Source organism: Balaenoptera ricei, chromosome 5 (assembly GCF_028023285.1).
Source record: "Balaenoptera ricei isolate mBalRic1 chromosome 5, mBalRic1.hap2, whole genome shotgun sequence".
Lineage (NCBI taxonomy): Eukaryota > Metazoa > Chordata > Mammalia > Artiodactyla > Balaenopteridae > Balaenoptera > Balaenoptera ricei.
Window position 1 is genome coordinate 120,046,132 of NC_082643.1, and position 144,179 is coordinate 120,190,310.

Here is a 144,179-nt window from a genome sequence, read left to right on the forward strand (position 1 = left end):
TCACCTCTTCTTAAAAGGATATTAGTCATTGGATTAGGGTCCACCATAATTGACTATGACCTCATCTTAATGAGATTACATCTTCAAAATCCTATTTCCAAATAAGGTCACATTCCCATGTTATGAATGGAAGTGAATTTTTGAGGGACATTATTCAACTCGGTACAGCTATAAATTCCAATTGTATTTATATGTTTTAAGATAAAATTAATGATGGAAGAAAGTTAAAAATCAGATTAATTTGATGTCTATTTTAAAAACTGAATGTTACTAAAGTCTGTTGACCAAAAGAAGCCCTCTGACAGAGATGGATTCATCAGTACATTCTTCCAAATACTACTTACGGGGAAAAAAGCAATCTTACACAAACTCTTCCAGAGAATAGAAAGATAGCATTTCCCAATATGTTTTATGAGAAAAGCATACACTTAAAACCAAAACTCCATAAGAATATCATTAGAATGCATCATCACAGAACAATCTCACTCCTGACAATAAATGCAAATATCCTAAGTTAAATGTCTGCAAAGTGAAACCAGTGATATAGAAAAATACATCAGGACCAGGTGACATTTTTCTAATGATTGAAATATAAATTTTACATTAAAAAAGTAACACAATTCACCATTAACAGATAAAAAGAAAATTCCTGTGATTGGATAGGTAAAGAAAAGTAAAACACAACAAAATAAAACAAAAACCTCTCAGCAACCTAGGACACAAGAGAACGTTCTTAACCTGATAAAGACTATCTACAACATAAAAGAAAGGACAAAAGAAGAAAAAAACCTATAACAAACATCATTCCTAATGATAAAATATTGAAAAATTTTCCTCTAGTTTGGTAAAAAGTGAAAGTATCACTGTTGTCTCTTTATTCACCATTATACTGGAGTTTGTAGCCAGCATAATAAGTTTAGCAAAATTTAAGACATATATAAGGATTCAGAGAAAGGAAATAAAATAGCCACTAATTTCACATAATTGTGTACACAGAAAAACTAAAAAAACTAGAGACATGCTTTTATAATTAATACATAAGTTTGCTACAGTCTGTGGATACAAATGTATGTATGAATATATGCATGTATATCATATACATAGTAAAAATAGAAAATGAAATTTTAATAATATTACTCACAATACTATCAAAAAATCATAAAATAAATATAGCTTGGTCTGAATACGAGGAAAGATGTGTAGTACCATAGTATTGAAAAATTGAAATGTATTTTCAAGAAAAATTTTAAAAGACAAATAATGGTGGTTATATACATCTTTAATTTATCACAGAATAACATTAAATAATATTATATCACTTCACAAAGAAGTAATTCCACTTCTCCCACCACTGACCTTTGTGTTCTTGTTGACATATATTTTAATTCTACACAGGTTGCAAATATACAATGCATTTTCATTATATTTGCTTTAAAGAGCCAAAGGTCTTTAAGAAAAAATTTTTCATCAAGCCTGAAGAACTTCTTTTTAAATTTATTTTATGTGTCTGTGCTGGGGCTAAAATTTTTTGGCCTTTGATTTTGAAAATATCTTTATTTCACCTTTATTTTTATAGGGTATTTTATTTAGTATGAAATTCTGGGTTGATTTTTTTCTTTCTGCACCTTAAAGATTTTGCCTCACTTTATTCCAGCCTTCATAATTAGCCATCTTTTGCTCTTGTTGTTCCCCTGTATGTATCTTTTTATCTCTGGCTACTTTTAAGATTTTTGTCCTTGTCTTTGATTTTCAGACATTTGATTATAAGCTTAGTGGTTGTGTGTGTGTGTGTGTGTGTGTACTCATGCTTGGGGTTACTGGCCCTGGAGCTGTGGATTGATATCTTTCATTAGTCCTGAAAATTCTCAGCCACTATCTCTTCAAAACTTTCTTCTCCCACTCCCTATTTTTTCTCATTTTTGGAACTTTAATTACAAATATGTTAGTATGTTTAATATTATCTCATAGATATTGGAAAGCTCTGCTCAGTTTTCTTTTATATTCTTTTTTTTTTCCTCTTTGAGTATTTGTTTAGGTAGTTTGTTTTGTCCTGTCTTCACTTTCTTTCACTCTGTAGAGTCTATTGTTAAGTCTATAGAATGAATTTCTCATTTCTGATGCCATATTATTCTGTTCTGGTATTTCATTTTATTTTCTTATACGTCACATTTTTCTGTTGAAATTTCCCATTTACTTACTTACCCATTTTGCCCACCTTTCTATTAAATTATTTACTATTGATATGTTAACCACAGTTAAATTCCTTGTACATATAATACTAATATCTAAAGCATCCACAGATTAACTTACATTAACTGTTTTCCTCATTGTTTATGATTCACATGTTCTTGTTTTATTGCATATCTCATAAATTTTATCATATATTGACCTTGTGTGCCAAAGAAAAATAAAGATTAAAATCAGTGATATTTAACCTCCAAAAAGGACACTCTTCTTCCACTATTAAGCTGCTTCAAGGGCAATAGAGGAATCAATATAGCATATGCTTCAGCTGGTTCTGTGCTTTGTTGCAGATTTTGTTCGATCAACTTCACCACTGGCTTCTCAATATTTTGATTTTGAGATCAGAATATTTCCTTCAGTGTGGCTTGGGATCTGAGCACAGGGAAGATTTCCAGAGATCTCTCTTTGCTTTCCAGTTTAGGAGCTAGTTTTCAGGGTTGTAGGAGATCCCTCTCTGCTTTATAGTCTAGTATTTGGCCTTCTAGGTGACTTGGGACTTCTCTTTCTTTTCCAACCCTTCTCCTAGTTTTTCACCTTTGAGATATCTTTCTCCACCTTGCTGCATTGTTCCTTGCCTACCATGGGCTCTAATTTTAACTAAATAAAGGTCTGTTGTGCATTGTGGGGATTTCTCTCAGCTACCCTGCCTTTCCCCCAGCAAAGAGCACCTGACTGCATTTGATGAAACCCTTGTGTACCTCCAGGGAATTTTTCACAGTCCTTCTCCACTGCTCCCATCCTTCAGAAACTCAGTGAAAGTCTTGCACATCTGGAGGGACTTTCTCAGCACTTTTACCCTGAGCCCATTTTCAACGGACTACTTCCATGAAATCAGTGATCTTGTGTAGCTGAGAGAACATTCTTTCAGTTCTCTTGCCCTTTTCCTAGCCTGCTTTATACTTGGTGAAAGTCCACTGGCTCTAAGAAGTACTCTATCAGTTGTTCTGTCTTCCTAGGGCATTTAATGCACTGCTGTCATGCACTCAGTGAAGGCCTTCTGTGAAACAATTGGAGGATGGGCACTAAAGGAGATCCCTTGGGATACTAATGAGTCATGTCAGGCCATATGCAGACATTATAATTCTTTAAAGGTTCTGCTGGTTTCTTCTTATGCTATCCTATCACAGGTTCACTCTCTTCTCACTATATGTACAAAGAAAAAAGCAGCTATGGGTCCTTCTCCTCTCCTAGGAGAGGCTGCTTCCTCCTTGGAATAGTTAGGTTTCTAGTCACCCTAAGTTCTCTGATGGGTTTAAAAGTAAAACTATGATTTCATAGCACATACAGTTTGTTCTCGTTAGGGCAGAAACTTTTTCTTAAATAGGACACAAAAAGCCCTAACTATAAATAAAATATTAGTAAGGGCAACTTCATTAAAATTAAACATTTCTATTTATCAAAAGACTCCACTAAGAAAGGAAAAATGCAGTCCATGGGTAGGAGAAGATATTTTCATACATGTAGCTTAAAAAAAAAAAACACAACTTCTATTCAAAATATGGAAAGAGCTCCCACAAATCAATAAGTAAAATACAGACGTTCACCAAAAACCAAAAAAAAAAAAGCACAAAAGAAAACTAAATTTCAAAAATCTAGTCAAAATATTTGAAAAAGGCATTTTATAAAAGAGGATATCCAAATGGTCAATAAGAATTTCACTACATTGTATCATTCATCAGGGAAAAGCAAGTTAAAGCAATGATTCAATGTCACTTCCTATCTATTAGGGTGGAAAAATTAAAAAGCCTAAAATTTTGAAATGTGGAACAACTGGGGCTTTATACACTGCTGGTGAGAAAAAACCATTTTGGAATACAGTTTGCCAGAATCTGCTAAAGCGCTGTATATGTGCACCCTATGACTTGGCCATTCCAGTCTTAAGTATATAACCAACATAAATGGGTATATATATGTTCACCAAACTACATGTGCAAGAATGTTTTTAGGGGCTTCCCTGGTGGCGCAGTGGTTGAGAATCTGCCTGCCAATGCAGGGGACACGGGTTCGAGCCCTGGTCTGGGAAGATCCCACATGCCGCGGAGCAACTGGGCCCGTGAGCCACAGCTGCTGAGCCTGCGCGTCTGGAGCCCGTGCTCCGCAACAAGAGAGGCCGCGACAGTGAAAGGCCCGCGCACCGCAATGAAGAGTGGCCCCCACTTGCCACAACTAGAGAAAGCCCTCACACAGAAACGAAGACCCAACACAGCTAAAAAAAAAAAAAAAATTAAAAAAAAAAAAAAAAAAAAAGAATGTTTTTAGTAGCTCTGTTTGTGATAGCCAAAAAAATGGAAGCAACATAAATAGTCTTGAAGAGTAGACATTATAATTTAATTGTGGTATAATCATATAATGGAATATTGTATAGCAATAAGAATGAAGTATTGCCACACACAACATGGGTACATCTGATAGTCATTATGTTAAGTGAATAAAGACGGACACAAAAGATTCAATTTTTGCAAAGTGCAATAACAGGCAAAATAAATATAGGATGATAGAAGTCATAATAATGATTTTCATGGTTGGTTATTGAATTGGGGGAGTATATATGTGAGAGGTTTCTTGGTCTATTCTAATACTCTATTTCATAATATGGAGGTCAAGTATTCATTTGTACAAACATTCATTAGTCATACACTTAAAATTTGGGCACTTTATGTTATATTTTTATTTTTAAAAAGTGGCAGAGCTGAACCTCAAACGCCTAAAATCTTGCTCAACATAACTAAAACCTTACTGTTGCTGCTACTTCATCAACTTAACAATTATCAACAGGGTTGTCTTTTCTTTTTTCATGTAATAAATATGCCCTGTGGCAACAAAAAGTCAATTTTCCTTCACTCCAATAATGTGATTTAATTATTTAAAAAACAAAAAACTCAGATCACCACAGATGGGCAGATGCCTCAGGGCAAATGCCAGTTTTGTCCTTTCTTAACTCTTCTGATTCACATTTATCACAATTTCTGACCTCTGATGTTTCTTTCCTCCCTCCTGCTTGTTCAGTTATGCATTTTAAAAGATATTTAAAATATATTATCCAGAATTATTAGGTGTTCTATTCAGGAATGGTTTACCCAGACATCAAGTATGTCAGATTGCCAGAATTATTTTAAATCTTGTTGAATATTTTAAGCAAATTATTTCATATTTTTCTTACCTCCAGTTCACGGACTATAAATTGTCTAGTTTTTAATCCTACATGGTTTATAACTCCTGATTATAAATTTATTTTCAATGAGGATTGTTTTCTATAAGCACTTCCTAAACCCTGGGTTGTCCAGGCCAGATTTCAAGTTGCTTTTACCAGGGCCCTGTGGGTTTCAACTGTTCTGAACCAGTTTTATGCCAATTTCTTGGCTCAGTGTTCCAGAACCATGGAGGAAGCTTAATACCAAGCCCCATAGCAATGAGTCAGGCATGAGGTTCTGATACCTCCTTGATAAGTTTTCACCCTTTCATATCCCTGCTTAGACAGCTACTATATGCAGCTTCCAGATGCCCGTAGGCACAGTTGCCCAGGTTCCTGTCCCTGGATGGGAGAGTCAGTGAATCCCTGACTTACTCAGGGATATACCTGTTGCCTATATTGTACAAGTTTGAGCATTAAACTTGTATTCCTCATTTCTATTAGAGCATTAAAACCCCAACCTCAAAGAACTTTGATTCTTATAGCCTTCTGTCTCCTGCTTTGGTGCACAGTGACCAAATTATCTTCTAGTTACCATTTAGTTATAGAAATTGTCCATTCCTTTTCTTATTTAAAAAACTAACTGTACTGTTTAAAAGTATTATACCTGTCATGTATGTATATGATGTGTGTGTATGTATTTGCAGTGAGTGGGCTTGTCTTTCCACATTAACTGGCTTACAATACTGAGCAGAATTTTGTTATATTTACGATTTGAAATATATATATATGAAGCAACTTAACTGAATTTCCAGAGTATTCTTTATTTATGCAAATGTAATTTGTTTCTACCCAAGCATTTTACTAGTTTTAAATTTAAGCAAAATTTAGGAAAAGTCCCAAGACTGTCAGGCTAGTCATCTTTGTCATTCACTTCATATTAATTATAGGATATATTTTTTAAATTCTGTATACTTGGAAATATGCATTGATGAGTAATTTAATGTCTATTTTTAAAAAATTCATAAGTGCACATATTGAAGTGAGATGAACAGGTTTGTTTGAAAATCTTTTCTTTCCAATTCCTATGAACCAGGAGCCACCTACACTGAAGCCAGCAAACACAGCCAATGATCTGGTGATTTCCAGCGAACACAGCTAATGATCTGGCGATTTCTGTTATAAAAATTCAACCTCTGCCCCCAGCCTTCCTCTTTGATGTGTCAGACATCCCCACCCTGTGATCACTCAACACAATCCAGCACGGCACATCCCAGCCTACCTTTTATGCAGAGTAATATTTATGTGTGCACTTGCCTATGCATGTTCTTCTCCCTCTTATAGTAAAATCTAACACAGTAACTTACCTCATGGTGTTCTGTTTGTCACTGCTCACCCAACCCTGTAAAGATCAAAAATTTAGCCAGCATCAGATACCACATCATGTGAAGTGCTAAGTTATTTGGGGGCTTCATCCTGTTTCATTTGAAGCTTCATATTCACTCAAGGTGACATTTCATATGTCAGGATCAGTGGTCCTTTAAGCTTAAAACTGTGAGCAGAGCGTCACCTTCCTCAGACCGAGAGATTGCTTTAATCTTTGTGCATCCTAGAATGCGTATTTCCTGTGTTGTGTAAATCCTCTGAGCAAAAGTTTTCCAAATGATTTACAGAATGCATTTATTTTAGAAGCTGCTCCTTCAATTTCTGCAATTTGGTACCTAGGGCCTTTTCAAGGACTGGTACAGAAGCAAGATTTCTTTCTTCAGGAGAAGTTGTACCATTGAGGAATATTATTATTAACTATTCTAAAAGGTCACACTGCACTATATAATTCAGGAAACTTCAAAAATCACAATTTTGAGAAAGAGCAAGTGGGCATTATACATAGCAGCAAAGCTCCAAACCAAGCTGCTGAGTCTATTTATGAAATTTATTTTTGATGCTCCTTCAAGATATGTACATAGGATTTCCACAATTTTATTAGTTCTCTGTGAAGGATCACATTGGAATATATGTTTGAGTCCCATACAGAGTCCAGAACACAGCACATTTCCTCTGTTTATAGCTCTCTGTTTTGTTTACTTTAGGCTAGAACACAGGCTTCAGATCCTCTTTCTTGTTTAAAGACCCAGCACCGGTGAGCCTTCCAGGATGAGGGCCTACTGCCACCCTCAATGTCTCCCTCAATTCCTCAAGAAAGTCAAAGTGATGAATTATATTCTTAAAAATGTTTTCTACAATAGAGTGAGGATTTACAAGGACTTGAGAATTGAGTATAACACTAAGATGAAAATGGAAACAAGCTACATTCTTAGACAGTATAGAAACATGCTTTATTAATATTATACAGACACTATTCAAGATCCACTGGTGAACTACGTTCTATTTTTCCTTAAAGTTTTTCTAGATTACTGTTTGCTTATTACAGAATGAAATGTTTTCTTTGCATCTCAGCTCACTACACTGAAGCAAAAGGACCAACACAAAGAGAGCCCTGCCTTTCTACATTTTATTCACATTTAGAGGACAAGTTTAAATATGTTGGATACTTAAAAGTATATAATTCTTATGAGAATATGTATCATTTTATGTTATACCTGGTTTGTTGGAAGTAAAACATTTTTTAGAAAGGAAAAATTTCTCACGGATGACCTTTTAGAAATTGAATCTCATTTAAATAGTCAAAGATTTCTCAAAATAACTGGTTTTTAAGGAAAGACAATTTTTCTTTAATGCTGTCTTTCAATTTAAGGGAATCGTTTCACTTCCCCTGAAGTTAAATAGGTTTTTTCCCTTGTTTCAAAAAGAAGCATTCTTTGGAAATTGTAGTGTGTCTCTTAATGACAACGTTGCCCAGAATAGTTCCATTGTTAGTCTTGTGTCTGCTCTGTGATGTGCTGCCAGTTCCAGGTGCTAGAAGGAAACAAGAGCACAAAGACAAATAATGGGAGCTTCTGCCATTACTGAAAAAAAACAGAGAGTAAATGTGAGTTAAATCTGTTCATTTTAGGATCTGAAAACATAATATTTCCAAGGAACTGAATTCCTTTTATTAGCTATGTGACTTTTTCTATGAAGATAAAATTCAACCCATGAGCCACAAACAAAATATATTTTATCACTTCAAATCATATATCAAATGTTAGCAAAGTTTTTCCTATAGAGATTTGAATTTATACTCCCCCCTTTTTAATGGATGATAGAGAAGATCTTGTTACTTCCACAGAAACAGAAAATATACTTAAGGTTATTTATGAACAGCTAGGCATCATGCATGCTAATTACTAAGTGACTTATACAAAAAACAAATTTGAGGTAGCTGATGAAGTCATAAATGATTTAGTTGACACGACAAATGCGTTTCTCGATGCTAATCATTTCCTATCACAGTTATTAACTTTGTGCACAAAGAGGTGTTTGTAACATGTATTTTTGTATTTCTGTTCCTTCTATTTTTTTAAATTCTCTTTTAACCATAATACTTGTTTTGTTTGTGTTCATTAATTTTTAATTTTATTTCTAGCTCCAGGTGATTTGTCTAAAGGCAAATTTCAAAACTTTAAATATCAATTGGATAACATTTTCTATTTTCTAAAGTTTTTATATTTTAAAGTTAGCTTTCTGTCAATGAGTTTATTGCAATTATTTTGATCATATTGTCCTCTTTTCCCACTGAATATGTATTTTACTCTAATTCAGGGTTTTCTAGCAACATTTTAAGCATAATTTTTACCCTTCCATGCCATTACATTGTTACAATTTCAAACAATTTCTTCTTCAAGATTGAAGCTATAGAAAGAAGTATCTGCAATATCAATTCACAGTCAGTGACATGTTTAGAGAAGAAAATTGAACCAAAATGCTAAGAAACATGTACAAATTTTTCAAACCCTCCCAGAGTTCACAAAAAATATTACTCTTCCCCCCAACTTTTGATAAAAGGATGAAAATACTTAAAGGTGCATAAAAATTGCAAAAGCATCTCCATGGTGCACAAAATTACAAATAATTGGAAACCAATGACTAGAAATATTCATTTTTGACGAATTTGTCAAGTTGAGCAATTTGTCATTATGATCAATTTGTTAAATCAGCCAGTTTATTTTCAACCAATTCACCTATAGTTTAACAGAATCGTTCCATACTTTCTGGTGTTACCACTGAAATTTAAAAGTCCCTAAAAGGGAAAACTCTGTTCAAAGTCTTCCAGGAAAGTACATTTTTTCCTGTCCCTTGGTTCCATTGCTTTCGGGAGATTCAATGACTATGTGTGCAACATATCCTAACTTTATAAGTGCTTTTAATATTGACCAGTATTTAATGTGGGTGTGTAGTATGCAAGGACCTCAAAAGTAACCATTTTACAAGGTTTTAGAAATTAAATATATCTAAGATACATCAGGGAGTAAAAATAACAAGATACAGAAAAATACGGTTACATATTCTACATTTGTACAAAACAGAAGTCTGCATTTTTATGACAAAGCCCTAATGGGGCAAAGGAAATATAGAGTAGGAAATCTCATTTTTACTTGGTAGCTTTTTTCATGTTATTTAGAATATTTATAAACATTTAGCCACTTTGAAAATTTAAAGATTACATGGTTGGTGAGAATAGGAAGCAATTTGGCTAAATTTACAAAAAAGTTTGGGCATGTGTCTAGAAGAATGCATCAGAGTCTAGGGAGATAATTGGGAAGTGGCAGATCTAGGTACAAGCTTGACATTCAGCTGCACATGATGGGAGAGAGACACCTTATGAGGAGAATGAGTGTTCTTGACTCTCTAGAGCCCGAAGGGAGATTGATTGGTGAGCTGAGTCTCTCCTGCCATGGAGACAGAAAATGCAGACCAGAAGGCTTCCTAGGTTCTGTCAAAGCAAAAATTGCACAAGAAAAAATTACACATGCAAGGAAGACTTTATTCAAGACTATTGCAGTAGAGAAGAGAAACTGAACTCCACTCTGCTAAAAGAAAAGTCAGGAGAGTTTTTAAGTGCTGAAGTGAGCTGGTGGGAAAGTACTGGAGAATGTTAGGGGCTAAGTTCATCAATGAGATGTGTCAAGCACATTGAGTTTTCTTAAATTTGCAAATCTGCACATTTTTTTCTCTGTGATTAAGCCACCTGTTTGCTAAGTGGGGCTCACTGAAGTTAGGCTCCTGCATTACCACAGATTGGAAGACAGGGATGCTATCATCCTTGATGGTTACATTTCAAAGAACAGCTCCTAGGTCCTGGAGAGAGACATTCCTGGGTTTTAAAAATGCCAAGAAACTTTTAGAAATAAGCAACAAAAGAATTTACAATTACAAGTTTCCTAAGGTAAATGCTGTAAGAAAAGGGAGATCAGGGGTCCATGATGAAGAGCAAGTCTGTCTAAAGTTGAGTCAAGCTGAAGGGAACATTAGGCCATCTTGGTAATTTCTTTACATTTCTAGTCATAAAACCAAGGTTTCTTAGCCTTTCACCACCTATGGAATCCTGAGAAGAATACTATAGTAACCAGGTATGAGCCAAAATGAGTCTAAAGATTAAAAATAACTTATGTAAAGGAGTCTAGTAGTCAGACAAGGTGAGCAGAAATTTCAGAACACAAAAAATCAAAGATACAGAATTGCTTAAACAGTCAGTTGTACAAATATCTAAGTAACCAAATGATAAAGCACTTAAGAAGATTCAATGCATCACATAAAAATAAGACACTCTGGAGCCAAATTTATCTTAGCAAACTAAAGAAATCAATAAACGTTTTAATGAAGGCCTGTTACCCTTAAGACTCATTTTATTGGTCAGAAAGTTTAGGTTCAAAAAATATCTCACAGTACAAACACATATCAAGATAGAAAGCTTATGGGAGAAGCTAAGAAACAGAAGAGCTAATACAATAGGTCCAAATGGGGGGAAAATGAAGGTGTGGAAGAGTGGCAATAATTAAACAAAGAGTAATAGTAAAAATTCCTAAGTAAAAGAAAAATGTGAGAAACAGACTCACAGACATAGAGAACAGACATGTGGTTTGCAAGGGGGAGGGAGGTGGAGGAGTAATGGAGGGGGAGTTTGGGGTTCGCAGATGCAAATTATTACATATAGAATGGATAAATAACAAGGTCCTACTGTAGAGCACAGGGAACTATATACAATATCCCACAGTAAACCATAATAGAAAAGAATATAAAAAGAAGGTATATGTAACTGAATCACTTTGCTGTAGAGCAGAAATTAAGACAACATTGTAAATCAACTATACTTTAGTTAAAAAAAAAAAGAGAAAGAAAGAAAGAAAGAAAAATGTGAGTGTGCAGACTAGAAGAGCTTATCTATTTTTCAGGTGGATGGTGAAAAATTACACGTGCCTAAGTCATAACATGGTAAAATCCTGAGCCTAAAGGATAAGAAAAAAAATTCAAACTCTTTGACAGAAAGAACAAATTACCTAAAAGGAAAAAAAAAGGAAAGTGGATGTCAGACATCAGTCCTATTTGTTGTATTAGAAATTAGAATATTGTATATACCTGTCAGGTAATAAGGGTCATTTAACAATATAAACAAATATTGAATCATTATGTTACACACCTGAAACTAATATAATGCATGTCAATTATACCTTAATATAAGTAAATAAATAAATATATACATACATACGTATAGAACATTAAAAGAAGCATATCCAAAGCATCTGAAAGAAAATACTGTCCATCAAATACCTAATATTTGAAGTGATATTCAGTTTCACAAATAATCAGAAAATAGAGTAGAGGTTAAGATAATTAAGGAAAAGAAGTCATGGAACCAAAAGCTCATTGTATTAAATGAATAACCAATACACTGATTTTTTCAGAAATCTTCAGAAAATGAGAGGGAGTAACCTAAGGTTTGTAGATGATTGCAACAAGAAAGAGTTATCAGATAGTATAAGCTTCATAGAGGGGTGTTCAGGGAGGAGAGAGAGAAAATTGCACAGAAGGAGGATTTGGAGACCATCTCCGAGGTCTCTTGCATTTTTGCGTGTCTCCTGGGGAGACTACCTCTGCTCTGGAACATCTTTTTAAGAATATTTGTACAGCAAACAGCTTTGGAAGACAGAAATAATAAAGGGCAGAGCTGTTTACTGGCTATTATAATAAAAATAATGCCTCCCTATATGGTAAAGACCAAGCAGGCTTATTATCCATTTTGAAAGATTTGTGTTCCCTAAGCTCAGAGTTCCTTCCCTGTAATTCATCCCCACATGTGCATGTGTCACATGACCCTCTTTGTGTTACCCTGCAGGAATTGGAGCTGGGGGAACTGTTACAAGAAAAATGATGAAACTCTGGCCACTGCTATTGCTGTGAGTAATAAACTGCCCTTTGTGTATCTGGATTTTAAAAAAAAAGAAGAAATACCATCCAAATAACAAAAGAAACTAAACTCAGACTTGATGGAGATGACGAAAAATGGAAAGAACCATATTGATAAATGAATATATATATATACATAGAAACACAGATTATGTGCATCTGTCTTAAGTCATATTTTAATGGGTTGATAATCAGGGAAAGCAAAATATAAAACCTGGAACAAAAGAGGACATACTGTAAGGGAAACCCTCATAAGTACTCTACATGTCCTAAAACCTAAGAGTTGGGGCAAGAGGTGGTAGAGATAAAAGTTTCCAAATTTCCCCTCAGGGAGAGGGAATTAGGGGAGAAGGAAGGAGAGAAAGGAAATAAATGTATTTTGGAGCTCTCAACACATTGGGTTAGGGGACTGTGAGATGAACGATGGCACTGTGGAGGGGAAATAGTGCTTCTCAGTGGGAAAAAATATTGGCATCTTGTGTCTCAGTCGTGTGTGTCTGAAAAGAACTAGGAGAGGGAAAGTAAGTATGAATATAATGGAGACACACAGAAAAGTCTCCACTTGGGGGTAGGGGTGGGGATTAATAACATCTTGAGAAAATAAGAAAAATGAATTAGAGAAAAAAGAGTGAAAAGCTCCTTGGCTTGTGCATGAAGGCATCCTGGAGGGCACTGGAAGCCAAGAGGCAGCTTTGGCACGGGTGGGCTGCAGGTCATCCAGAGCTAACAAGAGAACCATTCCAGGCCAGCTAACTGGCAGTATCCTTCCCTGCAGAGTCGCAGGAGAGAGACGCACAGATAGGAAGCTGAGGGAAGCTTCTAGAGGATATTACATCTAGTGAAGTCAGACAGAGAAAGACAAATGCTATATGATATCATTTACATGCGGGATCTAAAACTAATACAAATGAAGCTATACACAGAACAGAAACAGGTTCACAGACATGGAAAACAAATTTCCGGTTACCAAAGGGAAGAGGGAGAGGGGAGGAACAAATTAGGAGTATGGGATTAACAAACCACTATACATAAAACAGATGAACAACAGGATTTATTGTATAGCACAGGGAACTATATTCAAGGTCTTGTCATAATCTATACTGGAATATAATCTGAAAAAAATAACTGAATCACTTTGCTGTATACCTGAAACTTACACAATATTGTAAATCAACTATACTTCAATTACAAAAAAGAGAATCAAAAAAAAAAAAAAGAGACTCACAAAAGCATGACAAGAAGGGGTCAATTACTTCTGAATATGTGGGAAAGATTTCTTATTCAAAGTTAAAACTTCTCCACATTTTTAGCTTGGAACCAAGAAGACAGGGAGCTTACCGTGGTACTCTCCCAGCCCGCTTCCATCCACTCATATCTTGTGACCTCTGAAGCCTCCACAGTTGGAGGGAGGTGAGTGAGAAGTGATAATAGGACAGAAAAAATGTCTTATTTTACTAGTAACTATCTGGTATTGGTTTCAACGAGGTTTGAATACGTTTGATGCCAAGATCCTTTCAAGTTTAAACGTTTCTGACCACTTCCTTGTATAATTCTAGTTCACTCCATCCAGTAGCCTGACTCTTAAAATTCTCCAAATGGACCTACATGCATCGATCCCACTACCTTTTCCACGCATAACTAGTATCTCCAGCTTTCATCCTGTGCAATTTACAGGCATGCCCTGAAAAATAGCTTCCAGTTAAATGTTTTCTCAATAAAAAACATCTTGTTTTCAGTACACATACTTTAATAGGTATATCTCTCAGTAAAGCATTTTTCCTATTACATATTTTAATGGAAAACAATATATACTTATGTTCCCAAAACTCAATAAAATATTTTAAACAACAATCAAAAAAGTGCAGGTACTCAAGAAACATTCCAAACACAACTGATAGAATGTCAGAATTATATGTAAGCATATTGAAGATCAGTGTGTATATTAATGGTATGCAAACTAAATACATTTTTACATACAAAGCAATTAGTTATAGACAAGTAATAATTTTAAGCTTTTTCCTCTAAGAAAGATACTATTTTATTTATATACAGGCATTTTACTAAGTTTAGTTACATTTAAGGAAACGTCGGGGTTTTAGGGTTAATGTTTCTTTAGGGTTTCTATTAGGATTAATAACTCTTTATAATTTTTTATCCTTTAAACAAAATAAAATATAGGCTTTCGGTTAGCTCTTTTGCACAAGACATCTAATTTTCCTAAATGAGTTACTAACTAAATGAGAGTTCTCACATTTCCTCACCATCTGGCATCCAGTGTCTCAATTAATACAATATATATTAGTTTTCTGTTATGGCAGTCCCTTTAAGGTTCAATTTTCTGTGTTAGGGGAATCCTAGTTGCTAAAACAAACATGCGTCAAGATTTCAGTGACTTAAAAAAATAAACGTTGCCCAACTTGTTGCAAGAGTTGCAGCCCCTGGCGTCTGGTGGCGAGTGCCACTTCCAGCCTCTATTTCCTCAGGGCGTCATTATCCCCTTAGCCAAGCTCTGTACCACCCTTCCTAATACAGATCCTAGCCTGCGGATAAGAGCCACCACTGGATTCCTTAGTGATGCTGATGCTTCTCTCAGGCAATGTATTCTTAATGTGCTTCATGAATGATATGCCCTCTGGACCCTCTCATAAATATACTCTGGTGGGTCTTGTGGCTTCATGTAGTATACACATTCCAACAGGCCTATCTCTTTGAGCCCTTTAATCCCATCCTCAGCATCTTCCACGGTAACTCAGGCACTTCGACATTACTCAGTATGGGCTATTACTTTCTTCAGACTTCTATGAGCCACCCTCTCAGTGAGTTTGCCTAATCCCCTTGGGTCCTTGCCAGAGCTAATGTCCTAAAAGACCTCACCCAAGTAAACTGGCTCTTGCTCATCCGATGCCATGCCAATGCCATGAGTCCTCCATTGAGAAGCTCCAAGGGGCTTCCAAACTCCCTAAGTGCTCTCTGGTGGCTACCCAAAGATTCACAATGCCAGGCAACTCCCAGTTCCAAATACCAGGGAAGTCTCAACAGCAAGGAGCCATGGAATGCTACATTTGAAGACACAAGGGGAATCACCAGAGCCAGGGACCAAATAGGAGTTACAGCCAGATAGCAGGGAATCTGCGTCATCCAGAGCCTGAGTGGTGTCTGGCCAACAAAGAACAACGGCCCAGCTTTCAGGGAGCAACTGTCTTGCTCAGAGAGCAGACTTAAGTCTCCAGCTCTGAGACAGTGAGAACAGATTCTAACCCAGAGCCCAGCAGTAATAGTCATAACCAAGTTGCAGAAATGGCTTTGTGCAAATGGGGGCCTCCTGCCAACAACTTGAGGAAATGTTCATTTCCCCCTGTTATCAGATATTATTCAGAAGAGGAGGAAAATAGGCAGGACCACTGGATGCTGTAGAGGCAGATGTGATAAGGAGTTAAACTTTGAATTCATTGAATAAATCACCCAAAAGGCACTCATTTAGACGGAGGAAAAAAATTCTAAACTGGAATTTAACGACATATTTAACGATTATTGTTTGTCTCACATTAGGGAAATGGGGGGTTTATGTACAAAACGATATCCTTTGTTAGAAATAAAGGAAGTTCAGAGCCCTGTGGCCTCCATAAGTATTCATATTCTTATCCCCTTAATCGCTTTGTCTTAAATCCTTTTGTTTATGTTTATCCATAAGAGGCAACTGTTAAATGGGAAAAATGATCCAACTGTATTTGAGTCTCCAATATTCATTCTAGCCTCCCTTCACTGATAAAAATATATAGTTTTTGGGAACTGATTCCAGAGCCAGGAATGGTCCTAATTAGTAAAACCAGTCACTGTACCCATTTCCCTTGCCAGTAATCGGTTCTGGAACCTAGATCAATCATGCAGGGTTTTCCCCCAGCAAGAGGCAAGTGACTTGTGCTAAATTAGAACATAGGGGAAAAATGTATCCTATAGATGCAAAAGAGGAGACGTGGACACAGAAGACACGTGGAGTCCTTTGACTTAGAGCAGCCTGTAGTGTAAGCCCTGACAACTGATTTTCCTTTTTTGTGATGCAAGCGCCTGACAAGTTTTGATTGTGGAGGTATCCCCCTCAAAGATGGCTCTCTCTCTCCACTGAACACAGTGCCAGCCACAGGAGTAGAAAAAAAGCCAGCCCGCCTCCCCCTCTCCCCCCAGGATCCTTTGTTTTACAGCTCTTGGTTGATCTCGATAACTGGCCATCTGGGCTCTTGCTTTTTCTCTTCTCACGCGCTAAAGTCCCACTCTTAGGTTTTTTCCACCAATACAGAGTGAACCCAAGAAACCCTAGGCCCCCACCCTTGACCCCAGTAAATGCAGAACCCCAGGCACACATCCTCTGTCTCTCTTTCTCCCTGCAACCTCTCTGTGTGGCCTCAGGGGTGCAATGTAATTTCCAGGACCTGTGCATAATAAACACTTCTCTTTTTCCCCCCAAAGTTTCCTGATGGTTATTGCTGAGGGTGTCTTGCAATCATAGTAAGAACCACAAGCACCGGTAAAGTCACAGCATTGGTTTTCCACAGGCTGAGACTGGGACAAAACACAGCCATTTTACCCCAGAGGAAAGACCTCAGAAAGAAATGAGTATCATACAATGTGGACTGGAGAGATGGAGGAATCTGAGTCCTTAACGATATAATTGAGCTGCTGAATCTCACAAATGTGAACCCACACAACTTCTGAACTTTTGCTATTTCCTTACTGTTTAAGTCAGTTCGTGTCAGGCATTTTGTTATTTAGAGCTGTCACCAGGTGGATGAGCGTTGTAATAAAATAGCTTCAACCGAGGAGGTCAACGGAAGGCCCAGACCAGCAATCTCGGTTCCATGACAGTAAGCAAAATATCGCGAACTACCACGTTAAACTTAAGCGTGAAGTAAAATTTATTTAAGCATAGGTCCACTCTCAGAGAGCGGGCTGTTTGTGCGAATTGAAAGCAGCCCTTCTATACAGGCTTAAGGGAGCTTTTAAGGAGCATTTTGCAGGGAGGCGGGGGTGAGTGACAGGGGATCATTATTTGATTGACAGTCCCGAGCTACGGAACAAGTTTATTGCTGCGCATGTTCTCACCCTTGAATTGCTAAGAAATGCCCCGGGGTGGGGGTGGGGGGGCAAAACCACATGCAGATTTTATTATAATTATGGTATAATGAGTTTGGGTTTACTGTAGGTTAAACACCTGTCTGGTCTGGGCATGCGCAGCGCGGGGAAGCGGCTCGGGTTACTGTGCCGCTCTTTATCAGGATAAGCTGTCCACCACACGACCATAGTTTCACCTGTTCGGGGTGCGGTCAAGGGAGAGTCCCCCAGATGGCTGGGTGTGACACGATTTCTTCTGGTCTTTCTCACCACTGTCACCTCCTCGCTGCCAATGTCTAACTACCTAACAGAGCCAGAAGCATCCCAATTGATACACACCAAGACAGATCAATTTACAATGTTCTTGCAGCCGGTGGTCCCTATGAGTCAGTGTTATCTCAGATGAAAGGCTTGTACTGCCATTCACACCAAAGCTTTAACAGGAGTTAACAGAGGCTATTTCTAAAATAGCTTCAGCAAGGAGCTTCAAGATGGTGGAAGAATAAGACGCGGAGATCACCTTCCTCCCAACAGATACATCAGAAACACATCTACATGTGGAACACCTCCTACAGAACACCTACTGAATGCTGGCAGAAGACCTCAGACCTCCCAAAAGGCAAGAAACTCCCCACGTACCTGGATAGGGTAAAAGAAAAAAGAAAAACAAAGACAGAACAACAGGGACAGGACCTGCACCAGTGGGAGGGAGCAGTGAAGGAGGAAAGGTTTCCACACACTAGAAGCCCCTTCGTGGGCGGAGACTGCGGGTGGTGGAGGCGGGAAGCTTCGGAGCCACAGAGGAGAGCGCAGCCACAGGGGTGCGGAGGGCAGAGCGGAGAGATTCCCGCACGGAGGTTCGGTGCCGACCAGCACTCACCAGCTCGAGAGGCTTGTCTGCTCCCCCGCCGGGGCGGGCGGGGCTGGGAGCTGAGGCTCGGGCTTCGGTCGGATCGCAGGGAGAGGACTGGGGTTGGTGGCGTGAACACAGCCTGAAGGGGTTAGTGCGCCACAGCTAGCCGGCAGGGAGTCCGGGGAAAAGTCTTTGAAAAGTCTTTGAGCTGCCAAAGAGACAAGAGACCACTGTTTCGGGGTGCGCGAGGCGAGGGGATTCAGAGCGCCGCCTAAACGAGCTCCAGAGATGGGCGCGAGCCACGGTTATCAGCGCGGACACCAGAGACGGGCGTGAGACGCTAAGGCTGCTGCTGCCACCACCAAGAAGCCTGTGTGCAAGCACAGGTCACTCTCCACACCGCCCCTCCCGGGAGCCTGTGCAGCCCGCCACTGCCAGGGTCCCGTGATCCGGGGACAACTTCCCCGGGAGAACACACGGCATGCCTCAGGCTGGTGCAACATCATACCGGCCTCTGCCGCTGCAGGCTCGCCCCGCATCCATACCCCTCCCTACCCCCGGCCTGAGTGAGCCAGAGCCCCCGAATCAGCTGCTCCTTTAACCCCGTCCTGTCTGGGCGAAGAACAGACGCCCTCAGGCGATCTACACACAGAGGCGGGGCCAAATCCAAAGCTGAACCCCGGGAGCTGTGGGAACAAAGAAGAGAAACGGAAATTTCTCCCAGCAGCCTCAGGAGCAGCAGATTAAATCTCTACAATCAACTTGATGTACCCTGCATCTGTGGAATACCTGAATAGAAAATGAATCATCCCAAATTGAGGAGGTGGACTTTGGGAGCAACGATATATATATTTTTTTCCCTTTTTCTCTTTTTGTGAGTGTGTATGTGTATGCTTCTGTGTGTGATTTTTTTCTGTATAGCTTTGCTTTTACCATTTGTCCTAGGGTTCTGTCTGTCTGTTTTTGTTTTTATTACTTAAAAAAAAATTTTATTAATAATTATTTTTTATTTTACTTTATTTTCTTTCATCTTCTTCTTTCTTTGTTTCTTTTTGTTCTCTCTTTTATTCTGAGCAATGTGGAGGACAGGCTCTTGGTGCTCCAGCCAGGCATCAGGGCTGTGCCTCTGAGGTGGGAGAGCCAAGTTCAGGACACTGGTCCACAAGACACCTCCCAGCTCCACGTAATATCAAATGGCAAAAATCTCCCAGAGATCTCCATCTCAACGGAAAGACCCAGCTCCACTCAACGACCAGCAAGCTACAGTGCAGGACCCCCTATGCCAAACAACTAGCAAGACAGGAATACAACCCCACCCATTAGCAGAGAGGCTGCCTAAAATCATAATAAGGCCACAGACACCCCAAAACACACCATCAGACATGGACCTGCCCACGAGAAAGAAAAGATCCAGCCTTATCCACCAGAACATAGGCACTAGTCCCCTCCACCAGGAAGCCTACACACACACTGAACCAACCTTAGCCACTGGGGACAGACACCAAAAACAATGGAAACTACAAACCTGCAGCCTGTGAAAAGGAGACCCCAAACACAGTAAGTTAAGCAAAATGAGAAGACAGAGAAACTTACAGGAGATGAAGGAGCAAGGCAAAAACCTACAAGACCTAACAAATGAAGAGGAAATAGGCAGTCTATCTGAAAAAGAATTCAGAATAATGACAGTAAAGATGATCCAAAATCTTGGAAATAGAATGGAGAAAATACAAGAAACATTTAACAAGGACCTAGAAGAACTAAAGAGCAAACAAATAGTGATGAACAACACAATAAATGAAATTTAAAATTCTCTAGAAGGGATCAATAGCAGAATAACTGAGGCAGAAGAACGGATAAGTGACCTGGAAGATAAAACACTGGAAATAACTACTGCAGAGCAGAATAAAGAAAAAAGAATGAAAAGAATTGAGGACAGTCTCAGAGAACTCTGGGACAACATTAAATGCACCAACATTCAAATTATAGGGGTCCCAGAAGAAGAAGAGAAAAAGAAAGAGACTGAGAAAATATTTGAAGAGATTATAGTAGAAAACTTCCCTAATATGGGAAAGGAAATAGTTAATCAAGTCCAGGAAGCACAGAGAGTCCCATACCGGATAAATCCAAGGAGAAACACACAAAGACGCATATTAATCAAACTATCAAAAATTAAATACAAAGAACAAATTTTAAAAGCAGCAAGGGAAAAGCAACAAATAACACATAAGGGAATCCCCATAAGATTCACAGCTGATCTTTCAGCAGAAACTCTGCAAGCCAGAAGGGGGTGGCAGGACATATTTAAAGTGATGAAGGAGAAAAACCTACAACCAAGATTACTCTTCCCAGCAAGGATCTCATTCGGATTTGACAGAGAAATTAAAAGCTTTACAGACAAGCAAAAGCTAAGAGAATTCAGCACCACCAAACCAGCTTTACAACAAATGCTAAAGGAACTTCTCTAGGCAAGAAACACAAGAGAAGGAAAACACCTACAATAACAAACCCAAAACATTTAAGAAAATGGGAATAGGAACATACATATCGATAATTACCTTAAATGTAAATGGATTAAATGCTCCCACCAAAAGACATAGATTGGCTGAATGGATACAAAAACAAGACCCATATATATGCTGTCTACAAGAGACCCACTTCAGACCTACGGATACATACAGACTGAAAGTGAAGGGATGGAAAAAGATATTCCATGCAAATGGAAATCAAAAGAAAGCTGGAGTAGCAATTCTCATATCAGACAAAATAGACCTTAAAACAAAGACTATTACAAGAGACAAAGAAGGACACTACATAATGATCAAGGGATCAATCCAAGAAGAAGATATAACAATTGTAAATATTTATGCACCTAAGATAGGAGCACCTCAACACATAAGGCAGATACTAACAGCCATAAAAGGGGAAATCGACAGTAACACAATCATAGTAGGAGACTTTAACACCCCACTTTCACCAATGGACAGATCATCCAAAATGAAAATAAATAAGGAAATACAAGCTTTAAATGATACATTAAACAAGATGGACTTAATTGATATTTATAGGACATTCCGTCCAAAAACAGCAGAATACACATTCTTCTCAAGTGCTCATGGAACATTCTCCAGGATAGATCATATCTTGGGTCACAAATCAAGCCTCGGTAAATTTAACAAAATTGAAATCGTATCAGTATCTTTTCCGACCACAATGCTATGAGACTAGATATCAATTACAGGAAAACATCTGTAAAAAATACAAACACATGGAGGCTAAAGAACACACTAATAATAACCAAGAGATCACTGAAGAAATCAAAGAGGAAATCAAAAAATACCTAGAAACAAATGACAATGAAAACACAACGACCCAAAACCTATGGGATGCAGCAAATGCATTTCTAAGAGGGAAGTTTATAACAATACAATCCTACCTTAAGAAACAAGAAACATCTCAAATAAACAACCTAACCTTACACCTAAAGCAATTAGAGAAAGAAGAACAAAAAAACCCCAAAGTTAGCAGAAGGAAAGAAATCAGAAATAAATGAAAAACAAATGAAGGAAACGGTAGTTAAGATCAATAAAACTAAAAGCTGGTTCTTTGAGAAGATAAAATTGATAAACCATTAGCAAGACTTATCAAGAAAAAAAGGGAGAAGACTCAAATCAATAGAATTAAAAATGAAAAAGGGGAAGAAACAACTGACACGGCAGAAATACAAAGGATCATGAGAGATTACTACAAGCAACTATATGCCAATAAAATGGACAACCTGGAAGAAATGGACAAATTCTTAGAAATGCACAACCTTCCGAGACTGAACCAGGAAGAAATAGAATATATGAGCAGACCAATCACAAGCACTGAAATTGAAACTGTGATTAAAAATCTTCCAACAAACAAAAGCCCAGGACCACATGGTTTCACAGGTGAATTCTATCAAACATTTAGAGAAGAGCTAACACCTATCCTTCTCAAACTCTTCGAAAATATAGCAGAGGGAGGAACACTCCCAAACTCATTCTACAAGGCCACCATCACCCTGATACCAAAACCAGACAAAGATGTCACAAAAAAAGAAAACTACAGACAAATATCACTGATGAACATAGATGCAAAAATCCTCAACAAAATACTAGCTAAAAGAATCCAACAGCACATTAAAAGGATCATACACATGATCAAGTAGGGTTTATCCCAGGAATGCAAGGATTCTTCAATATATGCAAATCAATCAATGTTATACACCATATTAACAAATTGAAGGGAAAAAACCATATGATCATCTCAATAGATGCAGAGAAAGACTTCGACAAAATTCAACGCCGATTTATGACAAAAACCCTCCTCAAAGTAGGCATAGAGGGAACTTTCCTCAACATAATAAAGGCCATATATGACAAACCCACAGCCAACATCATCCTCAATGGTGAAAAACTGAAACCATTTCCACTAATATCAGGAACAAGACAAGGTTGCCCACTCTTACCACTATTATTCAACATAGTTTTGGAAGTTTTAGCCACAGCACAGCAACTAGAAAAGAAAAAGAAATAAAAGGAATCCAAATTGGAAAAGAAGAAGTAAAGTTGTCACTGTTTGCAGATGCCATGATACTATACATAGAGAATCCTAAAGATGCTACCAGAAAACTACTAGGGCTAATCAATCAATTTGGTAAAGTAGCAGGATACAAAAGTAATGCACAGAAATCTCTTGCATTCCTATACACTAATGATGAAAAATTTGAAAGTGAAATTAAGAAAACACTCCCATTTACCATTGCAACAAAAAGAATAAAATATCTAGAAATAAACCTACCTAAGGAGACAAAAGACCTGTATGCAGAAAACTATAAGATACTGATGAAAGAAATTAAAGATGATACCAACAGATGGAGGGATATACCATGTTCTTGGATTGGAAGAATCAACATTGTGAAAATGACTATACTACCCAAAGCAATCTACACATTCAATGCAATCCCTATCAAACTACCACTGGCATTTTTCACAGAACTAGAACAAAAAATTTCACAATTTGTATGGAAACACAAAAGACCCCAAATAGCCAAAGCAATCTTGGGAAAGAAAAATGGAGCTGGAGGAATCAGGCTCCCTGACTTCAGACTATACTACAAAGCTACAGTAATCAAGACAGTATGGTACTGGCACAGAAACAGAAATATAGATCAATGGAACAGGATAGAAAGCCCAGAGATAAACCCACACACGTATGGTCACCTTATATTTGCTAAAGGAGGCAAGAATATACAATGGAGAAAAGACAGCCTCTTCAATAAGTGGTGCTGGGAAAACTGAACAGCTACATGTAAAAGAATGAGATTAGAACACTCCCTAACATCATACACAAATATAGACTCAAAATGGATTAAAGACCTAAATTTAAGGCCAGACACTATCAAACTCTTAGAGGGAAACAGAGGTAGAAGACTCTATGACATAAATCACAGCAAGTTCCTTTTTGACCCAGCTCCTAGAGAAATGGAAATAAAAACACAAATAAACAAAGGGGACCTAATGAAACTTAAAAGCTTTTGCACAGCAAAGGAAACCATAAACAAGATGAAAAGACAACCTTCAGAATGGGGGAAAATATGTGCAAATGAAGCAACTGACAAAGGATTAATCTCCAAACTTTACAAGCAGCTCATGCAGCTCAATCTCAAAAAAAGCAAACAACCTAAATCAAAAATGGGCAGAAGAACTAAGTAGACATTTCTCCAAAGAAGATATACAGATTGCCAACAAACACATGAAAGGATGCTCAACATCATTAATCATTAGAGAAATGCAGATCAAAACTACAATGCGATATCATCTCACACCATTCAGAATGGCCATCATCAAAAAATCTACAAACAATAAATGCTGGAGAAGATGTGGAGAAAAGGAAACCCTCATACACTGTTGGTGGGAATGTAAATTGATGCAGCCACTATGGAGAACAGTATGGAGGTTCCTTAGAAAACTAAAAATAGAACTACCATATGACCCAGCAATCCCACTACTGGGCATATACCCTGAGAAAACCATAATTCAAAAAGAGTCATGTACCAAAATGTTCATTGCAGCTCTATTTACAATAGCCAGGACATGGAAGCAACCTAAGTGTCCATCGACAGATGAATGGATAAAGAATTTGTGGCACATATATACAATGGAATATTACTCAGCCATAAAAAGAAAGGAAATTGAGTTATTTGTGGTGAGGGGGATGGACCTAGAGTCTGTCATACAGAGTGAAGTAAGTCAGAAAGAGAAAAACAAATACCGTATGCTAACACATATATATGGAATCTAAAAAAAAAAAAAAAAAAAAATGGTCATGAAGAACCTAGGGGCAAGATGGGAATAACGACACAGACCTACTAGAGAATGGACTTGAGGATACGGGGAGGGGGAAGGGTAAGCTGGGACAAAGTGAGAGAGTGGCATGGACATATATACACTACCAAATGTAAAATAGATAGCTAGTGGGAAGCAGCCGCATAGCACAGGGAGATCAGCTCGGTGCTTTGTGACCACCTAGAGGGGTGGGATAGGGAGGGTGGGTAGGAGGGGGATGCAAGAGGGAAGATAAGTGGGGACATATGTATATGTATAACTGATTCACTTTGTTATAAAGCAGAAACTAACACACCATTGTAAAGCAATTATACTCCAATAAAGATGTTAAAAAATATATATTATTTTGTAAGTTTGTATGATGATAGAGGATAACTAGACTTACTGTGGTGATTATTTTGCAGTGTATACAAATATCAAGTCATTGTGTTGTACACCTGAAACTAATATAACGTTATATGTCAATTACATCTCAATAAAAATTAAAAAATAAAATGAGACCAAAAAAAAATAATAAAATAAAATAAAATAAAATAGCTTCAGCAGTAACCACAGTAGTAGTCAGCTTACCTCTCCAGCCTTAGATGCTATTTTGTAGTCCTATTATAAAGATCAGTGAATTGTTCTCCTTATTGAATTCCTTTTCATAAAAGAAAACTTTATTTCTTAAATTGCACAAGGGGGTGTTTTTCAGGAACAGAGAATATTCTCTACTGACAAACTAACAGTAATCTCCAAACCCTCCTCTCTGGTAGAGCAAATTTTTAAAAAGAAAATGATTGAAAATGATTATCATATAATGATATTACTCTTGTAATTTTCATTCACACTGCTTGCTAAAATCCACAACAAAAGTGCTACCTCTTCAAATGCTCCTTTGTGGAGCTCATTTGTAATGTGTAAAAATGGGTAGAAATTACAAGGCATTGTATAAATGAAGAATTTTAGAAAAACGAAGTTGTATAAATCCATATATCTAATTATTTTTAAAAGAGAGAGGGAGGAAAGACTTAAGGATTTTTCCTGTACTAGTAGAAGAAATAATTATAGACATGTTTGTTGAAATGCTTCTTTATCTTAAAGCAGTTTATCTTTTATTTATTAGTATTGCATACTTAAATATATACTGAAAGAAATGTAGGATATTGTTGGTAATGTTTTGTCCACTACATTTTGTACCTATTTTATTGTGACACTTATAATATTACATGTCAGGTAGGAAATTCAGAAAGAGAGATTCCAAAGGAACATACTGCCAAGTTCTCCTGTTAATTTCTCTCAATTCTAGAAGCAGAGCCACTCTCAAGGTCAAGGGAGCTCTGCAACAGGATAATCCAGCTGATGCCTGACTTCAAACAATGATTTTGTTTATATTTGCCTTCAGAATATATCTGCATAGGCAATGCAAATCCTAATTCTAAATTGTGAAATTTTGGCCTTACCTTCTAAGAGCTCCCTTTGCCATTCCAATTGTTCATTCAGGATTTACTCCAGAAGAATTTTATTTATTTTTTAATTTAATTTTTCCTTTATATTGAGGTCAGAAGAATTTTAAAATTGATCAATATTTTCTTAAAGTTATTTAGGTTTTGAAAATAGTATTAAAATAATTAGTGAGGAATAAGATGAAAACTATATAAAAAAGGAAAGTTATATGCTCCATGTTCAATTGAAAAGGCACAACATTTACATATGAGAAAAACAAGACCCTACATATTTCCTAATATGACATCACTCAATCTGGGTTTTAACTCATTTCCATAAGCTTTTCATTCATTTTAATTTGTAAAATAAATGAGTTGCTCTAAATAGTTCTCTGAATAGTTCCTTAGAGCTTTAAGATATTATTCTGAGAATACATCAATAAAATATAAAAAGCATATTAACAGAAAGTAAATAATTGAATCTAAGTGGGATCTGTGAGAGAATTTGGAGCCCAGAAAGGTGAAGTATTTGTTCTTCTGTCATGTTCCATCAAAAGAACAGAATCTATACCCTAAGTCTTAATCTATATTTTTAGTAAATATTATTAGATATCTCCCTCTATTTTCTTCTTAAAAAGGAAGCTACAAAATCACACCTCATTCTCTTCTATGGTATCTAAAATTCTGGTTTTTATGGCCATCAAATGCTTTGAAATGTTTTCCTTGATTTATTACTTCTAACAATTCAGAAATAAATTCTATTTCAAATTAATTCTATTTTAATTAGTTAAGAATATCAGAATTTTCTTCAATTTGGACAAGCCACTTCCTGAATTTGAACCTCAATTTTTCATCAATTAAATGAAGGAATGAAAATGTTGGATAAGGTTGCTTCTGTAGTCTCTACCAACACTGAAACTAATGATTCCATGGACCAATTTAGAGATACCTACTACAATATCATTTTTCTGGTGGAAAGTGGAGCTAGAGGCAAAGAATGGAAAAGTTCCCTGCAAATTACTACATGTAGCTGACAGAGAGAACATAAAAAATAGATTTTTTTATAAGTGAAAATCTAAACAGCTTTAGAATTAAGTTTTGCTTGCATTACCTGAATAAGTTGAAATTATATAACATTAAAATAACTATTTTGAAGGCATCATCATCCATTTGGAAATACAATCCCAAAAATTACTCAGTAAAAGCAATATTCTCCAAATATTCAGGATTTTGGGGACTATATATACATATAGCCCTTTGCAAATTCATACTTTGGTAAAAACTAATTATGAATTCTTTTCATGCAAAACATGGCTTTTTGCCATATAACAATATAAAAATGTGAAATTCACATATACCAGACATGTTTTAATTATTTTCTTGAAGTTCTGTTTGTAATTATCCCATTTGGGTGGGAAGGAAAGGAGAGCAGATGGCAGATAGTATATGGGGAATAAATATACTCGTGTACTAGTATGTACTGTGATGCATATCCTGTTTGTCCAGATGATACCTTCAGAACCAATACAGAAATACCTTGGAGATACTGTGGGTTTGGTTTCAGACCACGACAATAAAGTGAGTATTGCTATAAAGCAATTCATGCAAATTTTTTGGTTACCCAGTGCATATAAAAGTTATGTTCACACTATAGTGTAGTCTGTTAAGTGTGCAATAGCATTATATCTAAAGAAGTGTACATACCTTAATTAAAAATACTTTATTGCTAAAACGTACAAACTATCATCTGAGCCTTCAGTGAATTGTTTTTTTTTTTTTAATTTGGTTGCACCAGGTCTTAGTTGTGGCATGCGGGATCTTTTAGTTGCGGCATGTGGGATCTAGTTCCCTGACCAGGGATCGAACCTGGGCCCCCTGCATTGGGAGTGCGGAGTCTTAACCACTGGACCACCAGGGAAGTCAGCCTTCAGTGAATTGTAATCTTTTTGTTGGTGGAGTGTTTGAAATATTGTGAGAATTACCAAAATGTGACACAGAGGCACGAAGTGAGCAAAGGCTGTTAGAAAAATGGCACCATGGACTTGCTCCACACAGGGTTGCCACAAAACTTCAATTTGTAAATAACATGATATCTGTGAAGCACAATAAAATAAGGTATACCAGAACAGTAGTTATGATTGCCTCATAAAACAAGGTAATAATTGCCAAGACACATTCCAAGAAGAACCACTAGCATCATATTCATTTAGAAAAATATTTGTACCAAGAGAAAAAAATTTTACCATATTTTGAGAAAAGTGATAGAACAGGGTTTTGATATAACAGCATTCTTTGTTTTCTGTTTATCTTATTTGATGTTCTCTGAGCTTCTTGGATCTGCAGTTAGGTATCTTTCACTAACTTTGGAAAGTTCTTAGCCATAATTACTTCAAATATTTATTTTGCCTTTTTCTCCCTCTGGTATTCCAATTTTGTGCACCTTTTGATGCTATCCCACACAGTCTGGATGTGCTATTCAGCTTGCTTTTATTTATTTTTTTTCTCTTTGTCTTTCAATTTGGGAAGTTTCCATTGAGCTATCTTCAAGTTCACTAATTATTTCCTCAACTGTGTGGAGGCTAATAAACCTATCAAAGGCATTTGTGTTACAATGTTATTTTTTTCATTTCTAGCATTGCCTTTTGGTTCTTTCTTATAGTTTCCATCTCTCTGCTGATATTATCCATCTGGTCTTGCATGTTATCTAATTTTCCCATTAGGGTCCTTTAAATATTAATCATAGCTATGCTAAATTCCTTGTCTGATAGTCCCAACACCTGTGTCTTTTCTGAGTGTAGTTCTGAAGCTTGCTTTATGTCCTCAAATTGTATTTTTTCTTACCTTTTAGCTTAGCTTAGATTTTTTTTGTTGAAAGCTGGACATGTTGTATCAGGTAATAAGTCTCAAATAAATAGGACTTTAGTATAATGATTCATGTTAATATGGCTAGAAGCTAGACTGTGTTTAAGGTTGTTACAGCTATAGGTATCAGAGACTTCAAATTCTTCTAGTGTTCTTGTTTTTGCCTCCTGACTTGGGATTTTGGGCTCTCCTTATACTGCTGCTTAGAGACAGTCTGTGTCTTGCAACTCTTTCAGTTGTAATCTCCTCTTAGTATACTAAAGGGCTTTGGGTGTGATGATGGGGCATGGGGAAGAGGACACATTCAATAGTATTCTGATTAAGATGCAGTCTTTTAGTGAGCCAGTGTCTTGAGGGTGTGGTCTTCACAAGTATGTCTGTCCCTCCTCCAGGGGTATAACTTGTTCTCCTCCCTGCCTCTTACACTCTTCCTTGGCTATAGTATTCCCAATATATTTCCTTAAAACCCTCTTCCCTGTTGAGTTTGATTTTTTATTTTGTTTTGAATGATTTTTTGTTGGTGTTTTTCTTGTTTGTTTGCTTGTTTGCTTTTTCCCTAGGGGATACAAGAAAGTTGAAGCTGGGGTGAAATTCCCTTCCCTTACCTGTGATAAGTTTTCAGAATTGCCCTCTGGCAAGTTCATTCCCCCTGGAGAACAGGCTTTGTAGGGAGAAAAGTCTGAGCAAGTTTCCATGATGGCTATAACACCCCTCCTCCAGCTCTCGGCCAGAAGGACATTTTTCTCAAAGGCTCACTGGGATAACCCAGGGGGGTTCCTGGAGTCAAAGACTGAATGAGTGTGGGACCCACCTATGACTGCAGCAACTGGGATTTTTTCACTCATATGTTAGCCTACACTCAGCCCCAGCAATTCTTCAAAATAGCCACTTAACTTTTCCTACCATCTTATAAATCCCAAAGGCTTCTGTTCCAGGTAAACCAATCTCAGGAGCTGTTTGTCTCTTCCTGTATCTGACTCTCCAGAGTTTAGGGTGACCATTTGCCCAAAGATCAGCTCTCTGATAGGTCCAAGAAAAGCTGACTTCCAGTTTGCCCTGCTTTTTCTTGTTGTAAGAGTAACAATTTCAAGCTCTTCACATGTCAGAACTGAACTAGAAGTCTCACATCCTTCATTTTGGTTTGTGTCCCTCCATCTTTCTTCTGCTTTTCTAAGAGTCTTTTTTCAAGTGTTCAATTTGATCAAACTATAGAGATGAATTAGGAATTATGTGGGAAGTTTTATCTTCAATTCCCCTAGCTTAGTGAGACATGAAATGGCTAAATGCAAAGTACTGATTCACCAAGTCCTAGAGGTTTACAGAGGAAGATATGAAGTTTTAGTGTGATTGTCCGAATGAGGAACCAATGGGGACTCTGTTGATCATGATCTTAGTGTCACCCGGACTTTGAAGGCAGTTCTTGTGGTCTTTAGATTTAAGTTTCTCAATCAGAAATAGTGATATTGGGGCTTCCCTGGTGGCACAGTGGTTAAGAATCCACCTGCCAATGCAGAGGACAAGGGTTCTAGCCCTGGTCCAGGAAGATCCCACATGCCATGGAGCAACTAAGCCCGTGCACCACAACTACTGAGCCTGCACTCTAGAGCACTGAGCCACAACTACTGAGCCCGCATGCTGCAACTACTGAAGCCCAGGTGTCTAGAACCCATGCTCCGCAACAAGAGAAGCCACCACAGTGAGAAGCCTGCGCACCACAGTGAAGAGTAGCCCCCGATCACCACAACTAGAGAAAGCCCACACACAGCAACAAAGACCCAACGCAGCCACAAATAAATAAATAATATAAATAAATAATACTTTTTAAAAAAGAAAATAAATAGTGATATCAGTCTAGGAAAGAACACACAAATGCTCTGACCTGTAGCAGGTGAGAAGGATGAGATTCTGAGTCAGGTTATTTGTGATAACTGAGCTCACCAGAATTAGACTTAAAGGAGAGATGATCTTCAGACACAGAATACTATTGCCAATCCTATCCCAATGGAAAAGAAAGACCCTAGATAATTTAAGTTTTTTCTCTTCCCCAAAAGAGCATGGTCATAGATTTTTGATATTTTATTTTTTGTTACATATGTTTTGCTGTTACAGCATTTTAAAATGAGAATTTTTTCTTATAGTATAGTTTGGATGAGCCTTATATATATATATATATATATATATATATATATATATATATATATATATATACACATATATATATATACATACTATATATAGCACATATCTAAATTGCATTTAAATTATTCATTACTCTGGAAAACTGAAATCCTTTAACTACTTAACTAGTATTTGCAAGATCCATGAAACTGATTGTTGTAACTCAAAATTACTGCAAGATATAAAAGGAACTGCCAAATATTTTTGTTTTTAAAAATGTAAGTCTGTATTGTAATTCTTATATAAATTTTGCATTCAAAATTTTGAAACTGGATCATCAATTCATACTGTACAAGTTAAAGCTGTTAAGCAAGTATTTATGATTAAATAGAAACCCCACTCCTCACCCAAACCACAAAGCAGAGGATTGCTTATAAACAATTCTTGGCTTAGTAACAATTAGTGATGTCCACAGTGTGCAATGCCTGAATCCACAGACAGTACTGTATATCTTCTAAATCATTTACAAAATTTTAGTCTAACGAATAATATTTGTAGGAAGACTGAAAAGAATTAAGATCCTGCTCACCAATATGTTTTAATCTTGCTCTGAAAAAATTAGCATGGATCCTATTCTTGTTCAACTCTTGGCTAGTTCAAGGCTGGCAATTAGCATCAATGGAGGTCTTTTCACAAATGGTCTTTTAACTCCCTGCCACCTGTCCACTAGGCAGAGAATTTATATCATCAACAGATTAAGCATCAGTTCCTAAACAGATGGGAGCAATTTTTAGTTACTATTAATTTGATCAGATTTGGAGTAGCAACGTAACTGTGAAAAAAACTCTCATATTATTTGTTTTTCATGTGCATTACTTTATTTATTTATTTTTAGTAAAAGATACATAGCTCTGGCAATTTTCACTTTGTTTTAACAAGCTTCTCATGTTCCACTGAGTTTTTCATTGACTCAAATGTATATTCACCTCTGTAAAACCAAAATCTTTGAGAAGTACTCTAAAAGTATGGCTGAATTAAAAGAATTTTTGTAAGAAAGTTTTCTCTAACTGCTTAGTAGATAGATTGTCTAGGGTGCAATCATTTAGCATCACTAAATGAAATATGGTAAAGTAAGAATCTTTGTTATCCTTGCTTTTCATTTCCATAACAAAATGCTGCTTTGGAAATTTTGCTTGTAAGATTCAGATTACAACTATAAAGATAGCATTCTACGCAGGACCTGATATATAGTGGGGATAAAAACTATTAAGATTTATCTGATTACATGCAATGCTCATTATTTACAAATTCCATATTTGTGAATTTACCTACTTGCTAAAAGTTATTTGTAACCTCAAAATTAATACTCAAGGTACTTTCAGATCATTTCTGGACATGCACAGAGCAGCAAAAAATTTGAATCACCTAACACATACATTCCCAGCTGAGATCAAACAAGGCAATGCTCTGCCTTGTTTTTAGCTTTTACATTGTAAAAAAGTATCCTTTTGTGGTCAATTTAGAGCCATGCTTTTCACATATTTGAGGGTTTTGTTGGTGATTTTGCTGTTTAAAATCCCCGAAGTGTAATGCTGAAGTGCTGTCTAGTCTTTCTAAGCTCAAGAAGGATGTGACATGCCTTATGAAGAAAACAAAAAAAATTTGCATTATAAAAAAAAAAAGAAAAGAAAACGTGTGGGATAAGCTTCACTCAGGCATGAATTATAGCACTACGGGCTGTGCATTCAGTGTTAGAGGATCAATAATATACATAAATAGAGTGTCTTTAAACAGTAATACACACAAAATGAGGTTACGCATTGATCTGTTGATGAAAACTGTGTGAGCAAAAGCTGCAGGAACCTAACCCTGTATTTCTTCTAGAAGCAATGATTCAACAGTCATTAATTCAGGGTTCAGCATGCTTTTATAAAGCTTAACTACTGCAAATAATGAGAACCTACCATATCTACTTTCAGATTACTGGCAGCATACTCAAGTATATACTAACCTTTTTAATGTAAGGAGTTATAGTGATGTTGATGGACACTACAGTGAGATAGATGCTAATTCAAAAAGGTGACCTACTCATGAAATAGCATCTGTATCATAGGCAATTCTGCATTTTTCTAGGGTTATCATTTATTTGAAAGGAACTATTTATAATATTTACATAAATTATTACATAACCACATTTTTTTCTTCAAAGGTTTCTATAATAAATACTTTACAAAGATCATTGTGAATCTATTCACAAAGAATTTGGCACTTTAATTAATATTTCCTCAACCATATATTTTTGCATAATGACTTTTCTAGAAACCCTGATATAAACACTGAAAACCACACCAAGACAGAAAATGACCTGAAGCAAAGATAAATAGGAAAGAGGCTGAGGTCCCTCAGTAATTATTGTCTCCAGCATTCACAAAATCACGTTCCTAATATCCACTTAGGTCAGAGAGGAAAATAAAATCTGTTTGACCTTACCATATGAGAGAGTGAAAACCACTTTCTTCCACTTTCAACGAAACTTCAATTTTTCTTTGATTCAGGCCAACACAGTCCTGTCAGAATTATGTGAAAAAATTTTGCTTTGTTTTTTAACTGCTGAAACACAAGCTACTTTCAGATTCTCAGGCTTTTGCATTAGCAATCATAAAATTATTGTAGTAGAATACAATTTTTGAAACTTTTTTAGTATGTTAGTAAATTACCAATTTTGTCTTTAGTCCAAGGAAAAAGTCAGCAATTTTAGATACATTGATAACAATATCAAAATTTGTAAGATTTTAGACTATTTCTTAAAGCAATACAAATTCCCCCTGCTGCCCCAAACTGAGGTCAGACACACTTTCCTAACAACCTTGAAATATTCTACCATAAGTATTTATTGATACTTTAAGAGGAGTCATATTTTACTAGTGGTAGATTTTAAACCAGTCTACAAATGCACTTTTACTTGAACTCAGCTGGGAGTCTCAAGAGATATAATCACTATAACTGCACAATAATTGAATTGCAAAAAATGAAAGAAATAAACTGAATAACAAAATTTGATCAGAAAGAGTTCTTTTTAAGGGAAAACTTTTTAGAGTGTGATAGAAAGTAAAGCTTCTGGAAGGCCTTGATTATTTTTTAATCACTTTAGCAATCTGGAAGCCCCATGTCTAAATGCAGAGAATGCCTTGGGCTTCCCCAGGAAGAGAATATATTGATTTCTGCATCAGGCCCTGAACAGATGGATGAGGGTCATAGTACATTATGCCAGAAATCAATGCCGTTTGACTCCATCATTTTCCAAGCAATAAATATCCTGTTATAACTGATGCCGTTATTTTAGTGTCTCCTATAGTTAAATTCTAAACACAATGCCAACCTATTAAATACTCTATATTCTACTACCAAAATAAAGTAATTGAAAGAGATAATTTTTTAAAAAAAGAAAGGCAGAGCTGCCAGCATCAATATAGAAATTATAAAAACCCTTTTCTTTATTCCTATCAGGAATTCCAGCTCAAGAGTGCTCTAGTAAAAATGCCTAAGAAAACTTCTGGACAATGACATCAGGAAATGTTCCAGATGAAATTGTATCTAATATGCAATCCATCTGGTGCTTGCCTGAAAACAAACTTCAGAGAGAACCAGAATACAGCCCAGCTGCTTTCTCAAGTGGCACCCAAGAGACCTTCTGCATCCTCTGCTGTTACACCCATGCTTGAGTGAATCTTTTACTGAGGCACAATTTCTGTTATCAGAAATCAGAGATCTTTGATTTATGGTATTTTTAACTTATGACCCCAGATGAGACTGGTAGCTTTTAGCCTCTATTCTTGCAAGACTCAATAAATGTCTTCCTTGTTAATAACCATGCTCAGGAAGGAATTGTTCTCTTAGCAAAGAGAGTTCCTCCAGGCATTTTTGTTTTACTTTTTGAAAACTTTAATTTTGTTTTGTGCCTCTTTTGAGATGATGAAATTCATGATTGAGAGTTACCTGTGACCTTCTATTTCCATTCTCTTGCTCCTTCATCTTGGAAATAACGGAACAATGGGATGCCTGGGTCCTAACATACATTTTGTCTCCTTTTGATACCTCTTGAATTCCTGAAAATGCTGAAAACCAAATGAGGACAGAAAATGCTTTGAATCACATATAGCTAGAAAGGGACTGGAGGAATTATTGCCAGACCACATTTTATATATTTTACTTCATATGATTATGAGTCTCTAACATCTAGGTACTTAGGAAGCTTAGGTCTAAAAGTCTGTTCAAATAACCACAAAGCTCAAAATCAAAACAAACACACTATATGAGCTTCTGCCAATCACTGATTTGCAAATATGAAATGTGTATAAACTATATAAACCATGCTTACTATGCAAAATATGCTTTGGTTAATAATAAAACTGGTGGCTAATGTACATGGGGCACGTTTGCAGCAGGTACTTTCTAAGCTCTTTATATAAATAATTTCATTTATTCAGTGAAAGTAATTTTACCATAAATACCCTTAGTCTACATATGTTATGACTGGGATCCAAAGAGGTCAAATACTTTGTCCAACTCACTATAACCATATGTGGTTAGAAATGGGATCCATTTTGGACATAGGTGCTTTCAAAAGTGAACAATAGACTTAAATTCCAATCTCTAGGTTTAAAATTTCAATCTCAAAAATGATCCAAAGTTATGTGAATTAATTAAATTATAGATAATCTTTTGCAATTCCCACCAGATGCTAGAATCCCTTGAATCATTTCCTTGAATCCTCTGAATTTTTATAAGTTCCAAGGCTGTTTATTCCTACAAAGTTCATCCTTATACACTCCTACTCAGAATACCTTCACTTATTTTTTCAAACTTTTACAGAAGAATGCCATTTCTGTTTGACACCACTTGATCTTCAGTTTTCTCACCTGAGATGTGTTCCACAGACACAGCACTTCAGCCTCGACTCTGCAGTTCTTGAAATCACTAGCTACCTGGGATGAGAGATGGCACTTATGTGCCCAAGAAGGAAATGTCAAGCTACTCCTTCATTGTCAAAACTATCAGAAACAGTTGAAGTTGAATCTAAGAGCTTGGCTTACAATGCATGAGCTCGTTACAATATCCCTTTCACACTCCTGGTCTCAAGACCACACTCTGGGCTTGCTGCACTGTCCTCTCCCTACTAGTATCCTCAGCAATTACTTGGGGAGTCACAGCAGTACAAAGGCTGAATACGGGGTGTAAGAATACAAAGGACCCGGGAAAACGGTTATGCCCTTTCTCTAAGAGGAAGGAGAAGCCTGAAATAGCAATAAATAATCCTATTAGAAGGAAGATAGTACCTATAGGGACTTCATTTGATATACAGTATAGAAAAAAAAAAAAAGAGTAAAAATGAATGCTTGCAGGAATAAGTCTCACATCATAAGCACCGTACCATTGTGTGTTAAAGAATTACATTTTCTACCCCAGTTTTTGTATTGGTGGGGACAATCTCTTTCTGTTACTCTTTATTATTATTTTGATACAGTGATAAAATAGACCCTACTTGTGAATAAACAGTGACAATGGCATATCTAATAGAAACACAATGACTCAGAAAGTCACTAAGTTACTACTATCCAATAGAGACAAATTATTACTTAGGGAGCAATAGTAACAGTAGTATTAGTATAGGTAGTTGTTTTAAAACTTGGTCTATGAATCAAAATTGGTCTATGAACCAAACCATTTTCTTAAAAAGATTTCCATCTAGTTTTTTTCCAGTTTTTGTTGTTGTTGTTGTTGTTGTTGTTTTGTTTGAATTTAGGACAATGTGTAATCAGATAAATCAGGGAGAGATTGTTATGTCTTATTGTGACAGAGATGCTGGCCTCAGCATGCTGGTGTGCACGAAAATGAGTCTTTGTACAATAGTATTACTAAATGAAATGAGTTGAACTCTTGACATCAAATGGGTAAGCTGTGATATTTCAATTAGTTTATAATAAGACATTAAAAAGTGTGTTTCTCCAGAATTTCTTAAGAACATCCTTTTGTTGATGATTTTTCCTAATTTGTTCATTATTTCCCAATATATTTTCCATTCAGCATTATTTATTCTTTCAAAGTCCAAATATTTAAAAATTATGTGATTATAAATAATCTTTCAACTGGAAATCTGCACTGTGAGCTGTGAAATTAATTGTATAGGCTATAATTATTAACCAAGCACTTAATTCCTTCCTATAAAAATTCTAGATGAATAAGAGGGAAAAAAACAAATGGAATATAGGTTAGTTTATAGTGTTTATTATTTTAATAGGGTATAAGAAGTTACATAACTGGTCTTTATCTGTTTACTGTCTACTTTTATAACATTTCAATGTTTAAGAAGGCACTAATCTTTATTAAAATAACATCGTCATGTATATTTTGGTAATTACAGTCATCTTCAACCCTACCTCACTGTTACTCACCCTCAAATGCTTCCTTCAAAACCAAGCTTAGGACTCAATCCTGATTTCCTTAACAACTCATCACCAAACATGAAGATAACCATAGATAACCATTTTATTTTCAGATCTTCCCTTTGTAATAAATTGCGGCAAGTCCTGGATTTGTTGCTTTCTGACATTTTCCACATTACTTCAAGAATGCATATTAATATGGTCATAAAGAACAAATAAACATTTTTAAATTATGCTGTATCTATCCCATAGGAACATGCTATGCCTCAGGAAGTTGGAACTCAATATATGTTCTTTAAATAACAAAAATATATTTTCTGCCAGTAGCATGCTGATTAAGATCTTTCTGAATCAATCACTTCCCCTAAGAAATCAGAAACTCATCAACACAAGAGACATAGCCAAATGATAAATATGACAGTTCTAAAGAGAAAAACAACACAGTGATTAACAATCTGAAAATCTGCTCTGAAGCCAAATAGCCCTTTCTTATTATTAACCAAATCTATATGATCACAGCAAAAATCAGTTTGGGCCTAAAGGTTTTGATCTCCCTGTAGCCCAGAAATCCATTTAGCGGGGCACGTACATGCCTCCTGGGTGCCTTGATGCAGGAAAAACACTGAATCGATTGTTTCAGTTCTGTCTGCTTTGGTCACTGTCATAGTGCTGTGGACTAAGTTGTTTCTTCTGCTTTCTTTATAAACAAATGTCATTGCTTTGACAGAAAAGAAGTAGATACATTTATTTTTCTATATTCTTTTTAATTATTAGCCACTGCTATGACATAAAATGGCAAATCTGGAAGGAATGGCATTAAACTGAGTCCAAACTGAGTTAATATTCCAGTTAGTCTCATTGTAATTTATAGTTAGATACTTTTTTTCTTTTTCCTCTTCAATTATTTCCTTGAAATCAAAAACATGTTAATTATATTTTTGTCCTAACTCAGTTTTATTGCTTATAATAACTGTGGTAAGGAACAGGACTATATTTTTCCAAATTAGAAACAGATAGAATTTACACACCAAATGTAAAAAAAAAGGAAGTTGATAAAAATTAAATAATTGGGGCAATAATTAAAACTACATGCTGGGATTTCAGATTCTGGCTTGAATATATAAAGCATGGCAGGTCATTACTTCATTGTAAAAAAAAAAACTAGAAAAAGATATATTTAAAATAACAGAATTTTTTAAGGCACCTAAGAGTTTTGCATGCAAAAGAGTCTAAACTAACTGGTGCTCAGAAAGTTAGTGGAAATTGGCAGCTGCTTACCTGCATGGGATATTTTCTAAGTATAGGTGGGAAATTGTCCTGTCATAGGCAGAGGAGCTCTTGAGGGGGAAGAGGAACCAAGCAGGGACTTTAATGGTCAACTAGTCTGATGTGGTAAATAGGGATTTGGAGAACATCTAAACTCAAAACTTATTCTCTCTGCTCGCAGATTCTCTGCCATGGGCTTTAGCTGAGTATGTGCCAGTGTGCAGTGGAAAAGCAGACAGATATTACCCTCTCAGTGCTCAGATCCCAAAGCCCTGCATGTTGCAATACATACAGGACAAAGACTGCCATCCTGGTTTTGGAAATTAGAAAAGAAAATAAATCTTGACGTTAAGTTTTGAGAAACCAGAAGTTAACCCAAATTAAGTAAAGTTAGAACTAAGCCCCAGTTCAAATAAATTCCTGCTTGAAGTGATCTGGCCTGCATCCTAGCTACTTTCCCTTTTTAGGGAAAAATGATATCCTCCATAGGTTTATGGTTTGTTTATATACAATGTCCAGTATACATAAAACATTTCAAGATATGCAAAGAAAACATAAGGGAAAGAAGGGTCAACTGATGCAAAACACAGAAGATCAGATGTAGGGATTAAAAAATGTACACTTAACCATTAACATGAAAAATGGAGAATTTAAACAGGAATGAAATTTTGGATATTCTACAACATGTACAATAATGTAGGAATTCATTCTAAGATATTTACAATAATGTAAATTAAGAATGTGTCAGATGAGCTTAACAGTATACTGGACACCGCAGAAGGAAGGATCAGGAAACTAGTAGCAGTAGAAACTACACAATGTGGAGGACTTCTCTGGTTGTGCAGTGGTTAAGACTCTGTGCTCCCAGTGCAGGAGGCCCGGGTTTGATCCCTGGTCAGGGAACTAGATCGCACATGCCACAACTAAGAGTTTGCATGCCACAACTAAGGAGCCCATGAGCTGCAACTAAGGATCCCGCCTGCCACAACCAAGGCCTGGCACAACCAAATAAATAAATAAAATTTTTTAAAAAAGTAACTCAAAAAGAAAAAAGAAATTACACAAAGTGGAGCATGGAGACAAAATGATAATATAAAAACAGAACAAAATATGAGAGATATGTGGACAACATTATACAATTTAATATATATTGTGAGATTGGACCATCATAAAAAGATGTGAGAAAAAAGAAGCAAAAAATATTAGCAAATATAATGGCTAAAATGTTGCCAATATATATTCAAAAAGCTCAGTAAAACCCAACCTAAGTAATAAATTTAAATCATCAAAATTAAAATATTTCACTGATCAAGAAACATTATTAAGAAAGTAAAAAGGCAAGAAATAGGCTGGGGGAAAATATGACCAAGATTTAAATCCAGAACAGAAAAAAAGAATTCCAATAAGTAAATCAGAAAAAGACAACTCAATTCAAAACACAGTCAAAAACTTGAACAGACGTGGAGAAAAAAAAAGGTAAAAGGTAATATCAATATGTTCAATAAGCATCATTTTATGTATATATAAACATATGCTCAGTGTCATTATTTATCATAAAAATACAAATTAAAATTGCAATGAAATAATATTTATCACCAGAATGGATAAAATTAAAAACTAACAATAGCAAGTGTTAGTAAGGATGGAGAACAAATGGATCTCTCCTTAACTCTAGGAGGGGTGTAAAATGATAGAGGTGTTTGGGAAATAGACATTTTCTACTAAAGTTCAACATACCTTTAACTTTAACCTGGTGATTCCACTGCTCGGTATATACTTAACAGAAATTACTGCATTTGTCTACAAAAATAGTTGTGTAAGAAAATTAATGTTGGTCTTATTATAATATTCAAGAATCAACCCAAAAACCCATCAAAAGAGAATGGATAAAGAAGTGTTTTCTGTATATAAAGAAAGAGAGAGAAATATTAACACCAATAAAATGAATGAACTATTAGTACACACAACAACATGGGTGGATTTCAAAAATACCTTGAAAGAAGCCAAACAAAAAGGAATACATACTCTATAATATCATGTATGTGAAATACAAAATAGAGAGAACTAATTCATGGTGCTGTAAATTGAAAAGTGGTTAATTCTGGAAACAGGAAGGAGGATTATGGGCTATTAGAAGGGAAAGAGCACATGGGAATTTTCTGAGGTGAAGGACATTTTCTGTATCTTCTCTGAGTGGTGGTTATATGGGTATATGCGTATATGCATATGTTATAACTGATAGAGCAGCTTACTAAAAATTTATGTATTTAACTCATAATAAAATATGCCCCAATTTAAAAATATAGTTAACCCTTGAGAATCAGAAACTTGGGAAAATAGAATAATTAAAAATTAATGTTTGAATATTGCTATCTAAGGTAATTTAAAGTTAAGTCGGGGATATTTATTGTAGTTTAAATCTGTTGATAATTAAGACAATGCAGTATGCTCAGGAAATCTACATTTTACTATCTGTTGTAATTGATTCAGAGCTTCTTTCTTTTATGACTTCAGTTAGAAGGTGAAACTGATCTAAGGTAAAGAAAATTATTTTAAAATTTTAACGTTTTTATCATTTGAGCAAACCTAAAATTTTCAGAAATGTAAAAATAATAAATTCCTGAAAGTAGAATAATATGGCTAATGGGAGATTCCTGAAGAGAAAATGTTGCATAAATATCATAACTTTAGTTGTTATTACTTTACTATATAGTAAAATCAGCCATTTAAAACAAAGATGTATATTAGCAGAAGTCCATTTACATCATCATAACAAAATGGCCTACCCCACTGGCTATGACTACAGGGCTTCTAGAAAGTCATGCATTAGAAAAATGTACATTAATCATAAGTATGTAGGTATTAACCAATCAAAATGTAAAAAAATTTTAGAGATTGTCTAGGTGATTATGGCTAGGCGAAAATTTGACTACGGACTTAATGAAATTATTTCCCAAACTTGAGCAATCAGAAATAGGATGCCAGAGAGATATGTTTCTTAGACTTAGAAACAAGACAAAAAACTTAGAATTTTTTCTATCTTTGCAAAGTATGTAACTGTGTAGAGCTTCCTCCATCATTCTTTATTTCTGTCATTTTTCCTTAGTTATCATCACTTTCTCTAAGATGTTAATTTTTTTAGACAATAATGAGCCTTCATTTTAAAGTATTTAATACAAATTGCTACTAAGAACCTTTTTAAATTTAAAAAGTATTTCAAAAAGTTTGAAATTTATAATGATTCACTTTTAGGTGAATTTTTTCCTCTTTTTGCTTTGCTCCCTTAAGAATTGAATATATGGTACTTATTTGAAAATTCTCATTGTCAACCCTGGAAAAGGAACGCAATTAATTTTAAAACTAATTTTCATAAATAAAAGAAAAGGAGTAGGACAGAGAGTAGAAGAATAAGAAAGTAATTTCTTCAAAGCCTTAAATCCACAATACAAAAATGATATATTCAAAATAGTTTGCATACTCAAACTCATGGACATCAAATTCATGACAGCAAAATGTCATGAAAGAAATTTAGAAAATTATGAAAAAAATACTATAAAATAATCTAGAAGAAAATATTTTACATATCTAATGAAACACATATTAATATTGAGACTTTCAATGGAAGGATCATATACAAAAGAAATGTCTTCAAATTGAGATCTCTATATACCCACAAATATTTCCTAGAATAGATAACAGAAAGGAACCCGGACTGACACATTACAAACAGCTGTGACATCTCTAGTAACCTTGGAGAGGCAATTGACCTGTTAGTGATGATCAGGAGATAGAAACTTTTCTAATTTATTTTCTCGCTAGGCACTTTAAAACTTCAGTCACATTCTTAAAGCTTTTTTTTCTCTTAGCTAAAACACACATAGTATGCACTGCACTCACCCACTATGGATCTTTACTTTTTTAATCAGTTAACTTCCAAAATGAGATGCTGTTCCAATCTTTGAGACCCTATAACAGTCCTATTTCTAGTGGAATTTCCCTGATCTGAGATTTTATTGTTTTCTTGTTTTTTGTTTTAGTTTGGGTTCTGAGTTTTGGAGTTTTAGGGGATTTCTTTTGTTTTTGCTACAGGTTATAAAGAAAGAGCTATGATCACTAATAAGGAGAGAAAAGACACTGTCTGTCTTCCAAGTTTTCAGGGCATTAGTAAAGACCTGTTGTTTCCCTGGATGACTAAGACAGGAAGCCAGCTAGAAGACACAGAGCTGAACCAGCAGAGAACAGTGTAGCACCCCTCACACACACACAAACACACACACACACACGGGGGAAACCTCATCAACTGAGATAAATAAGAGGACAAAAATAGCACTGAGCAATGCAACAGCCCACGTGAGAATGGCTTGTACAAAACCTGAGCTTGCAAGCATCCTTCATCCACGGTCAATGGCATCTGGGCATATACAGATAACTGAATGCTGTTATTATACCTACGCAGCATGGTTATTGCTTGATATAAAAAGATATATAAATAGATGCATATCTACCAATTTCTAAGCAAATTACCTTTTGATATACCATGACTAGAGTGCCTACAAGTAGAGGACTAGTGCAAATTTGCCAAGCAAGATGGAGTTTACCCCCAGTATTTTTTTTTCTTTTCTTTTTGTGTGTTTGTTTCTGCTGTATAATAAAGTGAATCAGCTATACATAAACATATATCCCCATATCTCCACCCCCTTGCATCTCCCTCCCATGCTCCCTATCCCACCCCTCTAGGTGGACACAAAGCACCGAGTTGATTTCCCTGTGCTATGTGGCTGATTCCCACTAGCTATCTATTTTACATTTGGTAGTGTATATATGTCCATGTCACTCTCTTACTTTGTCCCAGCTGACCGTTCCCCCTCCCTGTGTCCTCAAGTCCGTTCTCTACATCTGTATATCTTTATTCCTATCCTGCCCCTAGGTTCTTCAGAACCTTTTTTTTTTTTTAGATTCCATATATATGCGTTAGCATATGGTATTTGTTTTTCTCTTTCTGACTTACTTCACTCTGTATGACAGTCTCTAGGTCCATCCACCTCACTACAAATAACTCAATTTCATTTCTTTTTATGGCTGAGTAACATTCCATTGTATATATGTGCAATAAAGATATCTTCTTTATCCACTCATCTGTTGATGGACACTTGGGATGCTTCCATTTTCTGGCTATTGTAAATAGAACTGCAATGAACATTGCGGTACATGACTCTTGTTCAAATTATGGTTTTCTCAGGGTATGTGCCAAGTAGTGGGATTGCTGGGCCGTATGGTAGTTCAATTTTTAGTTTTTTAAGGAATCTCCATACTGTTCTCCATAGTGGCTGTATCAGTTTACATTCCCACCAACAGTGCAAGAGGGTTCCCTTTTCTCCACACCCTCTCCAGCATTTATGGTTTGTAGATTTTTTGATGATGGCCATTCTGATGGGTGTGAGGTGATACCTCATTGTAGTTTTGATTTGCATTTCTCTAATGATTAGTGATATTGAGTATCCTTTCATGTGTTTGTTGGCAATCTGTATATCTTCTTTGGAGAAATGTCTATTTAGATCATCTGCCCATTTTTGGATTGGGTTGTTTGTTTTTTTGATATTCAGCTGCATGAACTGCTTGTATATCTTGGAGATTAAGCCTTTGTCAGTTGCTTCGTTTGCAAATATTTTCTCCCATTCTGAGGGTTGTCTTTTCATCTTCTTATGGTTTCCTTTGCTGTGCAAAAGTTTTTAAGTTTCATTAGGTCCCATTCGTTTATTTTTGTTTTTATTTCCATTTCTCTCGGAGGTGGGTCAAAAAGGATCTTGCTGTGATTTATGTCATAGAGTGCTCTGCCTAGGTCTTCCTCTAAGAGTTTTATAGTATCTGGCCCTACATTTACGTCTTTAATCCATTTTGAGTTTATTTTTGCGTATGATGTTACAGAGTGTTCTAATCTCATTCTTTTACATGTAGCTGTTCAGTTTTCCCAGCACCACTTATTGAAGAGGCTGTCTTTTCTCCATTGTATATTCTTGCCTCCTTTAGCAAATATAAGGTAACCATACGTGTGTGGGTTTATCTCTGGGCTTTCTATCCTGTTCCATTGATCTATATTTCTGTTTTTGTGCCAGTACCATACTGTTTTGATTACTGTAGCTTTGTAGTATAGTCTGAAGTCAAGGAGCCTGATTCCTCCAGCTCTGTTTTTCTTTTTCAAGATTGCTTTGGCTATTTGGGGTCTTTTCTGCTTCCATACAAATTGTGAAATATTTTGTTCTAGTTCTGTGAAAAATGCCATTGGTAGTTTGATAGGGATTGCATTGAATCTGTAGATTGCTTTGGGCAGTATAGTCATTTTCACAATGTTGATTCCTCCAATCCAAGAACATGGTATATCTCTCCAGCTGTTTGTAACATCTTTAATTTCTTTCATCAGTGTCTTATAGTTTTCTGCATACAGGTCTTTTCTCTCTTTAGGTAAGTTTATACCTAGGTATTTTATTCTTTTTGTGTAATGGTAAATGGGAATGATTCCTTAATTTACCTTTCAGAATGTTCATCATTAGTGTATAGGAATGCAAGCGATTTCTGTGCATTAATTTTATATCCTGCTACTTTACCAAATGCATTAATTAGTTTCCTGGTAGCATCTTTAGGATTCTCTATGTAGAGTATCATGTCATCTGCAAACAGTGACAGCTTTCTTCTTTTCTGATTTTAATTCTTTTATTTCTTTTTCTTTTCTGATTGCTGTGGCTGAAACTTCCAAAACTATGTTGAATAATAGTGGTGAGAGTGGGCAACCTTGTCTTGTTCCTAATCTTAATGTAAATTGCTTCAGTTTTTCACCATTGATAATGATGTTGGCTGTGGGTCTGTCATATATGGCCTTTATTATGTTGAGGTAAGTTCCTCTATGCCTACTTTCTGGAGAGTTTTTATCATAAATGGGTGTTGAATTCTGTCAGAAGCTTTTTCTGCATCTATTGAGATGATCATATGGTTTTTATTCTTCAATTTGTTAATATGGTATATACCATTGATTGACATGCATATATTGAAGAATCCTTGCATTCCTGAGATAAACCCCACTTGATCAAGGTGTATGATCCTTTTAATGTGCTGCTGGAATCTATTTGCCAGTATTTTGTTGAGGATTTTTACATCTATGTTCATCAGTGATATTGGTCTGTAGTTTTCTTTTTTGTGGGACATCTTTGTCTGCTTTTAGTTTCAGGGTGATGGTGGCCTCGTAGAATGAGTTTGGCAGTGCTCCTCCTTCTGCTATATTTTGGAAGAGTTTCAGAAGGATAGGTGTTAGCTCTTCTCTAAATGTTTGATAGAATTCGCCTGTGAAGCCATCTGGTCCTGGGCTTTTGTTTGTTGGAAGGTTTTAAATCACAGTCTCAATTTCAGTGCTTGTGTTTGGTGTCTTTATATTTTCTATTTCTTCCTGGTTCAGTCTCGGAGGCTGTGCTTTTCTAAGAATGTGTCCATTTCTTCCAGTTTGTCCATTTTATTGGCATATAGTTGCTTGTAGTAATCTCTCATGATCCTTTGTATTCCTGCAGTGTCAGTTGTTACTTCTCCTTTTCCATTTCTAATTCTATTGATTTGAGTCTTCCCCTTTTTTTCTTGATAAGTCTGGCTAATGGGTTATCAATTTTGTTTATCTTCTCAAAGAACCAGCTTTTAGTTTTATTGATCTTAGCTATTGTTTCCTTCATTTCTTTTTCATTTATTTCTGAGCTGATCTTTATGATTTCTTCCCTGTTGCTAACTTTGTGGGTTTTTTGTTCTTCTTTCTCTAAGTGCTTTAGGTGAAAGGTTAGGTTGTTAATTTGAGATGTTTCTTGTTTCTTGAGTTAGGATTGTATTGCTATAAACTTCCCTCTAGAACTGCTTTTGCTGCATCCCATAGGTTTTGGGTTGTCATGTTTTCATTGACATTTTTTTCTAGGTATTTTTTGATTTCCTTTTTGATTTCTTCAGTAATCTCTTGGTAATTTAGTAATGTATTGTTTAGCCTCCTTGTATTTGTATTTTTTACAGATTTTCTCCTGTAATTGATATCTAGTCTCATAGCATTGTGGTCGGACAGCATACTTGATATGCTTTCAATTTTCTTAAATTTACCAAGGCGTGAATGATCTATCCTGGAGAATGTTCCATGAGCCCTTGAGAAGAAAGTGTATTCTGTTGTTTTTGGATGGATGTCCTATAAATATCAATTAAGTCCATCTTGTTTAATGTAGCATTTAAAGCTTGTGTTTCCTTATTTATTTTCATTTTGATTGATCTGTCCATTGGTGAAAGTGGGGTGTTAAAGTCCCCTACTATGATTGTGTTACTGTCGATTTCCCCTTTTATGGCTGTTAGCATTTTCCTTAAGTATTGAGGTGCTCCTATGTTGGGTGCATAAAAATTTTACAATTGTTTTATCTTCTTCTTGGATTGATCCCTTGATCATTATGTAGTGTCTTTCTTTGTCTCTTGTAATAGTCTTTATTTTAAAGTCCATTTTGTCTGATATGAGAATTGCTACTCCAGCTTTCTTTTGATTTCCATTTGCATGGAATATCTTTTTCCTTCCCTCACTTTCAGTCTGTATGTGTCCCTAGGTCTGAAGTGGGTCTCTTGTAGACAGCATATAGACGGGTCTTGTTTTTGTATCCATTCAGCCAGTCTATGTCTTTTGGTTGGAGCATTTTATCCATTACATTTTAGGTAGTTATCGATATGTGTGTTCCTATTACCATTTTCTTAAATGTTTTGGGTTTGTTATTGTAGGTCTTTTCCTTCTGTTGTGTTTCCTGCCTAGAGAAGTTCCTTTAGCATTTGTTGTAAGGCTGGTTTGGTGGTGCTGAATTCTCTTAGCTGTTGCTTGTCTGTAAAGGTTTTAATTTCTCCATCGAATCTGAATGAGATTCTTGCTGGGTAGAGTAATCTTGGATGTAGGTTCTCCTCTTTCATCACTTTAAATATGTCCTGCCACTCCTTTCTGGCTTGCAGAGTTTCTGCTGAAAATCAGCTGTTAACGTTATGGGGATTCCCTTGTATCTTATATGTTGCTTTTCCCTTGCTGCTTTTAATATTTTTTCTTTGTATTTAGTTTTTGATAGCTTGAGTAATATATCTTGCCATGTTTCTCCTTGGATTTATCCTGTATGGGACTGTCTGCATTCCCTGGACTTGATTGACTATTTCCTTTCTCATATTAGGGAAGTTTTCAACTATAATCTCTTCAAATATTTTCTCAGTCCCTTTCTTTTTCTCTTCTTCTTCTGGGACCCCTATAATTCGACCCCTATAAACGCACCCCTATAATGTTGGTGCGTTTAATGTTGTCCCAGTGGTCTCTGAGACTGTTCTCAATTCTTTTCATTCTTTTTTATTTATTCTGTTCTGCAATAGTTATTTCCACTATTTTATCTTCCAGGTCACTTATCCATTGTTCTGCCTCAGTTATTCTGCTATTGATTCCTTTGAGAGAATTTTTAATTTCATTTATTGTGTTGTTCATCATTGTTTGTTTGCTCTTTAGTTCTTCTAGGTCCTTGTTAAATGTTTCTTGTATTTTCTCCATTCTATTTCCAAGATTTTGGATCATCTTTACTGTCATTACTCTGAATTCTTTTTCAGGTAGACTGCCTACTTCCTCTTCACTTGTTTGGTCTGGTGGGTTTTTACCTTGCTCCTTCATCTGCTGTGTATTTATCTGTCTTCTCATTTTGCTTCATTTACTGTGTTTGGGGTCTCCTTTCTGCCGGCTGCAGGTTCGTAGTTCTTGTTGTTTTTGGTGTCTGTCCTCAGTGGGTAAGTTTGGTTCACTGGGTTGTGTAGGCTTCCTGGTGGAGGGGACTGCTGCCTGTGTTCTGGTGAATGAGGATGGATCTTGTCTTTCTGGGGGGGCAGGACCGCGGCCGGTGGTGTGTGTTCAGGTGTCTGTGAACTTATTATGATTTTAGGCAGCCTCTCTGCTAATGGGTGGGGGTGTGTTCCTGTCTTGCTAGTTGTTTGGCATAAGGTGCCCAGCACTGTTTCTTGCTGGTTGTTGAGTGGAGCTGGGTCTTAGTGTTGAGATGGAGAGCTGTGAGAGCTTTCGCCATTTGATATTACATGGGGCTGGGAGGTCTCTTGTGGACCAATGTCCTGAACTTGGCTCTCCCACCTCAGAGGCTCAGGCCTGACACCCAGCTGGAGCATGAAGACTATGATTGTGGAGGCTTGGTGAATCCAAAATCTGATGTAGCAGGCCAGCGGGCTGGAGACTCTGGGAAGAGTTGCAGCCCAAATGAAGGCTGCTGGCAGAATCCTCTCCCCCAGTTTTTGAGAAAACAAAAATATAAGTTTATTTTAATTGTAAACATAGTTTAATGGAGATGATGTTTCTTTTCCTCTAGAAAATCTTTGCTCAGATAAGTAAAAATAAATGGTCTTTCTAAGTTTTATTAAAATTACACAAAATTGTAGAATTATTTTCACAAATAAGAAGATAATGCTGATTGTTGTGCTTCTGCTTCTCAATTAACAACTCATTAAAAAATGTACAATACTAGCTTGGGCTATCAAAGCCAGGCACAGTTAGGAGCCTGGTATCAGCCAGCATTTTTTTTCCTGCATCTCCTATCACTTTCTAACATAATTGTTGACTTATTTATGTTGTAAAATTGTCTCTCTTCTTAGGATGTAATCCCCTTAAAAGGCAGGTTTTCTCATTTGTATTCTTCACTGGTATTCCTACCCCTCAAAGAGTACCTGCCTTATAAATATTTGTTGAAGGAATATTTAAAAGAATGTCTGAGAAAATTCTGAAGACTTTTTATAAATACAGCTAACATCATGACTGGGGGTTCTTATGTCATCTAAAGAATCTCTCTAGATTTGCTACCTTCTGACTCAATGTGTCTAACACAGTTACATTAATAATAATTTCAAATTGCTCCTTCTAGTATTTATTCTTTCTTTATCAAGGAGTAGCATTTGTGTTGCACTCCCTAGAAACTTTAAAGAGACTATAACAAATAAAAATCATGGTAACAGAATTATTGAGACGTCTGTCACATAATGATCAATATTCCTCCCCACTGTGGATCTTCCATATGAACTGAGAAGCCAAATGTCAGTATCTAGAAAATTACTGGATGCAGCAACATACATCTTTCCTGAGGTTTTGAAGTCAGTCCGCTCATCCACAATGAAGCTAATACTGTGGAGGTATCGGTATTCACATGTATAGCAAGAAAAGGACACTTTCTTGTCATTGTGCGCACCTATGAAATTTTTTTTTAATATATTTTTCTTAACCATATTTGCTTATCTATTTATTTATTTATTTTTATTTTTGGCTGTGTTGGGTCTTCGTTTCTGTGCGAGGGCTTTCTCCAGTTGCGGCAAGTGGGGGCCACTCTTCATCACGGTGCACGGGCCTCTCACTATCGTGGCCTCTCCTGTTGCAGACCACAGGCTCCAGATGCACAGGCTCAGTAATTGTGGCTCACGGGCCCAGTTGCTCCGCGGCATGTGGGATCCTCCCAGACCAGCGCTCGAACCCGTGTCCCCTGCATTGGCAGGCAGATTCTCAACCACTGTGCCACCAGGGAAGCCCGTACCTATGAAATTTCATGTTGCTTTAAATGTTTTTCTTCAATTCATGAAAAACATATTTTAAAATAACTTGTGAGATAAAAAGACTTTGATCTGAAATCAGATTCTCAAAATTTTCATGGTCCAGCTTTGTAAATTAAAAAACCTCAGGTGATATAAATTAGGGGCCATCCGTTTGCTTACTTGTTTAGATCCAAGCATGGCAGATAAACAAAATAAATAACAAAATTGTTTTAGAGACAACTGTATTGTTAAGTAATTTTATTTCTAATACTTCCACATATGTAACTATATTTAGTTCTAAAAACTACATGTAATTCTATAATATTTAAGAATGATTTTATTTAAAAACATAGCCATGGTCAACCAAAAATTGTGGAGTTTTATATGGCATGTTGCTTTTCTTGTAAAAATTAAAAAATAAATCAGTGAACAAGATGTTAGGTTAATACTAACATCTTACATGTCAACATTTAGTGACAGGGAAATGTTTCAGATGCATATCTAATAAGCCAGGAGGCTTTATAGTCAAGGATTTTTTTTTACTGTGTACACAAACAAATATCATTTATAGTCCTACGATATGCTAACATTCACTTTCCTGTAAAATAAATCATGCACAACACATTTTTAAATATGACCCCTAACAGCAAAGTTTGACAAGGTGCTTGTTTTTAATCTTTCATGGGAGGTTTCACTCCAACCAGAAATGCTATTTACATTCAGCAGTGCAATCAATTCTATCACATTCCATTTTTCTGGAAATAGTTTCATTGAAATGTGCTCGTGTAAATGGCTTTCAAGATGTTTATTAAATATCTCATAAGCCTCTTGGCACTACTAGAATATAATAATAGTTTTTAAATGTGTAAAAGCTATGAGTCTATACAACATAAAGCAAAATATTTGCAATTATGGTGGAATCTCACAGAGTAAGACACTGCATTTAAAATTTCTAATAATTTTAACTCATTGCTATGATGTCTGGTCTCTTCTGGCTTTTAACCATAGTTTAATGGGAAAAAAATTTTTTTAAGCAGAAGCAATTTACACATATAGAGTTCCTGACATTGCATTATGACTACAAATTCCTGACTATAGAATTATTAGCACAGTTGTTTTAGCTCATCTGAAAAGCTAATTTAGATCACTAGTATTAAAGAAGTTGAATTAGAGGCTCTCATATACAAAGTTAACATCTAACTTAATAATTAAGAATTTCAATTCAGTAGTTTTTAACATTCCAAGAGATCTAAAAGTCATAGTTCATGCCCAAGAATAAAAATATTTGCTTTCAAGAGATATTTAAAGTTATTTTATTCAAGAATATGGAAGAATACTGAGGTTGTTTTAGTATTTAAAGAATTTATATTCTAGAGCTAAAATAAAACTCACATGTTGCATTATATTAGTTTCCTACTGTTACTATAACAAATTATTACAAACTTAGTGGCTTAACACCACACAAAGGTATTCCCTTACAGTTCTGGAGGCCAGAAGTTCACAATGAGTCTCACAGGGCTGCCATCAAGGTGTTAGAAGCGCTGGTTCCTTCCTGAGGCTCTAGGGGAGAATCTGTTCCTTCCTTTTCCAGCTTCCTTGGCTCCTAGCCCCCTTTCATCCTCAAAGCCAGCAATTTCATGACTGCAACCTCTGTTTCCATAGCTTCTCTCATATTCTTGCGTCCACTTTCCCTTAAAAGGATCCTTGTGAATACCTTGGGCCCACTCAGATAATCCAAGATAACTTTCCCATCTCAAAATGCTTAACTTAATCACACCTGCAAAGTACCTTCACCATGTAAGGTATTATATTCCCAAATTCCAGGGACTGGGGCATGGAGCCATTATTCTGCCAATCACATACGCAAAAGTAAATTTTACTTTAACTTCTTCCAGCACATCATAGCTTTTCTTTTTTAAAAAAAGGCTTAGTCCTTTTAATTATACTATTAAACACATGGTCATATTTTAATTTCCATCCTATTTTGATTGACTATGTAAATTTTTTCCACAAGCAGTCCTATTTCCTTCTGATCATTGTTAATATAATAAGGTGAATATTATCATCCAATTGAGGGTAGAGCTAATAGTAATTTTGAACTGATAGATGACTTTTAAAATGTTCTAAACTGCTTGTATACAACATTTTCATTAAGTTTTTATAACAGTTTATCATTTTTGGTGAAACATTACCTTTCTCAAGAGAATAAGCCTTTAATAATTCAGCTGAGACTTTTCCTTCTGATTTGCAGCCAAATCACACACTTGGCCTGCACTTCAGATACCCCCTTCCTGTCATGTAAGCCATGTTTTTAATGGCATAAAACAAGAAGTGTTATGGTTAATTATTAAAACCTCACCAAAAAATTCGAGTTGGTTGAGCAAGTACTTCTATACATTGGGTAGTAATTCTTACAAACCTGACCAAAAATTTAAATGTAAGATCCGGAGATGTTTTTTCCAACACAGACGCATGACAATATAATGTACATTTTCGCACTAGGCCTGCAAAGGATAAACTATAAAAGAAAATGCAGTTTATTATTTCAGAAGGAAGGAAAAGAAAGTGAAATGGTTTATCACTAAGCACAGTCTTCGTAGGCAGGCCATTTAAAAGGTAGTGAGAATTTTACTGCTGTCCTTGTAAGAAATGGAATGCACTTCTTCTTCTACTCCCTTGACTCTAGTTCAAGCATTATACATGGAAGAATTCACAAAGGACAGGCTATAAAATTAGGATATTTTACTGCTCTTCATGGTTCGCTGGTTGGAAGGCAGTAGAAGATGTTGTATATAAATACCATTGCCTTTATTAGGGTGGAGAAAAACTAGATAAGAAGTAGTCATTCCACTTACTGTTTATGCAAAGAATAGTTGGGGTTATTTTGATTTCTACAATTCACAATGCTCAGACCAAACTTGGGCCTATGACCAAAAAATGAGAAAAAAGAAAAAAAGTATCCAGAATAAAATTGAGAATCTACATAGATCCTTCCCAAAAGTATACTGTCCTAGCACCCAAACTATTATCTGTAAGGTGGATAAAACTATGCCTAGTTTAACATCAGCAGTTCGTATGAAAGAAAATTTTATTTTTCTGTTGGCAACAAGTTCAAAATCCATTGTCCCTCAGATGAGACTGCCAAAAAGTTTAAACCTCGGGCTTTAATTATTAATAGAAATGTTATCCTGCACAATTTATATGTCTATGATATGATACAAAATGATAATTGAACAAATTGATAATACTCTGTACTGGTCATGCCATATCTAGAGTATTGTACATAGGACTGGACATCTTTCTTAAACCAGAGAGCATACATAAGAAGATGAAGCCTTTAGTGCAAAACTTTGATGGCTCCAAAACTCTTAATCTTTAAAAAAAAAGTAACGAACTTTCAATGTAGCCCCTGGGGGGGGCGGGTAGTTTCTATTCAGAAAAAGAAAATTTGAATAATTAGAGCTATTCTCATGGGCTACCTTGTAAGAAATAAATATAGCTATATTACACTAATATAGCTCTAAAGGTTTCATTGTGTTTTAACACCAAGTGTTTTCTTTAATCTCTACAACTTCCCTAAAAGAGAGACAAAGCAGTGATTGTTCCCATATGATAGATAAGAAAACCAAGCTAAAAGGGATTAAGTAATTTGTACCAGATCATATAGCAAGTGGGAAACTCATGTCTCAGATATTGATACTCTTATTCTAAGTCTTATTCTTATTAAGAATAAGATATAAGAATAATTAAGATATTCTTATCCTAAGAATAAGATTCTGTAAGAATAAGAATGTAATTCTGTACATTAGACACAATAGTCTCTAGTGAGTGTGATATTATTGTATGAATTAAATGATATAATATATGTAAAAGCACATAGCACAATATGAGACAGTATAATGGACAAGAGCAAAACAGAGACATTGGACACAGATTACCTCAGTTTTAATCCCTGCTCTACCAGTTACAAGCTATTTCATCATTTGTGAAATGTGTTAATACCACCTACTTTACAGGGTGTTTGGAGGTATAAATGAGTTACTATGTTATAAAGCACTTTGCTGTAAAAGCTCTCTCAGCGTTGATGAATATAAAAATCTATCACTGTCTGGCACGTGGAAGGCACTCAAATATTAGCTGCAGTAGCTCTCCAACATGGGAAGCGTTAATTCAGATGATAAATTGATATATTTGTCATGTTGTAGAAGATATTCTAGAAACGCAGTAAGAGAGGAGTGGGAAATGTGAACAAGCAAACTCCCGAGTTCCTTTGTAAAATCCCATGAATCAATGCTCTGTAAGGAGTTATATGGAAGTTCTCTCCCAAAAGAAATATGCTCTTTTTCCATAAATTCACACTCCATACGTGTCTAATGTGCAATTAATTCAGTAGATAAGTTTGCAAACTAGCACAGGCCTCAGTAGATGAGAAGCTAGTCATAGATGTATATTCATGATTTCCTTTACTGGAAATTTCAATACCCACCAGTTTATAGGAATTCACATAAATCTTATTTGCTGTGTATGAATAATGTGACCTCACCACAAAGATTTTCCTAAAATATTCAGTTTTGTATTTAATATCATTTCCAAGTTTGCAGATTATACATTCTATACTGGTAAAAATCAATTTCCCATATTTGCTTTGATGTTTACAGGGAATGAAATTCACAGGAAAAGAACTAAGTTTACATATTTCACTAGTACTATCTAAACCAAGATGAATTAGATGTATTTTTTTTCCTCAAGGCACTGGAGCAAAAACAGACGATAACTTAGTCACAGTACATCTCTAGAGGAAATTACAATTTGTAAATATGTCATGATCTGAGAAAAGGTGGAGCCACTATACATATTTTACAACTATAATAGTGTCTTATGTGTGCACAAATTTATGAGCTGGATACACTGTGTTCTCTGCTGGACCCATGGTTTTATCTATGTTACAATTTATTCCTCTCAATATGAACTAGAGAATGATTATACTAGGCCAAGGGAATATAGCCATCTATTATGACCTAACTCCAATAACCCACTAACATATTGGTGCCTTGAACAGTAAGTTAGAAATTTTTCAAATTGTTTTATTATTTTGTCAAAACAACCAAATTAATATCTAAGCTAATGTAGAAGAAAAAGATGCCTATAAATTATTGACAATGGAAGATCCCTATATAAATTCTACAAATCTATATTATGTATTAAGTGGAATGTTTTTCATTTCCAAAATGTTTTTTTTTTTCTCTTTTTGGTGGCTGATCAGTTTTCTTGCTCTCTCCCTCTTTTTTTTTTTTTTTTTTGGCTGCAATGCGTGGCTTGCAGGATCTTAGTTCCCCAGCCAGGGATCGAACCCGCACCATCAGCAGTGAAAGCGGTGAGTCTTAACCACTGGACAGCCAGGGAATTCCCAACTTCCTCTCTTTTTTTACTGTTTATTCTTTTTTTTTCTCACCATTATTCGTTGCAATTTCCTACTGCTTATAACGCTGTTGTTTTCTCACACACATGTATTTCTTTTTTAACAAATGTACTGAGGCATAATTCGTATACAATAAACTGTACACATTTAAATATTAAACCTTGTTAAATGTGACCAATATACATATTCTTTTAAAAGTGCCACCAAATTCAAGATACAGAAATTTTTCCTCCAAGTTTTTTTCTTCCCCTTTGCTATCCATCTCTCATGCCACCCAGCCCCAGACAACTACTGATCTACTTTGTAACTCTAGATCAATTTCCATTTTTTAGAACTCTATGTAAAGTTTACACAATACAAACTCTGTTTACCTGGTGTCTTTCAAGCAGCATGATTTTAAGATCCAACCATACAGTGATCAGTTCTGGCACAGGACATAAATAATGCTGAGCCATCACAGACTTTCACTCTACTTCTATTGATATATGGACACTGGTCAAACAGTACAGTGGAGTGGTAAAGAGCATCATTTCTAATGTAAGACTTTTTGTATTGGGAACCTGGGTCCACCACTGTGGAGGTGTGTGACCTTGAGACAGTTCCTTAAACTTCTCTGTGTTCCAGTTCCTCAAAACCAAAATTGATATTTAAAAAATAGCATCTGCCTCATAAGGGTTGTTATGAGTATCAAATGAATTAAGACATATAACATTATATTACACACATATTTACACGTATATGTATAATTATATTTACCTACCAGTAGCCACCAGGAGGATCTGCATCTGTGGCTGTAGGCATCCATTTTCCTAACTATGGAGAAGGAGACTTCCTGTAGAATGAAACCAAAAAAAAGAATGAAAATTAAAATTAATATTACCAATATCAGTGTTTGAGCCCTGGAATCCAGCTTTGTCTGAATTCATACATGGACTCTTCTGTTTAGCAAGCCAATAACTTTCCTTCATTCTTGCCTAAGTTAAATATCAAACTTGCATTTGAAAGAGTCTTGAGAAATACAGTAGGTAAAGCTGATGGCACTGAGCCTAGCACATAGTAAGTTGCCAGGAACGTGACTTTTGCTCTGACACTAGTTATTCTAGTACATGTAATTTCAACGAAGAAGAAACTGAAGATGATAATAAACTTTGAATGATGGTTAAGTGGTCATCTTAAGGTCCAGGTAAGCGAGTTAGAAGGGGTGAATTGACACTGAATTCTCATTCACTAGATCACTGCCTGGGAAGATTGTATCTCTGCTCAAAACAGAAAGGGTCGTTCTAGATGAATTGAGGGCTGGGACAATGGCCAGAGAAAAGAAATTATCAAAGGAAAATAATGCCTTTTAAAACACATACCAAAAGGTGTAGGGACAGCAGTGAGTGGGTGTGCTAGGAAACTGCAAAGATCTTAACCATCTGTAAAATTTTTCCTGGAAGTAATATGGAGCTCTTGTCTCACCATTTCAAAGCTCTCTAATAAATTATATTGAACCAACTCTCTATCCACCAACTTCCTATCAACCATATCTTAGCTTCATACCAAAATATTCCCAAAGTTGTTTTGCTACACAAAAGAAATTTAATTGAATTCCTAATGTATTAAATTTACAGTACCTTGTTGTTTTATTATTATTATTTATGACCATATAAATTACAACTTGCTATGAAGGATATAATTATTTTCCCTTTGAAATTGTGTGAATATGTAAACTGTATATTTAAGTGTATATACAAACACATATACTCACATAGCAAATAGTCTTCTTAGCAAATAATTTTCTGATACATTCTATTTCTTTTTGGTTTTCCTACATTTTAATAAATTTACTTTTCCACTATAGAAGAAGTAAAGCAACGTTTTTAAAGTCTAGAAAATAAATGCAGGACACTCATACCCCACTATTACAACTATTTTTCATTTTTTACATATTCCCTTATAGCATTTTTGTATGTGTGTTTACATGGTTACCATCACAGTAAATACAAAATTTTATGGTCAGACTTTTTTTTGCATAATATTAGAACACTGTTCTTGCTTCTACATAGACTTCGTATGTCTCATTTTTATTTATTTATTTATTTATTTACACCAAAAATATAATCTCCTTTCTTTTTTTTTTTTTAACATCTTTATTGCAGTATAATTGTTTTACATTGTTGTGTTAGTTGCTGCTGTATAACACTTCCAGTCTGTATGTGTCCCTGGGTCTGAAGTGGGTCTCTTGTAGACAGCATATATATGGGTCTTGTTTTTGTATCCATTCAGCCAGTCTATGTCTTTTGGTTGGAGCATTTAATCCATTTACGTTTTAGGTAATTATCGATATGTATGTTCCTATTACCATTTTCTTAATTGTTTTGGGTTTGTTATTGTAGGTCTTTTCCTTGTCTTTTGTTTCCTGCCTAGAGAAGTTCCTTTAGCATTTGTTGTAAAGCTGGTTTGGTGGTGCTGAATTCTCTTAGCTTTTGCTTGTCTGTAAAGCTTTTAATTTCTCCATCGAATCTGAATGAGATCCTTGCTGGGTAGAGTAATCTTGGTTGTAGCCTTTTTTTTCCCTTTCATCACTTTAAATATGTCCTACCACTCCCTTCTGGCTTGCAGAGTTTCTGCTGAAAGGTCAGCTGTTAACCTTATGGGGATTCCTTGTATGTTATTTGTTGCTTTTCCCTTGCTGCTTTTAATATTTTTTTCTTTGTATTTAATTTTCGATAGTTTGATTAATATGTGTCTTGGCATGTTTCTCCTTGGATTTATCCTGTATGGGACTCTCTGTGCTCCCTGGACTTCATTGACTATTTCCTTTCCCATGTTAGGGAAGTTTTCAACTATAATCTCTTCAAATATTTTCTCAATCCCTTTCTTTTTCTCTTCTTCTTCTGGGACCCCTATAATTCAAATGTTGGTGTGTTTAATGTTGTCTCAGTGGTCTCTGAGACTGTCCTCAATTCTTTTCATTCTTTTTTATTTATTCTGCTCTGTGGTACTTGTTTCTACTATTTTATCTTCCAGGTCACTTATCCGTTCTTCTGCCTCAGTTATTCTGCTATTGATTCCTTTAAGAGAATTTTTAATTTCATTTATTGTGTTGTTCATCATTGTTTGTTTGCTCTTTAGTTCTTCTAGGTCTGTGTTAAATTTTTCTTGTATTTTCTCCATTCTATTTCCATGATTTTGAATCGTCTCTACTATCATTACTCTGAATTCTTTTTTAGGTAGACTGCCTATTTCCTCTTCATTTGTTTGGTCTAGTGGGTTTTTACCTTGCTCCTTCATCTGCTGCGTATTTCTCTGTCTTCTCGTTTTGCTTAACTTACTGTGTTTGTGGTCTCTTTTTTGCAGGCCGCAGGTTCGTAGTTCCCGTTATTTTTGGTGTCTTCCCCTGGTGGGTAAGCTTGGTTCAGTGGCTTGCGTAGGCCTCCTAGTGGAGGGGACTAGTGCCTGTGTTCTGGTGGATGAGGCTGGATCTTGTCTTTCTGGTCGGCAGGACTGCGGCCAGTGGTGTGTTTTGGGGTGTTTGTGAACTTAGTATGATTTTAGGCAGCCTCTCTGCTAATGGGTGGGGTTGTGTTCCTGTCTTGCTAATTGTTTGGCATGGGGTGTCCAGCACTGTAGCTTGCTGGTTGTTGAGTGGAGCTCGGTCTTAGTGTTGAGACAGAGATCTCTGGGAGAGCTCTCGCCAATTGATATTACGGGGGCCAGGAGGTCTCTGGTGGACCAATATCCTGAACTTGGCTCTCCCACCTCAGAGGCTCAGGCCTGACACCTGGCCAGAGCACAAAGACCCTTTCAGCCACATGGCAGAAGTCCACGGTGCTGCCCCTTCGGCCTCCATGAAGGCTATAGATTTGCAGCTGCAAATGCACAGTTTACTCCCCAACTCTGGCTTGAGGAGTCACTCAAAGCCTTTGGGCCAGAGCCCGTTCCCACACTTGGCAGGACTCCTGAGGCAAGGGGGTTGGGTGGTGCAAGGTGTTGGGGGTTGCTAGACAGGTGGCAAAGCCAAACTCTTTATGGACAAGCCTGGAAAGCGGGGTCTCTGTCACCCTCTGCATGCAGGTGTTTCTCATCCCAGGACTCCGCAGCCACCCTGTGGAACACCCAAGATGTTTTATTTATTTTTTATATCCATTCATTTGTTTTATTTTTTAGATCCCACATATAAGTGATAACATACAGTATTTGTCTTTCTCTGTCTGACTTATTTCATTTAGCATATTGCCCTCCAAGTACATTTATGTTGCTGCAAATGGCAAAAATTTTTTCTCTTTTATTGCTGAGTAGTATTCCATTATGTGTGTGTGTGTATGTGTATATATATATATACATATATATATATATATATATATATATATACATATATATATATATGTATATATATATATGCCACTTCTTCTTTATCCATTAATCTGTTGATGGACACTTAAGTTGCTTCCATATCTTAGCAGTTGTAAATAATGCTGCTAGGAACATTGGGATGCATGTATCTTTTCGAATTAGTGTTTTAGCTTTTTTCAAATATATCCCCAGGAGTGGAATTGCGGGGTCATATAGTAGCTCTATTTTTAATTTCTTGAGAAAACTTCATACGGTTTTCCACAGTGGCTGTACCAATTTACAGTCCCACAAATGGTGTCCAAATTTCCCTTTTCTCCACATCCTTGCCAACATTTGTTATTTGTATTCTTTTTGATGATAGCCATTCTGACAGGTGTAAGGTGATATCTCATTGTGGTTTTGATTTGCATTTCCCTGATGATTAGCAATGTTGAGCATCTTTTCATCTATATGTTTTCTTTAGAAAAATGTCTATTCAGGTCTTCTGCCCATTTTTATTTGGGTTTTTTGTTTTTTTGATATTGAGTTGTACTATATTTCTTGCTAAAGCATGTTGTGAAAGTGATATGACAAGTTCTCAAGTATTAATCTTTTGATAATTAATTACAAGAAGAAAAGACTAGGAAACCAATTGAATAATTACCTTCAGTAGAAAACAATAAAAGTATTATTCACTCCCTGGCACTCAATAGGAAATGCAAGGATTTATTTTAATTCAAACAATGGACATTAAGTTACAAAAAATAATATGTATGTTATATTTTCTAGAATGAGAACATTTCAAAAAAACAATTGCCATAATATTAGTATCAAATGGTATTGCTTAAGTTTCTAACCTGAAACTTAGAACTGGTCATGAATGCTAATAATAAGAGACATAAAATTTAATTAGACTGGCTTTGCAGGACAATAAGAAAGCTTCTGAGTCTGTTGCATCATTTTGAATTAAGTCACATGCAAAATGTGACCCAAATCAACTACTGACGATGAAATATAAAGTGTTCCACACATCTAAAATATAAGACATATTTCAAAATATTGATGTGGTAAAAATATTCTGACGCTTGGCAAGTCATTGATTCAATTTTTCATTATTCACTCAAATGTGTAAGTCTCACATCGGCAAAGCTCGTGCCACAATTTCATCAATATTATCAGTCAAAAGTAAGCAATCACATAATATAATGGTAGCAGGTTGACTGTGAAAATATAAAGTTAGAGTTTGTAGATATGGCCTGGTGCAACTGCCCCATTCCTCTCAACATGATGCCAAATTCAGAAAAAATATTTAAAATTAGCAATTTTGTGAATTGGAATTACTTGCCAATTTTCACTGGTCTGTTTTACGTATATTAATTATTCTTTAATTGTCTGTGCCATGGGACATGTTCTGGAATTGTAAGCCACTTAAGTCAGCAGGTTTTTCTTGGTTGTAATTGTAAATTTGGCATTTGGAAAATAAAATGAGGGGAAAAGACTTAAACGAGAATAAAAGAAAATGACCTCTTTATCATGAGCTTGAAGGCAGCATATCATGCAGAAGAGGACCAGTTGCAACTACAGTGAGAACTGACTTATACCACATGCTAGTATTTTAGCTTTCAGTGCTGTCTATTCTCAGTGTAAATAGTCCACACTCTTGGCCTCATGTTGAGCAACACACCTGACAGTAGAAAGAAAATCCAGAGGCAGATGATCTGCTGCATTGTTCATAGCACTTGCTCTGTGGGGAATCTGTGCTCATTTTGAACTCTGCTATGGATGAGAAGACAAACCAATAACCTGTGGTAAGTCGGAACACACACAAAATTAACCTTGATAGGCCAATAATGGAGAAACCAATTAAAAGACAACATATTAGCCAGTATGCTAACTCTGATTGATTCACCATGCTTTTCTCTAACAAGGCATTTATGGTCCTTGTTAAAGTAACTGGCTTGCTCTTGTTCCTCTAAATTTATATGCTTATAAAGCTAGTCTCTTTTTAAAAATATTTTATATATTCTTTTCCAAATGTCACTTTGATAGTCTTCTATGAGCTTTTATAGAATACTTTTTTCCTAGTTCTTCATAATTATTTAACCTTTGCATATTATTAAATAATTATTAATAATATTATTATTTCTTAATGGATAATAACCCTCTGGTATTATTTTATTGTTATTAGTATTATTTTTTTAAATAAATGGTCATTATCAAAGAACCATCCCAATATATCCTTTAATAACTATCCTATTTTTTAATAGGCCAACATAAGGGGAGTCTACAGTCTCATTTCCTAAATTACACATTCATGTACTTCTTTCACATTCATAAAGTTCTTCCTTATATCAAACCTAAATTGCTCCTATTACAAATTACAACCATTTTCTGTGGGTCATTGGAAATAGGCAACAGCTGGTTGCATTTTCTGTATAGTGATATGAAGGATGAAATTGTTAGGGAGTTATTTAAATTTGGCAGATGACACATGAATCAAGCAAGACTGAAGATATCCTGACTATTCATTGTCTTATCCTTCAAGTTAATACCTAAATAACTTTAGGAAGATTAACAATTATTTTCTTGAATAATACTTAAAGCGTCAGTAACCTAAGTAGGTCTTTGTTGCTAGGACATCATGGTAAACTTATTATTTAAAATTCATTATACTATATAACTCTTTATGTTTTAATTGTTAGCACTTTACTTTATTCACCTGACCATTCATTGACTCAGTGGTCTCTTCCTTATTCTAAACAATGCTATGGATCAAATTAACTAGAGTATGAATTACAATTTTTAATTAGGTAATAAAGAAATGGCATTGATAGTACTTTTCTATGTCTTGAACAATATATTAATTGAATTTTTAAATGACTAATATATATTAAAACTGAAATTTATTTAACAAACACATACATTGCAGTCATCACATACCTGGAATCATTATAAGTGCATTAAAAATATTAGTTCATGTAATCTTGTAATAACCCTTTAAGATAAATTGTATTATTATCACAATTTTAGAGTCCAGGGGTGTGCCAAGGTAACAATGCTTATAAGTGGTATTGTTACCTGGGATTTTAACCCAGGTAGTTTGATTCCAGAGTCAGTACTCTTAACCACTATGTTGTGTCATCAAAAAAAGGGAGGAAGAGGAGATTGTGGGAGGATGGCTATAGCAATATAGCTTTTGATTCTCATAAACACAGAGAGAGCAACTAGATGGCAAAGCATACAAAACACTAGATAGTATATCCAAAAACTCATAAGCAATATTTACAGCAAGTCGAGGTGGCAAGGTATCCCTGTAAACTTCAAAATATAATTGATTGAGGATGAACCACAAATGACCACAAGACTCATATCAGCATCTGTGTATGAGAAAGCACAGAAAAGCAACAAGGTGTATGACAGAACTAAAAAAAAGGAGAACCTCAAAATATGCAGAAACAACAGTAGTGCAATTTGAAAACAACTACCAAAACTGATAGTGTTTTTGCCAAATCCAATATGAGGCGAGTTGAGGGGCCCACAATAAGATAATCTGAAAAGGTTAGAGCAGTTATGTCTTCTAGGCTGAGGAAAAACTGTCTGCAGTGGAATCAAAACTGAACAGGACAATTAAAACAGAAATGAAGGGGAAAAAAGTTTCAGAGAAAAGTGGGGAAGAAACAAAACCAGGAAATCTTAGAAAGTAAGTTTCTATAGTTCCAGTGTTAGATGAAAAGAAGAGAAGAAGGAATTTAGAGAAGTTTAGAAAATCTCTCAGAACCAGAACTCCTACTAAATGTTCAGAAAAACAAAATAATTTCACATCAAAATAGGAAACAAAAAAAGTGTTGAGGTCAAATTCCATGCAAAGTTTTTATGTGAAAAATGCCCCCAAAATATTGTATAGATGAACTATAACCTGCTAGTTCAAAATGAGCTAAATACATTAAAAATTACTTAAGACATAAAAAAAAATTTTTAAAGCATGAAAAAAAGCCCTCAAGCATATTTATAGACCTCAGGAAAAAAACAGAAATAAAAGAAACCATCTTTTCAGAAACAAAGAATGAATTAGAGAAACACAAGCAAACATAAACACAATAGGTAACACCTTAGGAAAAATAGAAGGTAAAAAAGTGAAAAAATTTAAAAACCAGAGGTAAATGAAAGAAGATGTTTTTAAAAATAATAATTGCAAAGTGAGAAATATTGAAGATAGCAAAGGAAGTCCAAGAGAGAAGATCCAACAAACATCAATGGCAGCCCAAGGGATGGAGGAAGAGTAAGGGAAAAAGAAAGAGAAATACTAAAAATTTCAATTCAGGAAAATTTTCTTATATAAAGAAGAGTTAAAATTACATATTGAAAAAGAATATCACATTCATGAAAGTATAGTCTCAAAATGACCAATGACAAGAAATACTGAGCTTCAAACAAAAAAGAAAAGAAGACTTTTGACATTAGGCACAAAAAAGAAATTGACCTATACGAGGAAGAAATTAATTTATCATCAGTCTTTTTGATAGTAATGTTTTAACCCAAAAGAAAATACAGTAACATATTTAAGATATGCAAGGGGGAAAAAAATTAGGGTTTTATACCTAGCAAAACTGACTTCAACTATAAAGGCCCAAACTGTTATCATATGTAATAACTCAGGAAATATTGCTCCCATGAGCCCTTCCTGAGGAATTTACTAAACATTACACTTCAGACTACTAAAATGACTACAAAACATCACCGTAAGGACTAGTGGGCAGCATTAAAACCTATGGATATTTGTAGGTCTAAGTAAGACTAAATAAAGGTTAAAATGTAGAGAGTATTATTTGAATAGTTATGTGCTCAGATATTTTTAAACTGTGGAGTAAGTGAGGAGGGCTTTTATGAAAAGAATACTTTTAACTATTCTTGGTAATTATATTGGAGGTGGTAGTATTAGTATTGTTATTCTGAGATTATCGTATGTCTAACGTACAAAGCAAATGAGTAAATTACGAGTTATTCTAACTCTATCACTTGTGATATTGAGAATGAGGATTTTTAGAATGGAAGAAAGGAAATATAGTTTTATTACTGAAGAGTTAAGTTAAAAAATCTGTAGGCCTAAACTTGAATTGGAAATATCTATATAAACTCATGCTATTGGAAACCTCATTTCTACTCTATTTTGTTGACTACATAGTTATGGAATGCAATCCAGTTGCAACAAGCTTTTCTAAATTCCACGTTGACGTTTTCAAGAGCCAATTTGAAGAGGCTCTTACTCGTCAATGATGGGAAAGGCATTTATTTATAATAATATATTTAAAAACTAATTGATTAATATTGAAGGATGATAGGAAACCAATTAATTACCTTGAAAATGAGTACATAAAAGGGCAGGCTCAGGACTTCCCTGGAAGTCCAGTGGTTAAGACTCCACACTTCCAAAGCAGGGGAGGCTGGTTTGATCCCTGGGCAGGGAACTAAGATCCTACATGCTGTGCGGCACAGCCAAAAATAAATAAATAAATAAAAGGCGGGGGGCAGGCTCAGGCATTTATCTTACCTTTCCAGTTTGAATTTTCCACTGCATAACCAAATAGTGCCTTTTTATAAAAGTATTAAATTAATAAGTAAAAATAGAAATGATAGAATTGGAGCATGACTGTTTTGTAGCCCTCAATGAATTAATAGATCTATGCATTAAAGGTCACTGCTAATAACATCACAGAAAAGAGACATGGAGACACAGGTATACCGACTCCAGAATCCATGTGATGAGATCCTCTAGACTCCAGAATCCATGTGATGAGATCGTCTACAGGTCAAACACAGTGTTCTTCAATAGACTATAAAAAAGTGTTGTATGTATACACACACAACAATGGAAATTTACTCAGCCATAAAAAAGAATGAAATATTGCCATTTGCAGCAACATGGATGGACCTAGAGAATATCATACTAAGTGAAGTAAGTCAGAAAAAAACAAATATTGTATGATATCACTTATATGTGGAACCTAAAAAATAATACAAATGAATCTATATATAAAACAGAAATCGACTCACAGACATAGAAAATAAACTTATGGTTACCAAAGGGGAAAGGGAGGAGGAGAGATATATTAGGAGCATGGGATTAATAGATACAAACTACTATACATAAAATAGAGAAGCAACAGGGATTTACTGTACAACACAGGAAACTATATTCAATATCTTATAATAACCTATAATGGAAGATAAACTGAAAAATATGTGTGTGTGTGTGTGTGTGTGTGTATGTATATATATATATATATATATATATATATATATGTAAAACGGAATCACTTTGCTGTATACCTGAAACTAACACAACATTGTAAATCAACTATACTTCAATTTAAAAAAAGACTTTAAAGACAGCAAAATTTTAGTATTATGAAACTATGTTATTGAGTGATTCTCATGTAAATGTAACATTATAAAGAAGTGCAAGGAAATGGTTACTAGTCAGGATAGAGATTACTTGAAACATTTATTTGGAAACTGGCATATATCATATCTTCTAAGTGTATACTTATAAGCCGAAGTATATACTTCTTATCTTGAATCTCTGTTTGGAACACAAGAATCCATCATATCTTCCAAGCCCAATATATCAGAAAGTCATTGCAGATGTCATGCTTCTCTCATGTTAGATCCACTTTGGCCATTCTGCTTTAACTTTTCCACATATCCCTTTCTTATCAATCCCATCATCCATGCCTTCTTTCAACGTTTTAACACTTCTCTCCCTATAATAGAATTTACCTGCTGTCTGATCACTGACTCCATTCAGGTTGGCTTCTATAACATCCTCCATATTATCACCAAAGTGAGATTTCAAAAATTAACATTTAAGATATGATCATTCATGATTAGGATGTCCAATATAAGGAAATTGAATGTAAGAGTGGGTTTTGCTTTCACACAGAGCTTCAGTGGAAGAATACATTTTTGTAAACTTTCAATTAGCTCTATTTTAAAGCAAGTTTTAGTCAATCATTACATGAAGTAATAGGACTAAACTAGATTAATAGAGCAATTAGAGAAGATTCTGATGCTACAAGGACAATTGAATGAAATTCTTTGAATCATAGATACTTGCACCATTAAAGCTTTTCATGGCATTTGTCTCCTTAGAAGCTGACCACCTAATTAGGCTAAGTGCATTACAATCACTGGCATCATCCAAAAGATTAATCTTTAGGTCTAGCCAGTCAGGAGAACTCCATAGCAGCTTATAGAGATTCTTTTGTTATTTTTCAAGATGCCCAGAAGAACTGCAGATAAGACTCTTACAGAGTCACAGACATTGTGTTTTCAATATAGAAAATGCTTTACGAGCCTAGCATTTCCATTTCAAAAATACAGACATTTAGACAGAGTGAGACTGGGGTGGGGTGGGTGGGGAGTTGCCCAAATTCCTAGCAGTAGAGGCAACAGATAAGAGAAGAAACCAGGTTGCTTGACTCCCAATCCACTGCTCTACCCTCTTGGGTATCAATAAAATAACAGAGCTCGGAGACCTCACGAGAGCAAACCAGGGCTTCCACGAGAGAAGGCAGTTTCATTTGCCAACAAAGGCCTTCCTGACTACACATTAAATGAGATGTGAGGAAAGAGCAGAGGCGATGCCCTGGCTTAGTTCAACCCCAACCCTAGTTCTGATGCACTTTAGGGTAGCAAGAGGTTTCTATTAGCCACTGAATTTTTCAATAGTAAATAAAAATGCAAATTAACAAAATCTGCCCTTAGAAAAGACAGAGAGATTTTGAAATACATAATACAGAATAATTTCTGATCTATAAAGGAGGAAAAGTATGAATAAATATTATGACCATCAAGATAGATATTACGAAAAGGAAATTGAAGTCAATCCCTTAACTTTCTATAACATGGAAAAAGGAGATAAAGTCAGGTTTTGATCTTTAAAGAGAAAATTACATAGAGAAAAATTGCATATTTAAGGTTTTTATAACTGATAAGAAAACATTTGAAACACTAAAGGTTGCAGTAAGCCTTAGGTTTTAAATGTGAAATTACTAGTTTATACTTCCTTTCATTCTATAAAAACAGCATTGCCTTTAAATTTTTTTCTCTGAAAATATAATAAGATTTTGCTATTTAAAGTGAACTAAAAGTACCTATGTTCAAAGCTTAGAAATCATCCACAGTTAGAACAAATGAAGTCCAGAATTAGTTTATAAACAATTACATTCTAAGTACTACATGTATGTACCAAATCCAGAAGTAGAAATGAAGGACATAACTTCAAATGGGAAATCTGAATTTGTACCAGAAAGACGAAACAAAAATACCCTTACCTTGGTTTTTTCACAAATGTTCTTTTTAAACACTGTGGTTAATGTATTGTGTAGGCTTACATTCTAGAAAAAAAAGTATATCAAGCATGAAAGACTGACAAATGTATTCAAATAAAATGAATAATTTATAATCTTCACCCTATTTTTCCATTTCCTTTTTAATATTTGAAATGAAAGTGGAAAGAATAAAAAGAGGGAAGATTTTATAAAATAGTAGCTCTTTTGTTCAATATCCTTCTTAGTATATATTAATCATTCTTTTCACCATACTTACTTATATTCTGATTAAAATTCCATTGTTGCCTTGTATGTCAAAACAGGCCATAATGATAAACCTCACCCTTTCCTATTGTTTTCATATGAAATTAGCTAGCCAGAATAACTATGCCTTCTTTCATACAAATAAGGAAAGTCGAAAAGGAGACAAAAAGCCCTCTAAACAACTGAAAAGTTTTTCCTCATTTTAAATCTATGAGTTAAAGGTACATTTGTCCTTACACTACCTTATATGTCTCAAAAACCTGCGCTGTATTATTGAGTAATCACACCAAAATGGCATTTCAATGATGCTTCAGTTGGAGAGTTTCAAGGGACGTTGATTATAAAAATGTTCATTATCCTTGTTGCTCATGCCAGTGTGTCTGGATTGCCAAAGGATTTTTTTTAAGTTGACAATTAGCAATATAATTACTTTCATTGTCATTTCAATAAAGAATTCATCTAGTCATCTGGATTTGAGTAATACATGTGGCTCTAGCTTTAAGATAAAGAACTTTTTCTTTTAAGAAATAAATTGAGCGGCTCATCCATCAAGGCTCTAATCACTTCTTTCCTTTCAGAGCACTTGGAACACTGTGTCAGCAGTGATGCTGGGAAGCTGGATGCCAAGTGTCTCTGTTTATTTCATTATTTCCAGTGTGTTCTCAGAACATCAAATCTGTTTTTAAGATAAAACTTTGCTTTTTTGTTACCCTGGCTCTGCATTACTTCAAAATGGGCTATTTGATTAATATACAGGATGCAATATAATTGCCACACACATGCCAGAAAAGAAACATGTTTCCTGTTCCAAAGTAAATAATTCTGATAAATATATAAAAGAATATTAGTTTTCTTTATTAGGTATTTGTTATTTAGATTTGCTATGGTTTTTATATGCATAGATAAGAAAACACTAAGGCCCTTGGTTGGGCATTTAAATAAGTATGATTATTTTTCTGAAACATTTTGGCAGGACATGAGAACTACAGCCAAGACCTTGACAGTTGTAACTGCCAGTTACTTTCCCCTGACATTGAACAAGAATAAAACAGATACTTCATTGTACCGTGTAGCATTGTTTTGCTTCTTTAAAATTATAGTCTTACAGCTATCTAATTACTCATTCATTTTTCTGTTTATGAAAGAATCCCAATGTTTCCCTCCTCCTATATACAAAAAAAAAAAAATTGAATATAGAAAGAATCCAACATTAAAGTGGATACTAAGCATGTTTTACATAATTCTCCTAATGTGAGCAATTGATTTCAAAAGAGAAATGTTATGGCAGACTAAAATTGTATTTCAACATAAATATTAACCAGTAATCCTTTGTTAAAATATATTTTAGGAGTTAGGAAATAAAATGTATGGGAAAAAGCAAAGTAATTGAGTTTAATCAACATGCAAATTTGACATTAGCATACACAACTTAATAGTTTTCAAAGATAAAAATTGTCCAAACACAGGGAATGTTAGACAGCTGTATCTGTACCTAAGGACAAGGCTAGATGCACTGGGCTGAAAATGCAGCATGAGCAATTTAAGTTTGAAATACAAGTTCTGAAGCATTTGAGCTGGGGAAAACTAGGAAGTTCTCTCACAGGCCTTTGCAGAGAGTTTCTCTCTCTGAGTTATGATTGGATCCCTTATCTCAATTATTTCCTTCTTTTGGCTGTGACTTGCAGACACTACTGAAAATTCATTCAAGAAGAGATAACATTTACTATGCAGTCATTTGTGGAAACAGTCACTTGAGGACCTTTTTCTCCTTACTGGCAACTTATCCTTACCACCTACCATAGAGCATGACACATAGTAAACACACAGTTACTACAGGCTAATTAATAAATCAATGAAGGAATGAGTCTATATAGGGTGTTCTATCAACCATCAGGCTAAGGCAGGGCAGGTACACAGTGGTTAAGAGCAAGTTGTCTGGAGCCCCTGCTAGGATCAAATCCTGGCTCTTCTACTTACCAGCTGTATGACCCTGGGTAATTTTATCTCCCTGTGCCCCAGTTTATGCATCTGTAAAATGGGATATTAATAATTAAGTAAAAATTAAGTGTTTAGGAGACTGAAAGGAAACAATAAAGAAACAAATAGAAATGAGATGTTAGTCACAGTGAACTTTGGGGAAACACATTAAAATAATAACATTAAAATACAAGGCAGGGGCTTCCTGGTGGCGCAGTGGTTGAGAATCTGCCTGCTAATGCAGGGGACACGGGTTCGAGCCCTGGTCTGGGAAGATCCCACATGCCGCGAAGCAACTAAGCCCGTGAGGCACAACTACTGAGCCTGCGCGTCTGGAGCCTGTGCTCTGCAACAAGAGAGGCCGCAATAGTGAGAGGCCCGCGCACCGTGATGAAGAGTGGCCCCCGCTTGCCACAACTAGAGAAAGCCCTCGCACAGAAACGAAGACCCAACACAGCCAAAAATAAAAAAATAAAATTAATTAATTAATTAAAAAAAATACAAGGCACATATATTTTTATACATGGAGATATACATATATTTCTTTCTACGTAGGAAAGAATCTAATAGCTAACATTTTGAAGCTGACACATATAGGATCTCTTACGTATCAATCATTGTTCTAAGCATATTTTCACACATTTTCAGGTTTTCAGGAAAACTTTGCAACACTTAACACACAGTGTGAGGAGTAAAAGCAATACTTGTAAAAAGCTATCCACAAAAACTAAACCCTCACAGGCTGTTCAGATGTCAAAGCAGTGATTTTTCTTCAGGGCCAGCAAAACCATGGATTAAGCCATTGCATGTCTCTGGAAGGTAGGGTCTGTCATGAGGAGCAGACGTGCAGGAAACACTTCACAAGGACCACCTCCCCTGTGTGTTGCACACACTTCCACACAGCAAGTCCTTACTCCTGGAAGGCAGAGTCCATCAGACTGGCACGGTGGTGGCAGCATGGTCACACCTGAAGTGCAGCTTCAGAAAGGTGAGCTTCATTCATCAGATTATTACAGGGACCCAGTAAACGCCTCTAATCCTCAAGAATGTAGAAAATAACCGTTACCCCTCTTTCCCTCTTTTCCTCAAAAAGTAAGTGAACTATGTGACACTTTTTGGTTATGAAAATTTCAAAGTAATAATTTGAAAGGTACAGGATACTTCAAATAATTCTTCTGCATGTTTTGATCCATTTCCCTATGGTCAAAATATTATAATGCACACAGAGACATAGCATAGAGCTGATCATTACTAATAATATCAACCATATTTTAAAATTATGAACGTACAAATGTTTAAATAATTTTAATAGCAATTAATAAAAATAAAAGCAAGATATGTACAAATCCACTAACCTTTTGGTGGCTATCATTTAAAAGATTCCTTATTAGTAAATTTAATTATGTAAAATTTTACATGAATATCTTAAAATATATATTGAGGTCAAATTATTTGCCTTGCTTGAAAGTAAACTCAAATATTCATTTTCTGTTGACTTCTCATTCTGACAACTGTCTATCAACTTATTGTCTATTCATTATTTAAATTAAAAGTAAAATAAAATGAAAAATCCCATAATAAGAATTACTTCTCAATAAAATATCTAATTTCCATCAAGAAAATATAGGTTAATACAATTTTAGAAACTTATGGACACTAACTTCCTATCTTTTCATTTAAAAAAATCAATTCTACTGTAATTTGAGAATAAATCTTCATCAGTCTATTGCTTCACAACTTATTCTATTTATACCATCAAGAGTAGCTAGACTAACTTTCAGCAATGCAGTTCGGCATTCTCTGCCGAACATAATTCAACTATGGAGAAGGAAAATTCAGCCATGGTCTTGGAAAAAAATGATGACTTTTGATTTCTTAGGATAAAAATGTGCTTTTTTAAAAAACTAATTTTTAAAATCTCCTTCCTTTATAGTTAACTCAAGTTCTACTTAAATCTATTACAGTCTTCTGCCCAATCATTATACTAAGAATTGTTTTCTCTTCAAATACTTCCTGCAAAGCTATTTCTGAATCCATTTCAATGCTGATTTACCACAGAGAAGGAATCATACTGACTTTGCTGCTGAGTAAAAGAAAAGGGAAAAGTGAGCATATAAGTCACCACTTACTAACTGAGCTTCTAATATGGGCCAGGCACTCAGCTACCTGTTTCTTTCCAAGACATATGAAAAGTCCACTCTGTTTTAGAAAACTTGGAAGTAAATTACATGAAATCAGAAGATCAAGATTAGGCAAGGGTGAAAATAATGGGAAATATTTAATTACTCTTTAAGTAAACAAACAAAAAAATCATCTCTCTTTAAGGTTGTATTTGATCTATCATTGCAGTTATTGGCATACTCCTGATATAAACTGGTTTTGCTTTCAGAGAAGCACAATTATTGGAGAAGATGTTTGTATTAGAGGAAAAAAAAAACAACCAAAAACAGGTAATAACACCGAAAATTGTACCTTAGAAAAACAGACCTGGGAAGAAGGGAACAATCTAGTTGCCCTATTGGCTGTAGTGTCCATCAATTAAATTGCTGCTTATCTACCTGAGGGAGAAACATTTGTTAAATGCTACACCTGGATCAAAGGTGAAATTTTCAGATTCTGGAAAAATAAATTGGTGTGCCTGTATATATTATTTCCCTATTTTTAATAAATGCATATATTTCAGTACAATAAGCATCCTGCCCTGCTGCTGTTCAGTGCCTTTTGCACACTTTGGAGATATCATCATAAGTTTTGTGAGACTGATATGCAGTCTAAAAGTAAGTGTTTCAAATAATTTTTGAAAGGCAACCTCCAGCAATATACACTGAGCACTCACAATTAGCTCCACACCCTCAGAACCTCTGATAAATGACTCCTATTCTCACATATAAAAAACTTATTTATAGTATCTACCAAATTCTTTCAACTCTTTGGGTCAAAACTAAAATGTATATGCTTCAACTTAGCTTTCATTTGAAAAAATTACTTTAGCTGAGTGTCTTGAGAAAAAAATTGATGGAGAATTTAAAGGAGAGCACATAAATTAGAAAAAAAGAGATCCTCACTACACACATAATAAGTAAATATCTTATACAAATATACACAGATTCCAATTTCCCTAGAATTTATGATGTTTGCAAGTTTTCATCATCCTTTTTGCCAAGAATTTAAAATTTAAAAAATATACAGACAGGTAGCTTTAGATTTTAATTAGCTTTAGAAAATGGTAAAAACTTTATACCAAAAAGTTCATTCATTAAAAATGTTTTTGGCTCCATATATTCAGGATTCCATGACTGATACTAGCTTAGGGATGGGGTAGCAATAATAACTGAGATATCAACAATAACCCCAGGAACACATTCTCATGGGGGGAAAAGAATTATATAAAAGTCCCTCCATTTCATATTTACTGATTTTAGAATGTGATAGGAATAATGATCTGACTATGAAAACAGAATCTGGAGATATCTAGTTAAGATGCTTCTGTTCTATATGTCCACAGTTGAACACACCTTCTCTAATCTAAACACTTAGCACTAACAGAAACAAAAATTTTTTTTAAGGCATAGCCTCTTAAAAATAAGATAAACATCTTCTTGGGGAAGAAACAAGACAGAAACCCGAGCAACGTTTTGGCTGAAGATAAATGCCTGCTGAACTAGGGAGCTTGGTCAGACAGCATTGCTCTACAATTTTGGCTACTGAGGGCAAAGGAAACTGAAGTGTTCTGTAGTCAAACTGGGAAGGAGATCTTGGTGCTCTACTTAGAGCCACTGGCTTCAGTGGGTTTCCTCTGCTTGTGAAAGGAGGGGAGCAAAGAAAAAATACATGTTGCTAACACAGCCTGTGCTGTTTTTGTTGGTTTGTTTTATCAATAAGAGAGCATTGGGAGGTAGGAAAATATAGATATTACCTTCTGACTGAGAACTGAAACAAGCTGCCTGCCGCTGCATGGACCACTCTAAACTCATTGTAGGTTGTCCCAATTTCAGTGCTGTGCCAGATGAGTTCTTTTTGCTACAGCAGATAACAATGTTTCAGGTATGTGGCCATTGATCCTACAGAAAAAGAGGATCAGAAACAGTTGCAACTCCGTGGAGAAAAACAAGAGTATATTTTGTGGGGGTTTTTTCTTTATAAATTATTTTTATTATTTTTAATTTTTTTATTTTTTTAACATCTTTATTGGAGTATGATTGCTTTACAATGGTGTGTTAGTTTATGCTGTACAACAAAGTGAATCAACTATACGTATACATATATCCCCATATCCCCTCCCTCTTGCGTCTCCCTCCCACCCTCCCTATCCCACCCCTCTAGGTGGTCACAAAGCACAGAGCTGACCTCCCTGTGCTATGTGGCTGCTTCCCACTAGCTATCTATTTAACATTTGGTAGTGTACATATGTCAATGCTACTCTCTCACTTCGTCCCAGCTTACCCTTACCCCTCCCCGTGTCCTCAAGTCTTTTCTCTACATCTGCATCTTTATTCCTATCCTGCCCCTAGGTTCATCAGAACCATTTTGTTTTTTTTAGATTCCATATTATATGTGTTAGCATAAGGTATATGTTTTTCTCTTTCTGACCTACTTCACTCTGTATGACAGACTCTAGGTCCATCCACCTCATTACAAATAACTCAATTTCGTTTCTTTTTATGGCTGAGTAATATTCTATTATATAATCCAAAAAATGGGCGGAAGACCTAAATAGATATTTCTCCAGAGAAGATATACAGACTGCCAACAAACACATGAAAGGATACTCAACATCACTAATAATTAGAGAAATGCAAATCAAAACCACAGTGAGGTATCACCTCACACTGGTCAGAACGGCCATCATCAAAAGGGAACCCCCTTGCACTGTCGGTGGGAATGTAAATTAATACAGCCACTGTGGAGAACAGTATGGAGGTTCCTTAAAAAACTAAAAATAGAACTACCATACGACCCAGTAATCCCACTACTGGGCATATACCCTGAGAAAACCATTAATTTAAAAAGAGGCATGTACCACGATGTTTATTGCAACACTTTACAAAAAGCCAGGACATGGAAGCAACCTAAGAGTACATATTGACAGGCTTACTCCAAGCCAATGTTAACTCGTCCACCTCTTGCCATTATATGGTTCAAAGAGACCTGTGACAGTCAGATATAGTACAAAATTTCACATCATTCCATGATACTGATAATATGCACATAATTAAACCACTTAAGCAAGAAACAATTACATTGGAAGCTTTGGTAAGACACACGTAATCCAATGAGTGGAATATAAAGCCTGTAAAGATTCAGGTTTCTGCCATTTCAGTAACATTTTTAGAGTTCTAGTGGTCAGAGACATGCTGGACATCCACTAAGAAATAAAAGACAAATTATTGCATCTTGTGATCCAAAAAAGGAAGCCCAACACCTGATCTGCCTCTTTAGGATCCAAAGGCAGTGTATTCTACACTTGGGAATAATGCTTTGACCATTATGCCTAGTCACATGGAAGGCTGCCAGATTTATGTGGCACTCAGAGTAAGAATGGGCTCTGCAGCAGGTCAAGGCTATAGTATAAGAGCTGTCACTTGACTCATTGTCCTGGCATCTTATGGTGCTGGAGGTTTCAGTGGTGAAAAAAGATAAAGTGTGAAGTTTAAGGGAGACTCATAATCAAGCCCTTGGGTTGTGGAGCAAAACCATGTCATTTTCAAGAGGGAATTATATACCTTTGAAAAAACAGCTCCTGGGAATTCCCTGGCATTCCACTGGTTAGGACTCCGCACTTTCAAGGGCCTGGGTTTGGTCCTAGGTCGGGGAACTCAGATCCCACAAGCCGCATGGCACAGCCAAAAAAATTTAAAAGAAAAGTAAAAAACAGCTCCTGGTGTGCCACTGGAACCTGATAGAACACTTGACCATTGGCTATGATGTGATGCTGCATATGAGCCATCCAATATCCAGACCCAACAAGTCATAAAGTTAGGGATGGCCAGGAACAATTCGTCATAAATTGGAAATGGTACAGCCATGACTGAGCCTGAGAAAGACAACAGAGTAGGAGTAAGCTATGTTATCTCATGGCCCACTTCATCTATCACAGTCGTACCAGCACTACTCATTCAGGTCACACTTATGACCTCGTGAGTTGGGGTCCTTTATGACCAGCTGACAAAAGTGGAAAAATCTGAGTTTGTCTGGTCAAAAATCAGCTTGGGATGTGTGTGCATTCTGAAAATGGGCTGCAGCTGCACTACAGCCCCACTACTAGAGCCTGAAGAATGATTAGGAATGTTGATCTTCCCACTGGGAAAGTATATGTGCTCATCTACTTTGTGTGGAAAAAGTATCTCAATGTTAGAATATATAAAGGTATATAAGCAGTGATGAATTGCTTTACTGGTTGGTCAAGGACCCAGAAGTAGAAATATTTGAATATGGAGGCTAAAAAAGTATAGGCAACAGGTGTATGATAAATCTATGGGAGTGGACACCAGTGAGATATTTAGAACTACTTGTTACTTCCCCCAGGAAATTTTGAACCCAGAAGAGGTTTACTTCAACAATAAAGTACACAGGAGGGAGGAACCAAGATGGCGGAGTAGAAGGACGTGCTCTCACTCCCTCTTGCGAGAACACCAGAATCACACACTAGCTGCTGGACAATCATCGACAGGAAGATACTGGAACTCACCAAAAAAGATACCCCACATCCAAAGACAAAGGAGAAGCCACAATGAGACGGTAGGAGGGCTGCAATCACAGTAAAATCAAATCCCATAACTGCTGGGTGGGTGACTCACAGACTGGAGAACACTTATACCACAGAAGTCCGCCCACTGGAGTGAAGGTTCTGAGCCCCACGTCAGGCTTCCCACCCTGGGGGTCCGGCAACGGGAGGAGGAATTCCTAGAGAATCAGACTTTGAGGCCTAGTGGGATTTGATTGCAGGACTTCGACAGGACTGGGGGAAACAGAGATTCCATTCTTGGAGGGCACAAACAAAGTAGTGTGTGCATCGGGACCCAGGGGAAGGAGCATTGACCCCAGGGGAGACTGAACCAGACCTACCTGCTAGTGTTGGAGGGTCTCCCGCAGAGGCGGGGGGTGGCTGTGGCTCATCGTGGGGACAAGGACACAGGCAGCAGAAGTTCTGGGAAGTACTCCTTGGCGTGAGCCCTCCGAGAGTCTGTCATTAGCCCCACCAAAGAGCCCAGGTAGGCTCCAGTGTTGGGTTGCCTCAGGCCAAACAACCAACAGGGAGGGAACCCAACCCCACCCATCAACAGTCAAGTGGATTAAAGTTTTACTGAGCTCTGCCCACCAGAGCAACACCCAGCTCTACCCATCACCAGTCCCTCCCATCAGGAAACTTACACAAGCCTCTTAGATAGCCTCATCCACCAGGGGGCAGACAGCAGAAGCAAGAAGAACTACAATCCTGCAGCCTGTGGAACAAAAAACACATTCACAGAAAGATAGACAAGATGAAAAGGCAGAGGGCTATGTACCAGATGAAGGAACAAGACAAAACCCCAGAAAAACAACTAAATGAAGTGGAGATAGGCAACCTTCCAGAAAAAGAATTCAGAATAATGATAGTGAAGACGATCCAGGACCTCGGAAAAAGAATGGAGGCAAAGATTGAGAAGATGCAAGAAATGTTTAACAAAGACCTAGAAGAATTAAAAAACAAACAAACAGAGATGAACAATACAATAACTGAAATGAAAACTACACTAGAAGGAATCAATAGCAGAATAACTGAGGCAGAAGAACGGATAAGTGACCTGGAAGACAGAATGGTGGAATTCACTGTTGCAGAACAGAATAAAGAAAAAAGAAAGAAAAGAAATGAAGACAGCCTAAGAGACCTCTGGGACAACATTAAACGCAACAACGTTCGCATTACAGGGGTCCCAAAAGGAGAAGAGAGAGAGAAAGGATCTGAGAAAATATTTGAAGAGATTATAGTCAAAAACTTCCCTAACATGGGAAAGGAAATAGCCACCAAGTCCAGAAAGCGCAGCGAGTCCCGTACAGGATAAACCCAAGGAGAAACAGGCCGAGACACATAGTAATCAAATTGGCAAAAATTAAAGACAAAGAAAAATTATTGAAAGTAGCAAGGGAAAAACGACAAATAACATACAAGGGAACTCCCATAAGGTTAACAGCTGATTTCTCAGCAGAAACTCTACAAGCCAGAAGGGAGTGGCATGATATACTTAAAGTGATGAACGGGAAGAACCTACAACCAAGATTACTCTACCCGGCAAGGATCTCATTCAGATTCGATGGAGAAATCAAAAGCTTTACAGACAAGCAAAAGATAAGAGAATTCAGCACCTCCAAACCAGCTCTACAACATATGCTAAAGGAACTTCTCTAAGTGGGAAACACAAGAGAAGAAAAGGACCTGCAAAAACAAACCCAAAACAATTAAGAAAATGGTCATAGGAACATACATATCGATAATTACCTTAAACGTGAATGGATTAAATGCTCCAACCAAAAGACACAGGCTTGCTGAATGGATACAAAAACAAGACCCATATATATATGCTGCCTACAAGAGACCCACTTCAGACCTAGGGACACATACAGACTGAAAGTGAGGGGGTGGAAAAAGATATTCCATGCAAATGGAAATCAAAAGAAAGCTGGAGTAGCAATACTCATATCAGAAAAAATGGACTTTAAAATAAAGAATATTACAAGAGACAAGGAAGGACACTACATAACGATCAAGGGATCAATCCAAGAAGAAGATATAACAATTATACATATATACGCACCCAACATAGGAGCACCTCAATACATAAGGCAACTGCTAACAGCTATAAAAGAAGAATACGACAGTAACTCAATAATAGTGGGGGACTTTAACACCTCACTTACACCATGGACAGATCATCCAAAATGAAAATAAATAAGGAAACACAAGTTTTAAATGACACAATAGACCAGATAGATTTAATTGATATTTATAGGACATTCCATCCAAAAACAGCAGATTACACTTTCTTCTCAAGTGCACACGGAACATTCTCCAGGATATATCACATCTTGGGCCACAAATCAAGCCTCAGTAAATTTAAGAAAATTGAAATCATATCAGGCATCTTTTCTGACCACAACGCTATGAGATTAGAAATGAATAACAGGGGAAAAAATGTAAAAAACACAAACACATGGAGGGTAAACAATACATTACTAAATAAGCAAGAGATCACTGAAGAAATCAAAGAGGAAATCAAAAAATACCTAGAGACAAATGACAATGAAAACACGATGATCCAAAACCTATGGGATGCAGTGAAAGTAGTTCTAAGAGGGAAGTTTATAGCTAGACAAGCCTACCTCAAGAAACAAGAAAAATCTCAAGTAAACAATCTAACCTTACACCTAAAGGAACTAGAGAAAGAAGAACAAACAAAACCCAAAGTTAGCAGAAGGAAAGAAATCATCAAGATCAGAGCAGAAATAAATGAAATAGAAACAAAGAAAACAATAGCAAAGATCAATAAAACTAAAAGCTGGTTCTTTGAGAAGATAAACAAAACTGATAAACCATTAGCCAGACTCATCAAGAAAAAGAGGGAGAGGACTCAAATCAATAAAATTAGAAATGAAAAAGGAGAAGTTACAACAGACACCGCAGAAATACAAAGCATCCTAAGAGACTGCCACAAGCAACTCTATGCCAACAAAATGGAAAACCTGGAAGAAATGGACAAATTCTTAGAAAGGTATAACCTTCCAAGACTGAACCAGGAAGAAATAGAAAATATGAACAGACCAATCACAAGCACTGAAATTGAAAGTGTGATTAAAAATCTTCCAACAAAAAAAAGTCCAGAACCAGATGGCTTCACAGGTGAATTCTATCAAACATTTAGAGAAGAGCTGACACCCATCCTTCTCAAACTCTTCCAAAAAATTGCAGAGGAAGGAACACTCCCAAATTCATTCTATGAGGTCACCATCATCCTGATACCAAAACCAGACAAAGATACTACAAGAAAAGAAAATTACAGACCAATATCACTGATGAATATAGATGCAAAAATCCTCAACACATTACTAGCAAACAGAATCCAACAACACATTAAAAGGATCATACACCATGATCAAGTGGGATTTATCCTAGGGATGCAAGGGTTCTTCAATATACGCAAATCAATCAATGTGATACACCATATTAACAAATTGAAGAAGAAAAACCATATGATCATCTCAATAGATGCAGAAAAAGCTTTTGACAAAATTCAACACCCATTTATGATAAAAACTCTCCAGAAAGTGGGCATAGAGGGAACCTACCTCAACATAATAAAGGCCATATATGACAAACCCACAGCAAACATCATTTTCAATGGTGAAAAACTCAAACCATTTCCTCTAAGATCAGGAAATAGACAAGGATGTCCACTCTCACCACTATTATTCAACATTGTTTTGGAAGTCCTAGCCACGGCAATCAGAGAAGAAAAAGAAATAAAAGGAATACAAATTGGAAAAGAAGTGGAACTGTCACTGTTTGCAGATGACATGATACTATACATAGAGAATCCTAAAAACACCACCAGAAAACTACTAGAGTTAATCAATGAATTTGGTAAAGTTGCAGGATAGAAAATTAATGCACAGAAATCTCTTGCATTCCTATACACTAATGATGAAAAACCTGAAAGAGAAATTAAGGAAACACTCTCATTTACCATTGCAACAAAAAGAATAAAATACCTGGGAACAAACCTACCTAGGGAGACAAAAGACTTGTATGCAGAAAACTATAAGACACTGATGAAAGAAATTAAAGATGATACCAACAGATGGAGAGATATACCATGTTTTTGGATTGGAAGAATCAATATTGTGAAAATGACTATATTACCCAAAGCAATTTACAGATTCAATGCAATCCCTATCAAATTACCATTGGCATTTTTTATGGAACTAGAACAAAAAATCTTAAAATTTGTATGGAGACACAAAAGACTCTGAATAGCCAAAGCAGTCTTGAGGGAAAAAAATGGAGTTGAAGGAATCAGACTTCCTGACTTCAGACTATACTACAAAGCTACAGTAATCAAGACAATATGGTACTGGCACAAAAACAGAAACATAGATCAATGGAACAAGACAGAAAGCCCAGACATAAACCCATGCACCTATGGTCAACTAATGTATGACAAAGGAGGCAAGGATATACAATGGAGAAAAGACAGTCTCTTCAATAAGTGGTGCTGAGAAAACTGGACAGCTACATGTCAAAGAATGAAATTAGAACACTCCCTAACACCATACACAAAAATAAACTCAAAATGGATTCGAGAACTAAATGTAAAGCCAGACACTATAGAACTCTTAGAGGAAAACATAGGAAGAACACTCTTTGACATAAATCACAGCAAGATCTTTTTTGATCCACCTCCTAGAGTAATGGAAGTAAAAACAAAAATAAACAAATGGCACCTAATGAAACTTAAAAGGTTTTGCACAGCAAAGGAAACCATAAACAAGATGAAAAGACAACCCTCAGAATTGGAGAAAATATTTGCAAACGAATCAATGGACAAAGGATTCATATCCAAAATATATAAACAGCTCATGCAGCTCAATATTAAAAAAACAAAAAACCCAATCCAAAAATGGGCAGAAGACCTAAATAGACACTTCTCCAAAGAAGACATACAGATGGCCAAGAGGCACATGAAAAGCTGCTCAACATCACTAATTATTAGAGAAATGAAAATGAAAACTACAACGAGGTATCACCTCACACCAGTTAGAATGGGCATCATCAGAAAATCTACAAACAACAAATGCTGGAGAGGGTGTGGAGAAAAGGGAACCCTCTTGCACTGTTGGTGGGAATGTAAATTGATACAGGCACTATGGAGAACAGTGTGGAGGTTCCCTAAAAAACTAAAAATAGAATTACCATATGATCCAGCAATCCCACTACTGGGCATATACCCAGAGAAAACCATAATTCAAAGAGACACATGCACCCCAGTATTCATTGCAGCACTATTTACAATAGCCAGGTCATGGAAGCAACCTAAATGCCCATTGACAGACGAATGGATAAAGAAGTAGTGGTACATATATACAATGGAATATTACTCAGCCATAAAAAGGAACGAAATTGAGTCATCTGTTGAGACGTGGATGGATCTAGAGACTGTCATACAGAGTGAAGTAAGTCAGAAAGAGAAAAACAAATATCGTATATTAACGCATGTATGTGGAACCTAGAAAAATGGTACAGATGAACCGGTTTGCAGGGCAGAAGTTGAGACACAGATGTAGAGAACAAAAGTATGGACACCAAGGGGGGAAAGACACAGAGGGTGGGGATGGGGGTGTGCTGAATTGGGCGATTGGGATTGACATGTATACACTGATGTGTACAAAATTGATGACTAATAAGAACCTGCTGTATAAAAAAATAAATAAAATTAAATTTAAAAATTAAAAAAAAAACGAATACTAAACTTTCTTTGGATTATTTGTATGGAATTACGTTAATATAAATGTTTCAGACATTATATGAAATTCCTAAAAATCTTATATGTACTGGTATAATGTTATAAGTCATAATTCTAGTTATTACTTTAAAATGTGTATCTCAGAAATAACTAAATTTCCTTGTCAATTGCATTATTATGAACTTTCATCAAATCTTTAACCGTGGTCATTTTTAAGTCTTTTGTCATTTACAGACAGTTCTGGGTGTACTCTGATGCTTTTGCAAAAATGTTCCAATAAAAGGGTTTCATCTTCAAGGAATTCATGGAAAAGACTCTGACAAGTACAGGTTTCTTGTAACTGACTGTACTGCTGAACTGAATGAATAAGCATTTTCAGAACTCTAATGGAAAACTGATGAATTCATAAAAGTGCTAACAAAAGATCAAGATGAAAAAAAAATTAATTACAGGGGACTGAGTGAACTGATGAGGATATTATAATTTTTGTGACTTTCTGTTTGAATAAAAAAAAATGTGATGTAAAAAAAAAAACAACAATAAAGTAGACAGACTAACTCTATTTGTTGTCTTTTGTTAGTCACTGTCATCAGACATCAGAGTATTGGCAAATGGATACAGCAACAGAGTGGCCATGGTGGCCAGGATGGAGACTAGACATGGGTCTGTCAGTGTGGTCTCTCACTCACCAAGGCTGATCTAGCTACTGGTGATACCAAATGTCCAACGTGCTAGCAAAAGAGATCAAAACTGAGACACCAATATGACACCAAGTTTTTCAAAATCCAAAGAGCTACTTGGTAGAAAGTTGACTACATTAGACCCCTTCAAACACATAAGGGGCAGTAATTCATAGTAACTGGAATTGATATATATTTTTGCCTTTCCTACCCACAGGGCTTCAGCCAGCAGAGGGCGTGCTTGACCCACCAACACTAAGTCACTAATTGGTGTGATACATAAATCTGGAAACCAAGAGGATGTAGTAGGAGTGGTCCCTTTTAACATGACCGATTTGGGAGAGTCTATACTTCCTCTTGCTGTGACTCTTGGTTCTGTAGGTTTAGAAGTTTTGGATCGAAGAAAGGGGAGATGACACCAAATGACACAGCAAACATGTCATTATATTTTAAACTAGATTTACCACCCAGTTGCCATTATAACTTAAACAAATCTCTGTGTCAGAGTATGTTTTTAAGGGAAACTGACCAGCTAAAATCCCCTCCTCGGCGAGGCTTTCCTACTATATTTAAAATGATACCTCCAACAACCCCTAATCCTTTTCCCTGCTGAATTTTTCTCTGTAACCCAATATCTAATCAAGCTATTTACGTTATTATTTTGTTTATTAAAACAGGTGGGTAGGGAGTGTTGTCTATTTTTTCATTCCTCCATCCCAAGGTTTCTGTTTCAGTTAACAATTGCCACAATAGTGCTGCATAACTAACTCAAAACTCAATGACTTCAAATAATAATCATTTTTTCACTCATGGTTATGCAGGTTAGTGATGAGCCTATTTCATGCCTCAGGTCTGTATACACACAGGAGCAGTTAAATATGTCATCATTCAGAGTCTTTTGATTTGCTGTTGCGTAGTAACACTCTTCAAATATGTTATCTCATCTGTAATTTTTATCTCTTCTTTAATACATATTTTATAAAAATTACACTATTTTCATAAACTTACCAAATTGATGCATCTAATTTTGACATTTAACCAAAAAAGTGCTACCTTTGATCATAACTAAAATGTAGAGTATGAAATATCATATGCCTTGAAGTTTCTTCTTTATCTACTATTCACCAAATAAGGTTCATGGATTTTGAGTACATAAAGATCACAAGACATCACTGTCAACTATTTTATACCTATAGTCCCTATATTGTGATTTTAGGAAACTGCTTCTGAAAGAAAATTTTAAGAATGCTTTTTTGTTTTATCTCAATGCACAAAGATTTTACTTATGAACATTTCCATATATTTATATGCAAATAGTATCCTTCTTTGATGTTTTACTTCTGAAGGCACAGATGACATGTTTTGCCTCAGGCATTTCATTCCCATTATGAGCTTTATGGAAACAGACAATATATTGTAGTACTTCTAAAGAATTCTCGTAAAAAACAACATGGTAAGCCTCTTCCTGTTTACCAAACTGATGTAAAAAAAAAAACACTTAAAAAAAAATCCGTTATTAGAAAATTAATGTGAAAGATTTATGGACTAGTAGATGTATTTTAATAAGATATGTTAAATTGGGGGATATATTGATCCCTGAACAAAGGATATAGCAAGAAATACTATAGTTTTAAAAATAGTATGCTTTTAAAAAGCTGATTTGACTCTTTAATAAAAGGAATGGAATTTAAGGCAATTAATACATTTATATCCATATGTATATCATATTTATATATGTGTAGATATCTACCCACATACAACAATATACATGCATATACATGTTCTATATGGGTTACACTTGGCAAAAATACAAAACTATCTTACTTTTCAAGGCTAATTTAATATCATCATGAAATTGATTTTCATTATCCACAAGTTTGTATATAATTATGGTGTCATTTTTAGTTAAAAAATAAGCATTACTTGAATTTTAATTTAAAAATAACATATTGAGGGGACTTCCCTGGTGGTCCAGTGGTTGGGAATTGGTCTTGCAATGCAGGGGATGCTGGTTCGATCCCTGGTCGGGGAGCTGAGATCCCACATGCTGCAGGACAACTAAGCCCATGCCTCAACTAATGAGCCTGGGTACTCTAGAGACCATGCACTGCAACTAAGACCTGATACAGCAAATAAATAAATAAATATTAAAAAAAAAAGATACTGTTAAGCTCCATTAAAAAAAATAAAATAAAATAACATATTGATACTTTTGATACTTTGTTGCTTATTAAACTTTGTGACTTTTTAACCTTAACCAGAATTGATTATTATTTTATCATTCAATCTTTAGAAGACTTAGTATTACAAAAATAAAAATACATATTAAAACAAACATAGGGGCTTCCCTGATGGCGCAGTGGTTGGAAGTCTGCCTGCCAATGCAGGGTACACGGGTTCGAGCCCTGGTCTGGGAAGATCCCACATGCCGCGGAGCGGCTAGGCCCGTGAGCCACAATTGCTGAGCCTGCGCGTCTGGAGCCTGTGCTCCGCAACAAGAGAGGTCGCAATGGTGAGAGGTCCGCACACCGCGATGAAGAGGGGCCCCCACTTGCCGCAACTAGAGAAAGCCCTCGCACAGAAACGAAGACCCAACACAGCCATAAAATAAAAATAAATAAATAAATAAATAAAGTAATATTTAAAAAAAAAAAAAACATAGATAATTCTTTTCCAAAAGGTTGTATTGTATATTAAGAATTAAACACTAATATACCAACATATATGAAAATAAAAATGATAGAAGCAATAATGGAAACTAACAAGGAAAAATATCTGTGGGATCAGGAAATAATGCATCAAGCACATGCACAAAGAGTTTGATCCTATAGTATCAAAAATGTTTAGGGAGGTATCAACAAAGAAACTATATTTAAGAAAATTTGAGGAAAAAAAAGGAAGGCAGTGAGGAAAATTACTCTGTAAAATAACATCTCTTTTTATTAATACAAGGTATTTAGCATTTACACTGATAATGAGAAGAAACAAATATCTTAGAGATATATATGAGAGAGAGAGAAAGAGAGAGGGTGGGGAGCGGAGGGAGAGATCTGTTCTTTCTAACCTTAGAAATTACTCTTTGCCTCACTAATGGATGACATGGGTACATCTCTACAAATGTGCAAGTAAAATCTCACACCATTTACTTTTCTAGTGTATAAAAGTAACACATTGCCTAAAATATCTTTAATATGGTAGAGTGACATTAGAATTATTGTTATAAAAAAGAGAAACTTTCCCCAAAATCCAAGACTCTAATAGCCCTAGAATCAATACCAACTTAATATCTGAATAAAATGTGTTATCTTTGTAGTTATGTATAAAATATACACACACATACACACCAAACACACACATATGCATTCACTACAATATACATTTTTCACAAAGCGTAGAGAAAATTCTAATTATACTGTTATTAGCTTATATTTGTTTCAAACAAAAATGTTAAACACTTAGCTAGTTAAAATTTATTATGTTATTAAGATTTTTCTAACCATTTTGTACATATCTACTTGTTTGATAGCCTTAGGTCAGGTTTTAAAACTACATGTATATTCATAACTACAATTTTATTTGTCATGATAAAAAAACTTATGAAATTAATTTTTATTAGTTTTGCAAGGACATTCATGCAAAATAACTCAGTATCTTGATATTTATATATATTTTCCTAATTTTTTGATTTCACATAAATACAAATATCAATCTTTTCACATACATATATGTAAGCAGTATGTTTTATGTATTAATTAAAATTAACAGATTTCTTTAAGCATACTAAATAATGCCATACACAATGAGAATAAAATTTCAATGTGTCAGTCTATAAAACTCCAAAGTATTTGAAAAGGAGTATTATATTTTTAGCTAGTGATGGAAAAATTTCCAGATGGCAAAAACGTGAATGATAAAAATAGGCAAATTGAAATTAGAACTGTGATGGATTAATTTCCTTTTGGTCGTCCTTATGTTGTTTATATTCATGCCAAATACATGAGCCAATAGTCTCAAAAAGCACAGACAGCAAAGAAAAGAAAATGAAAGGAATTTTTCTAAAGTAGTTTTCAATAACATTTGCAATTTGAAAATCAAAATAACTCTCCATACACACACAAAATAAAATTGGTTCTCTTGTCATGTTTAGTTTTTCAAAATGAAGGCCTTAAATTTTCCGTCTACATGCTTTCGAATATAAGCGCATATTAGAAGATTACTAGAAATAATGTAGCTAAACGTGGAGAATTAGTGTTCCTATGAAAACAAAACTTTCCCTAAGTTGTTATGTGAACAAACAGGCAATCAAAATATTCCCAATTAAAACAGGCCCACTCTTTTTCCTTGAAAAGTAAAAATGAATTCATCAAACACTCATGAAACAAATTAGGCAGAAATCAAGAAAAGTATAATTCTCCCAAAGTGGAGATTAATTTTTCAATTGTTTCCTCTTCATATCTAAAATTATTTTCTATCACTGAATGATAAGTTTCCAAAATAGCTCAAGAAAGATACTGACAATGTTCACTAGCAGTGTCCTTGGGTTTAAAAAGCAACAGTGAAAGCTGAATTTTAATCCTCCCAAACTCCCACAAGGAGTGTCCTTTTTGGCACGTATTTAGCCAAAGACCGCCTGTGGAAAAATCTTGGCATTTGTTGGATCCCTTTTCCCTGCAGGAAAATAGCACCAACTATCACACTGACTATTCAAGCAGTGAAACACAGATCAATGGAAATGCTCTTGAATGGATATTTCAAAGTCTTATGCATTCTGGCTGCTAAAAATCTCTTGCTTAGGTTCAATATTTGTTATTAACAACTATTCTATTCCAATATTTCCTAAAATGTTTCAAAATGCCCACATATATACCAAATACCTCTGAGAAATGCTGGAATAAACACACTAAACCCTTGTCTTTGGCATAGGCATCCTCAGACATAGTAATATGCTCAATAGTGAGCACCACTGGTCTGCAGGAGGGCACTACAGCATGTAGCTCGTCCAATATATATACTTAGCCCATCTACTAGAGTCCTCTTGTCTCTCAATTCCTAGGTGGCATTGCCCCAAGTGTGAACTCTCATTCTTTGGATTCTGAAAGTCTAATGCCACTACCAAACTTTCAAAAATTCCCTAAGAATCAAGACAGGTTAGAGAAAGGACAAGTTTTGTAGTCCCTATGCTTATTTAATTTTGTAAGCACTCTTTAAGAAAAAATAACAAGTGAGTACTAATACATACTGAGGTATAAATGTTCATACTCAGTTGAAAGGAAAGAAGAAGTCACAGCCAACAGTGCACATTTTAAGAGCTGATAATCCTGAGGGGGGAAAAAAAAAAGCAGGAGGCATAACCCTCCCAGACTTCAGACAATACTACAAAGCTACTGTAAACAAATCAGTGTGGTATTGGTACAAAAACAGACATATCGATCAATGGAACAGAACAGAGAGCCCAGAAATAAACTCACATACCTAAGGTCAATTAATCTTAGACAAAGGAGGCAAGAATATATAATGGGAATAAGACAGTCCTTTAAGCAAGTGGTGCTGGGAAAATTGGACAGCTGCATGTAAATCAATGAAGTTAGAACACACCCTCACACCATGAACAAAAACAAACTCAAAATGGCTTAAAGACTTAAACCTAAGGCATGACACCATAAATCTCCTAGAAGAAAGCATAGGCAAAACATTTTCTGACATAAATCGTACCAATTGTTTCTTAGGTCAGTCTCCCAAGGTAATAGAAATAAAAACAAAAATAAACAAATGGGACCTAGTGAAACTTAAAATCTTTTACACAGCAAAGGAAACCATAAACAAAACAAAAAGACAATCTATGGAAAGGGGGAAAATATTTGCAAACGATGTGACCAAGAAGGGCTTAATCTCCAAAATGTACAAACAGCTCATACAACTCAACAACAAAAAGCAAACAATCCAATCAAAAAGTGGGCAGAAGACCTAAATAGACATTTCTCCAAAGAAGACATACAGATGGCTAACAGACACATGAAAAGCTGTTTAACATCACTAATTATTAGAGAAATGCAAATCAAAACTACAGTGAGGTACCATCTCACACTGGTCAGAGTAGCCATCATTAAAAAGTCTACAAATAACAAATGCTGGAGAGGATGTGGAGAAGAGGGAACTCTCCTACGCTATTGGTGGGAATGTAAGTTGGTGCAGCCAGTATGGAAAACAGTATGGAGGTTCCTCAGAAAACTAAAAATAGAATTACCATACGACCCAGCACTCCCACCCCTGAGCATATATCCACACAAAACTATAATTTAAAAAGATACATGCACCCCTATGTTCACTGCAGCACTATTCACAATAGCCAGGACATGGAAACAACCTAAATGTTCATTGACATATGAATGGATAAAGAAGATGTGGTACATACACACAATGGAATACTACTCGCCCATAATAAAGAATGAAATAATGTCATTTGCAGCAACATAGATGACACTAAAGATTATCATACTAAGTGAAATAAGTCAGAAAGAGAAAGACAAATACAATATGCTATCAGTTACATGTGGAATCTAAAACATGGCCCAATGAACCTATCTACAAAACAGAAACAGACTCACAGACATAGAGAACAGACTTGTAGTTGCCAAGGGGGAGGGGAGAGAGAAGGAGGCATGGATTGGGAGTTTGGGGTTAGTAGAAGCTAACTATTACATTTAGAATGGATAAACAACAAGGTCCTACTGTATAAACAGGGAACTATATCCAATCTCCTGGGATAAACCATAATGGAAAAGAATACAAAAAAGAATATATATATATGTGCATAACTGAGTCACTTTGCTGTACAGAAGAAATTAACACAACACTGTAAATCAACTATACTCCGATAAAATAAATAAATAAAAATAAAATAAAATAAAAGCTGATAGGGTTTCCCTGGTGGCGCAGTGGTGAAGAATCCGCCTGCCAATGCAGGGGACACGAGTTCAAGCCCTGGTCCTGGAAGATCCCACATGCTACTAAGCAACTAAGCCCATGTGCCACAACTACTGAGCCTGCGTCCTAGAGCCCACGAGCTACAACTACTGAGCCCATGTGGCACAACTGCTGAAGCCCGCATGCCTAGAGCCTGTGCTCCGCAACAAGAGAAGCCACCGCAATGAGAAGCCCGCTCACCGCAACAAAGAGTAGCCCCCACTCGCCGCATCTAGAGAAAGCCTGCGTGCAGCAACAGAGACCCAAAGCAGCCAAAAATAAATAAACAAATTTATTAAATAAATAAAAGCTGATAAATTCCACAAACATCATCACAATGTCTAGAAAAATAATATTTTTATTGTCTGAAACATATTTTTCTTACAATTTTTAGCTATACATTCTGATAGTTTCTTCATATGACAATTTGGTAATACCTTTTCTGTGGAGAAAATAAATCTGTGTCCTTTAATAGGTGATTAAACTTTGTTTTTACGTTTGAAAGTTTAGAAATTACTTTCAATTTAACAAATATTTCTTGATGATGTCGTGTAAATTTTTAGGACAGTTGTCAAATTGGGGGAATTTTCTATCAAATTTCTTTCATATATGAACTGTAATATTTTACATTTCAACTTTTCTTGTGTATTGACCAATATTAACTATTCCTTGAATTGATGATGCTCACTCACCACTAGTCTCCAAAGTCTGTTGAAGTGACATATTATGGTTGTGTGTTGTCTTTAAAGAGATCAGTATTTGTGTTAATTTAATATTTTAATGTGTTTTTATGACCCATGTAATCTATATCTAGCTACCCATTTTGGTTAGTATTTAGTTTTATTTAGGCTCTCAACTTTGCCATCTAATATTTAACAAATAGATTGCTTCCTATGTAAATTTATAAATGCAAGCACTCTTTATTACAACTTTTAGGAAAAGAACTTTAGAGAATTGAGAAGAGAGAAAACGCTTTTCACAATAGCAAGAGATACCAATGCCACTTGGGCTGATAAATTAAGGCTGAAGAATCTGCATTGATGAGATGTCAAATTGAGAATAGTGATAAGAGTAAAAATGTTATTACTTTCTGGTCCTAAACACAGAATAGTATAAAAATTTAAACTTTAGTCATCCTTGTCTGTCTTCTGCAGTCATAACAAATGTATTTGTAATTTGTTTGCAAAATAAATGATTTTCCCCAGACCTTGAAGTTTGAATACTTATTGTTGGAGATTATAGAATATAATCTTTAATATCAATTGGTCTTGCTTGTTAAATGGTTATCTTGATTGATAATGTCAAAATTGGAATATCTGATTGATAAAGATATGAATATTGGCTACTTTTATTTTTTAGTGAGTCTTAATTTTATTAGCCTGGTTTCCTTTTGTATATAAAGGAGTATAAGTGATGGATCTGCGGGATTCCTTATATTAAGAAATGTATGTAAGAGTGTTTTCCATTCACAGTCAGATTTTACTTTGTTAATATTGTCCTGTAATTTTTAGTGGATATTTTATTTAGAATGTTTTCATTGACATAATGAATGTTTTCATTTACTCATGAAACAAATTAGATTGGTCCTAGGTTTTTCTTCTTGATGTCTTCATTGTCAGGTTTTGATATCAGTGTCAAATTTCTTCCATAAAAGTAAATCAGAAACTTTACTTTTGAAACATCATGGGATTATCTAGACAATATAGCATAGATAGAACTTTGGGCCTTGTTTCTGGTTTTGTTTTGTTGGCGGGAGGAGGTAATGCTAAACCTTTAATGAGTCTGATTCTTCTAGATTGTTGTGCTGAGTTCATCTCTTCTGAAGTTAATTTGATTAAGTTATATTTTCTTTGAAAACTATTCCTTTCATCCAGGTTTCAAGTTTCAATAGAGATAAGCCAATTATTCACATTAGTCACTAGTCAGGAAAACAGAAACCACTCAAGGTTTTCAAATAGAGGACATTTAATATAGGGAATTGGTTTTATAAGTGATGGAAAAGCTGAATGGCTAAACAAAAGACAGTGGGGAACCCCAAAGAAAGCAATAGCAGGAATCCGCTATCCTAAAGGGACAGAGGAAACAGGTAATATTACCAGATCCCAGAAACCAGGGCTGTGAAGTGAGAACAAGAACCCAGCAGAAGAGGCCTGGGGGAAGCAGAGACCATGAAAGGGAGGGACTGTGTAGTGAGAGTTAGAATCACAGAAAAGACGTAGATGGCTTCTAATGCACTATCTGAATGTGAGTGTTAGAAAATATCCTGGATTTTCCTTGGGAAAGACAGACAGCCAGGGAGCTGGGGAAATATAGCTCCCACTGACACAGAGCAGAACAAGGAAATCCAGGAAATGGATCTGAGAGCAATCATGAGATGAATTTTTAATTTTCTTTTATTAAAATTTCCCTACTATCTTTTCTTAATTTATATATAAATACACATAGATTTCACTATATATCATGTTTAGGATAGCTAACCGATGATTTATTTTATTACTTTTTTCAAAGACCCAGGCATTGCCCATTTCTACTAGTACAGTATTGTAAATGCTGGAAAAACCTACTGCTTCAAAAATTTGGGACATGATACGTGATTACTTTGTGTGCATGGCTGCCAGCAGAGCCTCAGCCAGCATCACTCTCCAAAAGCTTACGGTATCTGATCCATAGATACAGGATCCCAGAAAATACTGGGAACAAGGAAGAGAGGATATATGTATACATATAGCTGATTCACTTTGCTGTACAGCAGAAACTAACACAACATTGTAAAGCAATTATACTCCGATAAAAATTAATAATAAAAAAAAGAACAAGGTACTCACTTTAGAGCAAAGGAGGTGTGGCAATTCCCATTGGATTCACTGCCCTTATCACATACCCTACTCAGAGGCTGCCAGCCTGATAGTGCAATTGAAAGGCCTTTTGAAGGTACAACTGAGGCAAGAGCTTGGAATTAAGACCCTGAGAGAGTGAGGTCCATCCTCAATGACAGAGAATATACCCTATATCAATGAGTACTGTATTTGCTGTTCCCCTAACAGGTATAAAACATGAAACAGGAAACCATGGGATGGATATAGACATTCCCCTCATTATAAACTCACGTTGCCTTCCTTGGGGAATTTGTTCTTCCTATCCTTAAACTTTAGTCTCTGTACGTGATATGTACTATGTAAGTGCCCACCGTTATTTTTCTTTTATGTTAATAGTAAATTATTATTTAATATTGTATGAAATTCAGATGAGTAGTTTTTCACCCTAGCCAAGAAAGTGCTCTTAAACAAAAGTCCCATGTTAAAAACCTGTAATATAATAAAATCATAAACATGTAATAATCAAAAACATCATAATATATGAATGCCATGTATTTTACAGTTACTGACGAGTGCTCTCAATTGCCCATTTTTTACTCTCTGCTCTGTCTTGACCAAACTGTGTATGTGTCTCTCTAACTATGAATTTCTAGCTCTAATCTCTCAAAAATCACTTAAAACTTTTCTAGAGGACTTTGTTTTCCTATCTTGAGTATTCTTACAATTCTGGTTGACAAATTTATACTCTTACTGTCTTGAACACATTTTGCTTGTGAATTATAATTTATCATAGAATGAGTAATGGCCACTTGGCAAGCAGTTGTGGTGGTGAATATACAAATACTCTTGGTAGCCATAACAGTATCTTCAAGAGTTAAGGACAAGAGGCACACTGAAACACATTGCATAGTTCTAATAGTTAATGTCACCTGCCTCAAGTGGGGATATGAGAAGCCCTAAATATATAGCTTCAATGAGAAGACACATTTTCAAGAACATGACAGGTTAAAAGATAGAATTTAAAAAAAAAACACACCTAGGATAGAAATGAACAAATAAACTGCCGTAAGAATTATCTTTATTAGTGCTAGTTATTACAGCAAAGACTTTGTTCAAATATAGAAAGTATGTGGGATGTTATAAGGAAACATTTCACTAAATCTTAAGGCTGTGTAGAGTTTATGAAAATCACAGCAATTGCCTAATAAAAAGGAGGAGAAGAGGAAGGGGGGGAGAAAAAGGCGGAGGAAGAGGAAGGTTAAAAAGAGCAGCAGCAGCAACTTTTTCTTTCAAAGGACCATCGGCAAGTATCAATGCCAATTAAAAGACATTACCCATTGCTGGGACTTCCCTGGTGGTCCAGGGGTTAAGAATCCACCTCCCCATCACCTCACACTAGTCAGAATGGCCATCCTCAAAAAATCTACAAACAATAAATGCTGGAGAGGGTGTAGAGAAAAGGGAACCCTCCTGCACTGTTGGTGGGAATGTAAATTGATACAGCCACTATGGAGAACAGTATGGAGCTTCCTTAAAAAACTAAAAATAGAACTACCATATGACCCAGCAGTCCCACTACTGGGCATCTACCCTGAGAAAACCATAATTCAAAAAGAGTCATGTACCAAAATGTTCACTGCAGCTCTATTTACAATAGCCAGGACATGGAAGCAACCCAAGTGTCCATCAACAGATGATGGATAAAGAATTTGTGGTACATATATACAATGGAATATTACTCAGCCATAAAAAGAAACGAAATTGAGTTATTTGTAGTGAGGTGGATGGACTTAGAGACTGTCATACAGAGTGAAGTAAGTCAGAAAGAGAAAAATCAATACCGTATGCTAACACATATATATGGAATCTAAGGGAAAAAAAAAAAAAGTCATGAAGAACCTAGGGGCAAGACTGGAATAAAGACGCAGATGTAGAGAATGGACTTGAGGACACGGGGAGGGGGAAGGGGAAGTTGGGACGAAGTGAGAGAGTGGCATGGACATATATACACTACCAAATGTAAAATCGATAGCTAGTGGGAAGCAGCCACATAGCACAGGGAGATCAGCTCGGTGCTTTGCGACCACCTAGAGGGGTGGGATAGGGAGGGTGGGAGGGAGATGCAAGAGGGAGGAGATATGGGGATATATATGTATGTATAGCTGATTCACTTTGTTATACAGCAGAAACTAACTCACCATTGTAAAGCAATTATACTCCTATAAAGATGTTAAAGAAAAAAAAAGAATCCACCTCCCAATGCAGGGGACACGGGTTCGATCCCTGGTTGGGGAACTAAGATCCCACAAGCCACGGGGCAACTAAGCCCGTGTGCCACAACTAGAGAGCCTGCATGCTGCAACTACAGAGCCCACATGCTCTGAAGCCTGCACACCACAACAAAAGATCCTGCATGCCACAACTAAGACCTGATGCAGCCAAAAAAAAAAAAAAAAAAAAAAGACATTTACCTATTGCTTACACCTGGACACAAGCAAAATTTCAGACATGAAACAGATCCATATTTTAAATAAAAAATATATTCCCAATTCTGGTGTGCTGATGACTGACATGAAAAGAATTTATTGACTGTTAGGAAATGGGACTTTTTAAAAATGTAATTGGTCTTCTAGTAAGCTTACACTAGGACTGCTATCTAAATAACTTCTTTTATATGTTTAGCATTAAATAAAATATATTTCCTCCCCCAAATCCATAAACGTAGATTAACAATGAAAAAATATCAAACAAACAAAAATTCTAAAAAATACCTGGCCAGTCCTCTTCAAAATTGTCAAGGTCATGAGAAACAAGGAAAATAGAGAAACTATCATAGTTTAGAGGAGACAAAGGAGAAGTCAGGATTAAATGCAACAAAATATCCTGGATTGGATGCTGGAACAGTAAATGAGTATTAGCGGAAAAATCCAAATAAAATCTGTAGTTTAGTTAATTGCATTGCACCTATGTTAATTTCTTAGTTTTGACAAATGGTTATTTACAATATTATCATTTGGGAGAAGCTAGGTGAAGCGTGTACAGAAACTCTCTGTACTATCCTTGCAACCTTTCTGTAGATCTGAAATTATTCCAGAATAAAAGTTTGTTAAACGTATATTATACAATAACAAATTCAGTGGTTTTCTTTTTTTAATGTGTTGAAAGTCACATAGTATAAAACATACTCTGTTAACCATATTTAACTGTACAGTTCAGTGGCACTAAGTACATTCACATTGTTGTGCAACTCTCATCATCATCCATCTCCTGAATTTTTCACTTTCCTAAACTGAAACTCTGTCCCTATTAAACATTAACTCCCCATTTCCCTGCCCCCCACCCCCCAGCCCCTAGCATCTACCAATGTACTTTCTGACTCTATGAATTTGACTAATCTAGGTACCTTGTTTAAGTGGACTCAAACAGTATTTGCACCCAGTGTATATTGGAATGCATTTTTAAGGTTAACTTAACATATGTCCTGCAAACAGATTGTACCTTCTTATTTTTGGTCCCCTCTACTATATAGTAGGACCTCACCAGCCATCTACTTCATACATAGTAGTGTACATACCTCAATCCCAATCTCCCAATCCATCCCACCTCCCAGCGTTGGTGTCCATACGTTTGTTCTCTACATCTGTGTCTCTATTTCTGCTTTGCAAAAAGGTTCATCTGTACGATTTTTCTAAATTCCACATATATGCATTAATATGCGATATTTGTTTTTCTCTTTCTGACTTACTTCACTCTGTATAACAGTCTCTACGTCCATCCACATCTCTAAAAATGGCACAATTTCGTTCCTTTCTATGGCTGAGTAATATTCCATTGTATATATGTACCACATCTTCTTTATCCATTCCTCTGTTGATGGACATTTAGGTTGCTTCCGTGTCCCAGCTATTGTAAATAGTGCTTCAATGAACATTGGGGTGCATGTATCTTTTGGAATTGTGGTTTTCTCCAGGTATATGCCCAGGAGTGGGATTGCTGGGTCATATGGTAGTTCTATTTTTAGTTTTTTAAGGAAACTTCATACTGTTCTCCATAGTGGCTGTATCAGTTTACATTTCCACCAACAGTGCAGGAGGGTTCCCTTTCCTCCACACCCTCTCCAGCACTTATTGTTTGTAGGGTTTTTGATGATGGCCATTCTGACCGGTGTGAGGTGGTACCTCATTGTAGTTTTGATTTGCATTTCCCTAATAATTAGTGATGTTGAGTATATTTTCCTTTGCCTCTTGGCCATCTGTATGTCTTCTTTGGAGAAAAGTCTATTTAGGTCTTCCACCCATTTTTTGATTGGGTTGTTTATTTTTTATTGAGCTGCATGAGCTGTTGTATATTTTGGAGATTAATCCCTTGTCAGTTGCTTTGTTTGCAAATATTTTCTCCCATTCTGAGGGTTGTCTTTTCATCTTGTTTATGGTTTCCTTTGCTATGCAAAAGCTTTTAAGTTTCATTAGGTTCCATTTGTTTATTTTTGTTTTTATTTTCATTACTCTAGGAGGTGGGTCAGAAAAGATCTTGCTGTGATTTATGTCAAAATGTGTTCTGCCTATGTTTTCCTCTAAGAGTTTTATAGTGTCCGGCCTTACATTTAGGTCTTTAATCCATAAATAATGAAATTAGAACACTCCTAACACCATACACAAAAATCTTTTCATTTTGTTAAATGTTTTTGGAAAGCAGTTTTTAATTTTGATGCAGCAAAATGTATAATTTTTTTCTTTTATGATTCATTCTTTTTGTGTCCTAAGAAAACCTTGTCTAAGCCAAGGAATTTCTTCTGTTTTCTTCAAGAAATTTTAGAATTATAGGTTTTACATTTTGGTCCATGATGATTTCCAAATAAATTCTAAAATCAGATTGATAATACCAACAAAAAAGTCTGCTTGGATTTTGATTGGAATTGCTGTAACTCAACAGATAAATTTGCAACAAAAAATCTTAATAATATTGTTTCTTCTGATCTATAAACATGGCATATCTCTTCATCTATTTAGTTCTTTTTAAGTTTATCTTAGAAATGTTTTATAGTTTTGGATATACAAGTCTGGTATATCTGTTGTTAAAGCAGTTCATGTTTTGATGTGACTGTAAATTTTTTTTTCAATTTCCACTTATTTTAGTATTTAAAAACAGATTATTTTTATATACTAATGTTATACCCTGAGATGTGCTTAACTCCCTTATCGTTTCAAGTATATTTTTTTTCTTGTCTTGTTACAATACCTAGACTCATTAGTACAAATAAAACTGTGAGGGCAGTTATCATTGACTAATTAACAAAGTTAGGAAACTACTAAATATAATGTTTCCTGTGGTTTTTTTTTTTAAATGTCAGGTTGAAGAATTTCTACACACATAAATCTGACAACTTAAATGGATTGCACCAATTCCTTAAAAATCATAAACTGCCAAATCTCACCAAGATGAAATACATAACCTGAACAGAATTATAATTGTTAAAGAAATTAAACTCATAATTAAAAACCTTCTTAAAAAACAAACCTCCAGGCTATGAGAGTTTCAATGGAGAATTTCATCAAACAATAAAGAATAACCTTGGCCAATTCTAAACCATTTCTTCCTGAAAATAAAAGGGAACACTTTTCAACTCATTTTATGAAATGAGTATTTCCTTGGTACTAAAAAAAAAAGAAAAAGTTAAAAGACAGTACAAAAAGAAGGAAAAAACCAAAACTATAGAATAGATATAAAACTCCTTAAAAATATTATCAAATCAAATAAAATCTAGCAGTAAAGTGGGTTTTTGACTGGGAATGCAAGGGTAGTGATATATCCAAAAATTAAGTTATATAATCCACTATATTAACAACATATAAAGGTAAACCACATGATCAAACCAAATGATGCAGAAAAAGTAGTTTACAAAATCCACACCCATTCATGATAACTCTCAGTGAACTATAAATAAAAGGGAAATTTCTAAACCTGATACAAAAGGCGTCTTCCAAAAACTACATGTAACATTTGCCAAAAAAATGGATTCATAACTCATATGACAACCAAAATAAATAACCAAATGACTCAAAGATTAAATGAAAAAGAAATATATGTACAAGTATTAGAACAAAACAAAGGTAAATACATTATGATGCCAAATCCAGAAACACTGACATGAGAGTAATAAATATTATGACTTTTTGTAAGTCTTTGCAAGAAACATCATAAGTAATTTAAAATACAAATGAAAGAATTTGAAAAGGAATAGATACATGTATATGTATAACTGAATCACTTTGCTGTACACTTGAAACTAACACAACATTGTTAATCAACTGTGCTCCAATATAAAACAAGTTAAAAAAAAAGAAAAGAAAGAAAAAATAATAAATGAAATAAAATACAAATGACAATCTAGGAGATAATGTCTCCTTAAACATATGGAATATCCAATGCTTTATTTATAAAAGAAATGTGAATGAAAATGATATTGTGATGTCATTCCTTGCCTAAGAGTGGTAGAAACTTAAATAATTGACAACTCACTATGTTGGCAAGGCAAACAGAAAATACATTGGAGGGGAATTTGGCAATACCCAAAATGACATTTGCATTTGAACAAGCAATATAACTTATAGAATCTTTCTAGGAATCCTTCTAGGAATTTATCTAGAAGACATATGCATCTCTTAAAATACAGTACTCCAAGTGCATGAATTTCATCACCGATAGCAAAACATTAGAAACAAGCAAAATGCCCAACCATAGAAGACAATAAATTATGGTACATCTCTATGAAAGAGTACTATGCAGCCAGAAAAAGGATGAATAACATCTATATAAACTGATATGTAGTGGTTACCCAGATAGGTTGTTAAGTGAACAAAAGCAATGATCTTTAAAATATTTTAACAAAGAAATAAGCAAACAACTGAATAGAGCAAAAGTGGTAAAATCTTCATTATTTTAGCATTTCTATTTCCATCCTATTCTTGCTTCATTAAGTATTTTTGACATTTCTCATGCTAAAAAAATTAAAACCTAGGAATTTAAAAATCATATACAATAGTTTTATTCACTCTGAAAGTTTCCTTCTATTTACATATGATTCGATCTACAATTTCAAGCAAAGAAATCATGTCTTTAGCTACCCACTTTTCCTTCCCTAAGGTTTCAAATGGAAAAGAAACACTTGAAAGATGTATAATTTGATATCTAAGCAGGATTTAATTGTTTTCAATCTAGGTTGGCAGAGAATTATTCAATTGAAAAAGCAGGTTTCACCCATGAGAATGTCTAGAGACCACTAGGTATTTCTCTAGCAAGAGTATAGGACTGACAGCGGCCACCCTAAGGAATGGCAACATTTGCTCTGCAGTTCTCTTTAGGAAAAAATTCAGTGACTTCACTTTGGCAAAAGGCATCTCATTTTAAAAGCATGGCTAAAAAAAAAAAAAAAAAGCATGGCTAGATAATGGGACTTATTACCAAATTTAATTCTCCTCATGGAAAAGAAAATGTAAATAAATGCTCAACACCAAACATTGGGGAAAAGATCTGTCTGTCAAGGAAAGAAAAAGAAAAAAAAAAAGACCTCCATCCCCAAGTTAAGTAAAACCTATCACTTTGGTGTGTTTTTAAAAACATAGAGTGTACTACTTAGAACTTAGGCATTGAGAAAAATGGATAAAATATCTTGAAACTTACTATTTAAAAAGGAAAAGTCCAAAAACTTTTTTAAAAATTAAAAACTAAAAAGGAAAAGTCCTCTGAATTTTTGAAAACTAGAGTTTATTTTTCTTTTAGTTCCATCACCCAAGAGGGTAATTTCAAATGTTTCCCTTGCACTGAAATCGTGCTTCATGGCTCCTCTCAACCAGTTCCTGACAGATTTCCTACATTTTCCCTCAGGCGTTAAATATGCTCTTTTAACATTTAAACTTTGACTTGTCTTGCTTCATCCTACAAAAGCTGTGATTCTATTGGATTGGAGGAACTCTGGAGGGAAGTAGTCCACAAGTCCTTTTTAGTTTATCAGAAACAACCATCATAGATCTTATGACCTTGCTGGCATTTCTAAGTGGAGAGTATCACAAACCTAAGTCCTTCGGACACGAGCCTATCCTGCCCGCCCGCCCCCCCCCCCCCCCCGCCCCGTGCCTTCCTCATGGCCTCACTATGCCCTCTCATCACACCCTGGACTTCTATTTCATTGGCTGTCTATAGTATTAGATTATGAACCTCTTAAGGACGGGTAATCTGTCTTATTTTTTCATGACCTATACCAGCCACAAGGTACTTAACAAATATTTTAAATATCAATACATAAATAAATGAGTGACTGGAACCTTAAATAAGTGGCTGATAGAAACATTCCTCCTACATCTACAGGGCTTGGTGTTTCTCTTGGCAACTGCTCCTGCCCTCGGAGAGCCGCAGAGCACACCATGGCCAGGAGCCACCACTAACCCCTGCCCTTCTCCCCTTTTGCCATTCAGGGCAAGCCTGAGTTAGCAGGATTCATGGAAAAAGGTGGAAACAAAAGGGGGACACATTTGCTCCTAAAACCTCCCCTTTAGCTCTGCTCCCAGGGCAGCCAGTGGCTGTGTCATTGGCAGTTTCCTTCTGTTGGATTCCTTATCTCCTATTCTTTTCCACTTAACACAAAAAGGAATTTTTTTTACTGTGAAATGGAGTTGAATAGTACTACCTGTCAGTAAAACTGTTTGTGAAGCAAACAAAATTTGAGGCAGTATTCACACAGTAACAAGCATCCCGAATAGCTATAAACTCCTTAAAAAAGCAATTTGGGAGCTAACTATAATAGTAATAATTAACATTTATTGAGTACTTAATATGCGCCAGATATTTGGTTAGGCAGTCTACATTTACTCCTCTAAGCAATTTTTTGAGATAAGTATTATTACCTTTTACAGATGCGGAAGCAATCACATAGCTAGCATTCGAAATAGGTTTATCACATCACAGTACACTCACTTAAACACAGGCAGCTGAAGCCCATAAAGTAGTCATGGAAAAGAGGCACTGGTTTGCCCAAATACAGTATAGCTGAGGCATCATTTTGATCCTAAGACACTCATGGGGGAAAAAAAGAGCGAAGGACATGGATTTGGGGTTAAATATTGCTACACCACTGGAGCTGTTCTAAGGAGTGTGGGACTCCAGTATACTGGAGCCCAGTATATTGATGCAGTACCTAAAGCAACCAGAGAAAGAAGAACAAACAAAACCCAAAATTAGTAGAAGGAAAGAAATCATAAAGATCGTGTCCCTTAAAAAACACAACCCATGCAAGCAGCTGAAAGAAGTCTGGTGCTGTTCTCTGTGGTACGCAGTTACTTCCTAGATTTATTACCAATAATTCCAGCCATTTATTTCTATAGAATAATACCCTTTGTTATCAGTCATAATTATTTTATTGATTATTGAAGTTAACATTGAATCCAAATATTCTTTCACATCTTTAATTTTACATACTTGAACACCTAAGGTACTTACCTAGAAATGTTTCAGTATCTTCCAGTAATTTGATTTATTACACCCAGTGCCATAATATTATAATCTCAACATATAATGGTCTGTTCTTTAAAGCAAGTCATAAGTCCTAAAAAGAAAAAACAACAACAAAAACTGAAAGACCTATGTCATCTATTTATATTTTCAACTGATTTAGATTAATACGAATATCGGGCTTATTGATGTCTATCATGCTTTTTCTGCTATGATTCTCCAAAATGTTCTAGATCAATTTTAAGAAAGCTAAGCCTCTTCTCCTCCTAAACTTTTCATTATTTTGTGAATCAATATCTGTTCTTTTAAAACCTCCTTTAAAATAGCATAGAAGGGACTTCCCTAGTGGCGTGATGGTTGAGAGTCCGCCTGCCAATGCAGGGGACGCGGATTCGATCCCTGGTCTGGGAGGGTCCCACATGCCGGGAAGCAGCTGGGCCCGTGTGCCACAGCTACTGAGCCTGCGCTCTAGAGCCCGTGAGCCACAACTACTGAGCCTCCGTGCCACAACTAGTGAAGCCCGTGCACCTGGAGCCTGTGCTCTGCAGCGGAAGAGGACACCACAATGAGAAGCCCACGCATTGCAGCGAGGAGTGGCCCCTGCTCGCCGCGGCTAGAGAAAGCCCGCGTGCAGCAGCGAAGACCCAACGCAGCCAAGAAAAAATAAATTAAAAAAAAAAAAAAGCATAGAAAGTCACATTTCTCTTCCTATATCTTCCAATATATTGCCCTAAGTGTGAATGAAAAACAAACCCTTTTTTAATATTATCATAATTTACATTTCTTAATTAAGTGATATATCCCAGTGGCAGTGGGAATGGGGCATTTGGGAAGGGCAGGAGGAAACATTTTGATCGGAAAGTACCAAGTGGAAATAAACATAAAGATGGCAGTAAAACTACATTGCTGACTTAGGAGGGATTAGAAGAGCCATAAAGTTCACAGAACAGTGTCTGGCACATGATGCCACCAATAAATATTTCAAATTCATCATATACATAGCTATGACAAAGAATTCAGAGGAGTTATTACAAATATTCAACAAGAGATATTTTTTTCATTCTAATAATTATCAAAATATTTTATTATAGGCCCCAAATTGATCCAAGAGAAATATAAATATTTATTAATTTATTTTGCAATCAGAAAAGAGAATTAAAGGACATCAGATTGAGGTAAGCATGCAACATACCCACATACATTCTAATTATGGATGTAGGAATTAATTACTATTGACCACTATGTTTATCTGAGTATATAAAATTAGAGTAAAATAAAAGAGGGTTGAGTAAATTATAAATAATGACCATATACAGAGGTATTAAGTTAATTTATCACTTTATTCATGTAATAAGCTGGATGATAAGTTTAGCACATGTTCAGAGCTTGTATACATTTCTCATTAGTTTCACTTACAGGAAGAAAATACACTACCAGGTGAATAGAACTTTAATATACATTAAAGTTAAACTTTAAATTTCTTTAGCTATAGAATCATAAAATGCCCTTGAATGCATCAACTCCTTTAAAATAAAGAGCTCTCTCATAAAATGTTAGTGACAAAAATGTGATTTAAAAAAAAAAATTCAGAAAACATGTACCTCTGTGTGATTCATAATCTTAAGAAGAATTTAAAATAACTCCAAAGGTATTGATTTTGTCCATCATTTCATAAAAACTAAAACTTCAATTTCATAATATACAAAGGAATATTGTTTTAAAATAATGCAGCTAACAAGAACTTTTTGTGTCCGCCAATCTCAATAACAGAATAAATCCATCTGTTTAAGATGCCACTTAAATTTTTTTTCTTAAATTTACAAATATGGATATTTTCATTTTTTAATGATAACCTTTCATTGGCCATCTAGACAGTGTTATCTCTGCATTTTGATGTATTGTATTAATAACGTCTTGAGGTATGTTTTGGTTTAACTAGATATTGTTAAAGGTGACCTTTTGGTTTGATTGTTTAGCTGACTTTGGTGCTAATAAGATAAAGAAGGAGGTGTCTAATGAACCTTGTGTATGGAAATAATGATAGATGGCTTATTTGGAATTCTACAGACGTGGCACTGCCAAGCCTGCTGAGGAGTCTTTGGAACCTAACTAATTTCAGAGAGAGGTTTTATTGATTACACAGAGACAGGGCACATTTTAATCATTTTTACAGCACTGCAATGCCTGAGGTACCAAAATCCATTAAACAAGGATTATAAACTTTGTTTTAAACTGGATCCTAAATTGTTTCTTGATGTATAGTCAACAACAGCTCTGTAAGATCAATCATAGTTACGAAGGCATATTAAAATCAACTTGTTTAATTTTAATTGCTCATATGCCTAACCCTCTGAGGTAGAGCCGTTCATGAAGCTAAATTACTTTTCTCCCAGATAGGAGTTTCATTTTTGTTTACAATTGCAATCACTTCTTTCCTAAGGCCCCCAACATACTCTACTTTTTACACTTCTACTTTTAATTTACTCTTCCTATCCTTAAAAATGTACTGAAAATGATGCCTAGATATGACATTTTTGGTCATTCTCTACACCTTATAATCTCCCTAGGGAATAGAAATTCCCTAGAAAATTATGTGAGTTGAGTGTTAAAATATATTATGTTACTACATACAGGCAGATATGCAAATATTTCATGTGGCTGTATTCTTACAGAATCTTAATAGTTTAACTAGAGTACCTTACACCTGGGAACAAACATATTTCGTTTTTAAATGGCATATAAATTGTCTGGTTCTAAATGGGTACTTTTATGTGTTTGATATTAAGATGTATATATTAATATTTATAAAAATGTAAAAGATAAATCAATACCCATATTCTATGATATATGAGAGAACAAGGGAGAGAAAATAAACATGTGAGCATAACTTACCTGGGAATAGAGTGACTTTAACAGCCAGAAGACCTGGAGTAGAGATCTAGGTTCCCACTAAATAATTATATGACCCAGCAAGTTAGTTAATACCTTTGGGCCTCCATTTCTACATCTGTAAGATAAAAATAAAATAGAAATAAAATAAAGATAGGGAAATTTGAATCTCATTATGGCAATACATCTGACAATGTTTTTGCTGAGAATGTTTTAGAAAATTAAATGTCCGTTATTATTGTACATGTATAAACACACACATATGCTGACTCACATATATGAGCTACTCAATTTGCCAAAGGTTTGACAATTATACAAATAACAATAATGAGGAAAGAGGTGAGAGAAAAAAGTGCAGTATGGGGGAGATTTGTCTAATTTTTAAATTATATATTTTATGTTAAAATGATCTTCATGTGTTTTCAAAGCTGTAGGTTCGAAATAACTAAACCAACACTTAAAATTTCAGTCTCACTAGGTTAATAGTAAGCTAAGCACTAAAACTGCATTATTACAAAATATATCCATTACGTGTGTATACAGTCAAACCTTAATTAACTGTTCTTCAACTCTCTAGCTTCAACACAATTAAAATGTTTAAAAATTGACTTCAATGTTTTGAATTTCAAATGAAGTTGACTACCATTGCTGGTGACATATCCTTAAACATAAATTGGGAAAATTACTAGCATTATCATATTTAATAATATGTATATTACCTCATTTCTTGAATATCAAAGTGTGCTGACTTATACATCAATTATAATTATGAGTCACTGATTATTCTGATTAAACTATTTAGGATGCAAGAATTAAATGTCAACGTTAGATTCAAGCTTTTCCATTTTTTGGTCTTTAAAGCTGTAAGCTAACATCAGTATAATACTCTTTCAATTTCCTCAAGGAAAGAAATAAGTATAGTGTGACATGGTGCATCAGTTAGTGTTTGCTAACTGATAACCACCCACCCCAAAACATATTGTATATTACACAAATACAACACTTATTATTTCTCATAGTGCTTATGGTTGGTTGAGTAATTCTTTCGGTCAGAACCAGCTAAGCTGAGCCTGGACATCTAGGATCACATCACTCACATGTCTGGGGCCTCAACTGGAATGGCTGGTGACTCTCTCTACCTGGCCTGTCATCCTCCAGTAGACTAGCTGAGGCCACTTTACATGATGACAGAAGTATTTCCAGGAACAAGAGTGGACAATTCCCAAAGTGTTAAGAAGTTTTCAAACTACTTTTTATGTCACCTATGCTATTGTGCCATTTAGCAAGTCACATGGCCACGAGCTGTCAGTGTGGGAGGGGACTACCAAAGGATGTGGGTACAGGGAGGAGGCATGAATTGAGGTCCAGCGTGATACAGACTACTGCACAAAGCAGAATGTAGTGCTCTTATAATGTTTTATATATTCGCATGTAACAAATACTGTTGGTGTTCATCCAGATCCCTTTTATCAGATCAGCATCTTTATTCCCCAGCTGCCTGCCAAAACCTTGGGCTTTTAATTAGCTGGTTTGAATTGCTCATTTTTTAAATTATCTGCAAACAAAATAATTCTTACCATTACACTACTATTTCTGCAATCCTTTCTTTATAAAATAATATATACACAACCAAAAGAATTCTGACTATTACTCTATTACTTCTATCCTTCCTTTATACAAAAATAGATACATGATCAAAAGGATTCTGACTAGTACTACATTATTTCTTCTTCCTTTATATAAAAATGGATACACAATTGCTACAAAGTCTATCTTAAGTATTTAGTATACTATCAATTTTTTTAAATGTAAGTAAGTATTTACTATCTTATTTTATTTCTCTTATTCTCTTTTTGTATAAGTTAAGCCTATTCTTAAGCATTACAGTGGGTCACATTTATCTGTATTATGACAAATCAGGAAAGTAAAATCAAAATTCTTGCCAAGACCAAATGATGAAAACAATTGGTATCAAAGAACTAAGAATATATTTTATTTTTAATATAATTATTAAGAAAAAATTAATACATAATAAAAAGCATAAATATCATAGCAGTGTCATAGAATTCGAGAAAGTTAAAAATAAAACAAATTTTTTCGCATTAAAAAGATTTAAATATGTTTTTCCAAAACAATATTTTATAATAAGCATCTGTGAAATTAAAGAAAATACTATAGTACATGGATCTTTTTTAGCTCCTCAGGTGTAAATGCAAAGAATGGATATAGTAGTAATGTAGTACTCTAGTTACTTCTATTTTGCTGTATAAAAACTCTTTTCTTTCCCTTTGAGACTCTTCCATTCCAACATCAACTTTAAAATATATATAGTTCACATAAGATATCACTCTTCTCTATTTATTTATTCAATTTTAGATCTTCATAGATTTATATATACCTCTGCATTGTAACCTTAAATTTGTGGCTTAATTTGTCCAACATTATCTTGAAAACTTTTGTCACTTGAGACGGTTTTCTTATTTCATTTTAAATAAATCAAGAATAACATGGCTATAAAAAGACTTAAACACAACAACAAATTGGGACTTATCCTAGGTATGCAAGACTGGTTCGACATTCAAAATTCAATTAATATAATCTATCCCATAAATACACTAACAAAGAAAAAATACCCAATCATATCAGTAGATGCAGAAAAAAAGCATTAGACAAAATACAACACTTATTCATAATAAAAACTCTTGGTAAACTGGGAATAGGAGACTTCCTCAACTTGGTAAAAAAAAATCTGCAAAAATCTTACAGCTAACATCATACTTAATAGTGAGAAACTAGAAGCTTTCCTACTAAGATCAGAAACAAGGCAGGGATATACCCTCTTGCCACTCCTTTTCAACATTGTACTGGAAGCCCTAGCTAATACAACAAGATAAGAAAAGGAAATGAGAAATATACAGAGATATAAAACTGTCTTTGCTCACAGGTGACATGATCTTCTATGTAGAAAATCCTAAATAATTGACAAAATGTCCTGGAACTAAAAAGCAATTATAGAAAGTTTGCAAGATCAAAGGTTAAATATATAATAACTTTCCCATATACCAGCAATAAACAAATGGAATTTGAAATTTAAAAACACAATATCATTTAAATTAGCACCCAAAAGTGAAATATTTAGGTAAACTAACAAAATATATGCAAAATATTTATGAGGAACACTATAAAATGTGATGAATGAAATTAAAGAAGAACTAAATAAATGGAGAGCTATTCTATGTCCATGGATAGGAAGAATCAATATTGTCAAGATATCAGTTTTTCCCAATTTGACCTATATATTCAATATAATCCCAATCAAAATCCCAGCAAGTTATTTTATGGATATGGAGAAACTGATTCTAAAGTTGATACAGAGAGGCAAAAACCCAGAATAGCCAATACAATACTGAAAGAGAAGAACAAAGTTGGAGGACTGATGTTACTTGACTTCAAGACTTAATCTAAAGTTACAGTAATCAAGACAGTGCGGTACTGGTGAAACAACAGTCAAATAGATCAATGGATCAGAATAGACAGCCTAGAAATAGATCCATATAAATACAATCAACTCATCTTTGATAAAGGAGAAAAGGCAATACAATGGAGCAAACAGTCTTTTCAACAAATGGTGCTGGAACCATTTCCTTATGCCAGACATCCACATGCAAAAAAATGAATCTAGATACAGACAATTCATACCTTTCACAAAAATTAACTCAAAATTGATTACAGACCTAAATGTAAAACACTAAACTATAAAACTCCTAGAAGATAACATAGGAGAAAATCTAGATGACTTTGTGTTTGGTGATGACATAAAACACCAAGGGTACCATCCATGAAAGAAAGAATTGATAAGTGGGACTTCATTAAAATTAAACATTTCTGCTCTGCAAAAATCACTGTCAAGAGCATGAGAAGACAAGTCCTAGATTGGGAGAAAATATTTGCAAAAGACATATCTGATAAAGAACTGTTATCCAAAATATACAAAATCTCTTAAAACTCGAAGATAAGGAAACTAAAAGCCTAATTAAAAAATGGGCCAAAGGCCTTTAAAGACACCAAGGAAAATATACACTTGACAAATCAGCATATGAAAAGATGCTCCACATTGTATGTCATCAGGGAACTGCTAATTAAAATAATAATGAGATACCATTACACAACCACAGGCTACCTCATCTTATTGTGCTTTGCTTTATTGTGCAGATAATGCATTTTTTACAAATTGAATGTTTGTGACAACCCTGCATTGAGCAAGTCCCTTGGTGCCACTTTTCTAACAATATTTGATCACTTCATCTCTCTATGTCACATTTTGGTGATTCTCACAATTTTTCAACATTTTTCATTATTATATTTGTTATGGTGATCTGTGATCAGTGATCTTTGATGTTACTATTGCAAAAAAGTACAACTCACTGAAGGCTCAGATGATGGTTTAGCATTTTTTAAGCAATAAGGATTTAAAAATTATGGTACATACGTTGTTTTTTAGACATAATTCTATTGTACAGTTAATAGACTACAGAATAATATAACGTACCTTTCATAAACATTTGGAAATTTAAAAAATGATTATGACTCGTTTTATTGCAATATTAGCTTTACTGCAGTGGTCTGGAACCAAACCTGTAATATCTCTAAGGAATGCCTATATTAGAACAGCCAAATCCAGGACACTGACAACACTAAATGTAACAACAGGACCCTTCACTCATTGCTGGTGGGAATACAAAATCATACAGACTCTTTGGAAGGCAATTTAGAGCTTTCTTACAAAACCGAACATACTCTTACCATAAGATCCAGTAATCACACTCTTTAGTATTTACTCAAAGGGACTGAAATCTTACGTCCACACAAAAACCTGCACATGGATGTTTATAGCAGCTACATTCATAATTGCCAAAACTTGGAAGCAATCAAGATGTCCTTCAGTAGGTGAATAGAAAAATAAACAGTGGTACCTACAGACAATGGGATATTATTCAGCACTAAAAAGAAATGAGCTTTCAAGCAAGGAAAATACATGTGGGAAACTTAAATGCATATTACTAAGTGAAAGAAGCCAATCTGAAAAGACTACATACTGTATAAATCCAATTATATAACATTCTAGATAAGGCAAAACTATGGAGACAGTAAAAAGATCAGTGGTTGCCAGGAGTTAGAGGGAAAGTATAGATGAAAAGGCAGAGCACAGAAGATTTTTAGGGCAGTGAAACTACTCTGTATGATACCATAATGGTGAATACATGCCATCATACATTTGTCCAAAGCCATAGAATTTATAACACCAAGAGTGAACCTTATTGTAAACTATGGACTCTGGATGATAACGATATGTCAATCAATGGAGGTTCATCAATTCTAGCAAATATACAGCTGTAGTTGAGGATGTCCATAATGGGAGAAGCTATGCATGTTTGGGGGCAAGGGGTTTAATGGGATATCTGTACCTTCTACTCAATTTTGCTGTGAGCGTAAAACTGCTCTAAAAAATAAAGTGTATTTTAAAATGTTAAAAACTTAAAAAAGAATAATATAGAAAAATTTTTCTTAAGATTTTTTGTCCTATTAAGCCAGGTCGTGCCAGTGCACTGCAAATTAAAATTTCTATAGTGAAAAACTTCATGATAGTTTTGTTTGGAAAACAAGTTTGTTAGGAAATAAACATCTTAAATTTCCATAGTTTTTTTCTTATAAATGCCATTTTACTACATATAGAAATATGACTAAATGTAAAGCAAATATATCTGTATTAAAGCTTCCAAGGGAGTTTAGAATGTCCAACTAATTTGTTTCTGAAAATTAACGAGAACAAGGAGTTTAAAATTCACCTAGAAATACTCCAAGACAACTCTTTTGAAACCATGCCTCTAAAAAGGTTAAAAAAATTATTTTTCTCCTCAAATTTAAATTCTCTAAAAGTACAGCTTGTAGGTGTCAGGGCTCTAGGTTATTAGCTAACTCCAGCCTATTGTGGTTGTATGGATAGTCCCCAACTAACTATTATTTTATCCTTCCATAACCACCCTTAAAGGCACAAGAGACAAAGCCTAGGAAAAGTCAACATCATTGTACTGTTTTTTCTACAGAATATTGTTTTGCATCATACATGAAACATTAATCACATCTGATTCACAGCCTGGGTTTCCTAGTCTGGGAAACTGATATGCACATTTAACTAAGGTCTCAAGGACCTGCCTTGCCTACCCTGGATGTAATTTACACAGCTAGAAAGGTGCAGACCCAGAACCTGAACCTGAGCTCTCCGATCTCTCATCCAACACAATTTAAATGCACTGTGGGTCTTCGGAGTTTAAGAAAAATGCCTAGCACTCTGAGCTTCAAGATGGCAGAACAGTAAAAACATGGAGATCACCTTTCTCCCCACAAATACATCAGAAATACAGCTACACGTGGAAAAACTCCTACAGAACACCCACTGAACGCTGGCAGAAGACCTCAGACCTCCCAAAAGGCAAGAAACTCCCCACGTACCTGGGTAGGGCAAAAGAAAAAAGAAAAAACAGAGACAAAGAATAGGGACAGGACCTGCACCAGAGGGAGGGAGCGTGAAGGAGGAAAGGTTTCCACACACTAGGAAGCCCCTTCGCGGGCAGAAACTGCGGGTGGCAGAGGGGGGAAGCTTCGGAGCCACGGAGGAGAGCGCAGCCACAGGGGTGCAGAGGGCAAAGCGGAGAGATTCACGCACAGAGGCTCGGCGCCGAGCAGCACTCACCAGCCTGAGAGGCTTGTCTGCTCAGCCGCCGGAGCGGGCAGGGGCTGGGAGCTCAGGCTCGGGCTTCGGTCGATCCCAGGGAGAGGACTGGGGTTGGCGGCGTGAACACAGCCTGAAGGGGTTAGTGCACCACAGCTAGCCGGGAGGGAGTCCGGGAAAAGGTCGGGAGCTGCCAAATAGGCAACAGACTTTTTCTTGCCTCTTTGTTTCCTGGTGTGCGAGGAGAGGGGATTAAAAGCGCCGCTTAAAGGAGCTCCAGAGATGGGTGCGAGCCATGGCTATCAGCGCGGACCCCAGAGACGGGCATGAGACGCTAAGGCTGCTGCTGCCGCCACCAAGAATCCTGTGTGCAAGCACAGGTCACTCTCCACACCGCCCCTCCCGGGAGCCTGTGCAGCCCGCCACTGCCAGGGTCCCGTGATCCAGGGACAACTTCGCTGGGAGAACGCAAGGCGCGCCTCAGGCTGGTGCAACGTCACGCCGGCCTCTGACGCCGCAGGCTTGCCCCGCATCCATACCCCTCCCTCCCCCCCGGCCTGAGTGAGACAGAGCCCCTGAATCAGCTGCTCCTTTAACCCCGTCCTGTCTGAGTGAAGAACAGACGCCCTCAGGAGACCTACACGCAGAGGCGGGGACAAATCCAAAGCTGAGCCCCGGAGCTGTGGGAACAAAGAAGAGAAAGGGAAATCTCTCCCAGCAGCCTCAGAGGCAGCGGATTAAAGCTCCACAGTCAACTTGATGTACCCTGCATCTGTGGAATACCTGAATAGAAAATGAATCATCCCAAATTGAGGAGGTGGACTTTGGGTGCGATGACATATATATTTTTTTCCCTTTTTCTCTTTTTGTGACTGTGTCTGTGTATGCTTCTGTGTGAGATTTTGTCTGTATAGCTTTGCTTTTACCATTTGTCTTAGGGTTCTGTCTGTCTGGTATTTTTGTTTTTGTTGTTGTTGTTTTTTTTCAGTATAGTTTTTAGCACTCGTTATCATTGGTGGATTTGTTTTGGGGGGGGTTTATTATTACTTTAAAAAAATTTTTTAATAAATTTTTTATTTTTTATTTTGATTATTTTATTTTACTTTATCTACTTCTTTCTTTCTTTCTTTCTTTTTCTCCCTTTTGTTCTGAGCCATATGGAGGACAGGCTCTTGGTGCTCCAGCCAAGTGTCAGGCCTGTGCCACTGAGGTGGGAGAGCCAAGTTCAGGACACTGGTCCACAAGAGACCTCCCAGTTCCATGTAATATCAAACGGTGAAAATCTCCCAGAGATCTCAATCTCAGTGCCAAGACCCAACTCCACTCGATGACCAGCAAGCTACAGTGCTGGACACCCTATACCAAACAACTAGCAAGACAGGAACACAACCCCATCCATTAGCACAGAGGCTGCCAAAAATCATAATAAGGCCACAGACACCCCAAAACACACCACCAGATGTGGACCTGCCCACCAGAAAGACAAGATCCAGCCTCATCCACCAGAGCTCAGGCACTAGTTCCCTCCACCAGGAAGCCTACACAACCCACTGAACCAACCTTAGCCACTGGGGGCAGACACCAAAAACAACGGGAACTACGAACCAGCAGCCTGCGAAAACGAGACCCCAAACACAGCAAGTTAAGCAAAATGAGAGGACAGAGAAACTTACAGCAGATGAAGGAGCAAGGCAAAAACCCACCAGACCTAACAAATGAAGAAGAAATAGGAAGTCTACCTGAAAAAGAATTCAGAATAATGATAGTAAAGATGATCCAAAATCTTGGAAATAGAATGGAGAAAATAAAAGAAACGTTTAACAAGGACCTAGAAGAACTAAAGAGCAAACAAACAGTGATGAACAACACAATAAATGAAATTAAAAATTCTTGAGAAAGGATCAATAGCAGAAAAACTGAGGCAGAAGAACGGATAAGTGACCTGGAAGATAAAATAGTGGAAATAACTACTGCAGAGCAGAATAAAGAAAACAAAATGAAAAGAATTGAGGACAGTCTCAGAGACCTCTGGGACAACATTAAATGCACCAACATTTGAATTATAGGGGTCCCAGAAGAAGAGAAAAAGAAACGGACTGAGAAAACATTTGAAGAGATTATAGTTGAAAACTTCCCTAATATGGGAAAGGAAATAGTTAATCAAGTCCAGGAAGCACAGAGAGTCCCATACAGGATAAATCCAAAGAAAAACACACCAAGAAACATATTAATCAAACTATCAAAAATTAAATACTAAGAAAAAATATTAAAAACAGCAAGGAAAAAAAAAACAAATAACACACAAGGGAATCCCCATAAGGTTCACAGCTGATCTTTCAGCAGAAACTCTGCAAGCCAGAAGGGAGTGGCAGGACATATTTAAAGTGATGAAGGAGAAAAACCTACAACCAAGATTACTCTACCCAGCAAGGATCTCAATCGGATTTGACAGAGAAATTAAAAGCTTTACAGACAAGCAAAAGCTAAGAGAATTCAGCACCACCAAACCAGCTTTACAACAAGTGCTAAAGGAACTTCTCTAGGCAGGAAAAACAAGAGACAGAAAAAGCCTACAATAACAAACCCAAAACAATTAAGAAAATGGTAATAGGAACATACATATTGATAATTACCTTAAATGTAAGGGATTAAACGCTGCAACCAAAAGGCATAGACTGGCTGAATGGACACAAAAACAAGACCCGTCTATATGCTGTCTACAAGAGACCCACTTCAGACCTACGGATACATACAGACTGAAAGTGAGGGGATAGAAAAAGGTATTCCATTCAAATGGAAATCAAAAGAAAGCTGGAGCAGCAATTCTCATATCAGACAAAATACACTTTAAGACAAAGACTATTACAAGAGACAAAGAAGGACACTAAATAATGATCAAGGAATCAATCCAAGAAGAAGAAATGACAATTATAAATATTTATGCACCCAACATAGGAGCACCTCAATGCTTAAGGCAAATACTAACAGCCATAAAAGGGGAAATCAACAGTAACACAATCATAGTAGGGGACATTAACACCCCACTTTCACCAATGGACAGATCATCCAAAATGAAAATAAAAAAGGAAACACAAGCTTTAAATGATACATTAAACAAGATGGACTTAATTGATATTTATAGGACATTCCATCCAAAAACAACATAATACTCTTTCTTCTCAACTGCTCATGGAACATTCTCCAGGCTAGATCATATCTTGGGTCACAAATCAATCCTTGGTAAATTTTAAAAAATTGAAACCATATCAAGTATCTTTTCCGACGACAACGCTATGAGACTAGATATGAACTACAGGAAAAAATCTGTAAAAAATACAAACACATGGAGGCTAAACAATACACTACTTAATAACCAAGAGATCACTGAAGAAATCCAAGAGGAAATCAATAAATACCTAGAAACAAATGACAATGAAAACACGATGACCCAAAACCTATGGGATGCAGCAAAAGCAGTTCTAAGAGGGAAGTTTATAGCAATACAATCCTACCTTAAGAAACAAGAAACATCTCAAATAAAAAACCAAATCTCACACCTAAAGCAATTAGAGAAAGAAGAACAAAAAACCCCCAAAGTTAGCAGAAGGAAAGAAATCATAAAGATCAGATAAGAAATAAATGAAAAAGAAATGAAGGAAATGATAGCAAATGTCAATAAAACTAAAAGCTGGTTCTCTGAGAAGATAAACAAAATTGATAAACCATTAGCCAGACTCATCAACAAAAACAGGGAGAAGACGCAAATCAATAGAATTAGAAATGAAAAAGGAGAAGTAACAACGGTCAGTGCAGAAACACAGAGGATCATGAGAGATTACCAAAAGCAACAATATGCCAATAAAATGGACAACCTGGAAGAAATTGACAAATTCTTAGAAATGCACAACCTTTAAAGACTGAACCAGGAAGAAATAGAAAATATAAACAGACCAATCACAAGCACTGAAATTGAAACTGTGATTAACAATCTTCCAACAAACAAAAGCCCAGGACCAGATGGCTTCACAGGTGAATTCTATCAAATATTTGGAGAAGAGCTAACACCTATCCTTCTCAAGCTCTTCCAAAATATAGCAGAGGGAGGAACACTCCCAAACTCATTCTACGAGGCCACCATCACCCTGATACCAAAACCAGACAAAGATGTCACAAAGAAAGAAAACTCAGGACAATATCACTGATGAACATGGATGCAAAAATCCTCAACAAAATACTAGCAAACAGAATCCAACAGCACATTAAAAGGATCATACACCATGATCAAGTGGGGTTTATCCCAGGAATGCAAGGATTCTTCAATATACGCAAATCAATCAATGTGATACACCATATTAACAAATTGAAGGGGAAAAAACATATGATCATCTCAGTAGATGCAGAGAAAGCTTTCGACAAAATTCAACACCCATTTGTGATAAACACCCTCCAGAAAGTAGGCATAGAGGGAACTTTCCTCAACATAATAAAGGCCATATATGACAAACCCACAGCCAACATCGTCCTCAATGGTGAAAATCTGAAACCATTTCCACTAAGATCAGGAACAAGACAAGGTTGCCCACTCTCACCACTATTATTCAACATAGTTTTGGAAGTGTTAGCCACAGCAATCAAAGAAGAAAAAGAAAAAAAGGAATCCAAATTGGAAAAGAAGAAGTAAAGTTGTCACTGTTTGTAGATGCCATGATACTATACATAGAGAATCCTAAAGATGCTACCGGAAAACTACTAGAGGTAATCAATGAATTTGGTAAAGTAGCAGGATACAAAATTAATGCACAGAAATCTCTTGCATTCTTATACACTAATGATGAAAATCTGAAAGTGAAATTAAGAAAACACTCCCATTTACCATTGCAACAAAAAGAATAAAATATCAAGGAATAAACCTACCTAAGGAGACAAAAGACCTATATGCAGAAAACTGTAAGACACTGATGAAAGAAATTAAAGATGTTACAAACAGATAGAGAGATATACCATGTTCTTGGATTGGAAGAATCAACATTGTGAAAATGACTATACTACCCAAAGCAATCTACACATTCAATGCAATCCCTATCAAACTACCAATGGCATTCTTCACAGAACTGGAACAAAAAATTTCACAATTTGTATGGAAACACAAAAGACCCCGAATAGCCAAAGCAATCTTGAGAAAGAAAAACGGAGCTGGAGGAATCAGGCTCCCTGACTTCAGACTATACTACAAAGCTAAAGTAATCAAGACAGTATGGTACTGGCACAAAAACAGAAATATAGATCCATGGAACAGGATAGAAAGCCCAAAGATAAACCCACGCACATATGGTCACCTTATCTTTGATAAAGGAGGCAAGAATATACAGTGGAGAAAAGACAGCCTCTTCAAGAAGTGGTGCTGGGAAAACTGGACAGCTACATGTAAAAGAATGAAATTAGAACACTCCCTAACACCATACACAAAAATAAACTCAAAATGGATTAAAGACCTAAATGTAAGGCCAGACACTATCAAACCCTTAGCGGGAAACAGAGGCAGAACACTCTATGACATAAATCACAGCAAGATCCTTTTTGACCCACCTCCTAGAGAAATGGAAATAAAAACAAAAATAAACAAATGGGACCTAATGAAACTTAAAAGCTTTTGCACAGCAAAGGAAACCATAAATAAGATGAAAAGACAACCCTCAGAATGGGAGAAAATATTTGCAAATGAAGCAACTGACAAAGGATTAATCTCCAAGATTTACAAGCAGCTCATGCAGCTCAGTACCAAAAAAACAAACAGCCCAATCCAAAAATGGGCAGAAGACATAAATAGACATTTCTCCAAAGAAGATATACAGATTGCCAACAAACACATGAAAGAATGCTCAACATCATTAATCATTAGAGAAATGCAAGTCAAAACTACAATGAGATATCATCTCACACCGGTCAGAATGGCCATCATCAAAAAATCTAAAAACAATTAATGCTGGAGAGGGTGTGGAGAAAAGGGAACTCTCTTGCACTGATGGTGGGAATGTAAATTGGTACAGCCACTATGGAGAACAGTTTGGAGGTTCCTCAAAAACCTAAAAATAGAACTACCATACGACCCAGCAATCCCACTACTGGGCATATACCCTGAGAAAACCATAATTCAAAAGAGTCATGTACCAAAATGTTCATTGCAGCTCTATGTACAATAGCCAGGACATGTAAGCAACCTAAGTGTCCATCAACAGATGAATGGATAAAGAAGATGTGGCATATATATACAATGGAATATTATTCAGCCATAAAAAGAAATGAAATTGAGTTATTTTTATGGACCTAGAGTATGTCATACAGAGTGAAGTAAGTCAGAAAGAGAAAAACAAATACCGTATGCTAACACATATGTATGGAATCTAAATAAATAAATAAATAAATAAATAAATAAATAAATGGTCATGAAGAACCTAGGGGCAAGACGGGAATAAAGACACAGACCTACTAGAGAATGGACTTGAGGATACGGGGAGGGGGAAGGGGAAGATGGGACAAAGTGAGAGAGTGGCATGGACATATATACACTACCAAATGTCAAACAGATAGCTAGTGGGAAGCAGCCACGTAGCACAGGGAGATCAGCTCAGTGCCTTGTGACCACCTAGAGGGGTGGGATAGGGAGGGTGGGAGGGAGGGAGATGAAAGAAGGAAGAGATATGGGGACATATGTATATGTATAACTGATTCACTTTGTTATAAAACAGGAACTAACAGACAATTGTAAAGCAATTATACTCCAATAAAGATGTTAAATAAATAAATAAATAAATAAATAAATAAATAAATAAATAAATAAATAAATAAAAAATAAAATAAAATACACTGTGCTGCCTGGTGTGGTTGCTGAAGACAAATCCCACAGGCATCTGAGTAGCATTCCCTCTGTTGACTATTCTTGTCCTCCTTGACTTCCTGGATACAACTTTCTCTTTCTTCCCCAGCTCTCTCCCTCTCCTGAGCAACTTCATCACCCTCAAAAAATGTTGGACTTCCTTCAGGTTTCATATACTTTTTCTCTGTTTCTACCACCCAAGCAATCACCTACAATTTCAATTATCACCAATTTGAACATGACCATTAAATTTGTATTGGTAACATAGATCTCTCATCTAAGCTCTAGAACTATATATCAAACTATTTCCTCAGTGGTGACTAAGACATTCGAGAAGCCTTGACACAATGTTTTGACTTATCATAGTATATATGCAAGTATCTCCGACACCCAGCATAGCTCCTGGCACATAGTAGGTAGGCATTATTAAATGTACAGTGAGTGAATGAATGAATGCACATTTTATAAAAATTAATCTGATTTCCATATTAGATAAAGAAGAGAGATACTACTGGAGAGTCTGATTTAGTTTGAAGCCTCCAACAATCATTCAAATATGAAGTTATGAGGCTCTGAAATAGGATACTGAGTATAGGAACAGAGTAAGAGGGGTCTAAAGAGTCATTGTTTAGAAGAGAGCTCTTACATGCCTGTCTTGTTGCTTGTGCCATTACCTCTGGAGAGCACAATCTCTTTCCCTCCTCCTGTCTAAATTATTCCAGTCCTAGAAAGAGAGACTTAAATCCCACTTTTTTCATTAAGTTTAATCTGCTTACCAGATCCCACATTTTTTTCTTCTCTCAACTCTTACTAATATATATATAACTGTGTATATAGATACACACACACACAGAGAACAGCAGGCACATGTAAAACTTAGCGCTGTTAATCACTACTTTCTTTGGCTCTAGGCAATTTTTTTTAATATTTCTGAGACTTGTTGTCTTCATATCCTACAAGATTATTGTCAGGATTAAAATAAATAGAATAGCACATAAAATTCATTTTGCATAAAAGACACAGAACCTTCATTTCTACTGTACTTAAAATGAAGTTCATATACATTGGCAATTATTTTTTTCTCTAAATATTTCAGGTTAACCAGAGTGAGATATTTAATTAAGGTCCTATATGTCCTTGTAGTCTGCATGGCGCACACTTTATACTTTATGCTTCTACAACTATTATTCTGCAGCTACATAACTCAACACAAAATTTTAAACGTCAAGACACATGCTTAAGTTGATGACAAAAGTGATTGAGTTTTAATAAAAGACAGATAGTAAAATAATCTAAACATACTTTTTTCAAAGTTCCTATGAGGTTAGTATTTCAATAAAATATTCACATACAACTCCAAGAATTTTAAGTATTTCACATGACACCAAAGTACAGAAACTATTATAAAGCACATTTGTCATTTTGCTACAAACTATAAATTGTCTTCAGAAACCTGAAAGTTTCTGGTTTTTCCTACTGTCATGATGCTCCTATTCATCTCTCTACTATCCTGTAACTCACTCAGGCATACAGGATTAGACTTCTAGTGAGTCGGAACCACATTTTACTGCATTTTGTCAGATTGCTCTTTGCTAAGCATCTACATGGAAATGTATGCAGAGTCTTTAGTTAGCAAACAGATAAGATTAAAAATTGATCAGTTACAGTCACTTTTTTTTTTTTTTACAAATACCAGGCTTTATTATGTTTTACTCTTTGTTATTTAAATCTTTCTTAAGTCAGAAAATTTTTGTGTGAAGCAGAACATTCTGCGAGTTTGCTATTTAGACTTTTATAGAGGAATCATCCAAGTGAAAAATTGGACCATCTCGTTACTGTCACATGATTTTGTATTAGCTGCTAACCTACATTGCCTTAAATTAAACATGTGGCACTGCCATACATTTCTTGTCACATTTTTCTCAGAAGTTCAGCTTTTCCTAAACATTAAGTTGTATTTGTTGAAAGTAAGGTCCTAAAAGAACCATGAATTTGAGAGCTTTGCCCAACATGAAAATTATGGCAGGAAGGCATTTGCTCCTTGATGACCTGATGCCAGCCAGGTTCATTCACCCCACTTCCAGAATCCAAAGCTCAGTCATTGCTCAGCAGCTAATGACAAGGCCCAAACTCAAAATACTTGGAGAATACACCAGAAAGATATTACATGATTCTGACTGGAATTAGTTAATAATATTTTTAACTGTACAACTATATTCATAAGAATGTAAAATTGAAGATATTATATGAATATCTTTGGCACATTTAAAGGCAAAAGTATTGGAAATATCAATTAGTGAAGAAGATGAAGAGCTTCAGTTTTTAGCTATATAATGTATGTTGCATTTTTGTTTTAATATTTATTTATTTATTTGGCTGCGCTGGGTCTTAGTTGCGGCACGCAGTATCTTCTTTGCCACGTGCGGGATCTTTGTTGTGGCAGGAGGGATCTTTTTTCAGTTGCGGCATGCGGGCTCTTAGTTCCGACATGCATGCAGGATCTAGTTCCCTGACCAGGGATCAAATCCTGGCCCCCCGCATTGGGAGTGCGGAGTCTTAACCACTGGACCACTAGGGAAGTCCCCGTATTTTGGTTGCATTTTTAAAACAGTCTTAAGCCATTCCTGCTGGTATAGGGAGATAAGAATTTTCAAGAAAAATTGAGAAAGTTTTAAATGTTACTAAACAGCATTTTTAGGTTGTTTAGATATTCACCAAGCATTTATTAAGCACCTGTAACTTGCAAGGTGCTGTGTTTTGTGCCCATTGGCAAGTCTTACAGACACTGACTCTGCTCTTGGACTTGAAGTATACCAGGGAAATAAATTTTAGTGACTGATATTACAAAAGAATAAACACTTAGTATTGTAGAAGTAAATAACAGGGAGGCACAACAAACTTCTTGTTATCCTTTGCTAATTAAATCAGCTGTAAAACATTATATTCTTATGCAAGTTTTTACACATATTCTAGGAAGGAAGGCACATGCATCAGTGGGAAGAATGGCACAATAGGATGGTCAGGCAAAACATCTAAATCAAATCTAGTAATCAATATGCTGCAAGTTGTTGCAGACAGCACGGTAAGAGATTTAGGGTAATCAGAAGGCAAAATCAGTCAGGAGAAGAAAGACCACACATTCATTTTGTTAATGTCAATTATGGAGTAAGAGGGCGTACTCAGTGAAAATGTCCATGTGAAATTTGGGATGGGGTGGGTGCAGAGTAAGGCTCAGAAGAAGGTTGGAAATAGGGATATAAATTTAAAAACCACCATGAACAAATAGGTGGTGAAGCCACTGGTGATTACATAGGAAGAATACAAAGAAAAGGGAAAGCTGAGAATAGCTCTTATATAAACAGTAAAAAAGGAAAAGGAGTTATACTCTAACATAATATTTTCAGATAAAAATCTGAAATACCTGATGTGCTCCTACTAAATACCTGAATATGTATTATCATAATTTTAGGATACTACTCCCCTATTCAGTTAATCATCAAAGTTTAAAAGTAGTTAAATACCAGTTTAAAAAAATACTTTCCATTTCATATAAACGCTATTACAAACTCAAAATAAATTCTAACATATCATTGCCTAGTAAATACATATGAATCAATTTTATAGCATAGACATGCACGCAAATAAACATATACTCTGTATTTAGAGAAATAGCATGATAGCACTGGAAAATTTGCAAGACTTGGTCCAACTGGCTCTACAGCCCATTCCTTTTTCTATTTCAAACTACCAATGGACAGCTTAGTTTGAGAAATAAATATCAAAAGTGAAAGAGAAGCTGCATAAAAAGAAAAAAGAGATAACTGCCTTGATAGTTGCCTACAGTTCTACTAATAACAAACGTAATCTAGCTTTGCAATAAATTATGCAATGCATAGACAATAGGGTGAACACTGTTCACCGGCGAGCCCTTTGTGTGATCCTTAGATGTATCTAGACTGAGCACATGGAAGTGATTCAGCTATGACTCTACCACAAAACAATCAAGCTCATATCATTTCAGAACTTAATGTTTTCTGCTACATTTTGACGAATACTGCTTTAAATATTTTATCAGAATTCTGGTTTTTAGATTGAACAAGAATTTTGTCCAATCACATACACAAGGTTTTACATTTCCCACTTGCCCAAAAACCCAGGGACCCCAAGTCCCCAGTGATTACTAAGTATCAGTCTCATCAATCGTTTTTAAATGATCAGGAACACATAAAAACTTGCATGGTGGAGGAAACTCAACTCCTAGGAAACTGTCGAGGAAGAAAGTGTTTCATCATCTTCACATAGTCAACCTACTATCTTCTCATGCTTTTTCTCATAAAGAAATCAGCAAGTACGATGATACACGACAGGCAAAATGTACAAATCTGTCCATTTTTTGTTCCTCCCACAATACTTTTTAATCCAATTTATCTTTCCTTTCTTAATCTTGTGTTTAAAAATATTACATTTTCATCATTATTCAGATGTTATATGATAAATATTTCATTTATTCTTTAGGAGTTCCTCTAAGCAAGTCAGACTGATGATTGCTTCAAAATATTGTTTTGCTTCCTTGCACTAAATGCTCATCATTGTGTTTGTAGTGTACAAGCTTCATGACTAGGTAAAAATTAGTTAATATTCACTCATATAAATTGTTCCAAAAGAAAAATTTTTGGAGAATAGATGAAACCATATATAAATCCATTTAGACACATGTATAGGCATTTGATTAAATCTAGGACTAACAGTTTTTGGCTACCAGTCAACACAAACTACTCCTGTCTAAAGAGTAAAGTTGCCAACTTACCCTGTAAGAGACAACTAACTAATATGCTAGAAATACCTTTTAATTTCCATATATATGAGAGATGTATTGTCTGCATTTATAAAGTCACGACAGGGCTTTTTTTTTTCCCCCTGGAATATTTTAAGAAAAAATTTTCTTTTAAAAACTGGCATATAAAAAAAAAAAAACTGGCATAAACAAATTGACTATTATTCCATGTGAAGAAAACTTTTTAATATTCCTCTCCTCGATTATTATTATAATCTTAAATATTATTATGACATAATGATACTAGTATTTATGGGACTTTTTTTCCTTCCTTAGGTATTCAGATTCAAATAAAGCCAGCATATTTAAACAAAACCATTGTTTTGGGGGTTTTTTCTGGTAATATACCCACTTGAAGCTCCTCAACCACAGATAGTTTTTTTTAATCATGTTTTACTTTGGTAAAACCTAAAAGTGGCCAGGGACACTGAATGTTTCTACTTAATTTAGAACTTGACAATTATTTCAAACCAAGATCTAGCCTGAAGCACATTTTTAATGAATGAGCAAAGTTATGGGAGTGAAGGGGCATTATTCTGATTCTGAATGGTTCACTTTTATAACTTTAAATGGAATGGCAAATAGTGTTGCTTTAATAAGCTTAGGTGAATTTTTTGAATATCATTGAGCACTTTGATGGGGTGAAAGAATAAGTGAAAGGTTTTAAAGACAATAATCTTTCAGAATATAGTTTTAACAAATATCAGACTATAACAAGGCAAAGAAATATATTTAATAATCATAGTTGAAGAACACATAACTTTTCAAGGAGCTTATTTTAATTACAGTTAAAGTTTCCTTGACAGTCCTCGAGAAAAAAAATGTAAGTGGTAGTTGTTTGTGGAAGAATTACTGTCTCCTGACTTTCTAGGCTCACAGTCACTGCTTGAGGGCTTTATCTATTAATAGAGTCACTTCAGTTACTCTCATTATGTCCTCCCAAGCTTTGATTCTGCCAGCAAATATTGATCTGCAAATGGGTTGCCCAAGGACAATGGCACCATTAATTGCGAAGTGATCTGAAAAGCAATTAGAGACCTCCAGGCTCAAGTACAAATGGATAGTCAGAGCTGTCAGCCTAATCAGATACGGTTGTACTCGCCTGTGGACCAGTTGGACTCCTCAGAAATGTCCTCCACATCTGTCACTTTCCCACTTCTCACAATAAGCACATGTCAAGCCTTATAGTTGGAAAAGCTTGTTTTCTAAGAAGTCTTTGTACGTATATGGGAGCAAGAATCATATTACTTTGACATAGTGCTTCAGAGGAAGCTCAGTTAGAAGCCAGGCTCAGAGGAAAAACATAAAAAATATACCAGTATAAGAAAAGTTTACTATTCATGTGAGTTAAGAGGAATAATGACAGTGGTAAAATCTAAAAATTATTCAAAAATCATGCATGGATATTATTAGCAACCATAATTTCTCATCTAAGTCACCACACCACCATTTCATAACCCTGCACATGCATCATCTCTCAATCTTATGCAAAAACACACTAATTACATTCAACTCTTAAAATTAAAAACTCAGAAAATTTATGTAAGAATTTCAGTAACTATAAAGAATTGTGACACCCACCTTTCGAATTAATATACACAAATATCATTGTATTGACTTTTTAAAAGATAATCATTTTAACCATTCCCCTCATCTTCTGTAACATCAATAAAATATTTAAAAATATTAACAGCAAAATTATCTCAAATATGTACATAGTTTAAATTTTATATATAATTCTGATTTCAAACTAGTACTTTTGGAATCCTCTCCTTGGACTTGACTAGTTCACTTGTTTAGAAAACTATTAGAAAATTATGTTACCACTTTTTTCAATAACTTCTATTGTCATTGATCTTAGTGCTTACTATGTTTATCTTGCAAACTAAACTATTAAAAACACAGACGATTTGTTTTATTAATAATAATAACAAATTATCCACACAAAGGATAAACAAATACAGATGCATGTTTATTTATTTAACAAATATTTATTGCACACTTAGCTATGGTCAAGTCCTGTGCCAGCCTGGAGACACCAGTTGTAAACAAGAAAATACAACTGCAGTCACAGATCTGATTCAACTAGATGAACAACATATATGATTAAATGTCTGCAAGTAGTTTGACTATATTTTGTTTCTGTCTCCTCCAACCTGCTCTTTTGAAACAAAAGACATTATATATAAGAAAGGCATGGGCTTGTAATTTGGGAAACCTGGATTTAGGAAATTTGGACTCTCATTCCTAATAATAATTAGTGGTTTAAATTTAGGAGACCCACTTAAACTTTGTGTCTATGTTTCTTTATATGTTTGTCATGTGTTTCTCTTCATGGTCCTGAATTTGCATAATTCATAGATATAGGGCCACTGGTGCTGTGGCTAATTTTTCATTCTTTTCCCTATGACTTACTAGGAAATAGCTGGATTTCAATTCAAGTTCTTTCAACCTAACTAAACTTATAGATAAAATAACAACCACTAAGATATCTTTATTATACAGGTATGGTTATAGGTAGTATTGATTTTAGCCCAACTTTTATAGGAATAAAACTAATAGCTAGTAAGTCTGGAATTTGTTTTATATTCAGGTATTGACTTATGTGCTTTACATGCTTCTACACTTCCTATAATCTTACAACAGTGCTAGTACTAAGGAGCTATTACTTAGGAGAAGAGCGAAAATTCACCTAAAGAATTCAGAACACACTTTCAGTTCATCTAATTTCTTTCCATTAGTGTAAAGTCTTCTCCATCACACAAGTTCACTACTAATTAAGTTACAATCTTTGTCCTTTTTTCTTAACTTTATTAGAATTATCAACACATTAAAAACAGAGAAAGAATAGTATTGTCCCCACATGTATAAGGAGCCATCACCATTTTCTTTCTCTCAACTAAATTATTTTAAAGCAAAACCCAGACATTGTAGCATTCCACTGTACGTAGGTATCCCCAAAATACATTATTACACATAAGGAAAATAAAAATAATTCCTTAATATCATTTAATACATGTCTAACAAGTTTCAAATTTCCCTAATTGTTTAATAATTGTTTTTAATAATTAGTTTGTTCAAATCAGGATTCAAAAAAGATACACATTTTTCTTCTTTCAGTAGCCTTCTTATAATACCCAACATATTTGCTAGGTCTTCAATCTTTCCACTCTACTACTTATTTTGTTAATAACCCCAATTTTTCCCATTTCCTCTTTTCACACTTCTGATAACGCATTTGTTCTAATACAAGAATGGCCAATTCTCTTATGATAATTTGACTATATTGCTGTGCAGCTGGAATCCAATATATTTAGGCTGGGAATATGTTCTCTCACTATTAGAGTGAATAACCATGTGCTATTTGATGATCATTCTTAACTGTCACTTAAAGAGCTGTGAATCTCTTATGCACTGTGGTCAATAATTTATTTCCTTAGATTAATCCCAACAATCTATCAAACTAAGCTTACTCACTGAGGCTCTAGTATTTTTGTTTCAAAAAAAATATTTGTAGTAAATGCTTTAAATGCTCAAGGATAAAGAAGCAAATATTCATTTTAATTGATCCAGTCAGTTCAGAGATAACTACAATTGTCATTTTGCTATACTTTATTTTCTTGCTTATATACTTGCAAAAGAAATATTGAGAGGGGTATGGAGAAAAAGATACTGAAAAATTATAGGATTTATGGGGGCAAGCTCTAGATTCAGATAGAACTAATTCAAACCCCATTTCTGATAGTTATTAGCTTCTGGATCTACAAATCTTAATCTTTCTGAGCATCCTCACCCCAAAAAGTGAAAATAATAATACTGTTTCTATTATTGGGCAGTTTAAATATTCAATAAACGTTGTGTGGCAATTCAGAATGCTAGTCCATTCATTATGCTGCATAGATTTGAATCTAGGCTTAATCATTTACTAACTGGACAACTTATTTATGCCTTCGAAGTGTAAGTTTCCTCAGTTGTAAATGGAATTGATAATAAGATAAAATGGATATGGTACCGAGAATTTGAGAAAGCCTATGACATTTTAAAAAAATATTTAAAAAAGAACTTTTGCTTAAGGGCATTTTTTAATTTGAAATCTATTACACTCCTGTCACCAAATTTAAAATATTTTAATAGCTATGGCTTTAACTATATGTTCAACAATGGAAAAATATGCAATATATATGGAACCTAACAATACAAAGAGCTCCTCTTGCTAACTCTGTTCACTACGCTTATAATTAATTATTTTTGGCCAAACTAGTGATCCATTTGATCTTCTAAAAGTTGATGACAATTATTTACTATTTAAGGATGCCCCTGCTACCATGTGAAATAAATATATATCACTGAGATCTTAACTTGTTGATACAAAAATAATTCTCTTCATCTTTGCAGCTGTCTAGATGCAAATAAAGTATCTGAGATTTTGCACAACTTATACTCACATTCAGACTTATATGTGCCATTTTTTTGTCCCTCCAGAAGAGAGATAACCAAAAAAACCTACAATAAACAAATGCTGCTTTTGATTTTTATTAAAATATAAGCAGTCAAAACACTCCCTTTGGGTCAGAAATAATTCTTTTTATAATCCACAAGAATGGTCTTTCTGTCTTATCTAACTGCCTTGATTATTAGAAAAAATTTGTGTCTTGTATTTGAAACAAAAAAAGACATTTATTTTTAAGGTTTTAATCTACGTAACTGCTTCTATACTAATTGCTTTTGTATAATATACAAGTGGAGCAACATAAAATATTTCTATAAATAACTTATTATTTCACATAATTTTAGATATGATCTGAAAGAATAAAAATAGTTTACTTATAAAAGAGAACCCTTCAAGAAAGGACTTTAAATACACTCAAAATTTTTTAAAATGCAACTTCAGAAAGCAATTCAGTATTCCAGGAAAGAGAATTCAGGGAGTCCCTCGGGAGGAGCCCAGATATGACACCTCTAGTTTCCACCTGGACGGTTCCATTAACACATTTGAAACACAAGAGCCTCCTAAGAGACTCGGCGCAGCGTTTGGTCTTGCTGACATTCTTTCTATCTGACAGTCACACTTTGAGATCCAGGCCTGGAATGTGTCCAAGCTACAGTATAATATTAGTTATATTAACTGTGATATAATAAAGAATTGACTTTACAGTAATTAAAATGTGTGATATAATTAAATAAATGTAATAATCCAAAAGATTTAGAAAAGAAATTAAAATTATAAAGCCTAATGGCTTGAAATTAAAGCAAGCACTGTCCCAGGCAAGCATCTATATACGTATGACTGAGCTGGGCAAGGAGCTCATGTAGAAGGGAGAAAATTGTCAGGCAGTGGAGAGGAAGTGAAGAGAAAACCTGCTTTGTGGAATTAGCCAGGTCAGTGAGAAACATGCAGAGCTATTATAAGGGAAAGCAGATGGTACACACTGGCTACATTAACAACAGCAGTACAACGTCTAATAGTCAAACTCCTACTACACTGTTTTTTCTTTCTTGATGCTGTCCAAATTGTCCAGGCATTTTTTGCCATCACTCACACACACACACACACACACACACACAAGGTCTTTGGAAAATTTTACAATACTTTCCTTCCCTATCCACAATAAAAAGACTAGAAATTTTTCATTAGAAAATAAATATTCTTACAATTCGAAAATTAGTGTTTATTTTCAAACGCATGTACAACTTTTAATGGTATGTGAAATTTAGGGTTTCCTAGTTCACTTCACTTAATATAAATTGTTATATGTTCTCAAAGTTTTCAGTCTGGGACTAAGCCTGCAGGATGGCTTGTTTTGAGTATTTTCCTTGTGTGAATGAAAAATCAAAACTTTTTAGAACCTTCTCTAAAAGTAACATAGTCATTGTCTTTGGCCCTGACACACACAGCAAAATGATGCCATTGCTGAATAATGGTCTACTCTTTAAAATGTCTCTATCATGTTTTCACTCAGAAACTCCACCTTTCTCAAACTTCTCTGATCGTAAAATAAATTTCTCTGAAGTATACAAAAATAGAGTAAAATACCTGCAGCATTGGTGTATGCTTAAAGAGTTTACATTTGTGCATAATATAAATTTTCTACTTGTTTTTATTATGTTTCTGTTCATCCAACACCACATATGAAGCAAATTGCAGATCTACTCTGAAGAGCAGTGGAAAATTGACAGGAAGGTAGGCAATTCTACATTGTCATTGTAGATGGTAAAAGCAATAAGTGAAATTAGAGTGTTTTAAGAGTCTAGTAATATCAGGAAAGAGATAATAATAATTTGGACTAGACAATATAAACTCAAGAATGCATGTCATAACCTCTAAAGTAACCACTAAAAGAATAGTAAGAAATGTATGACTAACGAACTAATTTTGTGTGGAGATGGAAGAATACTAAATAATAAAATACTTGCATTTGGTTAATTCAACGAAACAAGAAAAGATATAAAAAGATTAACATAACATATAGGACAAATGGGAAAAAAGTTACTTACAATTTTAAACAAAAATAGATCACCAATTATATTAACAGAAAATGGAATAAATATTCCAATTACAAAGAAAAAACACGACATTATTAAAGAAATAACTATGAGCTATGTATAAGAGGCATAACTTAAATATAAAACTATTGAAAGTAAAATGAAAAAGATCATAACTAAAAATAAATTTTATAGTTATACAAATATCAGACAAAGTAGATTTTAAGGCAATATATATTATTAGAGATATAGAAGGGCATTTCAAAATATTTATAAAGTGGTCAGTATACTCAGAAGATAAAAATTCTAAGTCTTTATTGATCTAAAGACTTAGTTTCAAAATATATTCAATAACAGTTAAAAGAACTAAAAGGAGAAATTGATTTACTTCTCAATGATATTGAGAAATAGCATGTTTTCCTTGCTAACTGATCAAATAAGCTGATAAAAAATCAATAAGCATATAAAAGAATAACAATGAACAAATCTGACCTAATTAATGGATATAGAATACCATACGCCACAATGAGAGAATACATTGTTTTCAAATAAATATTTATCAAAACCAACCATATGTTGATTCATAAGCCAAGTCTAAATAAAGTTCTAAAGACTGAAAGCATTCAGACCACATTAGAATCACAATACAAGAAAATCTCCGATTTCTAAAAACTGGTCAAAGAAGAAATCACAATAAAATTACAAAGTATTTTTAACTAATTGATAATGAAAATACAATGTATCAAAGCTTGAGGGACACAGTTAAACCTGGGCTTGGAGAAAAATTTATAATCTTGAATGTATATATTACGCACACAAAAATAAAATCAATGATCTATGTATCCATCTCTAGAAGTTAGAAAATGAATAGAAATTAAACTAAAAAAAAGAAGGAAAGAAATAAGTCAAAACAGAGAATAATTTTTAAAAGGTAAATGCACAGTAGATAAAAGTAAAAATTTAAGTTGGTAAATATCTATACACACAACTATTTACCAATTAATTTAAAAATTTACATGAACTGGAAATTTTTCTAGAGAAACAATTTACCAAAAAATGAAATAAAGAAAATCTAAGTATTTCTGTAACTGTTACAGCTCTGCTTAAGTCATCTTTTTGTAAAGAAATTTCCAGCCCCAAATTTCCTTACCAGAAAATTCTCCCACATATTTAAGTAACCTCCTACATAAAGTCTTCCATGAAATGGAAAAAGGAGTAATTCCCAACTCATTTTATGGAGCCCACATAACCTTCATATAAAAACCTGATGACGATATATTAAGAAAGGGAATCTATAGACCAATAGCTTTCATGAATAAGAATGAAAAAATTTCTAAACAAAAATATTGTCAAATCAAAGCAAGCCAAATAAATTAAAATTTTATACTTACATTGAGAGGTTTCTGTGACTGAGAAATTGATGGCCACTAGAGAAATAAGAATATTTGTCTAAAATGATGATCAATCCCAATTCAAAATATGTTTCAAGTATAATTTGATGCTTTTCATTTATAAATTAGTAACAGAACTCTCAAAATTTTTTTAAAAATCTGAGCAAATACTGTTAACCATAACAGTGGTTATGGCCATAACCATATAACCATAACGTTATGGCCATAACGTGCAACTATTTCCTGCTGTAGTCTTCCTTGCAGTTCTTGTGACCATTAAAAAAAAAAAAAAATCAAAGAGAATATATACGGTAACAGATGTGTTCTGCAGAATTCTGGTACAAGTTTTGAAGACTGTAAAGACAATTTTTTTCCCTAATTTAAAATAGTCTTGTTAAATAAAGCTGAGCAGCAATAAGCTAAATAAAATTAATCAGTTTCATTTTATAAAAAACTAGAGTACACTTTGGAGCTTGATATGCTAATATAACTTACAACACTCCAAGAAGAAAATATACTGGAGCTTCCCAAATTTATTTGACCCTAGAACCACCACCTCCCTTTTTCTGTCATGGAGCAGTACCCTCTGAGTAATTCTGCTTTAAGTAAAATTGATGATCCCAAGAACCTTTTGAGGCTTGTATGCCAAGTATTATACAAAAGTACATTATACAAATGAGGAAACTAAAGCCCAGAAAAGTAAAATTTGTCTAAGGTCACTGGGTAGGCAAGAAGGAGAAAATCCACAGATTGCACTTCCAATGTCTCATGCAGTTCATATTTAAGTCTAAGATGCTATTTTCTTCACTTAGACTATGCCAATTCTGTCATATCCTTACAAAAAACTTTTAGTCATATTTCAGCAATTTCTTGGAAATTATATTTTAAAAATTTACCCCTCTTATCACAACACACATGCAGAAAGTGAAAGGTAAGAGATGACTGGCAAACTCCTATCCCTGTACTTAACTCCACTTTCTCACCTATAGCACCAGATCGCTGGCAATGATACAGAGTATACTTAGTTGTCTGATCACAGTTTTTCTTATCTATCTGAATCTTCCTGCATTCATTTCCTTTTACCCTTTGACTTTATACATCTGCCGTGCCAATTTCCAACCATGGCTCAACCCATCTGTCCATTTTCTTTGTTCCTTTTCCCAGGCTACTAAGAATATACTGCAGTACAATCAATATTCTTATATAACTTTCTCACCATGTTTTTAAAAATACATTTATACACCAATCCCACTTATTGTCCCAACTCTTTAATCACCTACTAGTAGAGTATTCCAAATCCAAGTTTCTAAAGTCACCCAGCAGAAGTCCTTGTCTCATACTATGAGAAAATAGAAACCATCAGGAGCAAATGTTTTCAAACATCTTCTCCACCTCAAGGTATACCAAAAATTTATTTATACTGGTTTCATTTGCTATTTTCTCAAAGAAAACCATGACTCTCTTTTCCAATAGTTATTTAAAGTATCATCTTCCTACTCAACTCTTCTTCAAAGAGTCATTTGTATTTGCTACCTCCTGTTTCTCATTCCATTCATTCTTCCACTCATCACAATCTACCTTTCCTCTGATTATTCCACTAAGAATGTTCTTGGAAAAAATATCCTATTGTTTTATAATTGTGAAGTCCAATGACTTCTTAAATGTCCTCATCCTTCTTGACCCTACGGTCTGATTTTCTGAAACTGACCATTCTCTCTTTAAAACTTCCTATTCCTTTATCATCTATTTCACCTCTTTTTTCATAGCTTCACTAAATCTTTTATTCCACTTCATCTTTTTTACCAACAAGTTGCCCCCTTTTGCTACATAAATACTGGTGTCTTCCAGGGTTCTATTACTATCTATATTCTCTTCCCTCTATATGCAGGGTAATCTATGATTCACATGAATTTAATTATCAATTGCATAGTGAGAATCCTCAAGCTTACACTTCTATAGTCCTGGCCAGTTTTCTGAATATCAGAGACACGTTTCCAAATAGCTGCTTTATCGAAATATCCCACTGTACCTCCAGCTTAGCCTGTTCAAAACTGAATTGATTTTCCCTCTTAAGCCTGCTTCTCTGACTGTCTTTCCATATAATAATAAATTATCATTTACTCAGTTGTCACAGCTAAAAATCAGCCACTCACAAGTTATCCTTTCTTAATTTCCAATATTAAATAGAGTTTGAGTCTTACTTTCTTAAATTACTTCTCTAAGGATTTCATCCTCTGTATTTCCATTATCTTAATGAAAAAACTCATCATGACTCTTTGTAGAATCTGTGATATCCTTTGCCCACTTTCTCTCACAACAAAAATACCATTCACCTTGCCACCAGAGTTCTCTCTTTCAGTATCTATTTTATTATACTCATCTTCCATTTTTAAAAGTCTTAGAAGTTTCCCCACTCTCTACAGTGTATAGTTTAAATCCTCAGTATAGAATTTAAGACATTTGTAATGTAGCCCCAAATACCTGTCTACTCTTACTTCCAATTGCTGTCTTCATTCATTCATGTTCTAGCCATACAAAGTAACTCACAATTATTTTAATGTATCAGTCTTTACCATGCCTGCATGCCAATGTGCAAGAAACACCTGCAACGTGGGGTTTTTTTTCACTATTTTTGCTTTTAAAATTCTACTCTTTCTTTATTCCTAGCTTTCGTTCATTAGTCCTGGCTAAAATGCATGTGCTGTCAAGACCCAATTAAAATGCACTGAACTTATTCAAAGCAAATCCTGCTCAACTCTTCCCTCTTTACTCAACAGAATCACTTCATTTTTCGTCTAAAATTACGCAGTCTTTAGAGAGACTTCTTATGTTACATAAGTTGTGACGTAGTGAAAATAAAACAATGTATCATCTGGGAAGTCAGAGGTATCTTCTTTGTAATCCATACCTTTTCTTAAAGCTATGAAACCTTAGGTCATTTTCCTCTCTGAAAATTAGTTTCCCCATCTGTCAAAATAGGAATAACAAATATATTTCAGAGATGTTGGAAATATTAAAGGAGCATAGTTCCTAGAACATTAATTGTTTGATTTAATTTAATTCTTTAATAAAAACAATAACAACAACAATATAAACATAACATCTTTTAGGTACATGCTAATGATTTAGGCACTTTATATGTATTGATTCATTTAATTCTCACAATAGTGCTAGACGATTATTATTATAATTTTTGCATTTTATATATGAGAAAACAAATACTTTAAAAGATTAGTTAAGCTGACTAATGTCACAGATATAGTAAATAGGAGAGTCAGAATTTTAACCCAGGCAGTCTAGTTCCAGATTTCCATCTGGCTAATAAGGTCAGTCTTGAAACATCATTCTGTGTTTGTGCTGTTTGTCAAAGCCTTCTCCTTTTCTGTTTTGCAATCAGCTCCAATTCTGGCCTCTACCTGCCCAGATTCTCCCAGAAGTTTATACCTGCCTTTGACCTCTGATTTTGGCATTTAGACTCAGTCACTCCAGTATGTGAACATCAGCTTTGCCCCAAAAGATCCTGTGTTTGTTGATCCTTAGGCATTTTCAGTAAACCCCAATCATCTCGCCACCACCAATACCACTAATTCCTCACAAGACCAGTGGCCCACTTCATTTCTAACAATTCCACCTGTGATCACATGACCAGAATTTCTCTAGGTCAGTGCCTCTCAAGTGAGAAGACATTAAGATAGTTCTGCATAAAAACGAAACAAACAACTCAATACCAAAAAATCAAACAAAACAAAACAAAAAAGTCAATTGAAAAATAGGCAGAGGATCTAAATAGACACTTTGCCAAAGAAGACATACAGATGACCAACAGGTACTTGAAAAGATGTTCAACATCACTAATCATCAGGGAAATGCAAATCAAAACCACAATGAGATATCACCTCACACCTGTTAGAATAGCTATTATCAAAAAGACATGAAATAACAAGAGAGGATGTGGAGAAAGGAGAACCTTCTTGCACTTTTGGTGAGAATGTAAACCAGTGCTGCCATTTTGGAAAACAGTTTGGAGGTTCCTCAAAAATTAAAAACAGAACTACCATAGGATCCAGCAATTCTACTTCTGGGTATGTATCCAAAGACAGAAACACTAACTTGAAAAGATATCTGCACCCCTATGTTCATTGTTATTTACATTAGCCAAGATATGTAAACAACCTAAGTGTTCATCAACAGATGAATGGATAAACAAAATGTGAGAGATACATATGTATATATGTATCATATATATGTGCGTGTGTATATATATATATATATATATATATATATATATGTTAAAATGTGATACACACACATATACACACAATGGAATATTATTCAGCCATAAAAAAAGAATGAAATTTTGCTATTGGGAACAATATGGATGAACCTTGAGGGCATTATGCTAAGTGAAGTAAGTCAGAGAAAGACAAATATCATATAATCTCATTTTTATGTGGAAACTTAAAACAAACAAACAAGGAAACCAAGCTCATACAGAGAACAGATCAGTGGATGTCAGAGGCAGGTGAAATGAGTGAAGGGAGTCAAAAGGTACAAACTTCCAGTCATTAGACAAGTCACAGGGATGTAATGTACAGTGTAATGTACTCTATTGTGTATTTGAAAGCTGATAAAGAGTAAATATTAAAAGTTCTCATCACAAGAAAAAAATTCTATAACTATGTATGGTGATGGATGTTAAATAGACTTATGGCGGTGACCATTTTGCAACACATACAAATATGGAATCATTATGTTATACACCTGAAACTAATACAATGTTTGTCAATTGTACCTCAATGAAAAAAACAATTTTTCAAAATGATTATTCTCATTTTTTAAAATAAGAAAAATGTAATTTAATTTAGGTCTTCAAATTCCTAGTGTCTTAGATAACAATAATTGATGGTTTAGATAACAGAGTTTCATAATTGATTGCTTGCAAACATGATTTCCTTTTACAAGCCTCACAAAATTTCATTCTTCCTCATCTTCTGAATATAACCCTTCTATATACTTACCACATCCATTGTTTCTATACTTAGATCTTCATACCCAGCTCTCTCCCATTTTTTATATTATCTTCTTGAAAATATTTAAATAATATAAGCAGACAGCCCTAGTACTATATTAATGGCCTTGAAGCATTTTCTTTCTTTCCTTTTTTAAATTTCTAATTGTTTCATATAAATCTACAAGATAAACTGAGTTAGCATTATCTTAATGGCAAGTAATTCTGGACATAAGGAAGTTTCTGTTGTAGCAAGAGCTATTAAATCATTAGAAATACAAATAGATGAAGACTAAGTGGATGGAGAGGACATACAATATTTCATTTTAATTTATTTGTTCTGAATAAGTTTTTAGCAGAGATCATTAATCCAGTAATTCAAATAGTAAAATTGAAGGGGTTATAAATTAAGGTATTTATTAATCTTTAAGCACAAATAAAAAGCAATTGCTTCCTTGGAGCTGTGTAGAGGAAGAAATACTGAGATCTACAAAAGGAATCTAAGATGTAGAAATGACAACATGCCTAGCAAGCTTTTCTTTAGTACCTATATCCTGAGCTGAAATGTTCTAAACATTACATACAAAGATTACAAACAAAGATCATCTGTTGATTTTTTTTTATGGTGATATTGGGGTCATGGGTATTGCTTGAGATTCTGCTTCAATGTCTAGGAACAAAAGAAAAGGTAAGACATCTTGTGGCTCACTGACCTAAAACTGAATGTAAGAATTAAATATTCACAAAGGCCAAGGATATATCTAAAGGTATAGCATCACAGACATCAGGATTTGGCACTTTATGGGTATTGACTGTATAGAGAAGAAAATTACTTTTACTAATCCATGTCATAGAAGAAAATATTTCTGTAATAAGATGTTGATATTAATTACAGCAAATTTCTACAAAAGAGCCATAGGTTTTAGAGAAGTCAACCACAATTTAATATGGTCTTTAGCTGGAAATATATAGGGACCAAGTAGTAAACCGATATTAGAAATCAATTTTGAAATATATGACCACTGGGTTCACAGTCGTAAACTCTCACAGTAGCATATTTTTCATCTTCTATTGTTAACACTGCAACAGTAAGACTGTCAGCCTATAGGGAAAATTAATAGCTAGACCTATGCTACAGAGAAGAAAAATGCTTATAACTGGGCCAAAATATTCACATAAACTACCTTCGTCTATATTTAATGTGTCATTTTTCAGCATAAGAAATCTTCATCTTTATATACAGCTTCTACTTTGGGGAGCAGAATGTTCATGATCTGTTTCACTTGGAATGCTTTCAAAATGCCTTTTTAAAAAATGAGAGTTTTCAACACATTTCCTGTAACAAGGAAGAGAGTCTTCCCTCTAGTAATATAGCATCTTCTCAAAGGGTCCACTAAAGTCCAACAATCAAAGTAGACTTTAAAATCAGTAAACATTTAAAATAAGGAAAATTATCCCCTGCAGGGGGTAAAGAAGGTCTATTGGGACTTTCTTCTATTCTCAGTCCATTAGTGGAGGAAGCAGATTCTTTAATCAAATGAGATAAACATTGTCTTAGAGCTCAAGGAGCAAGGCCTTGGGGGAAATAGACAGGTAATTGGAACTGCAGAGTATGAGTTGAAGGTTGGAAGATGGGGAGCCAGGACAATAGCATAAGCCTTAGGTGACTGAGATCATCACCAAAGCAAGATTTGGAGAACAGATGTCTGCAATAGCTGTTGAATTGAGTCCTTTAAATCCAAAGAGGTTTTTTTTTTTTGGTTGGTCACAGAGAATTGTGATCAGAAGTCAGAAAAGCATGTTCCTGATGGCCTGGAAGAAAGAAGACATCCATGGTGTGAACTGCGGACAGACTCTAGGAGCTGAGAGTGAACCCCAGCTGACAGCCAGCAAGGAAATGGAGACTCAGTCCCACAACCAAGAGGAACTGATTTCTGCCAACAGCAAGAATGAGCTTGGAAATAAATATGTCTCCAGAGCCTATAGATAAGAACTCAGCCAGGTCAGCACCTTGATTTTAGCTGTCTGAGAACCTACGCAGATAACCCAACCACTTCATTTTCTGATTCTTTACTTAGAAAACTGTGAGCTAACAAATTAAGTGGGTGTTACACTAAGCTGCTACATTTGTGGTAATTTATTACACAGCAATAGAAACCGATAGAATTAGGAAAGTGATGATGCTGATATTAAGAAACAACTATAAAGAACAGAAAACCGACTTAGGCTGGCATTGTACCTCAAGAGTAAAGGCAATGTCTTATTAGGTCTTAAATCCTCTGCAAACATGATATTTCAATTTGGCAATTTGGGAGCAGGTTCCATAAACAACGTAGAACACAGAAGCAAAATGTAATTGAGTTCCTGAAGTTGGACTTTTTCCATGGTGTTATCCAAGACACTTAGTGAGACAGGAGGGAAGAGGGTAGGACATTAAAAGAATGACACAGTCATTGAGGATATGACAAAAAAAACTGGTTAGAGCCAATTAGGCCCAAGATGGCAGAAGATTCAACTTAAGCTTCATTATATGCTCATTGTAATACATTAGCTAAATGACACACCTACAGGCACCATGACAGGCACCATGACAGTTCCAAGGCTGACCATAAAAGGCCAAAAGGTGGGAGGTGGCCCAATTCCTGGAAATCTCCACCCCTTCTCCAAAATAGTTGGAATAATCCTCCCACTCGTTAGCGTATGAAGTTACCCAGCCCATAAAAACTAACCACCCCATATTTCGGGGCCATTCTCACCTTCTTAGAAAGACTTCATTCTACCTATGGAGTGTGTATCTCTCTAAATAAACCTGCTTTCACAGCACTATGGCTCACTCTTGAATTCTTTCCTGCACGAAGCCAAGGACCCTCACTTGGCAGCAGTTCCAGGGACTCACCGGAGACCTGGGACATGACCATCTTCTCGTGCCCTATTTTCCTGCAACATTAGGGAAAAAAATCTAAAAACAGCGGCTTGGTTGTTGTTTTTCCCTACAACTGAAGAGAAATATTCTATAAAACTGTTCTCACACTTTGCTACACATTAGAATCACCTGGGGGGCTTTGAATACTTAACATGCTGAGGTATTTCCCCCAAAATGATATAAGAAAGTGTAGGTGATTATCAAATGAAAGAGTTAACACTTAACCGATTATTGGATGATGGATAAAGAAGAGCCCTCACTTGCCTCCAACTCTGAGAAAATCTGTGATAGATTTCGTCTTCTGCAAGAAGCATGGCAACACAATGGTTAGATAGAAACACTTTTTTTTTTTTTTTTTTAAAGATTTATTTATTGATTGATTGCTATGTTGGGTCTTCATTTCTGTGCTAGGGCTTTCTCTAGTTGCGGCAAGCGGGGGCCACTCTTCATCGCGGTGCGCGGGCCTCTCACCATCGTGGCCCCTCCCATTGTGGAGCACAGGCTCCAGACGCGCAGGCTCAGCAGTTGTGGCTCACGGGCCCAGCTGCTCCGCGGCATGTGGGATCCTCCCAGACCAGGGCTCGAACCCGTGTCCCCTGCATTAGCAGTCAGACTCTCAACCACTGCGCCACCAGGGAAGCCCTAGAAACACTTTTAAAAAGAGATTTGTACCAATAAAATTTGTTAGAAGTGTCCAAATTTCCGAACTTAATCAACTCATCTAACAGATACTTACAGACACCTTCTAGGAACAATGTACAGTGTTAATTGTTGAGGGTATTAATATATTGAAACAGACAATCCCTCAAAGAGATTGTAGCCTGTAGGAGAAAATTTTAAAAATTTATTCTGACCCAACAGGAATAAGCTCTGAGTATTTTTATTTATTTAAGTCACTTTCACATATTGCAAAATCATAATTGTGCTTGCTCCTAAATAGAATTCCATGATAATCTATTTTGGCTTTTCATTAGTATTTACTTTTTGTTATTAATAATTTAAAGAAGTTCTTTGTGACACTGCAGTTTCGTCCTTAAGCATGTGTCACAAATACAGAGCATTACGGTGAGAAATAGCTATAAAGTTTTGTTTCCATGCAGTTCACATTTTAGGTGTCTGAGATTTTAATCTTTGGCCATCCCAATTATAAACTCTGAATCTTAGGAAATTGCTTGCCTTAAATACATGTTATTTGATATAGTCCATCTTTCTTTCCAGCTCCAAGGCCCAATGTACCTTTAAGAGAACTAACGTACTTTATTTTAAGACTAATGAAGGAACAATAGGGAGTTTGACTTTCTAAAACACCCAGTAAGTGATATAACAAGATTATTAGGTTTGACATAAATACACTACCATGTGTAAAATAGAGAGCTAGTGGGAACCTGCTGTATAGCACAGAGAGCTCAGCTCTCAGTGCTCTGTGATGACCTAGATGGGTGGCATGTGGGGGGAGGGAGGGTTGGAGGGAGGTCTAAGAGGGAGGGGATATATGTATACACACAGCTGATTCACTTCGTTGTATAGCAGAAACACAATATTGTAAAGCAATTATACTCCAATTAAAAAAAAAATAAGATTAGTACCAAGTACCCTAACTTCCCTCTAACTGTGCAACATGCACTTGACTGCACTGTAGTCCTGCCCCTTCTCTCCTCTGTCCCCTGGTTGCCCATGCAGATCACAAGGCAGAAACTCTGAAACTGTTAATAAATTCTCCCAGCATTACTAATTTGCAATGAACAGGATGAACCATGGTGAGCAAAATGGGGGATCTATTTTTAGCATTTATTATACCAAATAAGTAATTTTTACCCCACAGAAGGGACCAGTGAAAAGGGACAAAGTTATATTTGCCCCTATGTGCTGGAAAAAAACAGGTAATTCAGCCAGGGGAGAGTGCAGCTTGTGGCATGAAAACACAGGTGGGGAGGATGCACAAGTGAAAAAAGAAATTAAAAGATCAAGCAAAAACAAGAGAAACATTTATAAAGGGGAGAAGTTAAAAGATCAGGTGGTCTTCAGTTTGCAGAGCCCCCAAGGGTAAAAGACTTACGCAGAGGGTAACATAAATACTGGGTATGTAAAAATTTAATTCAAAAATAAATGGTTAAAGAAAGACTAAGGATTTCCTTTGATTTTCAATAATGACTGAAGTGAGAAACAGGCATCCTAATTTGTAAGACATAAATGACAGAGTCAGAAAAAAATGAGTAAATACAGATCACACCAGATTAGAGACGAATCCATTAGTCAATCTAATTAAGAATTAAAACAAGTTCTTTTTTAACATAAACTAGAAGCTGATATCAGAATACTACTAAACTTGTTTTCACTTATTAAATATATTTGTACCAAAATTTGCTATAAAATGAATATCTTTAATATTTCAGAATATGTATTTCGTTATTTTCAGCATGCTCTTCTAAAAATCCCATCTTATTAAAGTTTCACATTTAAAAACTCTCCATGTTATTTTATTTATTTTAAAGAATATGTTTATATTTATCTCCCCCCCCAAAAAAATGAATGCTGATTACAGAATTATATATAAATTGAAAGGAGAAAATATACAAAATAAAGTTAGATATAGGTAATTATTTCACTTACAGTAGTGGTGCTCAGTGAAAATAAATGAACAGCATTTATCCTCATAGACTATGACCTTACCAGGGCTTAGTTTTCATTGAATGTCATTGCATTTTATATGTGAACACCAAACACTGCAATGACTAGCAGAGAAATTGTGTTTAACTGCTTGAAAATTAGCATTTTATTACATTCACTTGATAATAGCATGGCCTTCCTCTGCTACAGGACAAAGGCTTGTGTCTGATTCATCACTTTATTCCTCAAGCTTGTCATGTATTTAGTGAATAAGTAAACAGGCATAATAAAACTCTTCAAGGGAAATGGAACAACTGATGCCATGAAGACAACAAGCATATGAAATGCACGGAGTCACAAATTTCAAAGTCAGATTTTGCTGGTTTCAAATCATATTACCAAATCATTATTATGAAAGTTTCTGTGAACTGCAAAAAAAAAAAAAAATCCAGATTTTTAAAATTTAAAAATTGAGGCAAATTCCATTTCATTTGATGAAATTCAATATTTAAAAAATAGAAATTAACTAACCTTACCAAAAAGTACCTAGACTTTGTAAAACAAAGGATGTTGCCCACCATCCTGTTCCACAAAGATCAAGTCATTAGCCATTGCAGTCACTGGCCTACAGCACACCCTAAAAGGAATTCAGGATAAAAAACAGGATGAAAGCATTTTGTGTTTTGGATATATGGGCCCTTAGATAGTTAAAATGCGTATCTAAGGAAGAATTTCAATGATCCCAGATTCTTGCATGTTCCCATACATAGATAAGCACTAAAATCATTAACTTGTGAGATATGTATTTCCCAGCCAATAAAGTTCATATATATCTATATAGATATATACGAAGTTTTCATATATATATAATTTCATATACATAGAGATAGATCTATCTATCTATGTATCTATCTGTCTACCTC

General features: G+C 35.4%; 2 long non-coding RNA genes and 1 other non-coding gene across 4 annotated transcripts; all 3 read right to left on the reverse strand.

Moving 5' to 3' along the window:
• Positions 1 to 8,228: 8,228 nt before the first annotated feature.
• On the reverse strand, positions 8,229 to 63,843 carry LOC132366638 (uncharacterized). 2 transcript variants are annotated; one of them, XR_009503483.1, is made up of 4 exons: positions 63,776 to 63,843; positions 62,174 to 62,292; positions 56,933 to 57,004; positions 8,229 to 8,290 (listed from the first exon to the last, which is right to left on the reverse strand). It is a non-coding gene; the product is annotated as an uncharacterized LOC132366638 (long non-coding RNA). The 2 variants fall into 2 exon arrangements; XR_009503482.1 differs by lacking the exon at positions 8,229 to 8,290 and adding an exon at positions 35,500 to 35,567.
• Positions 28,318 to 28,390, reverse strand: TRNAG-CCC (transfer RNA glycine (anticodon CCC)). Its single transcript has one exon. It is a non-coding gene; the product is annotated as a tRNA-Gly (tRNA).
• Positions 63,844 to 68,822: 4,979 nt separating the features above from the next.
• Positions 68,823 to 106,514, reverse strand: LOC132366637 (uncharacterized). Its single transcript, XR_009503481.1, has 5 exons — positions 106,410 to 106,514; positions 103,506 to 103,611; positions 74,977 to 75,121; positions 71,061 to 71,111; positions 68,823 to 68,885 (listed from the first exon to the last, which is right to left on the reverse strand). It is a non-coding gene; the product is annotated as an uncharacterized LOC132366637 (long non-coding RNA).
• Between the last annotated feature and the right edge of the window lie 37,665 nt (positions 106,515 to 144,179).